The sequence below is a fragment of the Takifugu rubripes genome, chromosome 22 (genome assembly GCF_901000725.2).
Source record: "Takifugu rubripes chromosome 22, fTakRub1.2, whole genome shotgun sequence".
Lineage (NCBI taxonomy): Eukaryota > Metazoa > Chordata > Actinopteri > Tetraodontiformes > Tetraodontidae > Takifugu > Takifugu rubripes.
In genome coordinates this window covers 10,467,399-10,601,266 of record NC_042306.1, presented here as the reverse complement: position 1 = coordinate 10,601,266, position 133,868 = coordinate 10,467,399, and the positions used below count along the sequence as shown (strand labels likewise).

Sequence of the window (133,868 nt, the reverse complement as noted above, 5' to 3'; positions counted from 1 at the left end):
AGATGAGATTGTGCTTCAAATTTAATTTAGGTGCATTTTCTGGTGGGGTAATTAATGCTTTTTGGTAAGAGTGTTTGTGTGTGTGGGGGGTGGGGGATTACGGAGTGACGGCTGTGGCCTATGTGGAATATGTCAAACATGTTATCAGAGCTGCATTCTCCAACATGCTGCAGCTCATCTGGGGCATTCGGAACACCTCTTGTGCTGTAGAAGCACCCACAGTGCAACACACACCGGCTTTGGAGCAACACTATTGGGTAAACTACAACAGACAGCTGCAAGGCAAGTGATTGCAAGACTCATCCACTGCCGGGAGTCACCGTGTTGCAAAATTTTGCAGGTTGACGTGATCCAGCCAAACTACCATGTTGTCAACATGGCTGCCACAAAGTTGTGCCTCCCACAGCTGTGCGAGCATTTGTCTCAGTTGTGTGTTGGTGGTGAGGGAAAGTTGCTGAAGGTGACATCTCGGCACCCTGCGGAACGGCTTTCATGGCCCTGCATTAACATCACTATAGCACTGACAGAATTACAGCCATGCTGACTCCAGCTCACTCTGGCCCTGTTTCCATTGCAATGCTTCTCGTCCTACTAAAGAACACGCTCACTTCCCCCATTTCTGTTTTTGAACTATTTTGGTACTTTTACATATGTGTATGACTGTTGTCTTTCCCTTCTCATGAAATGATTTTAATAGTGTTTAATCTTCGTCTCTTTCAGGCGTCCATGGCTTTGTTTCTTCACGCCGTAACATCCGTCTCATCGTGGATGGCCTGCTGAGAGCAGCCAGGAAAGAGATCAACGGCATTTAATCAACACAGACCTCTTTACATCAGAGATGCCGCTCACTGTCTTTGCCCCTGTATTAGTAGTTATTAAGGAAATAATAAGTCGGAAACCCCTCTTGGCTTAGACGTGTGAGAATGCCCGAGACGTTAAGGTCCAATGGCACCACCTACTGGTGAGAAGGAACTCCAGTTGAAAACGGGCTTTGATTATAACAACCTATTAAATTACGTAACCTTTTATAACTACTTACCACCATTATTGGATATTACAGTACTGGTGTTGTATACTGGTTCACTTGCAATAAGTTCAACAACTTCCATTAAAGGAGACAACTCTCTCTCCAAGTGCCTTGATTTTCTACTCTAAGTCATAATCTATAATCTGCTGCCCCGTTCACTGAAGCTCACCCGTGAATAGACAAAATGCATCCACTGCTCTCTTTCTTCTGGCTGCTGCCTCTGGCCTGGACACTGAAGGACGACTCCTCACTTGAATACACCCCCCGCAGATCTATAGCATTTCACAGTGAGTCTTGCAGCCGGTTTCATGAAACACTCTCAGAGTGTGTTGACACACGTGGATTTAGTCAGAGCAGCTGGTTGGAGAGGTTTCATTCCTCATGTTTTTGACCTCCAGAGGACAATGCTAACCTGTTCCACGAGGGGGGAGTGGCTAACTACACCACCATGCTTTTGAGAGAAGACCTGGACGTGCTGCTGGTGGGGGCCCGGGAGGCAATATATGCTCTTGACCTCAAAGACATCTCCAAGAGTCGTGCTTCAGTAAGTATACCACAGATCCAGGCAGTTCCACCTCGAAGCAGAACAAAATAGTTGATTTTATTCTGCGTTTAACAACAAAATAATCATCTTCTTTGAAAACTATTACATCAACTCATACCTTATATGATATGATGTTTTCAGTGACATGAGCAGGTGGATGACAACATGCTTCATTAATCAAGACCTATAAAATATCTTTCTGTGCTTGATAGGTAAAGTGGGAAGTGACTCAGCAGCAAATATCTGAGTGTCGGAACAAAGGAAAACATCCCGAGGTTGGTCTGTTAGCTTCAGAAAGCAAGCTGCATTTCAAGCAGATGTGATTGATTTACAAGATCATTTATTTTTGCAGATGGATTGCAAGAATTTCATCAAAATTCTGCACAAGAGGGACGACAACAAGATGTACGTGTGTGGAACCAACGCGTTTGATCCTGAGTGTGATTACATGGTGAGACATTCAGGGTCACACAGCTCGCTCATGTCTGCTTCTGTCCCATTTTCTGCATTCATTGATTTAAATACCTCTGCAGTCCTACGCAGATGGTCAACTGACTCTTGAGAGGAAGGTGGAGGACGGTAAAGGGAAGTGTCCGTTTGATCCCTTTCAGAGACACACGTCACTCATGTTAGGTGAGCACCAGGTATTCAACAGATAAGACATTGAGCAGGGCTGAATAATGCAGCATATTCTCTCACATCTTGTAGAAAACAATCTATACTCGGCCACCTCCATGAACTTCCTCGGCTCTGAACCGGTCCTGATGCGCAGCTCCCCTGTCACCATACGCACGGAGTTCAAGAGCTCATGGCTCAACGGTGAATTGCCACACGCTCAAACTGTTTGGAAACAAGTTCAACCATTAATGTTTCCTTCTTTTAGAGCCCACCTTCGTGTCCATGACTCAGATTCCAGAGAGCCAGATGAGTGCAGTGGGAGATGACGATAAGGTCTATCTGTTCTTCAGTGAGGTAGCCGTGGAATGTGACTGCCACAACAAACTGTTGGTGTCCCGCGTGGCTCGGGTCTGCAAGGTGAATGGGTTTATCCAGCAGGCAAAGATCCAGCAGCAGCTTCAGTATTTCTGCATTTGATTGTGCATTCACATTTTTACGGTGTTGATGTCCACAGGGGGACATCGGAGGTGAGAGGACGTTGCAGAAAAAATGGACATCCTTCCTGAAGGCCAGAATGGACTGTCCAGTGCTTGAGTCCCAGCTGCCGTACGTCATACAGGATGTCTACCACTGGTGTGGCTCCCACCGGGGCTGGAGGGACTGCTTGTTCTACGCCGTTTTCAGGCCACAATCGTGCGTTTTGAATTCATGCTCTTTGTATTTCTGAGGTGTCTTTTTAATGGGCTTTGGCACTGCAGTGTGCTCACATTCTGTGTGTGTGTGTGTGTGTGTGTCAGGGAGACGTCGGACCTGTCTGCAGTTTGTGCGTATCGCGTGTCCGACGTCAGCAACGTGTTTGCTGAGGGGAAGTACAAAACTCCAGTCACCGTAGAAACCTCCTTTGTGAAGTGGGTTATGTACAGTGGAGATGTGCCCGTCCCCCGGCCTGGAGCTGTGAGTCTGAGCTCTGTTTAATGAAAGTGTGGGGTTGTTGATGAAGACAAAGCTGAAAAGGCAACTTTTTCATGTCTGACAAGTGGCTCAGCGGGTTGGCGGCTCTCTTTCTGGCCTGACTTGGTTCTCTTTTTCTGTTTCCTTCCCTTTTCTCCCATCAGTGTATAGACAACGAGGCTCGGAATAATGGTATAAATGACACTTTGCACCTCCCAGACCCAACCCTTCAATTTATTAAACTGAGGCCCCTGATGGATCAAACTATCCAGCCAGTTGGAGGGAAGCCTCTGCTGGTGCACAAGGGAGCTGCGTTCACACGTATAGTGGTCAACCAGGTGCAAGCTGCTGATGGAGAAAAGTACCACGTGATGTTTATGGGAACAGGTGGGTGTCGGGGCTGGTTCCACCGGTCAGGTGCAAGTGTCCAGATGAATCAAGTCGTTGTGTTTGTGCTTGACAAGAGGAGGGAACGCTGGTGAAGGGGGTGAACTACGGCGGAGAGATGTTCCTCATTGAGGAGGTGCAGGTTTTCCAGCCCCGAGTATCCATAAAGATCCTGAAGTTTTCAAATGTCACGGTAATCTAAAACTGGTTGAAAAAAACGCCAGAAAAAATTGCATTCTTACATTCTGTACTATTATCATTCAGGTAGGAAAATCTGTCTATCATTTTGAGTTGACATTCTGGTAAAGAACATACATTATGTTTGCTAAATATCTGTATTTTTACTGTACAGGGTCAGCTCTATGCAGGCTCAGACTCCGGGGTGACTCAGGTACCTCTGGCCACCTGCGGGAGGTCTACGTCCTGCATGGACTGTGTGCTATCCAGAGACCCTTACTGTGGCTGGGACAAGGTTGATGGGAAATGTAGTCTCCTATCCAGTTCAACCAGGTTGGCAGCCGTCTCAGGAGGGACCCTGACTTGGTTCATCTTAACTGACATTTGGCTATTTTCTTTAGAGAACTAATCCAAAGTGTGAAAGAAGGAGATGCCAAGCTCTGCCCACCAGCTGGTGAGTTTGTGCCTGTGTATTTGCAGGTTTCCATGGTTTTTCTGCTCTTGGGCTTGAACTAAGAACCTTCTGCTTCTCAGCCCAGTCCCCTACAGATCGAGCTACCAAGAACAAACATAATTTAAATTTCTGACTAATGAGAGCAGCAGATTATGAATAAAATGGATGACTGTTGTTTTCAGATCCACTCATCCCCCTGAAGCGAACCATCTGGCCTGGAGGAAACCTGAAGCTCTACTGCCATTCACCCTCCCAACTGGCAAAAACCGTCTGGGAGAAGGACGGCAACAGATTGTCCCCCAACACCCACTTTCAGAGTCTCGAGGATGGACTCCTCATCTTCAACGGCTCTAATTCAGACGCTGGTCGGTATCGCTGTCTTTCTGTGGAGAAGTCAAAGGCTGGCCAGTTCAGCACCACCATGGCAGAGTACCAGGTGGGCCTATTCGGTTCTGGTGATGGGATTTCCACCAAGGCTCAGATTAACGGCCCATCGATGGCGGGACTGAAAGCGGTGGTTGGTCTCCTCGTCGTGTGTCTTCTCGGCCTTTTGACCTGGAACTGTTACAAAGGACACATACCACTACCGTGGAACTGCAGGAGGACCAAAGAGCAGACGGAGGAACAGGCAGGTCCTCGCTCCACTGTGGATGTAAAGCTCTCCCCTGCAGAAGACAATCTCCTGATGTCAAGGCGAAACAACACACCAATTTGAACAAATGCACCAGAGAGAGCGACCTTCAGAGGGAGAATCTCCCATCGCTGCAGTTTATTGATGAGAACTCAGAAGTTAAACTTGTAAATGCAAATACAGAGTTCCCCATTTGGTGGGATCTACTTTTGAACTTCTAAAAATATGAAGGGCATTTGACCTTCTGTTTCACTTTGTTTTGCATGTAAAATGCTTGTTTCATACGTTTGACCATTGCAAGAACTGTTTGAATTATTTCACAAAATATAAATTTAAATTGAGCCACTTCCAACAGCTTTCTTTTATATAATCCCGCTCTAGTAATGGTAATGTTTTAGGATTAAATATGCCCAACAGATCTTGTTCTTCTCTGTCAGAAACATTATTTTATATTCACAGAAGGCAGAAAAATCCAACAAAAAAACCTTTAATGTGTGTCTTTTAAAAGCTTTTTTTTACAGCTTTTGTTGCATCATTTGTTAAAAAGGACGTAGGACACTGCCAGGACACATGACAACCAAGATGATTAACTTCTGGAACACCAGCTGGACCACTGGCAGCGAGGTTTCCTTAGACGGTATTTGTCTGCCCACAGGAACATTTTCCCCATGACGGGGATCTCTACGCTGACCTGGGCCTCGGTGTTGTCCATGCCCTCTCTGGCGCGGCGTACAGAGGCGTCTTCGGCGCTCTTGTTGGCATGTTTTGTCCTGTAAAGACAATTTTCTGAAGTCTCCTCATCCAGAATCTGTTAGTCATACCTGTGACCAGTAGCTGCCCTTTTATGGTGGGATCATGGGCAAGTCCAATGGCAGCGATGAGCAGCGATGGGATGTAACCACCGGAATCATAGTCCTCCTGGTTCTGTTGGATTAGGTCCTCCTCTGTCAACACTGCCTCTGCAGTCTCATCTTTGTCCTCGTCATCTTTCTTTGCATTTCTTCACCCTGGTCCTTGTTTGCAGGTGTGGATGTTGACGCTTGTGACTGTTGTTCATCTCTGGTTGGCCAGCTTCTCTGGTCTGTGGAGGATGAAGATGGACCAACATCTTCTCTTATTGTTGACCTTCTTTGCTCATCCCTGATAAACCTGTAAAAAAATTAATGTTTTAGTCCTCAGGATGATTCTTTCTTAACAAGTACAGACTGAGCAATTTTGCTATGAAGATGTGTGTGAATAACATACTCCTCTTCCTCACTCCCTGTTCCTGATCTAGCTTGAAGAGCTTCTCTGTCACACTTAGTCTAGGAAAGAAACATTGTAATATTTGTAATTTCATCTTTAATTCATATTGACTTATATAATGTCTGTTAAAATCAAAATTGACTAGGTACTTTACAGAAACCCATTACTTGACCCCAACAAGCAATGGTAGCAAGAAAACACTCCCCTTTAACAGGTAGATGGTAGAAATCCCCTTTCAACTACCGTCCACACAATTAAATGAGATCAATCATTTGAACCTTGCCTTGCTTTGGCCATATAGACCCTTGTGATATGCATCAACTAGAGATACAAACTGGACACATCATCAGAGATGTTTCCTGGAGTGTTTTTGGCTGTTCGAACATCACACACTCTTGTCCAGTCGACCCAACTAGAGGGTGATCAAGCCCCAGCTTTTTTCCATGTAGATCCCCTCGCTTGATCAATAGCCACCTTGAAGCAACGTCTGCTGCTTCATTGGCCTCCTTAATGGCCCTTTGCCATCTGGTTCCAGTGATACCTAACATGTTGTGGTCCCTACAGAGGGACAAGCCTGCGAGCCCGCTGCATCCCATCTCAATGGGTTGCCATCTAGCTCTCTACATGTTTTACTGGAATTCAGCATATTTAATCCTTTTCCTCTTGTTGGGCTCCTCAATGTAGCCCTCCCAGGGGACCCATAGCTATAGGTGAATAATCTGCTTGGAGGTTGCTGAGCTGAGGACCAGATCCAGCCTGAGAGTTGTGCCGCATTCTTACTGACCTGCTGAACTGCTACTCCTCCACTGATACTCACAGTTCTTCCTGGACAGGTGCTCTCCTGACCTTCCCCCTTGCTTTGTTTTTACAAGGTTTAATGCTACTACCTAGGCCCACTCTGCCCTCAATCACTGCCCCCAACAGTGCTTTATGCCACAGCCGGAATTCTGCTCTCGACTTCCAACCTGTCTGGATTTGAATCTCAGCCTCCGAGACCCTGTGGTCAGAGGACTCTCGGTATTGCAGCACCTCACTTTTGCAGCTTACCATGAAGGAATCTAGGGAGGATGGCATGTTGGTAATTTTAGGCCTTGAACTGACCAGGGAGGCCTGATTTGTCCACTGTGGCTAACCAGCCCTCAAGAACTTGGTAGAGTTAGAGTGGATGGCTGTCGCGTCTCTCAGGCTGTAGTTAAAAACCTTCCCCAGGCTCTTCATTGGTTTCTTTGTGATGAATGGTGTCCTGGTATCGCCATGTTTGAAGTGGAACTTCACTTGTAAGAGACCTTTCCTTTCCTCAGTACAAGAGATCTAGATTTTGATGGCTTGACGATCATTTGGGCCCATGTGGCCAGCACCTCCAGGCCCTTCAGTATCCACCTACTCCCTGACCTGCTGCAACAAACTCCCCCAGTAACCAATGTCAAGATAAGACCCTCCACCCTGAACCTTCTATTCAATGTTTAGGTGCAACGGGCTTGAAACTGGCCATATGTCTATCCTTTGAAGACCGTCTGTACGTCTGTGCTCATGGCTGTATGTATTCCCTCAGGGTGATCACCTCAAAATCATTAACAAAAGTGATCAGTGAATGGAAAAACTGTACCTGGTACTTTTCCAAAGGCTTCCAGGTTCTTAAGTTTGCTAAACTCATCAATGTGTGACTGTTGTAATTTTGCTACAAAGTTAACATTTTTCTGTTGTTCCAACTATATGTACATTTATAAGGACAACACAGGTTTTGATTTCAAAAAAGAAAAAAGTTATGTTGACTTCACACGAAGGAAACATGACCAACTTTAATGTCCTTCAAAAGGTCTTCCACATCTGTGACAAGCACTTATTTTATGATTAACTCCAAGCAATGCAACATTTGGTTCATAAGAAATGGAACAACTTGTGCCTTTTGCAATTCTCGGCGGTTCTCCTGAATTAGTTTTTTGTTCTTTAAGCTCTTTTACTACTAGCTGGCCAATGCCTTTTTTATCCCTTGCCTATGAAATAAAAGTCAAAATGTCCTCAGTGGAAAATGTGCAATATTCATTACAACAGAGATGTTTGCATTTTTATATTATAAAATGTGAAGCACTGACAATGTCAAACCACCTTCCTACACTTTAATGTGCCTAGTAATTTTATTTTCTTGCTTGACAGCTTCATCCCTTTCACTGTCACGGGTAGGAACTTGAGCCTATCCCAACTGCCTTGGGGCAAAGCCAGTGCACAGTCTCATTCCACCCAGCCCCACCCAGCTTATTGCAGTGCTTATGTCCAAAGGGGTTGTCTATGCTGGTGTATGTCATGTATTCTTCATTCCATCCCTTATTTTTCTCTCGTTTTTCTCTTTCCTTCTTTGCCAGTCTTCTGGCCCTCTTCTCTTCTGGTGTCCCCAAAGTTGTTCCTCCCACAGTGATGCCAGCATTTGTCTCGGTCATGTGTTGTGGTGAGGGAGAGTTTCTGAAGGTGTCATCCCGGCACCCTGTGGAATGGCTTTCATGGCCCTGCATTAACATCACTATAGCACTGACAGAATTACAGCCGTGCTGACTCCAGCTCACTCTGGCCCTTTTCCCAAAGTAATGCTTTGCTTCCTAGTAAAGAACACCCTCACTTCCACACATCCTTTTTGATTTATTTTGGTGTTTTGCCAAATCTGTATATGACTGTCGTCTTTCCCTTTTGGAGAATTGTTTTAATATTCTTTAATCTTTGTGTGTTTCAGGTGTCAACAATTGCCATTGACCAGTATTATATATAGACATATACTGTTCTTGGTCCTTACACAAAGTAAGACAGTACAAAAGTGGATATTCGGAATTACTGGGGGGCGTATTCTCAATAGGCTTGGAATGCTTGTATACAATGAAGGGGTCTAAAACACAGGAACCCCTCTTGACTTAGACATGTGAGAAAGCCTTAGAGGTTAGGGTAAAATGACACCACCTACTGGTGCAAAGAGAGTTGCAGTTGAAAAACATGACAAAAGAAACTAAATTACTTTCATCCTTGATCAAAGGGGCTTCAATCATTGAACATCCCAGTATTACTACTGACCTCTGCTAATATGTTAAATTACTGGCGAAGTATGCTACGTGATGTGTAGTTGTCATTAAGTTCAACAACTTCCATTAAAGGAGACAACTCTCTCTCCAAGTGCCTTGATTTTCTACTCTAAGTCATAATCTATAATCTGCTGCCCCGTTCACTGAAGCTCACCCGTGAATAGACAAAATGCATCCGCTGCTCTCTTTCTTCTGGCTGCTGCCTCTGGCCTGGACACTGAAGGACGACTCCTCACTTGAATACACCCCCCGCAGATCTGTAGCATTTCACAGTGAGTCTTCCAGCCGGTTTCATGAAACACTCTCAGAGTGTGTTGACACACGTGGATTTAGTCAGAGCAGCTGGTTGGAGAGGTTTCATTATTCATGTTTTTGACCTCCAGAGGACAATGCTAACCTGTTCCACCAGGGGGGAGTGGCTAACTACACCACCATGCTTTTGAGAGAAGACCTGGACGTGCTGCTGGTGGGGGCCCGGGAGGCAATATATGCTCTTGACCTTAAAGACATCTCCAAGAATCGTGCTTCAGTAAGTATACCACAGATCCTGGTATTTCCACCTCGAAGCAGAACAAAATAGTTGATTTTATTCTGCTTTTAACAACAAAATAATCATCTTCTTTGAAAACTATTACATCAACTCATACCTTATATGATATGATGTTTTCAGTGACATGAGCAGGTGGATGACAAAATGCTTCATTAATCAAGACCTATAAAAATCTTTCTTTGCTTGATAGGTAAAGTGGGAAGTGACTCAGCAGCAAATATCTGAGTGTCAGAACAAAGGAAAACATCCCGAGGTTGGTCTGTTAGCTTCAGAAAGCAAGCTGCATTTCAGGCACATGTGTGGGATTTTAGGATTATTGATTTTTACAGATGGATTGCAAGAATTTTATCAGAATTTTGCACAAGAGGGACGACAACAAGATGTACGTGTGTGGAACCAACGCATTTAAACCCAAGTGTGATTACATGGTCAGACAGTCAGGGTCACACAGCTCGCTCATGTCTGCTTCTGTCCCATTTTCTGCATTCATTGATTTAAATACCTCTGCAGTCCTACGCAGATGGTCAACTGACTCTTGAGAGGAAGGTGGAGGACGGTAAAGGGAAGTGTCCGTTTGATCCCTTTCAGAGACACACGTCACTCATGTTAGGTGAGCACCAGGTATTCAACAGATAAGACATTGAGCAGGGCTGAATAATGTAGCATAATCTCTCACATCTTGTAGAAAACAATCTATACTCGGCCACCTCCATGAATTTCCTCGGTACAGAAGCAGTCCTGATGCGCAGCTCCCCTGTCACCATACGCACGGAGTTCAAGAGCTCATGGCTCAACGGTGAATTGCCACACGCTCAAACTGTTTGGAAACAAGTTCAATCATTAATGTTTCCTTCTTTTAGAGCCCACCTTCGTGTCCATGACTCAGATTCCAGAGAGCCAGATGAGTGCAGTGGGAGATGACGATAAGGTCTATCTGTTCTTCAGTGAGGTAGCCGTGGAGTGCGACTGCCACAACAAACTGTTGGTGTCCCGCGTGGCTCGGGTCTGCAAGGTGAACGGTTTATCCAGCAGGCACGCTGGACAAAGATCCAGCAGCAGCTTCAGTATTTCTGCATTTGATTGTGCATCCACATTTTTACGGTGTTGATGTCCACAGGGGGACATCGGAGGTGAGAGGACGTTGCAGAAAAAATGGACATCCTTCCTGAAGGCCAGAATGGACTGTCCAGTGCTTGAGTCCCAGCGGCCATACGTCATACAGGATGTCTACCACTGGTGTGGCTCCCACCGGGGCTGGAGGGACTGCTTGTTCTACGCCGTTTTCAGGCCACAATCGTGCGTTTTGAATTCATGCTCTTTGTATTTTTGAGGTGTCTTTTTAATGGGCTTTGGCACTGCAGTGTGCTCACATTCTGTGTGTGTGTGTGTGTGTGTGTGTGTGTGTGTGTGTGTCAGGGAGACGTCGGACCTGTCTGCGGTTTGTGCGTATCGCGTGTCCGACGTCAGCAACGTGTTTGCTGAGGGGAAGTACAAAACTCCAGTCACCGTAGAAACCTCCTTTGTGAAGTGGGTTATGTACAGTGGAGATGTGCCCATCCCCCGGCCTGGAGCTGTGAGTCTGAGCTCTGTTTAATGAAAGTGTGGGGTTGTTGATGAAGACAAAGCTGAAAAGGCAACTTTTTCATGTCTGACAAGTGGCTCAGCGGGTTGGCGGCTCTCTTTCTGGCCTGACTTGGTTCTCTTTTTCTGTTTCCTTCCCTTTTCTCCCATCAGTGTATAGACAACGAGGCTCGGAATAATGGTATAAATGACACTTTGCACCTCCCAGACCCAACCCTTCAGTTTATTAAACTGAGGCCCCTGATGGATCAAACTATCCAGCCAGTTGGAGGGAAGCCTCTGCTGGTGCACAAGGGAGCTGCGTTCACACGTATAGTGGTCAACCAGGTGCAAGCTGCTGATGGAGAAAAGTACCACGTGATGTTTATGGGAACAGGTGGGTGTCGGAGCTGGTTCCACCGGTCAAGTGTCCAGATGAATCAAGTCGTTGTGTTTGTGCTTGACAAGAGGAGGGAACGCTGGTGAAGGGGGTGAACTACGACGGAGAGATGTTCCTCATTGAGGAGGTGCAGGTTTTCCAGCCCCGAGTATCCATAAAGATCCTGAAGTTTTCAAATGTCACGGTAATCTAAAACTAGTTGAATTTAATGTGGGTTTATTAGTTTAGGAGTAAGATGCTTAGACAGTTGAAAGCACAAGGTGCTTCTGGAATCCAGGATGTTCGGAAACATTTATAAGGTCTTCCATGGCCCATTATCAATATTTTTTTAAAGTTTCATTAAAATCTTTTTATGAGACAGACATACAAGCTAAGAAGCGCTGGTTGTCAAACAGCCTCTTTGGGAGAAGTAAATATTAAGTTGAATGCAAAATTTAGTTTGTTTCAATGTCGCTTTATTTATATAACTATTCCAATCCAAAAACTATAGCACGGGCCTTAGGAAGCATTTGTTCATTACTGATCCATGATATATGGCCGATGAAGATAACGGTACATCAAACCTTGAGAGTAAAATCCTTGTGGCTCCAATTAAAATAATAGCCATTTCTCTTCCTGATATGCCAGAAAAAATTGCATTCTTACATTCTGTACTATTATCATTCAGGTAGGAAAATCTGTCTATCATTTTGAGTTGACATTCTGGTAAAGAACATACATTATGTTTGCTAAATATCTGTATTTTTACTATACAGGGTCAGCTCTATGCAGGCTCAGACTCCGGGGTGACTCAGGTACCTCTGGCCACCTGCGGGAGGTCTACGTCCTGCATGGACTGTGTGCTATCCAGAGACCCTTACTGTGGCTGGGACATGGTTGATGGGAAATGTAGTCTCCTATCCAGTTCAACCAGGTTGGCAGCCGTCTCAGGAGGGACCCTGACTTGGTTCATCTTAACTGACATTTGGCTATTTTCTTTAGAGAACTAATCCAAAGTGTGAAAGAAGGAGATGCCAAGCTCTGCCCACCAGCTGGTGAGTTTGTGCCTGTGTATTTGCAGTATGTCTAATGGAGAATGCACAAGCAAATCACAAAAAATACACACATAAATACACTAATACCTGTTGTGATGGGACAAAAAACATTTTCTTGACCCCTATGACCCTTTTGGGGTCAGGGGGAGAATGTTGGAGCCTATTCCAGCTGCATATGTGTGAAGGCAGTCACCAGTTAATCGCATGTGAGAATTTGGGGGTTTGGCACCTTGCTATAGGGCACCTCGGCGGTGCTCAAAAGATCTTGGAAGCTCCCAGAACACTTTCCATGGTTTTTCTGCTCTTGGGCTTGAACTAAGAACCTTCTGCTTCTCAGCCCAGTCCCCTACAGACTGAGCTACCAAGAACAAACATCATTTAAATTTCTGACTAATGAGAGCAGCAGATCATGAATAAAATGGATGACTGTTGTTTTCAGATCCACTCATCCCCCTGAAGCGAACCATCTGGCCTGGAGGAAACCTGAAGCTCTACTGCCATTCACCCTCCCAATTGGCTGAAACCGTCTGGGTGAAGGACGGCCACACACTGACCCCCAACGGCCACTTTCAAATCCACGAATATGGACTCCTCATCTTCACTGGGTCCAAGTCAGACGCTGGTCCGTATCGCTGCCTTTCTGTGGAGAAGTCAAAGGCTGGCCAGTTCAGCACCACCATGGCGGAGTACCATGTGGGCCTATTAGGTTCTGGTGATTGGATTCAGGTCAACAACACAGCTGTAGCTGGGCTTCAAGCTGCAGTTGGTGTCCTCATAGTCGGTCTTCTCGGCCTTTTGACCTGGAACTGTTACAAAAGACACATACCACTACCGTGGAACTGCAGGACAGCCAGTAGTATTACCATCTGGAATTATAATTATCACTAAAACAGTGTTTGTTACCCCCATTTTTAAAAACTCATTGTTATGCTGCTCCTCGGTTGTCCGACGATCTCATCAGCCATTTCGGACTGGTCGACATTTCAGATTTTTTACAATTTGCACGATCGGTGGTCACGCATAGAAGCATAGACCCATATAAACCAAAGAGACATAAATGAAGCAAAATAGAAATGTCTCATTGTCTTTATGGCATTTGTTTCATGTCACTGTGATGGAAATTGTATTTTTTAAAAATCTTGTATACATTGGATTCATAAAAGTAATTTAATTCCATTGATTTAATCCAGTAATCCCCATTGCTTGTTTGGTGTCCATAATCTGTGCAACCGGACTTTCTGACTACTGAGCAGTTTGCAGTAGTCGTATCATAGTTGAAGGAAAGTCACCTCACCTTTATTAGGTAGAGATTTCACCTTGTTTGTCAAACCAGTTTTTGAATTTTGCAACATTAAGTTCTTCACCTACACAAGCTTTGTGGCGGAATCGGTGCCGTTCCAAAAGTATTCAGCCACACCAGCTCACTGTGGTTGCTGTTTGTAAAGCTTTTACTTCCAGAGCAGTAGGATATAAGTGAAATGCAGTGCACGTGCAGATCGCATAGTTCAGCTCACCAACCAAGTGCTCTCGTATGTGCGGACTTTCTGGGCCACGTCTGGGCGACGCCACGAATGCAAAATTTAGTTTGTTTCAATGTCGCTTTATTTATATAACTATTCCAGTCCAAAAACTATAGCACGGGCCTTAGGAAGCATTTGTTCATTACTGATCCCACCCACGAGCCTGGATGTGTTGCGGATTTCTAAAGGACATTGAGGGGAATCAGACTGAAGGTTGTCAACTTTTAATGTTTCAGCCAACCGAAAATACGTTGTGCATATTATTTATTGCTTTTCAAAAATAAAATTTGGGACAGTGATTTCAGCGTATTAGTACATTTTTGAAATATTTTGAGCATGTTTCAACAATACTGCAATAATGACAGCTGGGATCATCTTGGCCACAATAACCGTTATGTGAAATATGATCATTACATCCCGAATTCGAACAAATGCACCGGAGAGGCCAAGAACGACCTTCAGAGGGAGAATCTCCCATTTCTGCAGTTTGTTGATTAGTGCAAGAGCTGTTTGAAATATTTCACAGATTATAAATCTGAGCCACTTCCAACTCCTGCTTTATTTTATATCAACTTCTACTAATGGTAATGTTCAGATGAAATATGCCCAACATATCAACTTTGTTCATTTGTGTAAGAAGAGTTGTATTTTTTTGTATTCACAAAAGACAGCGGGTTGAAAGTTTTAAACAAAAAAACTTTAATGTGTCTTTAAAAAATTACAGCTTTTTGTTGCAACTTCAGATAAAAAGGACAACAGAACTCGGGACACTGACAGAACTCTTGATTATACCGTGTAGGATAAAACCCACACTAGGTTCTTGGTTGGCAGACGTTTATCTTCTGTAGCGATACCTCTTGAAGTGGAACCACAGCTGAAAGATCCCGTTGGCAAACTGGCAGCGGAAACCGTGTCGGTGGGAGTATTCCCATTCCCTGTTCACGATCTTAAAGGCGATGTCCTCGTATGGAGGGCCAGCGTGGAACCTCAGAATCCCAAAGTCCTTGTTTTCAGGACTGGGTTCTAGGAAGTACTGTGGTGTGGAACGCTTGTTGATCAAATCTGGGTAGAAAATGTTGAACTTGTAACCCTGGACAATCTTGGGCGGGGGGTTGTCGAAGTCGTAATGCGTCTGGTTGTATTTGTTCCATTCGAAACCCGTGTGGACCCTGTTGAAGAAGCGAGGTTTCCTGGGACGGTATTTATCTGCCCACAGGTACATTTTCCCCGTGACGGGGATCTCTACGCTGAACTGGGCCTCGTCGTTGCCCATGCCCTCTCTGGCGCGGCGTACAAAGGCGTCCTCGGCGCTCTCGTTGGCATCGCCTGCAGCAGATACGAGATACATGTTTTGTGCTGTAAGGGGACAATTTTCTGAAGTCTCCTCATCCAGAATCTGTTAGTCATACCTGTGACCTGTAGCTGCCTGCGCGCCAGCTGCAGTCTGTGCAGGTCCTCCTCTGGTGTGGTCGTGTGCGAGTCCAGTGGCAGCTCAGAGGATGTGAGCAGCGATGGGCTGTACCGACCGGAATCGTAGTCGGCCTGGCTCTGCTGGATTAGGTCCTCCTCTGTCAACACTGCCTCTGCCATCTCGTCTTTGTCTTCGTCATCTTTCTTTGCATCCTTTTCTTCACCCTCAGCCTGGTTCGCAGCTGTGGACGTTGATGCTTGTGGCTGTTCGTCATCTTCCCTGGTTGGCCAGCTTCTCTGGTCTGTGGAGGATGATGAAGATGGACCAGCCTCTTCTCTCAATGTCAACCTTGTTCGCTCATCTCTGATAAAACTGATGTAAAAAAAAAAGGAAAAAAAAAAGGAATTATTAGGTCCTCATCTGATTCCCCCTGAACACAAGTACACACTGAGCAAGATGTTTGTGAATAACTCACTCCTCATCAATCCTCTCTTCTTTGATGATGGGGAACAAAGGTTCACTTTCCACTCCCTGTTCCTGTTTTAGCTTGAAGAGCTTCTGTCGCAGCACATCCTGGTGTCGCTCTCTCAATCTGGGAGGGGAAAAATGTGATTTGAGCAACAGCATCATCATGCTCGACTATTTTTTTTCTTACATGTCTTTAAACCAGTTAAATCAATATAATCTTACCTCGCTCTGGCCATGTAGACCCTGACCTGTTGCAACAAACTTTCCCAGTAACCGATGTCAAGATTAGACCCTCCACTCCGAATCTTTGACTCAATGTTTAGGTGCAACGCTTGCAACTGGCCGTATGTCTTTCCTTTGAAGACCGTCTGTACGTCTGTGCTCACGGCTGTGTTGATTCCCTCACGGCGATCACCTGAGCATCAAACCCATTAACATGCATGCAGCTATTATTAAGTTAACTAACCACAAAAGTGATCAGTGAAATGGAAAAACTGTACCTGGTCCTTTTCCAGAGGCTTCCAATTTTCTCAGTTTGCTGATCTCATCCTCTGTGATAGTTGTCATATCTCTCCAAAAGTCAACATTTTTCCCTTGTTCCAACTCCATGTAGACCTACAAGGACAACACACGCTTTTATTTAAAAGAGATAAAATATGTTAACTTCACACAGGTTTAAACTAACTTGAAGGAAAGGTGACCAACTTTGATGTCCTCCAGGAGGTCGTCCATGTCTGTGACTGTCAGCCCATTGAGGAACGTGTAAGGCTCATGCATCTCCACAGCCAGATCGTCATCTTCTGCACTGATGTACTTTGCCAGCAGGTCAATGGGCTTGGCCCGACCATCGCGGATTCTGATCTTAGACCTGCAGACCGAAAGCAAACACTAAATATTCATCCACTGTAGAGTTCTGGACCTTCACTGGAATCAGACACTGTGATTCATTAAATCTGCCACTGAAGTTGAAATGAAAACGTGAGATCAGATGCATATTCACCGGAGTTTTGCCTGCTGCAAGTGGAAATTGTCTTCTTGTTCGGCCCAAGTTTTAAAATGTTCTGCCTCCTTTTCCCTCTGTAGCATCTCGAGCTCTGTCTCCCTCATGGCCTTTTCTCGTTCTCTTTCTAGACGCAGCTGTTTCACCTGTACACGCATTTAGTTTATGATTAACTCCAAGCAATGCAAACTTTGATTTATTATAAATGGAGCAACTCGTGCCTTTTGCAATTCTCGGCGGTTCTCTTCCTGAATTTGTTTATTTCGCTCTTTAAGCTCTTTTTCTCCAAGGTGGCCAATGCCTTTTTTATCCAGTGCCTATGAAATAAAGTAAAAAATCTTTATTAAATAAGATGCACTATTCATCAGAACAGAGATGTTTGCATTTTAATATTATAAAATGTGACTGTCTGACAATGTCAACTCACCTTCTTCCACTTGAATGTGCCTAATAAATTGTTGTCTCCAAAGGGGTTGTCTGCGTTGGTGTACCCCATGTATTCTTCGCTCCATCCCATCTTTTCTCTCCTTTTTTTCTCCTTTGCTTCCTTCTTTGCCAGTCTTCTGGCCCTCTTCTCCTCTGGTGTCTCCAGAGCCTTCATCACCTCCTTCTGATTTTTCTTTTCCTCTTTTTCCTTTGCTGCATGGACCACATTATCAGACCCTGAGCTGCAGGATGAGTCAGATGAACTAGAGCGTCGCCTCCCTCTCTCTCTGGTTCCCACACTTCTCCCGTCCTCCCTGTCTTCACTCCGCTTCCTTTGCTCTCGGCCTCTGTCTCCTTTTCTTTCTCTCTCTCTGCTGTTTTTCTCTCGGTCTCGTTCCCTTCTCTGCCTGTCCCTCATTGGACTTCTGCTGTCAGGACTTCTCTCCCTCCTCCGTTGCCTATCATTACTTGAATCATTGGAGCCATGGCTGCTGTCCCGCGACCTTGCTTTACTCTCTTGCTTTGGATTTCGCCGTCTGTCTTTTTCCTTTCTCTTCATCGCTCTGGGATCATCTGAATCCGAACTGAAAAATAGTTATAAAAATAGTTACTTTGAATGCAATAACAGAAGCAAATGTATCTACAAATGGTTACATTATTTTAAATTCATTTCCCCATACTTAATTTCAGACATTTACCCCTTAAACACGGTAAACTCAATCTATGGATGCTCAAGTGCTTTTCGTGATCCGTCATATCCATAATACAATTCTGTTTATTCACTTTGAATGTTTTATTTATGAAATATAATATTAAATTGCTGTTACACAACCTCCTTGGCAACAGATTTTATTTTTATTGATCCCAAACCTAGAAATTGTTGTTACAGTAGATGACTATGTGTACGTACACATACACATACACATACACGGGCGCACACACAGAGCTAATAGCAGTTGAGGCGCAGAATAATGGTAATGGCGGTATTTGGAGGGACTATAGAGAGATGTGGATTTTAAAGCAGATTTACCCTGATGATCGGCCCCTTGAGCGTTGCTGTCTCGGTCTTCTGTCGCTCTCTGAGTCGCTCCTGGATCCTGGACGACTCCGATGCTGTGGCCGACTTCGACCGGGAGAACCATCACTGTAGTCCTCGCTTCCAGAACGTCCTCGGCCGCTAGTATTTCTTTTCTTGTCCACAGATCGACTACGACCTCTCCTTTTTTCTGGTGACCGAGACCTGCTCCTTTTTGATTTGTTCCATCGGTCCCGGCTACGACTTCTGGACTTAGAACGACGAGACTTCGAACCCATTACGAACTTTCTATGGCTACGGGGCCCTAAATTCTCTCTGTCGCGTAAATAAGATGTAACTAAGACGATTACTCTCTGCACTTATGGCTTCTAAGATCCATAGAGACCAGCAAAAATAAATCAAACCCCCCCAGAAAATAGGTCTAATTCAATATGTTGCGGGTAATCATCCTATATAATTGTGTATTTTCAATGCATTAGTTTATTGTTCTGGCACTAAGAAGACACCTCGATGGGCTTTCTACAACACGGCGCATATCCTGATGTCATGAATATTTCTATAAAACCCCAAGTACAAAACAATTTAATTTGTTATCTGCTGTTTTGTTATAGCTCTCGGAACATTTGGCTCAAATAAATATCATTCAGTTGTTTTGTTCTGGCTAAACTGCTTGGTTGATAAAATAGGTCATATCGCTCTTCACAAACACAAACAACGTAGCTATTCTGTGACGTCATGCAATTTGAAAATGTAGTTCTCCAACATCACTCTTGCATAAATATGTCAAACATATAACGTCAAATATCTGTTCTGGTGTTCGTGACTTGTATTATTAGTATAGTTAAACAATTATTGTTTTTGCTCGAGATTGTTGTTTTTTCCGTAGTTGAAAGTAATGTTAACGGCCGGAAACCTGACTACAAATCCCAGAAATCACGTGGTGTTACAGGCTGTATTGAAGGGAGAGGAGACTTCTTTCAACAACACTGTTCTTTTTTCCTTGGCTACTGTCAGGGCAATCAAATACGTATCCGACTATTCATCATTAGAACTGATCTCTGCCAGCAGCTGAGATCAATAGGCGTATCCGTATTTTGTAGTCAGCGCCTCAAAACTAGAAAACTTCCCACCGCGGTAGTTCGTCGCTAAGGTAGAGCTTGTTAGCTAGATTATTTTAGCCAGCTGCTACACTTGATCAGTATATATCCGTTTGTTGTCTTGGCAGGCTGATGGACTAACGCTCAGACATTATGATTTGTTTACGTCTCGAGTTTGCGAATACTGAAATAGCTTGATATTTTAGTTGAATCGGAGAAAATATCAGCTTAACGTGCGCATATCCTGACTGCTCTGGCCTGTTTCATTGTTTCCGAATATCGGAAAGGCACAAGTTATTTCGCCGTGTCGGTAGCTTGTTGTGCTACTCGATCAGCTGTGGGATCCAGACTATCTTGAACGCAACCAAGTTGTCAGTATGGCGCAACACGACCACACTCATGTAGCCAGTTCACAGAAAGCACTCATGCTGGAAATGAAGAGCCTCCAGGAGCAGCCTGTCGAGGGATTCAAAATAACACTGGTGAACGAGGCTGATATGTACAACTGGGAAGTGGCCATTTTCGGACCCCCGAACACCCACTATGAAGGAGGCTATTTTAAGGTGAGAGTAAAAAATAGTGCAAAGTGTCCCCGTAATCTTTGTTCTTCGTTTAAACTAATGGCAACGTTTTTGGTCGACTGGACGAATTTAATCGGGGAAATTATATAGTCCATATATCACCCTTTTGTTGTTCATTACAGCATTTGTAAGGTCACACGTCATTGTTTAATATTATAAACGCTAATCGAGCTACATAGCATCATGGACTGAATATATGCTCCATAGCAGTATGTGGATCTCAGCATGTCTCGTTTGTCACCCAGGCTCGAATCAAGTTCCCTATAGATTATCCATATTCCCCTCCTGCCTTCCGGTTCCTCACCAAGATGTGGCACCCCAACATCTATGAGGTAAAAGCCCACATTAGCACAAGAAATAATGCATCCAGTTGCTGCTTTTCTGTATGTATTTGAGGAAATGCCCTCTTGTTTGTTTCCAGAATGGAGACGTGTGCATTTCTATACTGCACCCTCCAGTGGATGACCCACAAAGTGGAGAGCTGCCTTCAGAGAGGTGGAACCCCACCCAGAATGTCCGGTAAGCACATACTTCACATCTTTTTTACGACAATAATAATTTTATTAATAAAATATGAAGATACATTCATTGCATTAGCTCTGAAATGTTAATTAATAGTGTCCTGTAAGCCAGACAAGCCTGTTCCAAACCATACACATCTGAGAGACAATACTAATTTACAAAACATAAAGCCAAAGGCTAGGGTGCACCATTCTGCTGGTTGTCTGTTGTTGTGGTTTGAACTGTGGGTCCACCCAAGGATGGGTCGCCGGTTCATCCCAGGGCCCTATGTGAGCATTTGTGGGTTCAGTACCTTGCACAAGGGTACCTCGGCAGTGCTCTGAAAGTGTTCTAGCACCTTCCTCTACTACCAGAACACCTTCCACGTTTTGTCCGCATCAGGGCTTGAACTGGGAACTATGAGATCGTAACACTTCATCAAGATAAGACATTTACATCACAAGTTCTGTTTTTTCCAGTTTGGTTCCATTTTCTTCTGTAGTTCCACAGTTCCCTAAATTGGCCGCAACATTTGCGAGTAATTTGATGATAAATCGATGGCTATAGCCCTGAGCTACAAGTCTGAGTATCTGTAATTAACACCAGGGCAACAGAAGGTTTATTAGTTGTTTCTGCTGTCCAGGACCATTTTGCTGAGTGTAATTTCACTGCTCAATGAGCCCAACACCTTTTCTCCTGCCAACGTGGACGCCTCTGTCATGTACCGCAAGTGGAGAGACAGCAAGGGCAAGGACCGTGAATATGTAGAGATTATCAGGTGAAGATCAACCACCACAAAAATATTGACCTGTTTGACACATTTTGGTTTTAACTCATTATATATTTTTTTAACTGTCTCAGGAAACAGGTTTTGGCCACCAAAGCAGAAGCTGAACGCGACGGCGTGAAGGTCCCCACAACGCTAGCTGAATACTGCGTTCGCACACCTGTCCCTGCCCCCGACGAAGGCTCCGACGTCTTCTATGACTACTACGACGACGACGACGTGGAGGATGGGGACAGCGACTGCTGCTATGATGAGGATGACTCCGGCAACGAGGAGTCGTGACGTGCTTTCTGACAGTATCCCCAACCTGTCCGACACAAGCGGCCCCGTTTCGCTTTCTCTGGGTTGCTAGAGATTCTCTTAGATACCGAGTTTTTCTGAGCCTCGGAAATCTTTTCTGGAGGTAAAAATCAATGCACCGCTGTGGGAAGGTCAGACCTTTTGAGATTTGCACCAGCACAAAATTCACTCTTACGTTTCATCTTCAGCTGTTATTTTTCATCACCCTAAACCTTAATTTGAAAGAATGACTTAAAAATTACCTAATTATAATGAGTGGTTCAGTACCCCGGTGTTAATGATGTTATCCCGCCGTTAACTATAGCAACATTTGCACTGGTGCAAACGCTTCCACACTCTTCTCAGTGTCTTTCATGCATATGTGTATTTCACTAATTGTAACGGGGTTTTTGCTCCCAGTGACGGACATATGACTGAAAAATTTAGCCCACTAGTTAGTGTCAAAGAGTCTCCTGCAAATACTGAATTAGATGTTTTTCTGAGGGGTGCGGTAAGTACCACTACAGAAAGGATGGGGATGTCCCGGGACAATGTCTTCAAAGATCTTGTGCATGCCAGAACATCAGTAGAAGCTAATTGTCTTTTCTTACTAGTGGACTGTTTACCTACATTATGATCCGTTATCAGCTCTCTGATTACAACGACGTGCTGATGGAGATCCCAGTGAACTTTTTCTCTGGAAAACACACTGGCAACACTGAGCCAGCAGGTTGGATCTTCAGGAACATTTTCTTTTTTTTGGGAACATGAACTTTTTGCTGTGTTTCTTCTTGTACCGTTGGATGTTTTTCTCTGTCCTTTTCTGTGTGGGGATTATCTTATTTGAAGTAATTCTGGTGTTAAGATTTGTGTATGATTTAATTTCTACAGAAGAAAATATGTGGATGGGGCAGAACTAATTAAAAGAAAAGTGGGTGTACTCCCAAATTTTGAGACGTTTGATTATCTTTAAACCACTGGTAACTATCAAAAGTCAATTGGCATGTTGTAACTGTTTGGTTTAACTCCTCACCCGTTACTTGCTCTTGAAACATTTGTAAATGAGCTCTTTGTGTTTTCCCAGTTTTCCATTACAGCCGATGGTTTTAAAAATCTCTCCTCAGGTTTGTTTTCTCAGCAGCCTGATGGGGCCAAAGACTTTAAAATATGTAGAAAGTGCAGACCCTTATATGGCTGTTTGTTGTGTTCTCGTCTTGGTTTGCTTCTATGTGATCCTTGTCGTTTTAGTTTATTTCTTGAGTTATGATGCCTGCAGTGTTTGCCTGAGGACGAGTGGTGTGATGAGATTATTTGAATTTGACTGGTAAAAAGATTTGATATGACACATGTTTGACAAAATGTCTTGTTTCTATATCAGTAAGGATAGTGTTTTAGCCCATCAGGTGACGTGTATAAGGCCACTGTGTTATTTTGGTTTTTATTTTTCGTTATGGTGGGGCAAGTTATGATGTAATTTTTCCGAATGCATGAGTGTCCTCTATATTTTTGCATCAGCAATATTGATTGTTCCTTTACTTAAATTGGCACTTCATAGTGAATTTCTCAGGACAATGAAATACATAATAAATAACATGCAGTTATTCTCCTCTTTAGATGGTCTTCAAAATTGGTTTGCAGCTTTAACCATGGGAGCCATGACTGCACATGTAGCTGTATGGATGATTGTGGTATTGTATTTACCCACCCTCTTATTATTATTTTTTTCTTTTTTCAGTTCCCATTATTTAAAATATGAAATAAAAATTTACCAGGGAAAATATGTGCTGATATCCTTAGTTTCGTCATTTACACAAACATAAATTTGGCGTATTTGTTTACTGTACAGTTTGCAAATGAATGTATATACCGTATCTCAAATATCTCAAAACTACGCTTCCCAGCCTTCCCAGCCAATGGGAATATTTCGCACACTTTCAATCAACGATATATCAGATAATACGTATAAATTTTGTCTTTGTATCTTAATGAGTCGTATATCTTTATAAGTCGTATTTAAAGAATGTTAATACTGTTAAGAGTTACATCGTACGACATTTTGCTCCACAGCGCGTCGCTCAGAGATGACGTATCACAAATAACAAAAACTCGCCCCGGTAACCTGGCACTTTTAGAATTTATAAGCCATTTTCTTAAACTTTAACAACAAGAGGAGGGTACAGCCAACAGACATGTCTGTGAATTATGCAGCCGGGCTTTCGCCGTACGCAGATAAAGGTGTCTGTGGTCTTCCCGAGGTAAAAAATGAATAGTTCCTGTAGCTGCTTTCTCGGTAGAAATCTGCTAGCAGGCTAGCTAAATGATGATCCTTTACGTTCGGGCAAACAAGCAGTTCATATTAGAATAATTTCTAAACGCGTAAAACATTTGCGATTTAAAACATATGTATATGATATGTACAAGTGAGTGCAAAAACGTTTGCCTACTACCACTAATGACGTAAGAGTTTATCATTAGCTGTATTTTAAGCAGAGGGAAATATGGAGTGCAGGATTTTTTAAAAATTACAAAAAGCAACTGTTTGATTAAAAGAAGGGATCACTTGCAAGAATGGACAGTATAATATTGCATTGTGACACATTTGCGTCTTATAAACGATGATGTAAATTACTCGATTGTTAAAGGAACGCTTTATGCTTTCTCTTAATTTAAAACAAATTAACAGTGTTCAAAAGATCCGGATGTGAATTTTTATGCTATCTTACGTTTTCACGAAACGAAATTATTTTTCATCCTCTCCTTTTTGTCTCCATGGCTTCCTTTAGTAAAAGACCAACCAAAACTTTTTAAACCCTCAAATGGAAGCACCCAGAATAAAATAGCTGCATTTACTACTATTGAATCTTATATTTGGTGAAACTCTTGAAAGACCCCCTTTTCGAATTTTTCAAATACTCTTGTCTTCTAAAAATAAGGTGATGTACTGTCTGTTAGTGGGTCCCACTGCAAGTGTATCTGTGTCAAATCTGTCTGACAGGAGTTTGATAGTGCTGAGGAAGTTAAGGCAAAGGTGGAGATCCTTGCCCAGCTAATAAAAGATTCTCGGCACTTGGTTGTCCACTCTGGAGCAGGAATAAGCACCTCATCGGGAATCCCAGACTTCAGGTGAGGCACAAGTGACTGTAACTGAGAATTGTCCCTCTGCTCTCTTGTTGTACTGGTGTTTGAACAGACGATGGTGCTGTTTTTTTATCTGCCAAATCCTTCTCATATAGTCTGAAATCAAAGGCAACACAGAAAAAACATGAAGACGTCAGACAGGCCTTGAGAGCTGATGCGTAACCTAAGCCGCTGCAGTGTGACTACACTTAAATCCTGACTTCCTGGCAAAAAACACACAAAATAAATCCTCGTTTCATTGTCTTCCTGTAGAATCTTGAGTTTATACCTTGCTTGTGTATGTTTGATTGACATGTTTTTGTTGTGGTGCATTCATGTTTACCTATCAGGAGACTTGAGCCTCTGAAACATGCTACTATTTCATCGGTCAGGCTGTCAGTGAATTGATCTTGGACAGCATTATCAATCCACTGCTTCTCTAAAGACCTGCGAAATACCCAAAGCTTCTGCACACACAGCAGCTATTGAAACCTTGGTCTTTACCACAGGTCTATTTAAAATTTATTGCTGTAGGTCCACAATGAGTTATTATTTATTTGAATTCATGTAGCGATGCAGCAAACTACAGACTCTTCTATCATGCTCTAAGCTCCATGTTCTGCAAGATGAATGTACAGAAATGATAGGTTGTTTTTCTGTGTATGACAAAAAGCTGAGATTTACAAATATGTGGTATGGGAGAACAGATTTTTCCGCATCTCAGTTGGTAAACATTGATTTAAAAAATAAAAATAAAAATCTCTGTTTATCAGAACCCATCTGCTGCCTGGTGTTCATTACCATCACGACATATGTAAATGGCAGCATAATGATTTGTATATTTTTGTACCAATTACTGAATTGGCTTCCATTAGAATTGATTCTGTTTTATTCACAATTCAGAGGGCCAAAGGGTGTGTGGACGTTGGAGGAGAAGGGCGAATCGCCTCAGTTTGAAACGACGTTTGAGGCTGCCCGACCCAGCTTAACTCACATGGCTCTCCTGGGACTGCAGAGGGCCGGCTATCTCAAGTACCTCATCAGCCAGAACGTGGACGGCCTGCATGTCCGGTCAGGATTTCCCCGGTAACTCGCCCTGTACTGCAATATGACACCCAGCCCTCATAAATCCTATTAAGATTGGGCCATTTAATTAAATCATCACAGTTTAACCTCTAATGTCAATGTTCACTAACCACTGGTCAACATATTAAGTTAGTATAACAAGATTATTATTATGAGAGGAAGATGGAAAAAAGTGAAATCTCAGGACCTTTTTTGCCAGCAGATTTAATACATATACAATATCAAGTCTAATAAATAAGGCCTTTTTTAATACTTTTAAGCAAAAGTTTTCATTCAAGCTACAAAGCTTTCTGCTGTTACATCCCAGAAAGTCTCCATGTGAATGAATCTCAGGAACTACTGTGTGCAATGTTTGGTCTGGACTATTTAATCATGTTGGACTAACCCACGGCCAAAGGCCACAAATCCAATTTCTCATTCATCACATATACCCTGCCTTTGCGAATATTGAAACTTACTTTGCCTCACTTTACCTTTAGTCATTTTGTAGCCCTCCCACCCCCCACCCCCCCACTGGCCCTCCATCAGTCAGCATTTTTTACGGTACCTCAGTCCTCTGAGGAAATCTTTGTGGCTGCAGAAAACTGGCGGAGACTAGGTTTGACACTAATCTGCAGAAGTCTGCCAGGTGGAGCCGCTCTGTGAAGATGGCCTCAGAATATTGAGCAGAGCCTGGAAAAGTCCAGGTGTTAACTTTGGAGATGACAAACGAAATGAATTATGTTGTCTTTATGGCTTTAGAGACATGCTGTCAGAGCTTCATGGAAACATGTTCGTGGAGGAGTGTGAGAAGTGTGGCAGGTATGTACAACTCTATGTGGATAGAATCAGCATCTTGCTGATCGATAGACTGATAGACAACAAAGGAAAATAAGCATTGTGAGGACTGAAAACACCCTAAACATTAATGGATGTTCCAACGACAGTTCCAAAAAGTAATAATGCAATATTCGTTTTTATGTTTTCTGATGGAAAAACATTTCACCAAGGAGAAGGTCAAGGCAAAAGTCCAACAACAACAGCCTCTCTGTTACTCTGCAGCAGCAGAAAAGTAGCGGAATAATTATTTTATAGTAGTTTGAGTATGTTTTTAGCCTTTTTAGACTTGGACAGGAAGCACAAAGTATAAAAAAAAGTGCTGCAATCCTCTTTTCATAAGTGCACTTCTAATTGTTGTGGATGAGCACATGAAAATACATCATGTTCATAAAAAGCAAGTCACCGTCACGTTTTATCAGGCAATTAATTTTACATGTAATGCAGAGGAGCCCATCTGCCATCACTCGTAACCAGAAAACTGGAACAGAAGCCTGTGCTCCCTTTTTTGCTTTTAAGCTCACGGTTCTTCGTAATCAACTGTCTGTTAGGATCATGTTAACGTATCTGCATGTCAGGTTTTATCATTTTTCTTCCATCGCTGCTCAAGCAGGGCCTGTAGCTCTGGAAAGATATTTATGCGGTATTTTTGATGAGTTCAATGACAAAAAGCCAATGAGGTTTGACAGGAGTCTCGGGTTTTCTAGGCAGTACGTGAGAGATAAAGTGATTGGTGTCATGGGCCTGAAACCAACGGGGCGGCTCTGCGATGTGGTGCGATCCAGGGGCCTAAGAGCCTGCAGGTAAACCGCAGGCTTTCACTTCACTGATGTGACGTGCCAGCAAGAATTTATAGACAAGGCTGATGTGCTTTACTCAAACAGGGGAAAGCTGATAAGCACTATACTGGACTGGGAGGATGCTTTGCCCGATAGAGACCTGAACAAGGCAGAAGAAGCCAGTAGGTGAGAGGACAGCAGTTTGAACTTGCTTTTCTTCCTATTACTGTATTGATTTTTATGCTGGACACATATGGGTTGTCCACCAAGCAGAACAGAGTGCACACTCATCTGTCGATCCCCCCCCTACCTGTTTTCTGTTGTCCAAAAACATTCCTGCAACCTCTAATATTCCTGTTTACAATTTCAATAGGCGAGAGGTGGAAAGGTTTACGCATGCATGTGAGGTTTTGTCATAAACATACGGGGTGTTCAAGCTCCCGTTAGCTTGTGTTGATCCACTGTAGAGGGACGATTAAAGTCTTCAAGAGTGTGGTTCTGGTATTGCTGCAAAGCCAATGGTGACAAGTTGCAAGAACACTAATGGAACTGGGCTTGTTTTTAATAAACCTTGTAGCTCCTGCTTAAAACATGACAGGTTAGGTGCTCCACTGTGGAAGTTCCTGGGTCCTCTGAGAGCACTACACTGTGCACGTACTCACAAGAGTATTAAGTCTTACTGTAAAAGAGGAAAACAATATTATTATATTATATTGTATTATTATATTATTATTTAGTTTGAATCATGACTCTACTGGTTATCCCTTGGTGCTGCGTGTTCATGGCGAGCGAAGGGGTGGCCCAATTCTGCGTAAGGTTAAGGGGCTGAGCAACACAACCCTTGGAATAAAGGCAAGCCAAGACCTTCAGTGAAACCAAATTAACTTTTCCCTGATATACTGTGTCCACTGATCTGATGGAGGAGCATAAACAGAAAAAAGAAGTACTTCAGTGTAATTAAGCGCAATTATTGGTCTTTACAGTAACACTCTTATTTGTTTATCACATATTAAATTGTGAGCTACTACACGTAAATATTTAGTCATGAATCATATTTTAAAATTGTTCGTCATAAAAGCCAATGCAGCTGCAGGTAATAATAGCAGATAATACTAGAACCATGGCGACTATTGCTATTGACAACAGCATGTTGACTCTTTGGGACTCATCACTTCTGTCGAAGTAGCAGCTGCTTGTCAGTGTTTTTGAAAAGGTGAAAAGGAGACTTGGGATTCAGCCTTTGTCCCCAGTCATGTGTCTCAGCTGGCGCCAGGACACAACTTTAAGAGTTTTTACATGCTGTGACTCAATTTTGCCTTCACAGACAAGCGGATCTGGCTCTGACGCTGGGCACATCCATGCAGATCAAACCCAGCGGAGACCTGCCCCTCATCACGAAGCGCAAGGGAGGAAAGCTGGCCATTGTCAACCTACAGCCCACAAAGCACGTAAGTCTCGTCCACGTCATCTGGCACGAGCTCCGAGCCACGCTTCAGCACTTGACCTAAACGTATTAATGAGCAGCTCATGTGGTCCACTCTCCCCCCCCAGGACAAGCATTCATACCTGCGTATCCATGGTTATGTAGATGATATAATGAAACATCTGATGGAGCTGCTGGGATTGGACATTCCAAAGTGGGAGGGGCCAACCATCTGCCAGAGTTCCACAAGAACGTCGGAGTGCAAAGCTGATGTCAAACCACATCAGTCGGTTACTGTTGGCGTGAAGGTGAAAAAGGAGGTGAGGAAACGAGAAGCAGAGGCGTTAATGGACACTGGGGACATTAAGGACGAGGTTTTGTTGAAGAAGGAGAAAGCAGAGTCTCCTGAGGCAGATGAAGAAAACAAGTCTTTATAAACTGCAAACTGCTTCATACCTTCTGCCCTCAAACACTCATCTTTTACCTCCAATTATTGTAAAAGTTTCTCCAAACCAATCAGCCTTTTTTATTTTTCTACAAACAGTTGAACTCAGGACAAACACTTTTCTCTCCAACAGGAAATGACACGTTATTGTTTGATGCCGCATGTGGTCAGGATGTTTCCGCGCCAGTTATCTCGCTATAAATGTGAGTTTCTGTAACAATCAGTTATGTCCAAAGAAAATGAGCAGTCTATTATTGTTATTATTATCAGTTGTTGCGAGACGGTGAGTCCCAGGTGTTCGTAGATGATTGTTTCAGGGGACACGATGCCGGGTATCTGACATTGAATGTGCTTCAGTCCATTAGTAAGTCTTATCCCTCCAGATGAGTGGGCAACACAGTGAACAGGCAGCTACCCTGACTCATCACCGATTTAAAGAGCAGTATTCACTCTAAACACATCATTACGCTGTCCTCATTACTGCTCCTTCGCATACCAATTTGCAGCTTTATCGCGACTGCTGTTGGAGAGGAAAGAAAGGATCTTTGAGGTTTTTTTTTCCTGGATCAAAGCAAGGTCAATGGGATGGGAGCACGCGGTACGTCGCCCCGACCCAACACTAGTTTTACTAACGATCCTGGCAGATGTGCTGTGTAGTTCGCTTCAGCTGCAAAGGAGAGACTTTTTATCTGGTAGCTTCTCGTGATATTTTTAAGGAAATGTTGAACTATTGTGGCCATTTCCTCTTAGATTACACAGGATCTCGTCATTTATTAATAAAGCCCCATATAATAGCCAGAGCTCTGTGTTTGGGGTTTTTAAAAAAAATATGGTTTAGGTTAGATGTCAGAGGAGTTCTCAAACTGCTGTAATGCTGCTGTCCTGTCTGGAACCAGCCCAAACAACCTGTTCAAGATATTAAATTACTCCTTCAACAGTGACGGCTCCACAACAAACACTACAGAAAGTGGAGCTAATTTCATCGTCTCCTTTTCTTGTTTGGTCTTTGCCCACGACTTCCATTCTAAGGCTAGATGATAGCACGTATAAAAAAAAAAAAGGTCTGCTGTTCCTGTAATTATGATCCTGATTGGGCAGCGTGCAGTTTTTTCCAGCGTCTGATTGAAACTGCACGAATGGATTTCCAACCCAGAAATTGCCCCGAAGATTTAATTCAGAGCACGCAGCAAAAATCCTCGCTTGCAGCTGGCGAGAGGTGTTTTTCTGGAAAAAGCTACAGACCAGAAAAACAAGTTTTCCGGGTAAGCGGATGAACCGTGGCTGCTCTGTCGGAACACTTTCGGAGTTTGGTAAGAAATGCTGCAACTAAGATGGTAGATTTAATAAAGAAATGGGAAGAAAATGCAGAATCCTCTCGCAAATCAAGACATCTTTGACTGGTCCGTGTGGTTTATGCACGCTGGCCCCTCCGACGACGACCGTTATCCTTCAGTCTTTAAAGGTTGCAAAAGGGTAAAAACGTGAGTCAGCTATTGTCTGCCAGGCCCATCCCCCCCCCTGTCCCCTCGTCTGGGCCGGAATCAATTTCGGGACGCGTCGCTTTTGTCTTCCTTTGTTTATTCAATGTCATGTTACATACATGTAATCACAGAACAGTCCACATATGAACAGCAGGACAGGACACACAGTTTCACGCCAATGACACAGGATGGGAGCTTTTCCCTCTCCTGCAGAGTAACAGCAAAGATGGTGAGTGCATCTCTTTATACGTGATGTGCAGAGGACGAAAAAAAAACGCATCCACTGGTGGGAATATTCAGATCAGGCTGCATGGGGGCCGTGGCCCCCGCTGCGGAGTGTAGAGCTGACCCAGTTGAGGCTCGGAGTCACTGGAGCGACACAGGTATGTCCACAGTTATAAACCCCCTCCTTTTTAGCAAGCTGGTCCAACTGTTGTAGGTTTTCTGACTGCAAACGTGTGTGATTTGCATAATTTTCATCATCGGTCACCTCTCTTGATCTCTGCTCCGATTGGGGCGGCGGGAGCTCCGCCGCCGACCTGCCTGAATCGATTTTCAATCACAAAAGCAGCACGTGCCCTGGATCCCGTCGCTGTAGTCGGCATGATGAAGGCTGACTCACCTGACATTTAACTGACCTCTGAAAACTCTTTTTTCTCAACAGCTCACAGGAGATGTTTGAGTCCGTCTTGCAGTTTTTTTTCCCCCAACAAGCCCTGTTGTTCTCTGGGTGGGCACAGATTCTTCCATCTCTTTCCATTTTCCTTCCATTTCTTCTCTGATGTACGAAAAAGGTGCAGCAGTTGATTACGGTAATACCCAGCTGACATTTTCTTCAGCTGCATTAGTGCTTGAAAATTAGGGCAGTTGCTCTCAGACCTTGAAGATAATAGATATTTGACCCAGCTTGTGGAAGTCTTGACTTCTAGCCGGTGGCAGGAGGGATTATAAAGATTTAGGATATTAAACGCGCTCAGAGCACCATCCTTACAGGTGTTCCACGTATTAGCCTGGAAGGCTCAAATGAAACATTTAAATTAAGAGTGGTGTGTGTGTGTGTGAGCACTGACTCATCAATGGGAGAGAGCAGGAACACAGATCACCAGACGGCCTAATACGGATGTCTCTGGAGAGCGAGCAAACTCCACAAAGGAATGCCATGATTCCTAATCCCTTAATCCCATACTTTAATATTTGACAGCGGCTCCAAAATGCAGGCTGAGATAGAGCCCAGCATTGCAAAGTAATGCAACAAACAAGGCAGCAGAATAATAAATGTGTGACTTTCTACTACTTACCGAGATGACTGACATCCCTCAAGCTCCTGTTCAGTGGTTTAAACAATATAATGATCAAAAACTGCACTTTTGAGGCCCTGGATCTACTTTATAGTAGTTTGATCGAATTTTCACGACACATTGTTTTTGTATGGATTAAGCAGATAAGGCACATGCTTCTTCGGGACGACCATTGGGTTTTTAGCATGGTTTTAGTCATTTAAGCCATCCTCTTTAAAGATGGAGATGGGTCAGCAACATAACAGCTCCTATATCACATGTCCATGTCTTTGTGTATCATGACCACACAGGGGGGAGCCTCCTCCACTTTCCTCCCCCTCAGAGACAGACTCAGGACATTTTGGAGAGACTGCGAGACTCTGAGCACCAGCGCCTTCAGGCCGGCTCGGTACTCTTTGCGGATCAGACAGTAGAGCACCGGGTTGAGGCAGCTGTTGGCGTGAGCGAGACACACAGTCAGGGGGAAAGCATAGGCCTGGGCGTTGTAGAAGGCCTTGCTGAAGGGCACCAGGTCAAACTTGATCAGCACCCCCCACAGGGTGAGAGCCTGGTTAGGCAGCCAGCAGACGAAGAAGGACAGCACGACGATGGTGACGGAGCGAGTGACTTTGGAGCGGCGGCGCTGGCGCCCTCTCTCGTACTCCGAAGTGTCGCCGGCGTTGCTGGGCGTGCTGCCCACGACGCGCTTGCTCAGGATGAACCTCAGCAGGAGGAGGTAGCACACGGAAATGACAATCAGCGGAGCTAAAAATCCCAGCAGGACTTTCTGCATCTGGTAAAGTCCCAGCAGCACTTGAGGGTCCCACTGGTCTGAATCCGATTCGGAAAAGCGCACCAGGCACAGCTCGTCGTCCGCTGACACCTGGAACCCAACAACTGTGTTAACGTGAGAGGTTAAGATATGTACAAATATAAACGCTGGCGATGGAGCCTCAAACCTGGACGGTGGTGGAGTAGATCACGTGAGGCAGAGTAGCCACCAGTGACACCATCCAAATGGCTAAACTGGCCCATTTGGCACGCGCGGTGGCCACCCTGGGGCTCTCCATCCTCAGAGACGTCACCAGCGTGTGATAGCGGGTCACGCTCATGGCGGTGAGGAAGAACACGCTGGCATACATGTTCAGGGTGGTGACCGAGCTCACGATCTTGCACATGACTCGGCCAAACGGCCAGCGGAAGTCCATCACCGTGTCCACGGCCCAGAAGGGCAGAGTGAGGACGAACTGGAGGTCCGTCAGCGCCAGGCTCATCACAAAGCAGTCAATAGAAGAGTGGTGGCCACGGTGGCGGGAGTGGAGCAGAAGGAGCGCCAGGAGGTTACCCACAAGCCCCAGCACACACACCACCAGGTACACCAGTGCAATGAGGACGCGCAGCTGTGGAAAACACACGCAGCAGTGGAAAAGTGCATCCACGGACATTTAAAGTTAAATACATTTGCTTTCAGCGCACACCGAGATGACTTAAACAACATGATTCGGGGAAATTTGGTCACTAAATCCTTAAATAGACCTACTGGCAGGTTGGAGGAGTCTCCGTGCAGGTCCAGCGAAGACTCCCTGGAGAGGATGTGAAGCCAGCAGTTCAGTGAAAGGTTAAAAGCAGCCAAGTTTGACGATGAGTCCGCGGAGCTGTTAAGTCTGAACATTACCCCTTCGTCCTCCTCACACACGCTCGGCGCGCTCAGCGATCCGGAGACGCTGCTGCTGCTACTGTTCTCCATGGTTTTGAGGAGAGACTTTAAAAAAATAGGAATTGTTTGAAAAAGAGTTGCGCTTCTTTCTAACTTCCAGACCGTCTGCACACGCAAATCCACATCTTCTCAGTCGCACAACGTATAAATTTAGCGAAACAATTACGCGCGGAAACGCGCCGCTGTCGCGTTAAGCTTCATTTTTGGTGATGAGAAAACCAAAAAATCATAGAAAAAAGAACAAAAGGTGATAAAGGGTCGCCAGGATGGTCGGAAGGTTGGAGGTGCGCGCTGATGCAGCCTCCTCTTTGCAAGGACGCTGACAGCAGCAGCAAAGTGCGCGCATTTATACTAGCCGACGCTTCCAATGGCGCACGACCTGAACGCGCACAGAATGGCTGCAGTTAGCGGCAGGACTCAGTGCGATGGAAATCTATAAAAACTAATCGTGACTGATAATGCGGGAAACGGTGGTGGTGTAACGGATGAGTATCAATCAATTCCATCGACTTTTTTTTATATTTGTTGGTCTCCGACCAATGCCAGAATCTCTCCACTTTTCCTTTGCACCAAAAACATCATTATTATTCTTTCCTTTCATCAGACTCAGTAAATTCCAGCCCTTTGATGTTTTGTTTTCAAATACCACCTTTACCATTCCTGCCAGTGACGTCAGTGGCAATCGTGCATGATGGTATTTTCAGAAAGGTTTCCTTATCGCGCACAGCTTTGCTATCAGGGCTGATGCACATCAGAGGAATGGAAAATTAGCCTCCAGGCAGCTCCTCCATGATGGTAGAGTCACAGGGAGAACGCGATTCTTCTTTTAATATCTTATGCCACTTTTGATGTTTGCAAAGCGCACAAGCACCCGCCGAATGTGCGTGTGAAGAGAGAAATGGCGAGTAATTACAATCTGGGCTAGAATTGGTCAGTTGCGCCTCTGCATTTACACGTTTCCTTTAAATGGAGGACTCGTTACACTGTTAACCCCTCCACAAGCTGCTCTGCAGGGGGCCGCTTGGTAAATTTCATTTGGGTTTGTTTTTCATGGAAATAAGCGCAGGCATGTACGGTGCGTGACCCTGGGAGCTGCTTGTGATTCTGCTCACCCGCCTAAACAGCAAAGTTATTTGCATTCACGGTTGTTTTTCTGCATTCAACAGCAGAATAAAGCTTTTAAAAACAGAAGATGCTGACTCCGTGTTTACCTAGACGAACATCACTAATAGGCTACGCCTGATGTGTTAAATTAACCTCTTCCCAAAGGAATTCAAATGATTCTGCTCAGGTTATTTTCAAATTCACTTTTTCACCTCTGTGACTTTCACCACAGAAGCTCATCAGAGTGCTTCAGAGATGCATCAACAGCCCTGATGTTTCGGCTGAAGATGGATGAAATCTTCTCGTAAACATAAATGGCTGAAATGATGCTCATATGCAGCTACGTCAACTGTAACCGCAATCCTGGACATACACGTTGTCCAAACCCCTGAAACTCAACATTTCAGTGAATTGCTGGACTCTATAACAGCATTTTTCAATCTTCAATTTCTTTCTCCCACATTGGTAATCCTTTCGATACAAAAAGACTCAGAGGCGAGCCTCTTTTGTCCCTCCATTCAGATTTGCCTGGTTGACCTCAGTCCTCCCTGTAACTGTTTCGAAAGTGGGCCCTCGTTGTCCTTGTAGTTGCTCTGAAAGGAAAGGACCATCTGTATCTGTGTATTAATCTCAGCTCTCAAAGCCGCACATGCAGAAAAGCAGCATTCTATGACATTTTCTGTATCAACTGCTTTTAAATTTGAATGTAAACTCAACACAAATGTGACACTTTTATTATGCAAATCCTACATTAACGATGTGGAGAAAGCTTCTCTTGTTCTACCCATTTGTCAGTAGAATAATGGCTTCCACAAAGAATTGAATTTCTTTTATACACGTCTTCGGAATGCAGATTCAAATTGAATCTCCCCTCTAACCATTGATGAAAGCCTGAAATATTAACTTCCGCTCCTAAAAATGCCAATAGATATAAACACATTTTCCTTTAAATTGAAAAAAATGTATGCTAAATTCTTAATTTATTTCTCCACACTTGTAAATTGGATGTATTTTAATGGATACACTACACTTTATTCGGCTCATATTTACCTCTGCCCCTCCCCTGCAGCTGGACCTTACCAACCTATGTGAGTTCTGGCTAATTCATCAGGGAGATGATGCATCACAAATGTTTTAACCTCCACTTTTATCTTCTTAGTATCAGTTGTTTATTTGACTTTTTTGCAAAAAAAGAAAAAGAGGATTGTAATCCTGAACCCAATCGACAGTTTATTTTAGCTATGAAGTGTGTGATCGTACAAAAAAGAGGATAAGAACATGATTTCCATCGGCGGATTGTTTGTGTTTACACATTTTAGTGGTACTTCTGACAAATATCTTCATGTCTTTGCATCTAGATGAGCAGATTTGCCGAGACGGGACCGTCTCACTGTCTCTGACAATCATATTGCTCATTTGGAAGCTCGTCCTGCATGTGTGTGAGAGGATGAGAAGTCCACTTTGGCGAGATCTGTCAGCTTGAGCTGTCCTCAAATCCTCTTGAGATGGAGACGGGAGGAAGCGGGGAGGAACCTCGCATCTCCTCCAGAGACGGCAGGGAGCGGGAAACCACTGTGGGGTGAGAGCAACGGGGGAGGGATGTCAGATTGTGCGTTTTTCTGTGTGTGTCTGTGTTTCTGTGTGCGCTCACCTTTGGTCCGGGTGTGTTCTGAACGACCCAGCTGGCTGTAGGGTTCTGGCTGGAGACTTGAGGAAATGAGCAGGGAAAATGACAGAAGCAAAACCTGGACACAAATGCACAACAACAAAAAATAAAAATAGGATTTCCAGCAATTACAGTTTGTGCAAAGCAGGGGGTGGTGGTGGTGGTGGTGGTGGGTGGGGGGTGGGGGGGGTGGGGGGGGGGGGGTGTCCTAAATGAAATTATTGATGTGTTCAGGCGCTGACCTACATCTATCATTTAAATGTTGCAGATTATGAGCCAGGCTCAGCGGTGAACATTATTGTAATGCGTTGCCTCACCAGGATGCAGGTCCCTTTGTGTGTTGATGTGCTGGGGCTGTTTGGGAGAAGCGCCTGTAGCCGGCTCAGCTGCTCCAGCAGAGCACTGCAACATAATGGCCGAGAAGATGATGGCTGAGGGTAAGCAGCACTTTCAGAGAGGAAGGCACCAGCACCACATGCTGCATGCATGACCCCCCCCCCACACACACACACACACCACTACCTCCACCACTATGACTTTTATTTATGCCATAATGGGAGACCCGGGTTTAAAAGGCTAGTTTGTAGCTTTAAAACTGGCCAGCATCATAACCGCTTGGGTTGAACCTCAGGCTGAGACTTCCATTATCACAAAAGATATCAGTGAAATCATTTTTAGAGGGAAAAAAAAGAAAGAAAAAAAAGAAATAAACTGCTTTGAAAGTTTAATTATGAGCTTCACGATGCTGCAGATTTTGAATCAGATAAATGCAAAGAAAAAAAAAAGGAGTCACAAATCCAGCTGGAGATGTCGAAAATGGATGACGCCTCGTTTAAAGAGTGGATTTTTTTCTTTTTGTTTCATCCACACTGCCTCTGACCGTTAACCTGTGTGTGGTGTGTGTTGTGGTGTGTGTGGGGGGGGGGGGGGGGGGGGGGGGGGGGGGGGGGGGGGGGGGGGGGGGGGGGGGGGGGGGGGGGGGGGGGGGGGGGGGGGGGGGGGGGGGGGGGGGGGGGGGGGGGGGGGGGGGGGGGGGGGGGGGGGGGGGGGGGGGGGGGGGGGGGGGGGGGGGGGGGGGGGGGGGGGGGGGGGGGGGGGGGGGGGGGGGGGGGGGGGGGGGGGGGGGGGGGGGGGGGGGGGGGGGGGGGGGGGGGGGGGGGGAGTGGGGGGGGTGGGGGGGGGGGGGGTGTTCCTGCCTCTGCTGTGAAAGCACCTTAAAGCTGAGCTGCAGGGATGTTCTTCAACAATAGACTGGATTACCATCGGAAAATGGTCAGCTGCTAAATCAATCCATCATTTGATGCGACAGCAGAATATTCTTGTTTTGTCGCGGTCAATTAAACCATGCGTCTCCTTGCAAAGCAAGCTACCGAGAGACGTGATTCAAGTCAATCATGTGATCAAAGGTTGCTCCTTCGGGACTCACTTGTTGGTCTCCTCCAACCGCTGGATCTTCCTCTGCAGTTCAAGGTTGTTGGCGCTACACGCAGACATCCTGTAGAAGAGGAGAGAGGGGGAGGAGGAGGAGGAGGAGGAGGGGGAGGAGGAATTATTGATGAAGTCAGAGAAGAAGGTTGTCGGCTTCTCCGGCATCAGCGTCCCACATCTGATCCATCTGATGTTCCATTTTAAATACAAACAAGCAGCTCTCCAATATGGCCGTGAATAATAATGACGCCTCATTGATACGCTTCACTTGGTTTTGACCCAATTACCGACCGGGAGCCAACTTTGTTCTGAAAGTCTCACCCCGGCGTAAAACTTTTGCTCTGTATTGTATTTAAATTAATATTCTTCAGGGTTTGTTTGGAGTTTAAAGGTCCCGCTTGATCATTCAGGACCTTTTTTTCTTTGTTATTTGGGCAGAGGCCTAAATAATGATGAGACCCCCGTGGCAGGCTCGCCATTGATTTTGCATTTTGACTGAAGCTTGATCCAGATGACTCGCTGATGGTGATGACTCGGAGCCGAATCGATGAGGCCTTGTTTTGAAGTTAAGAGCATTAAAAAGAATCGGTTCATCGTGCAAAGCTGAACAACAGCGGGAGCATCACCGCTCCGTGCGTGCATCCTCTCGAGCAGCATTGTCTGTGAGGGGTGATGGGGACGGAGCGCCAACGCGGGGGAGGCGGCAGGATTAACTGTGGTTCATTCTGAGTGAAGGGGAAGAGAGGAGGGGGAGGAAGACAGCAAATTCTGCCTTGGCTAAAGTCAACAAACAGATGCGGCTTTCTTGTTCTCCTGGCCGACCAAAACCCTTATTTTCGTCTAAATGGCTCCAAATCAAAATCTCATAGTTAAGATGCGGGCCAGGTACCACTTTTTCCATTAATATATATATAAATCAAAAGCTAAATTATGCAGCAAGTGTGCAGCCAGATGCTGCTGGTGCATTCAGCCGGAGTTTCTGATGGAGCATCGTGGAAGCAGAGCCAGAATACCAACTTCCTCCTAGGGACCGCTCTCTGAAGACTGATGCAGACGCTCCCAGTCCTCCGGAACACACGGATGACTAGACTTAATGTGACCATTAGCCTCAATTGTTATTTCGCCCCACTGGCAGCGGGAGGCTCACACGCCTCCAGCGCAAATATGAACAAATTAATTACAAGCCAAAGACTGGACACGGCTTTATCAGCACTGACAGTGGGACTTTGCCCACATCTGATATTCCAAAATCCCATTATTCCAAACAGACCTCAGCTGTGACCACTTTTCCACAAAGGGCCTGTCAGGAACCAGATCACATCAGATGATGGAGGAGGTGAGGGATCCATGCGGAACGATCGGAAGCAGCCACATTTTCAATTGTCTCATCTGGAGCGCGCAGACGGGCGCATGTGTCACTCTCACCTTCCTTCAAGATCATCCACATATTCCCTCCTCTTCTTCCGGCTCTCTTGGGCAGATCGTTTGTTGCGGATCTTCCGCCGGATCTTCTTCAGAACTCGCTCTTCCAACTGTCAAAACAGAAAGGCGAGCGAGGGGGGGCGGTCAGGGAAAACTGGGCTAGAGATGACTGTGAAGATGATGAGAAGGGATTCACATCCAGACCGCGGAGACGGACCGACAAATGGCCCAGGCGTGTTTCAGTACCTTGGACAGAGGCAGTTTACCGGGTAACATCACGCCTTCTTTCGCCAAAAGCTTCTTCTCGTCCTCATTAAGGATAAGCTCTTGAGGGGAATGCTGGGGGATCTGCTGCCCCTGAGAACCAGATGGACAGAATGTTCCAGTTGGAGTAACTCATAAAAATTCTGTTTATTTAGTGCTCTTGAGCCTAGAAAGGGGCAGCTGCCGCCAGGCCGCAACACACACACACACACACACACACACACACACACACACACACACACACACACACACACACACACTTCAAGTTGTGCTCATGTCAAACTACACCTGTTATTCACTGCCGGACCTTAAAGCTTTAACAGAAATGCTAAATTTGGGGTCCTTACTGTTTTCCCCAGGTTGGACAGCAGCAGATCCTTCACCGTGAGCGGCTGGTGCGGGGACAGGGGTGAGGCCTGCGTCTTGGAGAGGTAATATGCGATGCCAAAGTCCTGCTGCAGGTGACAGGACTCCCAACCTGCCGATTGAACCGGGAAAATTGCAAACAATGATTCACCCAATTGCCCCCGAGCGCCGAAGGAAACTCAAAATATATATTAGAAAATTATTATTGTGACGGCTGCGCCCTGCTGATGTTCAAGCCAAAAGTACGAGTCAGGAAGCGGAAAACAATACAAATACACAAAATACATTTAACATGTCTTTGTGTTGCGGCAGACTTTGGTCATTTGAACAGTTCCCAATGTGTGTGTGATTTGTTTTTTGCTGTAATTTCACAAAGAGACACAAAAATAGAGATGCACAGAACCCCCCTTCCCCCCTTCCCCACTTCCATGCCTGATGAATAACAGCATAACAAAGAGTCCTTCATAAATGCCCTTTGAAAAGCTCCACAACTGTCACATGGCTCAGTTATGGAAATAAATGATGAGGCTTGGAATGATTTCCGCCCCGTCTCCTCTAGAAAATGGTTTTTGCTCTGGAAACAGGTCTTACCGAGGTCTATGGAAACATAGGGATTCTTTTGAGCAGGGGCAGGCTGACATTCCAAAGACGGGGGAAATGACGGTGTGTCGGCAATGGGGAAACCGGCGCAGAAAGACGAGGGGAAACTCTCCGTGGGGTCTGTGGGAGGGTCTTCGGTGGTGCTGCTGTCTGTGGTGCAGGGAGACCAGAGGGGGGAGGCCACCGCCGAGGAGGATTCGCTCTTAAGGAAAAGGGCGTCCAGGAGGTCACCTGTGTCTGCAACGTTGCAGGTCTGTCAGGAAACATCAAGTACACGCGTCAACCGGTCATCTAATCCTGTCAGAACTTTTTTTTTACTGATGTCGTATTTTGGGCATGAGATGACGTCACTCGGGTGAGCCGAGCGACTCTGCTCACATCGTTTAACGGAGTCCACGGCTGGTTTCTGTGGCAACACGGTATTTCGTCCGTGCAACCGAACAGGAGGTCGGCGAGGTCAACTCCACACAACACCTGGAACAAAGAGCCTCTGAGAACCAGCTGTTTAAATCTCAAGACCCTGCCTAGTTTCAGGAAACGCCGCTTTAGACCAGCATTTTTCAGTTCTCTGTCATGAACTCAGACTTTAAATCAACGCACAATGTGCCTCGAATCGTCCTCTATCGTATAAATAAACCATCTTGCCTGCCGAGTACACCAGTAATCTTTCTTACCTTGTCTGTAGTCATAATCCTGAGTTTAAAGGCGTAGCTGATGAAATTTCATGTAAATGATGCAGCAGGAATGAAAGAACACACATCCAGATCTGAGTCTTTGGTGCAGATGGACTGAGGCTGTTGAAGAACTAAGTTGATATGACACAGCTCTGCGCTCCCCAAAGCCAATCTGATCTCTGGCCAACCCAGTGTTTATTAGCTGACCGATTTAGCCAATCAGCAGGGAAACAATCCTCTGGCTGATTAATCACTCAGTTCCTGACTGATACACCAGAGTGACCTTTGGTGTCATCGTGATAAGGGAGGATTATGACTCCCAGAGTGGTTTCATTCTGTCTACAGCGGATTTATAGAGCTCTTTTTTGCCTTTTGCCATCACAGACAGAAGTCAGAAGCAGCCCGAGGCTTTTAAGTTCATCTGTCACTGGGAGAAGAAAGCTTAAGTTTATCTGAACAGACGTCTTCCAGATCCATCACATAAATGATCTACGTACTGGAGGCATCCTTTTTCTCATTCACTTAAGATTAAGTCTATAACTATAACAGGTTTTTTCTTCTTCAAGTTCATGAGAAAATATTTTTGTGTCATTTTAAGAATGTGGCCACTTTCAAGCACCAGTCGCACTTTGACATCGTATCTTGCAGTAAGGTTATCCTTGGCACCTTTGTTGAGATCCTTTGACTACAAACCAAAGTGATAAGCCAACCTTTCGAGGGGCCTGGCTGCCACCCCAGTAGAGGAGGGGGCTTTAAAATGACTCTCCAATTACTGTTTGATCAATCTCCTTCTACCCATCTAATGAGTCACTGGGAGCCTGGCTGTCTATTTGTTAAAGGCTGGATTTCATGGCTCCAGAAGTATCAGCTAAATAATTTAGCTCACTTTGAATTCTCTTGTTTTGGAGCACTAGCTCTGTGAGCTAATTAGCGTTTGGAACTGTTTATTGCTCTGTGTATTGCTTGACACTGTAGGGCAGCCGGCAACTTTTCCATTTGGTATTGACCTTTCCTGCGCTGCCCTTCTTCACCTTTCATTTCCAAAATGTTGACGCTTTTCTTCTGTTTCCACAAGTGCTGTTGATCAATAATAAGTCAGAAAGTCGCTGCAGATCATTGTTTATCTTTATGGCCATAATTAGGAGCATCTGTTTTGTTCTATTTTCAATAAATGCACCATAAACCAAGGATTATGTAATATGTCCTGGTGTCATCCTCTCATTACACAAGAGGAACATGCACACTTGCAAAGAACTATCTATTTATTATCGCAGTGGCAAAGATGTTTTTCAGTGGCAGCGCTAAGCAGCCTCCCTCAGCAACAGGGGAAAAAAAGCTAAATCAACATCCCACCTTCGATTTCATTATCACAGCAATCCTTCGAGAGCTTCATGAGGAGCATCTTTTCTTTCTTTCTTTTTTTTCTGTTTCGATTTTTGAGATTTTTATCCGGGCAGCGTAAAAGAAAGTTTTGATAGGTTTTCTTTCATAAAGTTTCTCTCAGCTTTGATAAAACTGGGAAGAAGCTGACACCCAGACCAGATAGAGCTGGTTAATGCGGCGCACAGCTGAAGCTTCGTTTCATCTATGAAGAGCTCCCTTGTTCCTCATCTCTCTTATTATGTCTGAGGTGCAGCGCGTAATGCAAATACATCAAAACCTCCAGAGCTGCTCTGGAGGGGTCGTTATGGTAGAAACACTCATTAATTTTACATCTCGATGGGTATCGCTGCATGAAAAAAGAATAGAGTTCAGGAATTTGTAATGCAAATCTTTATATCTAAGATTCCTCCATGCCAGGAAAAGGTCAAAGGTCATTTAAATAGTTCTCCAGTAAGTGTGGAGCACGGTGTGACCGATTCATGAGGGATCACATCAGACGAACTGAAATATTCAACAAAAGAGAGAAATTCAATCAGCCTAGCCGACATGTCGACGGTTTCCTCCATTTGTCTGTTCACTCGCTGCATTAAAAGCATATATGATTCACCATAATCAGAGCTGTCCTGCACAAAGATTACTGCTATCTTTATTGTTCTGTTGATTAGGGAGTTTTAAAGTACATGCAGATATGATCATGCTAGGACATGTTTGAGCACATCAGGATGAAATTGTCTTGGCGTTGAAGCACCCCCCCCCCTCCTCTCCCCCGAATGATATAGACGCATTAAAAGGAGAGCAGATGTGACAGAATGTGAGTCGCCGACACCAGTCACACACATTTCACCGTGAAATCACAGCACAGGAGTGTAGGAGCAGCAATTCCATTCAGAAAGTAAATTGAGGCTGGGCTGCTCAGTGTTGGAGAAATTGGTATAAAAATATTGAGCATTCTTTTATTTTGTTGACTTGCTTTCAGAGACTTTGAGACAGTAATATAAAAAAATGTATACTTCATATGAAAATGAAGGTTTTATAGAGTGCTAAATAAGTATTACCAGTACATCATTTTTGGAATGACTGAAAATAATATATTTCCTGGGGATAATTTGACCTTTTATCAGAGAGAAAATACTGTTAAGTATCTTTAGCATTTGCACAGCAGAGACTATCTATGAGCGTTCATTATTATTGATCGGAGGAGAGCTGAGGTATATAAAAAATATACAATTGTTGTAGAGTGTTTTCCTTTTCCACAGAAGAAAAGTATGTCAAAATACTTCTCTTTCAGCGTTCTTTGGAAGAGAAACGGGTTGGAGTTCTGCAGAGCTGAACGTCGATGGCTGATCAGCGCAGCGCTGTTGAACAACAGCGCCCCCTGGCGAGACAAACTGCGCTTTACAGCTACGCGGAGTTGTCTACAGGAAAGTTTAGGCCTTTGTTTTCTTTCTTTCTTTGCATCCAGCATGTTTGGTCTGAACATCCTTATTGACGGTGGGGGGTGGATAGGAAGCTAAGAAGCACCATTTAACAGCCCCCCACTAATTGTGATTAAAAATAAAAGTGTCATCGAGTTATAGCCACAGATGCTTAACAGGCCTCTCATTACCCTGCAGGTTTGATGGGTTACACTTCCAAACAGAACCCGGGGCCTTATCTCTGCAGAACCCTTCTGCACGACTGCTGCGGCCACATGAGGCCGACCTCGCTTACACGGTTTTTACTGGACAGACCACTTGCTGCCGAGCCTCAGCCGCACGTGCGTGCATGCACCCGCGAGCGAAACTCCCCTCTCTGTGGCCCTTTTGCAGAGAAACGATCGCAACAAAACAGTTTCTTCACTCTTTAATCAATAAGAATTTAATGTTACATATAATGTTAATAAATGCCACTTTAATATACAACTCTTAAACATTCTCACAAAGGAGCTCTTACACTCACACTTCTTAAAACATAAACCAAAACGCAAAGTTAGTGTGCATTCAAAGACCCACCAAATGAACATATGAAATGCCGAGAGGCGCGTGGTATCATGGGTTTATAGGCAACTACCAAGCAAAGACACAAGATATCACAGATAGTACTGAGACCTGAAAACCGTTTACCATAATAACACTATTAAGAGTAATAAGAAGGCTGATTCTGACATGGCAGGAGCTCATAAAGACTTTGATGTCATTGGATATTATTGCTGATGTGGAGTTGAGTTAACCGCTGAGCTACACCGAGCTGTTGATGGAGAAAAGGTCGTGACATATCTAAAACAAAACAAACAACTGTACATTCAAATGGTTGCACTTCTCCTTTGCACCGAACTGTGCAGAATTTGAGAGCTTAAGTAGGTTTCAGCATCGGGCTGCAGTGTCGAGGCCGTTTTCTCCCTCGTTTGTGGAGTCTGTTAAAGTCATGTCTGATTCAGAGCCTGGCCGTACAGGAAGAGGAAGGCAGCAGCTTGGAGCAGAAGCTACAGAACGCCCCACACAGTGACCTACATCATGTTACATCCTATGTGGTCAGCAGTATGGTGCTATAGGGGGAAAACAGTATGACATCTCCAGAATGGCTGATGGGGTGTGACCCTGTGCTGCTTTCAGGTTGTCACATTTGATGCGACATTGCGACGAAAGTGACTATGTATAGAAGATGACCTCGGGGATCTGTCCGTCCTCCACGGAAGTGCCGTTGTTGTTTCCCGCCGCGTAGCAGAAGGTGAAGCACGTCTTTGTGCCAGTGGAGGAAGACTCGTGCGTTACCTTTCGCATTCCTTTCGTACCATAATGGGAGTCTGGACCCTGTGCAACAGAAGGGGGGATTAAATAACCTGCAGAAATCGACCCCGAGCTGTGGAAGTTTGATGCGACGCAACACACACCTTTAGCGTAGCACAGGCAGTGTAGTTCACGTTCGGTAATATCTCCACTGGCTCTTTGAACATGACTCTGAAGGTGTTGGCTGACCCGTCACAGCTGAAGCCTGTGTCATTCTGGCCCAGCACCGTGTTACTGTCAGTGTGGATGATCTGCAACGACAGCACATACCAAATCAGTCCCTCTGCCGTCCCAACCTGCTGACACAAAATAAATACCAAATCTGGCCTCAAACAGGCGCACAACGCGTGTGAATGCTCTGACCCGCACCTGTATGTTGACTTGGTAATCTGTGGGTCCGTGGATGGAGCCATAGAGACCAAAACCAACCACAAATATCCTTCTGTTCACTGAGAACCTGAAAAGGAAGAACAGGAATGGAGTATAAATGAAAGGCAATACTAAACACAGCACAACAGGCTGGGAGATTAATAACACAAAAAAAGCTGTTTCTGCTCACCGTATCCGGTCACTCGTCCCACTATAACCCCAGCGGCTCTCCACCTGCCCAAAGCGTGTGATGCTGCACTCCTTCCCCCGGAGGCAACAGCGAGGGCGATCGATGAAGTCTACGCGGGGCTTGGGGTTGACTGTGAAGTGCAGGAAAAGACTCACCACCTCTCTGTCGCTTAATATGTTGGACTGGGCTGGACCTGACGAGACGATGCCAGAAAACAAGAGTCAGGATCTCACTTGAAAGGAAAAAGGGTGTGTGTGTGTGTGTGTGTGTGTGTGTCCAAGGTAGTTTTCTCTGTCAACTCTTGAAGACGTCACGAAACCCAGTCCAGTTGAGAGAGAAAACTACCTTGGATACAATGACCTGGATGATTGAGAATCTACACAGACGTGTGTGTGTATGTGTGTGTGTGTACTAGTTTGGTCACCTGCAGCAAACTCCTCGATTGTCATAAGAGGGAAGCGGATGAGTGTGAGGGCTTTCCCGAGGACTTTGCGCTTGTTCTCTGGCGTGGGCTGGAGTTGCTGCCTGTGGGCCTCCGCCTCAGCCCAACGCACTGCCGCGCTAAACAAACGCACCTCCCTCACCCCCAGAGTGTCCCTCTCCAGCACTGCCACCAGCGTATCTAAACGAAGATAATAAAGACACGAATCGCCACCGACAATCAGCTCAGGCCACACCGTGAAATGCACGTTGCAGCTCTGCGTTACCTAAATCGATATCTGTGAAGCCTTCAGCAGCCAGAGCATCTCCAGTGTTCTTATCAATGTTCTCTAGACATAAGCTGGCAAGCTGAGGCTCATCAAACAACCGTGCCTGGAAGAAAGAATAAAAACCTTTTCAAAGGGATATATTTAGACAGGCAACAGAGTGAGCAACAATAGCAGGGTATAAATAGTTCTGAAAGCATATCAGATATTTGAAAAACAGGTGGAGTAATAGCAGTAAGAATAAATATATACAGTATAACAATAAACTCAAAGCTGGCATAAAACAATGGTGAGATTTGGAGTTCTGCCAGTCCTGTTAAATGAACTTACGCACTGAGCTTACCTGTGTGAGCAACATAAACGCGTTGTCGGCTCTGAGGTTCTTCTTAAGGAACTCCACACAGTGGGCCTCCAGAGCTGGCACCGCATACTTCTTTGCTGTATACAGAGTGGTCATGACTGTCTCAGGACCGATCTGGACCTCATCAGAGTAGAGAAACCTGCAGAAAGGCATCCATTCAAAATTCAGACAGCGGCATTTATGTTTGAATGTGTCGTCATCACTTGTAATCTATCCATCTATAAGGAATAATTTGTCATTGACAACAGGATTCCTATACAATTCCAATTGACAGGAACCCTCATGTCAAAAATGTGCAAATCTACATTTGGAAATCGGTCTTCCCCATTAAAGGAACATAACCGTTTTAGTTTAGTCATTCTAAAATGAAATATAATATTTGAAATATGGGCTAAAATTGGAAAAGCATAATCCTCTTACCTAAATCAGGTCTGGAACCAGCTACAACACCCCTCTTTATGAGGCTTCAATCTCTCCCATGCTACTTTTACTGACATATTTAAATGAAAACCACCTTTCTTTTATCATAGGAGTCTGATTTATCAATTCCTATTATCAAAGTCGTTAAGGAAAATTAGTAGTGTGCAGTAGCTGCGGCAGTGATTGACCCATTACAGCTGATGGAAATCCTGACGCTTTCAAGGACTGTGCGTGATTCTAAACATCCCACCCTCCTCTCTACTTACTTCAGCAGAGCCAGAAAAGCCGCCGGTTCCACATCTGGAAGCTCGATCTCGGTTGAAGTCGTGGCCATCCCCCCGTTGAACATGGCATCAAACACGGCGCTCCCCACGGCCAGAACGAACCTGACAACGGAGAAAAACGGAAGTGTCTTTTTCCCAGCGTAAGCTGGCCTCTTAAAGCTGAATTGTCGCCTTTCCTCACCTGTGCGCAGGTATCCTCTGAACCCCCATCCCCTTGCCCACTAAGAAATGAACGTCGCTCAGTACTTCGTTGTTAAAGAGGAATGCAAATCGCTCTTTGACGGTACTCTTCGTCGCCTGCCAGTTGTACACGGGCTCTCGATAGACGAGGACTGACGCAGCTGCCGGGGTCGCTGTCGGCGCTGCCGCCTGGTTGGCGTTTGATGCGGCAGCGGCTGCCATGTTTGACGCCGGTGCGGCCATGGCCCCGGCTGCCGCAGCACCTGCCGCAGCAGACTGCTGCAGGGAGTTCTGCGCAGTCGGCTGAGCTCCGGTCGAGACGCCGTTGTTGTCACTGGCACCAGGCCCCAGCTGGGGGTTTGGACGCCTCGCTGCCGCCTGTGTTCCCCCGCCGGCACCGACTGCTCCGCCGTTGGATGCTGGCATGGAGAAAACGCTGTTGCTGGGCTGGCTGTTTCCCAAAGGACCAGGACAGGAAAAATTAAGGCAAGGAGGCCTTCCACTGTTGTCTCCAGCTGCCATTTTGAACCCAGCAGACTAGGCGTAAACAACAGCGCACTTCATTGCTGCGAGCTTTTCTTGTCGCTTCACGGCCGTATTTTCCTCTTTCTGCCCCCTGGCGCTTGGTGTTGGTACTTCAATATGTTTTCCTTTATGACTTTTTCAGATTTCCCCTTCAATATTGCTTAAACTTTGTTGAGTAAATACTCAAAAAAGTATAATATTCAGTTGCATGGAAATAGGAACAAAAAATGGAACTTGAACACCCCCCATACTCTTCGTCTTGATTCGTGGTAGTGTCCTAGCAGTTTTTCATACGTAATAAATATGCACATGTAAAATATGTCATAAGTTTTTAAGGATTTGAACCCCCCCACCAAAAAAAAAAAACAACCCCACTATCTAACATTAGAATAATCACCTTTTCCATGTCTAATTCTACATATAGCTACATATGTTTTTTTTTTGTTTTTTTTAAAACAAGCGTCTTTTAACATATAGAGCGCTGCTGCCGTTGGGGCTGTTAAATCATGCTGCGAATAAGCAAATAACCACCGTATTTTTAAATGAAACGTTTTGACATCTTCTATCTTACCTCATCTCATATGAAGTAAGATGTATTTTAATGTATAGAAGTTATATCTCACAACATATAAAATACCCACAAGTCATATACAGTGGTCCCTCAAGTTTCTGCCCCTCAGATATTTTATGCTCCTCTTAAAAGTTGCTGCAGTAACACATAGTTTTTTCATTATATAAACATTCGTAAAGTACGTTATAAAACCCACAGTAGGCAATTTAATTACATTTCTGAATACATTTATCAATCTCCCCCTCTCTCGCGCGCCCTGGGCTGTGACGTCAGAGCGGCCCGGCGGAGCTGTCCTCGCGCAGGGGGCGCTGCTGCTACTGAAACAAGATGGCGGAGCGCGCAGGTGGAGCGGAGGAGAGTTGAGGCAATGCAGAGGAGAAAGAAGAGGGGGGCGAGGAAATCACTCCCGTGAGCGCTGTCCCGCCTAAAGAGCAACATCCACGCAGAGGGTGGGTGGGGGGGGGGCGCGCTTCCGAAACGATGCTGGCTTCTCTCTTGCGCACTATTCAGGGCATCGTCTTGGCAGTTTATCACCGCGGATTTGAGTGAAGACACCGTATTCGCTGTCAAGAGGAGCCGAGCGGCGGGACCGGCCGTATAAATCACGACGCTTTCAGCAGAGGACAGCCGGGGACGCTCACGTCGCTGCCAGAGATGTCCCTGCTCTGTGTGGGAGGTAAGAGGGGACATTATCGGTGTATGCTTCGCTCACGTTCCACCTGCACCTGTCGTGTGTCGGGGTGCCTGTGGGACGTCAGCTCCGCAGAAAAGTAGCTAAGCTTGGCTGATAAATCATCAAATGAGAAAGCTTTTGCCTCTAACAAACCTCTTTTAGTAGTAAAACAGCTCAGCGGCTTAATGACACGTTGCTCTCATTTACCGCCTGCGCTCAAATGAAAAGGTTTTATGAATGAGTTCAGGGGAGACGCGGATTGAACGGTGACCAGCAGATCATTCTCATCCTCATGCTTCCATCAAAATATCTGAGAGGGGAAACATCAATTCACACTCCTGGCGGGGGGCTGTTGCAGCCTGCGCGCGTGTGTGTAATTGCGCGTTGCCACTCGGTTCATTCATGCGTGGGCAGTCGGGAGGATGAGGAAGGAAAAGCCCCTGATGCCGCCGCCGCCTCCTCTCTGACGCGGCTGTTGTAGTCGTGAGGGAATACTCCGCTGCTTCGGGAGGTGCTCGTCACTCCTCGACGTTTTCCCAGAAAGGATGCGTCAGCTCGTCACGGCGAGACTTCCTGACAGCACCTGATGGAGCCGACACTGTTCTGAGAACGGTGCTGCCTGTGCACGCACGCACGCACGCTGCTTGCAGGGGAACCGTGTGCATGTTGAGAGAATTCGAATCAGCCGTTTAGATAAGAAATACTCACCATCCGTCCGTCATCTGTGAGCTGTCGTGCAGCTATTAACAATTAAACATTCAGCTTTTTAAAGCGGACAATTGCTGCAGTCGCGTCACCTCGTTTGAGTCAAAATATCACAATGAAAATGTAAGAAAATATACAATATTAACACTCGTCAGGGTGCCACACTTTTTTATGCATGTGGGGAAACTTGCATCCTTCGTATGTAATAAAACTAGTTGTAAAAACATGATAGAAAGTGTTTGTGTTGAGATTCTAGAATTTATTTTCAGGTCGACAGTTTAGGGACGTTGTCAATGTCGTCTTTAGCTCAGGTCCATTATGGATGCCATCCCGCCATCACCCCACCCACTGCATCTCCCCACTGTCTGTCACAGCTCTGAGTCAGTGCCATTAGAGTCTCAGGTTTATTCATTCATAGGCTGCTTGAAACTGTCAGTGCAGACTAAAAGACTTGGCAGACGACCTCTCTAGTTTTTCCAAGTTCCTGTTACATCATTCATGTCTACCTGACTGGAGCTATTTCTGGCCCCGGCAGCTTCGCGGGCATCTGCCAGCTGAGCAAATCTACAGTCATATTCACAGAATAACTTTCAAATATCCCACATGATTTTCCAATTCTTTTCTTTTATTATATTTTCTAATTTTTCAGTTTCCCTTTCGTCCAGGAATGTCCCGATTGCTGTTGGCTAGCGCATATTTCCTCATTTCTGAATCAGGCCAGCCTTCAGTTTGTCACTGCATGGATGCGTTCGGCTCATCCGCTCCCTATTTTACATTCCCAGACAGTTCAAGTTGAAGGGTTTCCTGAGTCCCTGTCGTTTTCTTGGCAGGCTGCTTGGGCCCCATAAGTCAGAGTCTGCTGTGTGAGACAAAATTCTTAAGGAAAGGATCTATTCGATCCGCTTCGGATCCTTTATTAACAGTAGAATCAGCAAACAGTTTTATTGTTACCCAGTATTTGATCAGATTTATGTCTTTGACCCAGTTTTTTAAAATCTAGGCCAGCCGATTCACTCGATTGATTTAGCGTTATAGCCTTACACTGCCTTGTTGTGTATGAGTTACAGGCATTTATATGTGTGGGTGTGTGTGTCCTCCTAGAAACATGCGTCTGCGGCAAAATATAGTTTGTGGGGCTTGTGGACATTTCTCCTTATAACTCAGTCTGTCAGGAAGATTTATGTGGGCTATTATTAAACCTCGTCTTTCTACTGTTGAAAATCCTATTTCTTTTTTTATCGATCCTCCCCGTGTCCTGATATATTTCCAGGATCATTTGACTGTTGACATTAAGATGGTGCAACAAGCTATTCGTGATATAATCTACATAAGTAGCAGCGTTTCAACTAGCACAGCCCATTTTGAATCCATTTGTCTTCTTTGCATGGTGTTCAATTGTTTTAGGTGATTTCAAGCTTTAAACCCGACCGATGTTGCGTTTATTGCCGTAGGTGGTGCATGTGGAGGTGACGTTGAACCACCATACGTGGATATTCTTTCATTATACAGCAATGAGTCACACTTTCTATGTTACTGCTGATGTAACAGCACTTAGGATCCACATGTAGCTCGGGTTTGTACTGAATGAATAAAAAAAAATCAGAAGTAAGAAGGCGGGGGTGGGTGGGTGGATGGTGGGGGAATGCTGCTTGGGCAGTTTTATTATTGCAGTAGGCTGTACATGTGCACAGAGAATTGTGCCATAAGACATGTTTTAATCTTGAGTTTCTCGAGGGCCGAGGAGCGTGCGTTTGCATTATATTAATACGAACCTTTGTTTATTGGTACGTGCGCAAACCTGCAGGGATCTTTTGCAGCGCGTGTGGAGAGCAGTGGGTAGCAGGGCATTAAAAATGTATGTGTGGGTTATGATAAGCTGGTTAAAAGGTGCTGCAGAGACAGAAACAGGGCTTTAACTGTGTACTGAAAAATAGATCACACCAATTCCCTTAAAATGCCTGGATAACAGGACAGGATTTAAACCATGAGATTTTTTTATTTGTGCGCATTATAAAAACAGATGGCGTTCCTGTGTGTGACTTTGTCCCTCTCTGTGTTTCCACAGTGAAGAAAGCCAAGCTGGATGGGCCCCAAGGTGAGGACCTGCGCTTCCAGAAATAGACGTTAGATCACGCGGACGGGATCTTGCTGTTCAGACACAGAATTGTGTGTGTGACAAGAAGTTTGTCAGTGCAGGTTTTCAGTCTAACGCTCTCTCTTTATCCTTCTGTCCTACACAGAGAAGTTTAACACTTATGTGACACTCAAAGTACAAAATGTGAAGAGCACAACCATTGCTGTCCGGGGCGACCTGCCCAGCTGGGAGCAAGACTTCATGTTGTGAGTCTTTCATCAGAGCTTTGTTGTCACTGGACCTTCTCTTCCGCTCTTTTCTCTGTTGTGTTCTCCTCTCTGCTTTTCCTCAAGTGGTTTAGTTTTTTCCAGCTTCCTCCTTCCACACATTCTCTCCTCTTCACCCTTCATCCAGCCGTTGTCTCTCCTGACTCTTTCTTTATATCTACCCCTCTAACATCGGCTTCACCCTCTTTTTCATTCGCTCTCACCGATGCATTTTCTCATCACGTCCGCTTTCTCAGCCTTGGCTCTCCCCCAGCCCCTTTCCTCTCCTCTGTCACTTCTTCTTAATGTGGCTCTTTGTTCTTCATCAACTCAGCCCCCTCTTCTTGTGAGTCCCCCTCTTCCCTGGCCTCCTCATGCTGCTGTCCAGGCATCAATCACAGCATCCTGAATCCGCGTATTTAAACACGCAACACCAAGTGCTTAACATTTTGGGAGATTTGCTGCGTTTACATTTGTGCTCAGAGGTGTGATGTGGTTGATGAATGGTGTGACTCATTTACCACGTAGGACGCAGCAGCAGGCTGACTGCAGAATGCACTTGTATGGTGTTAGAAGGCGTCGAGCTTGGTGCTTGGGTTGCATCAGTGAGGCAGTGTTATGTAATGTTTGGATTGCGGGGAAAGTCTCATCGCCTCGGCCGAACCCGGTATAAATGACTGTGCCCCCTCAGTCACTGCCATGAATCAAACGGACATGTTTCTTGAAAGGATTCACCGCTTAGATGGGGAATCCTGTCCTCCTACTTCTCAAACTTACCACTTTGTCCCTTCAGGCATGCATCATAATCACCTCCTCCGCGTTCCTCCCACTCATCCCTTTCCTCCACTTATTCATCCATCCTTCTCTCTGTCTTTGTTTCTCTTTCCTGTCCTGGCGCTTTGTAAATATTTTATGAAAGATTATTTCAAATTTGCCAACCAAGACGTGTCACAGTGGGGTTCACAAATCATTATTTGCACTGTGTGCTTGACTCAGTAGTCTGTCATTCCCAGCAGAACCACACTCAAGATGCAAAAAGCCGATTATGCTTTGTTTTATTTAAAGGGTGATGCCTCAAATCTACCGCTGTGCCACACATTTATGACAGCGTTGAAATAAATAATTTGTTATTTTCTGTTTCTTTTCCAGTGAAATAAATCGACTAGACCTGGGTCTGACGGTAGAAGTGTGGAACAAGGGGTTAATCTGGGACACCATGGTGGGCACTGTATGGATCCCCCTGCGTAGCATCCGACAGTCAAACGAGGTTCGGCCCTAAACCGGCAAAACCACCTTCACCGCTTCAGAAATGCAATAGTCCCACTGTACTTAAGAGGATGACTAATTGGGATTTTTATTTGCTTCTATTGTGCCCATCGTTTGTGTGTCAGCTGGAAATGTCTTTTGTGTGCAGGAGGGTCCAGGGGAGTGGCTCACACTGGATTCTCAGGTCATCATGAACGAAAATGAGATCTGTGGCACCAAAGATCCCACTCTCCATGTTTTACTACTCGACACACGTTTTGAGCTGCCTCTTGGTGAGAAAACAGTGTGTTATGTTTCAGTCAGAATGTGTCGATGGCCGATGATGCAGGAAAATATCACACCCTCGAGGGCCGAGCTGCATTAATAATGCCTGCCTGTTTTTCACAGGACACAGTTACATATGAAAACCTGTGATCTTGTCAGATGCTTATTGTTTTCCTGTGGTATATACTGTATAGTCCAGGGGGCTGAATTTGTGGCCTTAAAGGGAGAGTGCATGCATCTTCTCACTTACAAGCTTCCTCTTAGCATTGATTAGGTGTAACTTCCCATCAGACTTCCTGTAGTCAATAGTGTGCATCCGACTCCCCGGTTTTCAGACCGATATATCGGTTTTCCAGCTGTGGAAAAGGTGTTCATGTGGTTCCTGTGCTTCGGTGGGAGTCATATGAGTTCTTAATACAATCATTTTAGGCTTAAATAATGGAGTTCCAGTACTATAAACGTTTCAGCGGTTTAGGAACGACTCCATTCGGCTTGTTTTTGTCACCTGAATGTATCTGGCATGTTTTCAGATATCCCCGAGGATGAGGCGCGCTACTGGGCTAAAAAACTGGAGCAGATTAATGCCATGAGGGACCAAGATGTAAGCTGTTTATTTGGTTCTACAGGATATCGCCTCACATAAAGGAATAAGCTATTAATCTGTGCAAGGTTGTTAAGAGTGAAAGGTCAATTATTTCCTCTCATTTCACAGTATTCCTATCAGGAGGAGCAGGAACGCCCTCTCCGTGTACCTGGGACCCAGTGTTGTAAGCGTCCCTTTGGTGTTTCTCCAATTCAGTCATTTGTCTGTGTTAAACAAGAGAATAATGCGTTTAGCTTTGGAGATGTAATTAGATTACTTCAGCTCAACAAATGCATTATGTGTGTAACCACACGTGCACTACAGTGTGTTAGGAGGGAAAGGGGCCACTGTTCACTCTACTGTAAAGGATCAATAGTTGCATCAGATGCTCAGAGGTGCTCACTGCTCCTCCAGGATTCTGTTGTTCCGTCATTGTTGGGCCAGGCAGTTAATCACAATGATCCAGATATCTGGTGCAAACACTGGAACAGTCAGCATTTCAGTTTTACTTTTGCCACCACGGAACTCTAAGAATTTGTGGCGTGACTAAAACACTAATGTGATTATAATCCTTGTTTTTATTGTAGGTAACTGGAGTCTTTGGGGGGACCAACAAAGTAAGTGTCAGAGTCACTCATTTGTCATTTTTAGCTTCTGTAGAGTTTGTTTGATGCATTCAGCTTTGGTTGATCTCTTTCAGTGATACCTGCTACTAGAATATGAAGGATACTTTCAGACATTCATCCAATCTATATACAGAAGCTATAAATAATTTCTACATTCGGTGTCCCACAGAAGCGAAGCCACATGATGTCCATCCATTAGATATGCCGCAAAGTCTCCTTCTGTCTGTCTTTGCCTGCAGATCATCTGACAGTCTTGTCTGAGTGTGTCAGGCTCATCAATACAACTGCAGAAATTAATCTCCATTCTCTCAAAGGGAAGATAAAAGAGCAGAATTGGAATGATGGATGGTTAGCTGTGAAATTAGAGAAGGAGAAGGAGAGGCGGCTGCATAGCTGAAGAGAGGAAGTTCATTGTCGGTAATTACTGATGTGTTTGCATCCAGACGGATGAAGAAGAAGGTATATGCGGTCAAAGTGAGATGAACAATGATGAAGACCGAACAGTGATTATTTGCGTAATTCTCATACTGCAACATTAAAGTGCCTCCCTAGCTAAGATATTCATTTGTCACCTATAGACTCTGCAAATGCATCTTTTTGAGCAGGGATGGATTCATGTTCTGTTTTAATGATGAGAATGAAAATGAGAACGTGGTCATGTATCATGCACCGTATGGATGGATGAACTGCATGAATTACTGCAGATCTAATCATGTTGCTTCATCTTATCTGTCTCGCTTCCGATTAATACCAGACAATTGGTTGGTTTCGATCGGATCGATCAACCTTATAATCGTTCTTTTTGCATCGCATTATTAACATTTCAAGCGGAATCTTTCATATTCTTTCTGTACAAAGAAGCAACGGCTCCAAAATAAAGTGTTTTCTGACTCTGCAGACGAAGACCCGGACAGCGCTGTGGACGACAGGGACAGTGACTATCGAAGTGAAACCAGTAACAGCATCCCCCCTCCATACTACAGTACATCACAGCCCAATGCCTCCGTACACCAGTATCCCATCAGCCACCAGCACCGCAACAACACAAGTTTGTCTTATCAACGCTCCGGTAACAGCCAGGATGTGGAGTATCACCATCAGAGGACCATCAGGTGTGTGCGCCTAATTTTCTTTAGTGAAAATAATTATTTCCGCGAGTGGCTCCGACCTTAATCTATTCGCATCAAAGCGAACAGCACTCATCTCATTTCTAAAATATGTATCACTTAGCTTTGAGTTATTTAGCCAGTAAATCCTGAGATGAGCTGCCTGTGTGTGTGTGGAACAGAGGAAATGTATTCATTCCTCTTCATCACTGCTGTCCACACCCCCCCTCACCACCTGTCCTTACCAATCTTTTCCTTTCCTACCTATCTCCATCCCTCCTCCATCCACTGCCCTCTCTCTTGGTGTTTCTATTTTCTTCTAATAGCCCCATTCATCATGGAGTATAAGTATGGTTCCCTGTTTGTTGTATTTCTGGATGCCTGATCTTTTATTCTTTCTTTTTATAGGCCTTTCATTTTTATGTTCTCTGTATTTTCTGCTGCTTCTGGTTCTCTTGTTCTCGCCGTGCTTGTCACCATTAATAATTACCATTGTTCAGCTAGCAAACAGAGTGCACTGGGTATAAAGTGCCCTATAATAATTTAAGATATTGATTCAGAAATTGTGGGTAAGACATTCACTATGCTTGTATACTGTGTGTACTTTATGTGCATAAATAACCTACTTGAATGAGTTCAGGTGCCTAAAAAAGCCAACTATGTTTTTATTCTCTTCTCAGTCCCTCTGGGAGCTACGCCTCCTCTGCAGAGCTAAGTCGCTGCAGCAGTCAGCTGAGCGAGGAAGAGTACGGTTGTGATTATGGAGAAAGAGACCCTTATGATGAGAATGACTCCTACCACTCCTGCCACTCCTCTGTAAGCTACAGTAAAGGCTCCCCTGACTGGGACCCAGATGAGACTCAGGGGGCATACAGTGACGAGTACAGCAAAGATGGAGGAGAGGAGGCCGCTCTGTATGAAGAGGATGATGGAGAGCTCTATGAGGGAGAAGAGGAGGGCCTCTACGAGGACGAAGAGATGATGTATGATGACGAGGACATGTACAATTTGGATGGAACCCTCAGCGAGGACATGGAGCCTCCATTCACTCCCACCCCAACCACTCCCAAAAGTCTGGATGTTCCCAGCTCCAGACCTCCTCTTGAGAAACAATCTTCCTTACACCAACAGCAGCCCCCAAATCAAACCCCCAATCAAATATCCAATCAGACTCAGCCCGCTGGCACAGTCCCACAGTCCCCACCGACGGCAGCCCCTCCTAAACAGGCTCAGCCCCAAACACAGCCTCAGTCAGGCACATCCGCCACCTCCTTCTTCTCAATGGCCAAACCTCTGACTGCTGCAGTCTCTGGCTTGGCTTCAACATTCTTGTCCTCAGTTCCAGCTGCACAACCCACCCAGTCTCACCCTTCAGCCTCCATTTCATCTCAACAACAGTCTGCTGGAAGCAATGCTATCCCTCCATCCCACCCAGCCACCATTGCTAACTTGTCTTCTCAGCCCCAGTCCACTGCCCCGGGCCTTTCCTCCCAGCAGCCCCAATTCTCTGGACAACCGCAGGCTCATCTGACTGATCCTGTAACCACAGAGCCAGCTGAGGATCACATTCCTCCACCGGAGGAAGAACAGTGGCCAGAAGAGGACCTGATAATGGAGAAGGAGGCCAAGACGCCTCCAAATCTGTCAGAGGAAGAACTCCCCTTGGAAGAGAGAGAGGAGCGGTTTGAGGAGAGCAGGGTTCCAACCCCACAGGAGGAAACAGAAATGCCGCCTGAGAGGTAGGGGTCGAGTTGCATTCAAAAACCAATCTGATCAGTGAAGGAACTCCTATAGACTCTGAGAGAAACCTTATGACAATTAATCCTGAAAGTGTATTCACTGAGAAAAAAGAAAAACTTGTTTTCCATCATAGTCCTCCAGTCGTAGAGGAGCCCAAAGAACCAGTAGATCCAGCAGTGAGAGCCAAAGAAAACTGGCTGAGGCTTTACAATAAAGTTTTAGACCAACTTCGAGAGGTAAGATAATGTTTATCCCCATTTGGGCTCGAGTAATCATGTCATTTTATAGAAAAGCTGAAGTCTAGAGACCCAGAGTTTCTACCTCTATTATTACTTTCTTTAATGACAGCAACTTTTGTTTTAGTTTGGCTGCAGCGCCACGTTGCACTTTGATAAATAAATTGGACACAATCTGCTTGATTGGCTTTGATTGGCATATTTTACTCACTTATTATGTTGCTTTTCATTATGTTTGAATTAAGTTGCGCAGCTGAATAATCACTTGCTTCAATGTTTATTTTGATGTATGTCACGTTACGTTTTCGTTGGCTTTCTTTTGTTTGTCTTTTTTTTTCTCCGTCTTTGTGCCGACCCACTTTGTTTTCTTTCCAGTTTCATGTCATTGCCATAGCGACACTCGCATGCAATTTACTCGGCCATCATTGGAGCAAGCTGGCAGGTAGGTGCACCAGCTTGTGAGAAAGAAGGAAACTCCTAGCAAAAGGTGTCAGAAACACTCCTCCACTCTGCACATTCATCTTCACAGCAGTCTCGGTGTTTCTTGTGTAATGGCTGCCATCTGATTTTATTTTCGGTCATTTAAAAATTTAGCAACAGCACCATTTCAGAGGTTTCAGTGACCAGCACAATTTTGCCTGTTAATGCATCGACACCAAGGGATTCAGTTTTGATTCTTCTGTCTAATGATTAGATAGATAAATGATTAAAGATGAGGGTTGCTGCTTCTTCTGATGTTCCTGCATTCATCTTCCAGGCTCGAGGAGAAACCTCCAGTTCACTGTGGTTTGGTAAAGGAGGGTGAGTGTTTGTATCCTGAGTAATGGTCCTTTACCTACTTAAAACACATCACGGTGCTTTTGTCAAGGTAAAGCATCATCAATCACGATTTAATTTATCCTCTAAATGTTACCAAAACTTGTTCGCTGTTAAAAAATGGCCCACTTTATTCTGGGAATCCCTAGTTCATTTTTCATTCTGATACACAGGCAAAGTCAGCTCGTGGCTTCTGGCCAATGAATATTGAACAGAAGTGGGCTGCCCTGGCTTAGCTGGTGCTTCATTTGTAGATCAGGAATTCTTCAGAGTAGAACTGAGGCTGCACATTAAAGACGTGCAAAGTTTGCCAAGCAGAAACCCAGCATTTATCCCTGCTGTGTGGGCTGGCATCGCCACTTTATGCAACTCTCCAGGAAAGTCTATAAATGCAGCAGGAATAGAAACCCATTCATTATAGATGCAACCATATTAATACTTTTCTCACATGCTCAGCCTACAATAAACGGCACAGAACACTGATTGCAGTTCACTCATATAGGCTGATTTGATACAGCAGGAAATACAATATCAGATCATTTGATTATTATTTATTTTTTTAAATGAATCTCAACTTCATCTACAACATTATGCTCGTATTACTGGTCCTCATTTAGTGTTTTTAAGGATAATCCGTTCTTTATGTTTGTATTGTTTGTTTTTTAGAATGGGGGGAGCTCTCTACAGTATTGATAGCATGCCTGACCTTCGCAAGAGAAAAGCCATCCCTCTTGTTAGAGATCTGGTGAGAAAACAACTGGAAGCACAATGATTTTGTGTGGCTTTCTAGTGACATTTTAACTCTTTCTCTGTTTTCACGCTGTTTGGCCTCATCAGGCAATGGTGAGTAAACATGTTTATCCTTAACAGGAATCACACAGTAACCATACGTCTGCAGTCAACATTTAAACTTTGTTAATGTCTCTGACAGTCTCTAGTGCAGAACTCACGCAAAGCTGGAATCACCTCAGCTATGGCTTCAACCACTCTCGGCAATGAGGAGCTGGTGGGTTTTTCCTCTCTCCACTGAGGTTTAATTACTAACCCAACACTCACATGTCTCAACATATCTCTGTTTGCTCCGCAGAAAAGTCACGTTTATAAAAAGACCCTGCAGGCTCTCATCTACCCCATTTCCTCCACCACCCCCCACAACTTTGAGGTGTGGACTGCCACCACCCCCACCTACTGCTACGAATGCGAAGGGCTGCTTTGGGGTATCGCCCGGCAAGGCATGCGCTGCTCCGAGTGTGGCGTCAAATGTCACGAGAAGTGCCAGGATTTACTAAATGCAGACTGCCTGCAGAGTACGGAACAAAAACACACATTTTTGGTCTACTTTATATTTGATGTGTGTAATGTTTTTCATTCCAAACGCGCCTTATTACATCTTGACATTTGTGCCTCTCAGGAGCTGCGGAGAAGAGCTCTAAACATGGGGCTGAGGACCGAACCCAGAACATCATCATGGTCCTGAAGGACCGCATGAAGATCAGAGAGAGAAACAAGCCAGAGATCTTTGAACAAATCCTGGACGTGTTCGGTGTCGACAAACAAACCCACGGCATGCAGATGAAGCAAATCAAGCAAAGTGTGCTTGACGGAACCTCCAAGTGGTCAGCAAAGATCAGCATTACTGGTGAGTGAAGAATCCAAGGAGAGCATAGGACAAGAGTTCATCATCTTTTTAAATATACTTGAACTCTAGTTTGAAATAACAAATGTACCTGAACTTTACTATATCTGCTGCTCTTCCTTAGTCGTTTGTGCGCAGGGCCTGCAGGCTAAAGACAAAACAGGCTCCAGTGACCCGTATGTAACAGTTCAAGTTGGGAAGACGAAGAAGAGAACAAAGACCATCTATGGCAACCTCAACCCCGTCTGGGAAGAAAGCTTTCACTTGTGAGTGCCATGGAAATGACTTCTCTGAAATATTTTATTATTTAATAACTATATGGAAGATGTTCTGTCATTTCACGGCATTTGAAATTTAGGATTGTATAAAAAATATCTTCTATCTTTCCTGTTTAACCTACGCCTCGTCCAGTGAATGCCATAACTCGTCTGACCGAATCAAGGTCCGCGTGTGGGACGAAGACGACGACATCAAATCGCGGGTGAAACAGAGGTTCAAACGTGAGAGCGATGACTTCTTGGGTCAAACTATCATTGAAGTGAGGACACTGAGCGGAGAGATGGATGTCTGGTACAACCTGGGTGAGTTTGAGATGATGACAAAGTTACATTTCTCCTTAATGGAAGGGTCCTTCAATGTTTTCCCTTTCAATTTGGACAGACAAGAGAACTGATAAGTCTGCTGTGTCGGGAGCCATCCGCATGCACATAAGTGTGGAGATCAAGGGCGAGGAGACGGTTGCTCCTTACCATGTGCAGTACACATGTCTACATGAGGTCAGTCTGAGAGGTCCGACTGTCACAGATGTTGTGGTTATTTTATTGTAAAGGTAAAGGTCTCCAATGCTCTCTGTCTGCGTTCAGCATCTGTTTCAGTACACCACTGAGGAGCAGAATGGTGGCATTGTGAAAATTCCAGACGCTAAAGGCGACGACGCCTGGAAGGTGTATTTTGAGGAGACGGCTCAGGAGATAGTGGATGAATTCGCCATGAGATACGGAGTCGAGTCCATCTACCAGGCCATGACGTCAGTCCATTACTCACACAGATGCTGCAGAATTTATTCCACTTTCCATTTCTCTGGCTTCATCTTTCCTTATCCCTGCTTCTACCCGACAGCCACTTTGCCTGCTTATCATCTAAGTATATGTGCCCTGGAGTGCCAGCAGTGATGAGCACCCTGCTGGCCAACATCAATGCTTACTACGCCCACACCACACAGTCATCCAACAATGTTTCTGCCTCGGACAGATTTGCTGCTTCAAACTTTGGAGTGAGTCCAGGGGAAAGACTGTTTCCTGAAATAAAGAAGGAACCTTTTTCCACTTTAGATTTTGTCATTATATATCTCAGCAACACAAGAATCTTCCTACTGGTGCTAAATATTACCTTTAAACGTTTAACTGAAGGTCTCTAAACTCCTCCTACGTCACTAAACATCCAATCCGCTGAGCAGTCAAGTTTACATACTCAAATGGTGACAAACATTGTTTCTCACTGTGTTGCCTTTGTAAATGGTTTGTTCTTTTTCGGGCTTGTACAGAAGGAGAGGTTTGTAAAACTGCTGGATCAGCTGCACAACTCCCTGAGGATCGATCTGTCTATGTATCGGGTACAGTTTATTTCGCTTTCTCTGTTTCTGCCTGTTTTAAGTGAATGCCTGATTTAAGCTACTGTAGGACTGAGACAAAATCTTTAGACGTAAATGAACACTTATTTTTGTGTGTGATATTTGTCTCGCTGCTGACGTTTCCAGAACAACTTCCCTGCCAGCAGTCCTGAAAGACTACAGGACCTCAAGTCCACCGTCGATCTCTTGACTAGCATTACATTCTTCAGAATGAAGGTGAGGAAACGCAGATGCATTATTTTTTCTTTTCCAGTACATTTGAGTTAATGTGACGCAAATTTTTAGTACTTTCTGGAAATTAGCCTTAGGCGTATTCTTGGTATTAGTCTATCCAAACTGAAGCTTCTTTCCTCAGAACAGCGCTGTACGTGACTCTTGAGTGTGAGGTGTTTTTGTGGCGTACATTGGTGTCATTTGGGGCATTTTATGAGTATGTGAGAATGAGGTCTGTTGACATATTCTCTGTAATTCTCATGAATCTTTGAGGGGATTAAATCAAATATTTTATGTGTCCTGTGTTCAGGTGCAGGAGCTGCAGAGCCCCCCGAGGGCAAGTCAGGTGGTGAAGGATTGCGTAAAAGCTTGCCTCAACTCCACCTACGAATACATTTTCAACAACTGTCATGATCTATACAACAGAGAGTATCAGACAGATCCTGTAAGTATCTGAGACATAAATGCTTTGAATATACACTGACTCCAACAGTATCTCTGCTCTACAGTAATTTATGAACCCTTATTCTTTCTCTGTGTCCAGTCAAAGGCTGTCCCCCCAGATGAGCAGGGTCCCAGCATCAAAAACCTGGACTTCTGGTCCAAACTCATCACTCTCATTGTCTCCATCATTGAGGAGGACAAAAACTCTTACACTCCTTGTCTTAATCAGTGAGTCACATGATATTTTCAACTTTTAAATGTCATTCATGAAATTAAGGGAACAGAAACAGGCCAAGCAACTGTCAGTGTTTGTTTAAACCCTGTGAGGTATGTCACGCCTATAATAATGCCTAAATTTGAATATGACCCAAAGATAAACATTTCCCAAGTTCCAATACTGTGTTAGAATGTGTCCACAGACAAGTTATTCCACTTAGAGAGGTCAGATAGATTTGGCCATGTTACGCTACGGAAATACAAATTTTTTTAAAGTTTGTATTGTTAAATGAGACACATAGAAGGTTAACTGATCTGTCTGTTCTGTTTCTTTCAGGTTTCCGCAGGAACTGAACGTGGGCAAGATCAGTGCAGAGGTGATGTGGAATATGTTTGCACAAGATATGAAATACGCCATGGAGGGTACGTTTTTTGTTGATTTGATGGGGCCGAGGGGGGCTCTTGTTTGGTCTTCTAAATTGAAAATGTCCTTTCTTCCCCCCTCTGTGATTGATATTCAGAGCACGAGAAGCACCGTCTCTGTAAAAGTGCAGATTATATGAACTTACATTTCAAGGTGAAGTGGCTCTACAACGAGTACTGCAAAGAACTGCCCACTTTCCAGAAGCATGTGCCTGAATATCCAGCGTGAGGAGCCAATAAACACACCATATTTACCTCTGACACTGTGTCCTTCATTCTGACCCTGCTCCTTCTTTCTTCCTCTGCAGCTGGTTTGAACCGTTTGTTATCATGTGGCTGGATGAGAACGAAGAAGTGTCCCGAGATTTTCTACACGGAGCCCTGGAGCGGGACAAAAAGGATGGGGTAACTACAATCAGCCATATTTTCCAACGTCTGATTTCTGCAGGGATAAGATTAAAATATGTATCTGCCGAGAGAGCATTCCAAATTGAAGATTCAAGGAAGTTTCTCTGCTGACTCTGCAACTCCACACGGAGAAGAAGCTAAGGGCTTCGGGGCGACCAATAACGCCTCGATACGGAAGGCAAAGCGAGCACACGTCGTGCTCTGACTCGCACCTAAAGAGAGTCGATGCGCAGCAGCTGAAGATTCTCCCAGCTCGTATGTTAGAACTCCCGCGGGTCCAGTTAATGTCGCCAGGAGCTGCAGTCCACAGTGCTCTTCAATGATGGCCGGCTTCTAACAAGGGGGGGTTGCGCTCCATCGTATCTCTGATCACCTCCGTGGCGTTTATCCAGACGCCTTCATTCGAGGCTTTTCGCTAATCGTTTAACTGCACTCGCATGCAGCTGCAGCAGGCGCAGCTGTGATATTACAAGCAACACCACTGCATAAGTGATGCCTGTAGAATCCCCCCCTACCCATTTTCAGTATCAGCACCTGCACAGAAATGTTTCTAATGCTCCCCCACGGGGCTCTCTCTGCTCACTCTCTAGTTCCAGGTCACGTCAGAGCACGCTTTGTTCTCCTGCTCTGTGGTGGACGTGTTCTCCCAGCTCAATCAGAGCTTTGAAATCATCCGCAAACTGGAGTGTCCTGACCCTCAGATCGTTGGCAATTATATGAAAAGATTTGCCAAGGTGACTTGTCTCAGCAGCAACCAAAAACACCCATGCGGGACAGGAATACGTGGAGGTTTCTCACTGCGACTCTGGTTTAGCATCTTTATTTTGTTCTTTGCAGACTATCGGCACTGTCCTGCTGTCTTACGCTGACATCATCGCAAAAGAGTTTCCCAATCACGTCAAGAAAGAGAAAGTGGTGAGTTGAGGACAAAACACGGTTGGAAAACATAGCATCAGCCCGACTTAATCATTTTTATATAACCTTTCCTTAAACTCTGAGTTTGGTGGAGAGGCAGCCTCGTTCAGTGGAGTACATTTGTCTCGCTTGCAGTCTTTGGATGTGAATTAGGTTTGGGTAATTAGCTGAATGAAGCCATGGGCTCGGGGCAAAATGGGCTGCCCTCCCAGAGAGACCATGAGCTCCCAGATGGGCTGTAATTACTGAAAACCCTTTGCTTCTTCGCCTTCATCACCAGGAGTGTTTTCACCAAAGTAACATTAAAAAAGGACCAACTCTACTGATTCTAGTAAAATGCTTGGGGAGTGCTGAGTGTGGCGCTTTCTTTCTGTCCCCCTCAGCCGTGCATCATCATCAACAACATCCAGCAGCTCAGAGTCCAGCTGGAGAAGATGTTTGAAGCTATGGGAGGCAAAGATGTGAGTTTCCATTCATGCTGTGGTCGTTGTGAATGTGTTACTGTGCCGGCTGCCGCATTCATCCCGTTATTGACTCCCAGCTCAACGTGGAGGCTAGCGACTTCCTCAAGGAGCTGCAGAACAAGCTCAACAGCGTCATGGATGACCTCAGCCACATCTTTGCTGTCAGGTGGGTCTCTTTATGTCTGGTGGTCAAGTCTGCTACCCTAAGTTTAGAGTCTGTTTATCAAAACGTTGCCTTTTTTGTGCTTGGTGTAGTTTCCAGCCCCAGATTGAAGACAACGTCAGGCAGATGGGAGACATCCTTGCCCAGGTCAAAGGTCAGACCGTCCCGGCCAATGGCAGTGTGGTCCAGGAGGCTGACAATGTCCTGCAGCCCATCATGGACTTCCTGGACAGCAAGTAAGTGCATCCGGTTACTACTTATTAGTCATCTATATTTTCTTAAAGAGACATGTTTCCCTCTCAGATTACTCTTCATTAGCTGCTGTAAATCACATCACAGTCATATTTAAGTGTTCTCATTCATCATTAAACTAGATGGAGCCCTTGTTTGCAGTTACCATCGCTTTGATCTGACCCCCTAAACGCATAAAATGTTGTGTTTCTCTCTTCCAGCTTGTCCCTTTTCGCTAAGATCTGTGAGAAGACGGTGCTGAAGCGAGTGCTGAAGGAGCTGTGGAAACTGGTCATGAACACAATGGAAAAGACCATTGTGCTCCCGACCCTCACGGACCAGACGGTATGTAATCAAACTACTCTAGATGCTTTTGCCTTTTGATTCCCTTTCTGCTTCTCAGCGCTTCTCTTGGCTCGGCCTCGTTTTCATGAGCATTAACCCAACGTTTCTGCCGTCGCTTCATTCTCTCCCTCCCTTCTGTTCTTAGGTTATTGTAAGTATCCTGTTTGTGTGTCCGTGGGATTCTCAACAGCACATTCTCTAGACCTTTTTTTTTTAATCATTTTGGATGAGAGCATCTAAAACAGTGTTGAATGGTGGCCTGATGCACCAGCCTGTAACCCACTGGAATACTGACACTGAACACCGAAGCACTTAAACCTTCTTTCTCTTCCAATCTGAAGCTTGTTTGATGCAGACGCTCTCTGAAAGGGAGGATTTATTGCATTTCCTGTCCTCACCCTTCTGGTTTGAAGCTCTCCTCACCCCTGAGCACATCCCTCACCCCGCTGCACACCCTCGTACATTATCCTCACTCGTGCGTCATTCTCTTTTTTCCAGGGCACTCAGATGATCTTCAATGCTGCGAAGGAGCTGGGCCAGTTATCTAAGCTCAAGGTGATGACGACAGCAGGCAGCAACGCCATTAGCAGCAAAATGAATGAAATAAAAGCAGGTTTTTTGGTGAAGACACTGATCTCTCTGATCAATCTGTCCTGCAGGAACACATGGGACGAGAGGAGGCCAAAGCTTTGACTCCTAAACAGTGCGCAGTAATAGAGTTGGCACTGGACACTATTAAGGTATGGAATGGGCTCAGTAACAGCCCTCCATGAACGTGGTTTGCTGGCGTCTGCGCGCGTTGAGCACGTGTGACCTGTGTAGTGATATGGGATGTCACCTGTGTGTACGCAGCAATACTTCCACGCCGGTGGCGTTGGCCTGAAGAAGACCTTCTTGGAGAAGAGCCCGGACCTGCAGTCGCTGCGCTACGCCTTGTCTCTGTACACGCAGGCCACAGACAAGCTCATCAGGAAGTTTGTCCTGTCGCAGAACGCTCAGGGTGCGTTTCATATCACCGTTGGTCATATCAACGAATACGGGCTCCTTTCTTAATCAAGCTCTTCTTACTCCTGTCAGTTCACGGAGGAAAGGGGACCAGGTACACGGCAAATGAAGACACGCCACCGGACAAACGTAGGTGTCACATATGTGTGGAACATGTAATAGATTGTGTGTGTTTCTGTGCTCTGTGCCTCTCCTCTCCCTCTCCCTCTCCTCTCCTCTCCTCTCCTCTCCTCTCCTCTCCTCTCCTCTCCTCTCCTCTCCTCTCCTTCTCCTTTTCCTCTCCCTCTCCTCTTCTTTCCTCTCCTCTTTCCCCTCCTCCTCCTTCTCCTCTCCTCTACCCCTCTCCTCTCCTACCTATCCTATCCTCTACCTGTCCTTCCCCCCTTCTCCTCTCTCTCTACCCACCCCCCCCATCAGCAGGAGGGTCCCCCTACATGAGCCTGGTCCTGCTCAAGGTTTCTTCCTGTTAAAGGGGAGTTTTTCCTTGCCACTGTTGCTTGTCTGGGGTCAGGCCCTGGGATTCTGGAAAGCGCCTTGAAACAATTTTGATTGTATAAGACGCTATATAAATAAAGATTGATTGATTGATTGACATGTTCGACGGGGCCGCCGCACTGTTGGCATGTAGCATCTGACAGAAAGCCCAAAGATGAACGTTAAGTTCCTCTGTCTGCGACTGGCTGTTGGAATTTCATCTGCATTCGTTCATCGCAGTCAGTAACCAGCTGTTAACAGCAGAACATCTGCGCGTCTTACAGCATCGGGGGTGGACGCCGTGGGCGAGGTGGTCATGTGCGTGGACATTCTGCCGCAGCCGAACGGTGAACACAAAATCAACGTGAAAGGTGAGCAGGCTGAGCAGATCCCACCCAGGTTTGATTCCATTTCTCCCCCGCCACCCCTTATTTTATTTTATTTTTTTAAACGATGCCTGACTTTGTCGTCCAGTTGTGGCAGCTAATGACCTGAAATGGAAGGCGCAGGGTTTCAGGCCCTTCGTGGAAGTCTTCATCATCGGCCCTCACCTCAGTGACAAAAAGAGGAAGTTTGCCACCAAATCCAAGAACAACAGCTGGTCTCCCAAATTCAACGAAAGCTTCCAGTAGTGAGTGTCCGTCTCTTTTCCTCCGGTGAACACGCAGGCGAGGATAAAAACCGTTGACCTTTTTGTTTTTAGCTCTCTGGGCACCGAGGTGGGTCCCGAGAGCTACGAGCTGCAGGTGTGTGTGAAGGACTACTGCTTCGCCCGGGAGGATCGCACCGTGGGCATGGCCGTGCTGCAGGTGAAGGACATAGCCAGCAGGGGCAGCGTCACCTGCTGGATGCCGCTGGGCCGGCGAGTCCACATGGACGAGACGGGCCTGACGGTCCTGCGGATCCTCTCGCAGCGCAACAACGACGACGTGGCAAAAGAGTTCGTGAAGCTCAAGTCGGACCAGCGCTCCGCCGAGGAGGGCCGCAGCTGAGAGGAGGGGAGGGGGGGTCGGGGGGAGGGGGAGGGGGGTTCGCACGTGCACAAATACACCAGACATTCCTGAGAAATGTAGTATTATGCGCACACGTATGTTACCCACACCTGCATAAACAACCCCGCGCAGCACACAAGCACACCCGGGCCCTTTTGTACATACATCTGCATACATTATGCAACATTTACATCGCAGTGTTACCAATGCAAACTATGTTTATATGCTCACACACATTCTCGGCCCCCCCCATGTGACGCGTCACACCTTTTCTATGCCGCACATGTGACGCAACGCAGCACAGACCAACGGCGGAACCGTGTGAATAGATTGACGACGGCCACTTTGCACTTTTGCTCCGTCCCTCCGTCTGTCTGTTCTGTCTGTCCCACCCACTGCCCTTGTTCTGCATAGCCCCCCCCCCCCCCCCCTTCCCCTCCACTGTAATGTGTTGTGTAAATCAAGGCACAGACTTAAGATCTGCTTCCTCTTTTGCCTCCTTTAAAAAAAAAAAAAAAAAAAAGAAGCAAAGAAGCAAAGAGTGACCTTATATCAGTGTCCAGGGGTGACATCACTGCTCGTCTGTCCTGTAACGTTCTGTTCTGCACGTTGACCCCAGGAACACTGTGATTCACTTTGCTGTGCCCACAAAAGATCGGTGCCTCCCATCCTGTAAGTGTGCGAGCATGGTGTACATGTAACCCCGACACAGCACGGTTTTTAAATTCCCACCTTACTAACATGTTGACAAAAGCAGGTTGAATTGTTTTTGTCTGTCCCGCTTCACATCGCAACAAAAGAAGCAATACCCCCCCCCCTCCATGACACATCTCCACCCCTAGAGGGCGCATCACCTGAAGAAAAAAAGGGCTACAGGATCATTGGACTGGGACAAGCGCCTGTCCATGTCCCAGAATCCCTCCCCAGGCCTGCTCCTGTTCAGAACGACTCTCACAAGCGACAGAGTGGAAGAATTAGACACACACACACACACACGAGGGTGCCGCGGAACACAATAAGCCCATCCCTTCAAGGCAATACTGGTTTTCACTCACACAGAATGGAACAGGACTCTGTGCACACGTATTGTCCCATTTGCAAACCAGGCTCAGACACTGAGCAATTTATTGTACCTAGAATATCCAAAATGTCTGCTGCAGCGGCACCACCTGCAATATGAAGCTCCAAGGAAAGAGACACTTCATCCTTGTTTTGTTTGTGTTGATCTTATTTATAGACTCCTGTAACCCCCACCCACCCCCACCCTTTTCCCTTTTCCCTTTTCTGGATGCTTTTTTCATATTTTAAGGGAAAGAAAGAAGACCAAATTTGCACGAGCCATATCTCCAGTTTTGTTTTTTCCAAAGAAAGAAGCCATCAGAACCACCGCCGAGCATTTTAATGCTGTTTAAATATATGTTGCTGTCTTGTCGCCTATGTTTCTCTGCAAAAAAAGAAAAGTGAGCCAACCGCCTCGGTCTCGTGGTTTCTGTGCGAAACTCAATGATGTCACATGTTGTCTCCACTGGAATCTGTCAAAATGACCAAAAACTCAGCTTGTGAATGTCGATTTAACCTCAACAGAGCTTTCTCGTCATGACTGAGGGGGTCCACCTTTTATTAAAGGGATAATAAAGGGATGGTGGCTTCAGAGCAGCCTGTAGAGACCGCATCATGACTGGGGTGGTTGGTCGCCTGCTTCATGTGTGCGCACACATGCTGAGTACACCTACACACACACCACTGATCTGCTCAAGCACAAAGGAGCGCACGAGAGATGACGTACACGCATGCATGCACGCTGACACGACTCCATGGAAACCAACGACACCCACCCTGTGAATAGAATCAGCTTAAAGTTGCATGATGGGGAACTTTAATTGTGCCAGCACGTGTCTACGATGTTGTTTTTGTCTTTTTTTTAAAATTATTATTCATGGAATCTATGTATCGAAAGGTCATCAATGTTTGTTTTTTTTAAAGCTTGTCAATATGTCACCTGTAATCAATACGAATGTAGTGTGAACAGAACTCGCATGAGAGAATTATTTTCTACTGGGGATGTTTGTAATTGATTTCTCATTGCTGATCGGTGGTTGATGAGGAAGAGGAGGAATGCAGCCCGATTGTGATCCGCTTCCTATTAAAGGGACGTTTGTGTCACAGTTGAACGCCCCCTTCTCGCGTCTTATTCTGCCCGTGGTGAATGATCCTACCCAAAACGCACCTGCTGGGACGGTTCTTCACATTCCCAGTCACACTGCTGCTGTTTTCCCTCCCGGCAGGATGTGCAGATGAGACCCTTGGCTGGAAACACCAGTCTTCCACGTCACCAAATGCTTAGTCTGCTCTGTGACCTCTGACCCCTGCGGAGGAGGGAGAGGACATCCAGGCTCATTTTGCTCAAGTGGAAACAGATGTTCCTGCTCCTTCGCGACAGTCCAGTCCACCCTTTGTTCAGCCTGGATAATTTTATATATTAGCACAGGTTTGCAATATATAGCGGCACCTAGTCATTAAAATATGGTACAGCAACATTGGATCTTTATTAACATAAAACTTCAATTAAAGCGGGTTTTTATATAGAGGAAAGCTGTCGTGATGTAGTATAAATTTGCTTATCTATCTGGTTTTACGTTAAACTGAGCTGCAGATTTCCGTTTGTATCTGGCGCCGGCGGCTGCCCCCGTGTGGCCAGTCCGGTAATTGCACGAGCTGCCCCTTTCATGTTTTTGATTTATTTTTCATCAGAAATAAAGACTCGACACACCCAAGTTCACATTTTACAGTAAAAAATGAAACCAAAAACAAGACTTTATTAAAGAAGCTTAAAAAATAAAACTCTTGATACATTTCTCATAACCGTCAAGTCAGCTCAAATTATACGATTATACAATTTTTTCCCGGCTCACGGTTAAAAGGTCCATAAACTTTCAAATAAAATATATTTCAATTTTAAAATTTCAATAATTTTCTCATTTTGTTATAAATTGCCTATATGAAGTACACAAGAAATAAGGAAAATAAAAACAAATGAAACATAAAAATAACTTTTGAAGTAATAAAAGGGTCACATTACTGTCTGGGATATTTAGGTAAGCAAATAAATTGTAAAAAATAAAATGTGTAAAACTTTTTTTTTTAATCTTAAAAATTATTAGCTAATGCCAGGATGGCTTGAAGACATGCAGATGGTTAACTTACAAATAATGATACATGTTCTTTAGAAACTACACCTATTTCAATTAAGTCATTTTGCTTTTGAAACAAGAGCCCAATGATTGTATTCAGGGTTCTCACACACACTAGCACACACACGTGCGCACGCACACGCGCACACACACACACACACACGAGGCCAGACACCTACTTCGCTGAAATTTTACATTTTGGTTCTGCATACAAAAAGAATTAAAGCAAAAAAAAAAAAATAGAGCTGAGGCGTAAGAGGTGTCCGTAATCCCCCCTCTGGCGTGGAAAAAAGAAAAGGTCAGAGGTCATGAGTTAGCGTGCCTCAGAAAACCCTGTTTTAAAACCTTTAGGAAGGAAATGGGGGAGGGGGTTACGTTTGGCTAAAAAAGATATATATAGAAAAATCAAGTCAATCTGAGAGAACAATTGTACCTTTTTACCAAAGAAACTACTTTACAATGAACCCAGACATTCTCTCAATGGCCTGAAATATCCCAGTGCAACATCCAGGATTTTCTTTAAACCCATCAAACAACATTTTTATTCCGTTAAGACGTCCAGTCGACACAAAAAAAGGGCTTTAAAAGTTCGGACTTGCAGAAATGGTCACAGTTGATTTGTTCCTTCAGACCCGCCGGCGGCCCCGCCTCCGTACGAGGACTCACAGGCTTCCCCGCCGCTGGCTTTGTTTGGGCGGGGACGAAGCACCGAGCAGGAGTCTTTAGAAAGACCGCCGGTTCGGCCTGTGGGCAGGTTCTTCCTACGTGCGAGACGCACAAATTAGTGCACTGCTGTGCTAAACCAGTACAGCGGTTTGTCCGAGACCTGCGTCCCCTCGGGAGGAAAGAGCCAGCCGGCAAATACCACGAAACCAGGCTGGAGCACCAAAGCACAGCAACCGCTCCTCCCCCCCCCCCACCCCCGAGCGTGACCCCGAAACTGTACAGGCCCAGGAAGGACGAGTGCTCAACCTCAGGATCTGGGTGCGATGGCTGTGCAGAGATGATCAGAAATGATCTTGGAATAAACGGGAAAAGCAAACATTCTGCAGCTGCTGGATTTAAAACACAAACATCTGGAAGCCCTGGATGACCTAGCTACTAGCTGCCATAAAAGATACGTAGTTTCCACCAACCGAGTGAGCCTCGAGACGCGGGTCGTGCGTCTGTGGAGGAAGCCCTTTGAGGATTGGCTGTTTTATCCGTCACGGCTGGTCTCGGGCCGCGAGTCGATCCCGCGTCGGTTCAAAACGGGCCCACAACGGCGGCCGCGCACCACCATTCAGAAATCCCACATACAGTATTAACATCGCCGTCACTGCAACCTCGCAGGATTTCCCCCCCCCCCAAAAAAAACAAAAAAACCCTAAAAACGCTAACAGGAAACGGCGTCGGCCTGGTCGGGACTCACTCAGAACGCCATAAATGAAGAACAATCTGACAGATGCAGCCTGTAGTGTTGTCTGAGAGTGCCAATACAGCTTTGCTGCGAACTCGTGGTGGAAGCCCAAAACTAGCAAACCTAAAACAGTAAGAGCTGTTTTGTTTTTCCGTTTTTAGAGGGGCCTTGAACGCACCCCTTGCTGTTGTCTCCGTCCGTCTCCCCTCAACTGTATTGGACTAAAACATTCACGCGAATCCAGAAAAGCCCCGCGAGTCGATCTATGGGTACCAGACGGAACCGCGGGGATGGAGTTCTCCCGCGGCCGTCGGGAGGACGTGAAAGGGTCGGCGGGACAGAAAGGTGTCGATGGAACAAAGAGCGGGGAGGGGAACCTTCACACCGTCGCACGCAGACATGAGAAAGGCGTCTGCGGGGATTGTCAGGCAGCCCGAAAACGTACAGAAACGCGACTACGGGATCACTAATGAGACCGGCCGACTCCTACGGCGACAGGCCCGTTCAACTTATTCAGTTTGATTATTAAACGTGGATTAAGAGCGATCATTTGGCATTAATAATGGCATTTGTTTGCGTGGCAATGCGGGGAAAAAGCAAAGTTCCGCCCGGAGATGTCCCTCGAGTGTGTTCTGTAGGCGCCGGACTGCCACCCTTTAGAAAACGTTCCAAGCTTCAGAAAAAGAACCGGCGACCTCCGTGACGAGAGAGAGAGAGAGAAAAAAGAGAGAGAGAGAGCGGAGAAAGCCAGAGATCCGTCTGAACAGTTCGGTCGGGAAGGTGGAAAGAAGGGAGTAGAAAAGTGCGGGCCTCGCTGACGGCGTCGTCGAAAAATATCTCGAGTACAAAAGAGTCCAAAAGGAAAAGGCGGTGAGAGCGAGCGGGCGGAGATCTGACGGCGCCAGAATGAAAAGCAGAAGAACGCGGAGACGGATCAGCGGGCGACGGCGCCGGGCTGCTCCGGGTCGAAATGAAGGCCTGAAGAGAAATAAGACACTAGTTTCCTTCCGTGAGTTCACAACCGAGACGTTCCGAGTCCCAGCGCTGCAGAGCGGTTTGATCATCGTTCTGAAAATAAGTCAATATTATTATTATTATAACTGTTATGAGTCCTGACGGCGGCGCCAGGAATAAATCAACATCCGTATAGTATCGTCATCTCTTAATGCATCCGTCCTCTTTGTCTGAAGGTTATTAGTGTGTATCCTTCCGCCCGGTCCCTGTCCCTGTCCCGGTGCTGCGCGCACCTTCCCGTGAGGACGTTGACCCTCATTAGGAGAAGATGCGGATGCACTGGGTGGTGGGGGTGTGGCACACCGGGCACTCGGCCTCCGGCGACTGGCAGATCTGTCCGGCGCACTCCATGCAGAACAGGTTGTGGCCGCAGGGCACCAGAGCCGCCGTGACCTCGCTCTCGAAACACACGAAGCAGTCCCTGTTGATCCCCGGGCTCACGCCCACCAGGCCCGTCGCCCCGGGGCCCGAGCCGCCCTTCAGCCTGCTCAGCATCCCGGAAGTCAAGGCCACGCCGCTGCCGCCCCCTTCGGAGTCGGTGGGGGAGCCGCCGGGGAGCGAAGAGGCCGAGCAGGAGGAGTAACCGGTGGACGAGCCCCCGGAGCTGGAGCTGGAGGCGCCGGAGAAGGACCCGCCCCCGGTGCCGCTGGACTGGAGCCAGGAGAGAGTGCTGAGAGGGTCGCTCTGGGCGCGGCGGGCCAGCGGGTGATCCAGCGGGCCCGCGCCCGAGTCCTGAGGCAGAGTGGGGGACAACCGGGGGGTGATGGCGCCGCCGCTGAGCCCGCTGCTGTTCCGGCGCAGAGGCTGCTGCTGCTGGGAGGAGCCGCCCGCCTTGCCGCCCGCGCCGCCGTTAACGAACGGCGCCCAGATGTTGGAAGCACTGAATTCAAACCCCAGGTCCTCCGAGGACGGCAGCCCGGGGGTGGAGTCGCCCCCGAAGGTGAACCCCCCCCCTCCGGCGCTGCTGCCCGTGCTGAAAGGACTCGTCGGGCTGCCGCCCTCGTTGGCCTTGCGGCCGGCGCCGAAGCCGTCCGAGCTCATCCCGTTGTGCGCGTGGTAGGCGACGGAGGAGGACATCTTGCGGTTGGAGGAGTGGTGCATGGATACGGGCAGAGTCGGGGGCGGAGAGGACGGGGGAGGGGGCGGGGCGGAGTGGTGGTTGGTGGCCCTGGACCACAGAGACGCCCCCAGACCGGCGCTCAGGGCGCCCAGGCCCTCCAGGCTGACGTCGGTGCCGTTGGAGTGGAAGTCGTTGTCTCCCTGGAGGTCCACAAAGGTCCCTGTCCGTAGGGTGATGTGGGTCTCGATCTCCTCCCTCGCCCGGTCCACGTTCTCCGGCATTCCGGTCACCTCGAACACCGGGTCTTTCTCCCTGCTGGGCGTCACGATGTAGGTGTGGGTCTGCTGCTGGATCCGTTTGATGGTGGCCCCCTTCGGCCCGACGACCAGCCCGACGACCCTGTAGGGAACCCTCACCTGGAGGGGCGGGACAGGCTTTAGCGGCAGGGGAAACACCAGTTACCGTGACGACGCGGAGCGCCTCTCTGTACCTGGATGGTGGTCTGTCCGGGGAGGTGCGGCGGTCCGGGCAGAGAGCCGCCGCCGCTGCCGCCAGCTTTGCAGCGGGAGGCCCGGATCATAGAGAAATGCTCGGCCGCCGAGACGATCTCCCGTTTGGCCATCTCCACGTCCTCCTTGCGTCCCGTGACGATGAACACAGGCTCCTCCCCCCTGACGGGGGTCTTTATGTAGGTGTTGGTCTTGGCCCGCAGGGCTTTGATCTTACAACCTAAAAGAAGCAGGATGGGCTTAAAACCGGATCTCCTGATATATTAGAAACAACATTTAATATTACGCAGTCTTAAAAATTGATCCTATATTTCTATAGAAATTAAATAACATTTTTAATTTATAACACGTGGAGCTCAGAGGACTTTATTAAGATGGCCGACTCAAAACCTCGTTTAAACGGAATAGCGAACGCCTGATTATGGGCTGGACAAAGACGGGGTGGAACTATTCTCCATTAAAATGTGTTGGAAAATTGAGGAGGACACTTGTCCAGGTGCGTCTGCGACCTAAAGGACGGATTCACGTCACGTGGGGACGATTCATTGGGCTGGGAAGCAGCGGGGCCGAGATCCACTTTAGGTGTAACCCGCCCGGCAGAAGCCGGACCGTGCTCGGCCCGTTTGTCCCGATGGGACGCTGCAACAGCAGCCGCTGTCTCTGTCTCTTTAAGTGGGGACGCTCCGTCCCCGGGAACCAATAGGACGCGCGGAGCGTGATGTCATCCTGGGAAGCAGAAAGCATGGCTGTTTCAAACAAAGAGAACAATGCCTTAACCTTAACGCGGCTGAGACGGGACCACCGGTGCCCACAACACCGGCCCGGGCCGCGGCCCGGACACGTGGCCGGCGGAGAACCGGACCAGAACCGGCGTTTAGGCGCGTCGGCGCAGGAAGCTCCGACCCGGGCGAGCTGCGGAGGAAGGCTGACACCGCCCAGCCCCGTGCTGGTGCACTAATTCGACCCCCCCCCTCCCCATAAATCCCAAATCCACCAGTATTAAAATGCAAACGCGATCGGAACACGAGCCCCGCTATCGCTGGGTCCACCTGGGACCCTCCGGGTCAGAAACGCGGCACGTTTCGCCGGAGTTTCTTTGTCTGGTGCAGGCTGCGAGACACGTCCAGACTCCCGACAATCTGCCGCTTTGTTTGACCCTGTCCCACCCCTCCCCCCCCCCCCCCACACGCACGCACGCACGCCACGCACACTTTGTCAGGCATTGTCCAAACACTGGCGAAGAAACGTATGTAAATAAACACCAAAACGGGTTGCATTTCAACAAAGAAACCGTTTTAATAAACTCGGACCGTGAACGCAGCACAAGCCCAACGTGAGACTGGGGCTGTAAAAGTTCCTTACCCCCCCCCCCTTAGCAGGCTGCCTCCCAAACAAAGAACCAGCAGGCTGCATGCTGCCTCCACACTCTGCCCAGACGCACAAATCAGGTCACGAATGGTGAATTTGAAGCCTGTCCTCTTACCTTGTCTCCCCACTATCTCCGCCACATGCTCGGAGCTGGGGACGGGGACACACTCCGTCATGTTGACACTTCTTTTCCTGTTGCAGAGGACGGAGCTTTGTTCCCCGTGAATCATGGAGTGGGACCCGGCCATGTGGTAGCCGCCAGAGCCGTAGTACTCCGGGGACGGGGAGCACGACGACGGCGAGTCCCGGGACCCGTTGGCATGGTCCAGCATCTGTAGATCCACGTAGCCCCCGCCGCCCACGCCGTTGCAGCCTTCAGAACCGGGGACCTGCGTCCCGTCCAGGCTGTCAACTAAACCGCCGCCCCCGCCGTCCACCTTCTCCAGGGCCATGAGTGACAGCTGGTCCAGGGCGAAGCGGAGGGCTTCCTGGTGGTCTTCTTCCCGGGACTCCTGGTCCGTTTCCCGGGAAAGACCGACCCCGCCGTGCTGGCTGCTGATCACCACGTCGTGGTCCATAATCTCGGGGTGGAATAAAGGACTAGGCATATTCTCCCCGTGGATATCACATCGGCTCACGGATGCCTGTTTGTTGGGAGGGGGCGCTTCTGGAAGAACAAAAACCAGCAATCAATTAAAAAAAGTGGATCAAGGAGCCAACGCATGAGCCTAAATGTGCCCCAGAATTGCGAGTGCCCCCCCCCCCCCCCAGGAGTGTTGACTGGGCGCCTCGCTTTGTCTGTTGTTGCTCCTCGTCTGACAACTGAAACCATCCAGAAGGCTGCTTGTTTTGTCTGGATCAAGCGTGCCCGCTCGGGCACCACTTCACCGGGGATCTCCGCGCACGCCGTCGCCGCGGAAGCTCCCGGGGAAGCTCCCTCGGTGCGCGGAGCAATTGAAAAGAAACAACGGGTCGAAAAGTTGAAATGAAGCCTGTTATTAGCTTCAGCGGTCCGGCTAACAGGCTAGTCCCACACAGGCTGCACTCAGTCACGTTGTCGACCCCTTTGTTTGGGAGCACCGGAGCTAGCTGCTGAGTTAGCCCCGTTCTGACACTCCAACTTGGGCTAATTGTCAGCCGCCTTGCCCACACATTCACGGCTTAGACCAAACAAGTGCAAAAACAGCGCCAACTTACTTTATCTCGCCTTTGTCGACACGATACTCTCTTCGCTCGTCAGCCGGTTATTGAAAGAAAGATGAGAAGCAGCCGGGAGGAGGAGAAGGAGGAGGAGGAGACCTGTGCGCTGCAACGCTAGGAGCTAGCGCGCTAGCACAGTAGCACGCTAATAGGGGGCGTCGGATGGGGAAAAAGCCCCGTTTAAAACGAGAAAAGCTCCCCGTTTCTCCTCAGCGCGGACGGTAAAAATCACTTTCCCGGGTTGGGCAACCTGGGCTGGATTCTGCGCGCCGCTTCGGGGCTGTAGTAGAAGTCCAAGGTTCGCAGTCACCTTATTATAGTTGATATCTTTCCCAAAAAAAAGCCCAGCCCGGTGCTTGTGAGCGCTCCGCTGCTGCCTGACCCCAGCCGATCCGCCGCCTTTGTCTCGCCAGGCGCACTGCCGCTCAGCCTCCCGCACACGGCCCTGACGTCACCCGCGACACAACAATGGGTTCAAAGGCCACATGCGGCGGAGAGGAGCGCATCACCGCCGAGACTCCGCCACCATTGTGTCTGTCCGGGCGCCTCTTCGCCCGGCCTGCCTTTATTGCGCGCATTTTGGTGCTCGTCGGCCGGGTTTTATTTATTTATTTTGATGGTTGCGCCGTAGAAAAACGTGCTCGCGTCTGGGTGTGTTCATCATGGCCACTGATGTGCGGTTCCGGGCCTTTATTGATGCCCCTGCATCATTCACGCAAGTTTTCTTTTTGGGAGGGGGGGGGGGGGGCAGAATTGACGGGAATCATGTAGAATTGTGGATCATGTTGATAATAAATTCACTTCACGGCCATTGTGACTGAACTGCATTTATTTGACAGCAAACACGGTGGTAAAGAGACAAACCATTATTTACAGAAATATGAGGTACACCAGTATTATTATTTTGTATTTTCTGGAGTGAACACAAACGCATCATGTAACTGTTTAATCCAAAATGTAGTAAGAACACAAGTACTAATCATTTGATCATACACACAAATAATAATAAAAAAAAGAAACCACAAATAAATCTTTAAAACCATGTAAACTCAGGTTTGAATTTTGAAGCTTTCGGTAATACCTTTCAGGCCCGAACGCGCTGAAATCGGAAGATGTGTGCATGTTGAAGTGCACTTACTGTTTCAGATGGCACCAAAGAGCGCCGACGCTCCTAAGATGACCTCGTTTAGACGTGAGGTCAGCAAAGATCTGATTGTGATTCACAAACACGCCGGTTTTCTGTCCTGTGTGGCGTTTAATGAGATGAGACAAGTCCAATCGTTTAGGGTGATTCAAACCCACGAGCTCAGCCTGAAACTACACTAACAGCTGTGTGTGTGTGTGTGTGTGTGTGTGTGTGTGTGTGTGTGTGTGTGTGTGGGTGTGGGTGTGTAAACTTACTGCATATGCTCCCAAACATAAACATCAACTCTAGTGCCACGGGAAATTATTAAAGAGAAACGATGTTCTGGAAAACACTTTAAAAAAAACCACACTCAGGCTCCGTCCGACACACAATCGTCTCACAAACACCAGAAACTGTAACGTCGGTTTAGACTCCTTAGTCGATGTAAACGCGCATGAAACTCAAAGCACCAAATTGAGATTACAGTAAAAAATGTGACCAACGGGGGTTAAGGAAACACGCAGGATTTCAGCATTTAGGTTCTAATCCGTTTTAAAAAAAAAGTCGATTACTTGAAGATGGTTACCAGCAGATTCCATGTCAAACCGACGTGTGAGAGACAGAACTTACAGAACAAAGATGCTGGAGGACGGTGGCGGCCTGGCTATGACGCCTCCCCGTCCTGCTCCATTATCTCCTCTTTACTGGCTGCTGCATCTGCAACGGTGTCCTTAATCTGGGCCAACTTGTCAGCAGTGAGGGCTTCCTCCAGACGCCTCCTCACGTTCTGCACCAGGTCTTCCTGTTTCCTGGAGAGGCAACATTTTACCATCTTAATGTGGTTGCGCAATACGCCGGAGCCCAACGGTGACTTTCGGTTTCATCGGGACGTTCGAACACCGCCGTCGTCCGAAAGGAACCGCCCGCATCGATGAGCGGGAGAAGGCGCGGACGTCCTACCTGATGTCGTCGTCGGTCACTACGAAAGCTTTGCAGAGCGGCTGCGTCGTGTTGAGCCACACGCCGGGGTTCTTCTCCACGGCCGCCGTGAGCTGGCCGGTGACGGGGGCGGGGCTGGTGTGCAGGGCGCTGGCGATGGCGGAGAGAAGAGTTTTGTCTGAACTCGAGGGTCCGACTCCTGATCAGAGCAAAGGAAGCGCACGGAACTCGAGTTTAGTTGCGACATGTCGTTTCCCAACCACTCGGGGTGGTAACCTCACCTTGCAGGCCTTTTGGGAGGTCCATGGACTTCATCAGCTCCTCCGCGATGTCGAACGCATTTAAACCGCTCAGCTTTCGCTCCCAGAACAGCTGCAGGTCAAAAAGGCAAGCTCCGAATCAGAACGTCCTAGAAAACAGCTAGAGCGGGCGGTTCCCCTCCCTGTCTTACCTGCCGGGGCTGGTCCACGGCCTTCTGCGGGTCCGTCTTCACCTTGTTGTTGGGATGGTTTGTTACCTTGGTGACCGGCTGCTTGAAGATGGACGCCGTCTGCCGAACTGGCAGCGTTGTGTTTAAATCAGGCTTGGCCTTGAGAACAGACGGCAACACAAAGTCCAATTACATTTATGTATTTTTGACTTTAATATAGGTTCTTTAGTGTCACGGGACTCACCCGGATATGATGGTTGGATTCGTAGAGAGGCTTGTGGCTGCTGCGTTGCACTTTGAGCAGAGAGCGTCCAGCCACCGGCGAGTGGCCCAGGTTCACATTCGTGTGAAGGTTGCTGCTCGGACTTCGGCCTATGTGGGGTTTGCTGAGAATGCGCTTGACAGGTAATGTAACACTAGAAGGAGCAACAAAGAAGGCCTCATGTCACGTTATTCAAATAAGCGGCCTGCGGCTCATTCACGCCGAGTTTGTGTCGTGTAATATAGTTTTGTAGGGTGGCAGATTTGGCCTGACTTCAAAATAGACTCAAGGGAAATGAAGAGATTTAAACATCTGATTTCTGCTGGGCAGCAATGTGCGGGGACAATTTTACAGCGTGAAAACTGCAAACTGATACAAACATTTTTAAAACCTCCACACATTTAACACGATTAGCAAATCTCGCTTCTTTATATTCCGGTAGTCGGATCATTAACAACCAATAATAGCAATACTGAAAAGCCAACACAACGCACTATACATAGGTAAATAATGGTAAAATTAGAGTTTGAACCACCCTGACAACTGTGTTTTACTGGATCTACCAATAAACACACAAACGCAACAGTGACTTTTCTGTCAAGCAACGTGTTAAAATCGGTGCTAAGATGATCCGAGAAATCAGCGAAGAACTACTTGCGAGTCAGTAAAGACTCTTTGGGATCTGTTGCTGCCATTATCAAAGCTACACGCTTGAGATTTTTTGCGTCGTTCTTTAAATTTGGCGCAACTGTGCGTCAACTCGTCTCGGCGTCACTCAAGCATGTGTAAACAATGAAACTTAGCAAGCTAATCAAGCTAGCGCCGCCGCGAACGTCAACAAAAACAGCCACCAGCGTATTTGCCGTTCGAGAAAGTTGTCCAATTTCCCATGTAAGAACCTTTTATACTACCCGCACGTGATATTTAGTCAAATTGTCAGGTTTAAACGGCCCAAAACTAACTTATTGGCGATGATTCCCAACTGAAAAGCTTTCGCGTGCATGCATTTCCTGCAGGTAAACTTTCATTCATAACTCGCTCAATTGTACAACTGAAAGTCCCACCTTTTTCTTTCCATGTTCTCGGCAGCCTTTCCTTCAGCTCGCCTGGGATTGCAGGGGGATTTTAGAGGGTTGGTAACTAATAGGCTGCCGATATTTGCAGCCTTAATAATTCTCGTTTTCTCGTTTGTTTATCGATCCGCACTGTCACTGTCAGGACCTTTACAACTGTAAATCACTCCGCCAGCCTGATGCGGACACGTCCGCCACAACACACGCAAACTAGTCCGAAGACGTCTGGACGCGCCGCGGTGATAAGTGAAGGTTTCCTGAGGTAAAGCTGGTAGATCATAAAAATAAATTACAAGTAAATGATTATAACTTATTTCAGTCACTCTTTTGTCCGCTGTTAGGACCGTCAATTAATGATATATATTAGTTGTTTTCAGGTTCATGTTTATGGGGTTCCAAAATATTACAATATAGCAATCAAATATAAATGTCACACTTTACAATTATTTCTATTTTTAAACAGGATCAACCTGGACCATCTACTCAAAATAACTTTCTTTTTTTGATGGGCTTGTTTTTATTTAAAAGTGTGACCTGATACCAACCATGGGGAAATATTATTTAAATAAAGAGACATAACTACACACATGATAAATCTTGGTTTTTTTATTTACTTGTCTACACATCCAGAACAGAGACTAAACCTTAGTGTGGAAGCGGGAAATAAATCCATTTGTCATGATCATCGCTCTTGTTCATCTTTTAATGTTTCACTGGCTGAAGAGGGTTGAAATAAATCTCCAGAATGTTTGATGAGATGCTGATGAAGAGGAGTCCATTGTTGGCTGGATGTGACAGCTGGCATGGAGCTGGACCAGAGCCTGTGGTCCCGGCTGTAGCAGTTCTTCCACAGCTCAATAGTATCTGTACAAAGGAACACTAAAACAGCCCTGATGGAAAGTGGAAAAAAACAAAATTGTGAGAAAAATCCTGACTAAATAAAGAAAACTGCGAGTTAACAATTGTAGGTGTGTTCGGAGTTCATCGACGGTGTCGTGTTCTGATAATCTAATATTTGATATTGATCTCAATTAAAGTCCTGAAGGCTGCCAGAGGGTGGAAGTCTAAACGGTCATGATCTTAATTCAAATGTGCACCTCCTCCAGCATCTGCAATTGCTCTCGTTCACGGTGGCCGCCACCGTCTGCCTGTTTGACGAGAATTGCTTGTGAGCAAGAGCACGCTGATGTAATAAGTGCAGACGAGTCTTTCAGGCTTTGCCGTCTGGAATGTAGGCCACCGTCCTGGTTTTATGGTCTCCTGACACCTCAGAGCTACCTGGTCCTAAATGCTTTGCTGGAAATCATTTTTAGTTCACCATCAAAAGAAAGATGCCCAAGAGGTAATGAGATGTACCCAGTTCCATCTGAGGTTCTATAATTTTACTATAGAAACACGCGAATTATAGATTCAAAAGTGTTGGAACCAATCTTTAAGCTGAGGAGAGTGAAGTTTTTATATTTAAGTGTGTGAAATGCAGCAGGAAAACACAGTTTTTGAAAAGCTTTCATGAATTAAATTGATCTCACTGATGTCAAGCTTAATGTTATTTTAAGACTAAACTAAAAAATTAAATTTTACATGCATGATACACTGAAACATTTGTTGCAAAAGCAAAAACACATTATGGAATTGCTGCTGGAACGGTCAAATACCAAGAACATTATGAAATCATTACATATACCTAAACAGACTGAACAAAGTTCTGCTTTTCTAGTCATTTCTTTGCTAGAGTCAAATAAACGACAAGCACGAGGACACCATCAACACATACAAGATACTTTTTTGGCAGAATAGACAGCAGAATCGGGACATTTAGTGCTGCTGCACCTCTTGGTGACCCTTCAGACTAACCTGGGTGCCACTACTCATCCTTCTTGAATTTTTTATTTATGTAGGGGACATAATCTAGAAACAACTGCCAGTCTGTGAAGTGGACCAGAGCGACCCCTCCAACAGTCCCCCATACGGCCAGAGTGGGGATCCTGTACAGCAGAAAAGAAATAATTATCATTAGACACCTTTATTGTTCTTCAATGTAATGTGAATCATTTATTAGAGACCTCAGGGAATGTGTGATTTTTCTAATGTGTTAGTAGCTGGAAAATGACACTAAACTGAACAAGACTTAATGAATACAATTGTTCCGAGCGCCGACAGGAACACTGGTTAAAAGCACCTATGTTGTCTAATTAATAGAATATTAATTTGCTGTATTTACAGCCAGACACATAAATAGTTTTTTCGTCCCCGTGTAATAGGGAGAAAATCGCATATTTCATGAGCCGCTTTTTATTGCTTGGAATCATATTCAATACCATTCAGCCCGCATTTAATAACTTACAACTTTAATTAACTTGAATGACAGAATTTTAAAAGAATAAGGCTCTCTTTTGGTTTTCAATGATACAGCGATGACCTCGGCTAGGCTAATAGCTATTTCTAGCAAAGGACACAAAACTCAAGATAAAAATTCTTGTTTTTATTTTTTTTTAAATTCTGCTTTACAGGGATGTGATATCAAAATAAACTTACCATGATTTGGCAATGGCCGTATACTTCTGACCGACTAACTTTGTAATCATTTTTGATAGAATAAATCTTCCCCACCCGGACGTGCGTGTGTTAACGACGAAGAACTTCCGGTTTAGTGTTTGTAGTACTTCCGGTTGGTCTGACGCGCTCTTCTAGCATACTTAATAATACTAATTGTAACGACACGAGGACGCGAAGAAAGCTATTTTGTTGTTAAAGATTATAGATGAAGTTGGTAATAAGATGACTTGACCATAGGGTCACAATTCATTTCAAAGATTCATATTACAACAGACAGTCTAGCAGTTCAGGCGGCACGATGGTGCAGGGGTAGCACCGCCGCTGCACAGTGCTAGGAAGGTTCTTAAGGCACAACCTCAGGGAGTTCGAACTCCTCCAGGTAGTTCGAAATCCTGAGAGTTTCCCCCCAAGAACACCCCCAGACTTTTTCTGTGTGGAGTTTGTTTCTTTCTCCGGCTCCCACTCGGGCTCGAGACTTAATTTAGGGGGGTGGGATATGTATTGTTTTTATTGATGTATTGTTTTAAATTGACATTGATCAGAATGGTTGTTGGTGATGGCCCTGCCATGAGCTGACGACTTGTCCAGGCCGTCGGTCGGAGCAGACTCCTGCTCCTATGCAATTCGGGGTAGGTAGACGCTTCCTGGAGACCCCGCCGTCGGCTACAGGGGTAGATAATGGATGGGCGGATACTGCCCCCTGGTGGACGATGACTGTTTTCCCCCCCAGGGGTCTCAAAATCTCTAAATGAGAAAATTGAAAAGAAAACACTGACGAAGGCGAGCTTGTTATTAAAATTGTCACATTTATTGCTACATTACTGTTATATACACAACAGTTCTCATTATCTACTTTATATATAAAAATAGGAAACAGGAGGCACTTTGAGGACATAGCCAACATAGATGATGTCCTCAAACACGACTGAAGACTGAAAGAATTCCATCAGGTTACCTGTTGCAGAGCGCAGGATGGTTCTGCTGACTACAAATATCAGATGCATGTGTTGATACTTGGCTATTACAAATATATCTAGAAATAAAAGTCTTTCATAGAAACTTTCCGCAGTCTGATATGTGAAATAAGCAGTCTTGGGTTTGTCCACTGAGAAACATCTGTGACAAAATGAAGGAAATACTGTCTTATAATTTCACCATCAGCTCACAACGATAAAGCTGACTGTGACCATCACATGTACGTAAATATCGATGCACATGCCTGTAAAAGACAAATATTTAGCAAAATCAGCCTGCGATGGAGGAGTAAGTACGTTTAACATCTAAGTTGTACATCAGGTGGTTACAAGAAATAATACAGACACCACGGTGGTGGCCAGTGTTGATGGGTCTAGCTTTTCATCTAAATGCTGTCAGATTTTACTGTAGCATGTTTCTGTACACCTGTACGGTAAAGAAAGAAGTACAACCTAAAACTCCTGAACTCCACTGACAAATTATTCAGGCACTGGTGAGTAACCATTATCAAAGCCCCTATAACTGGGAACCTGACCGAGGCCACCCTTGATGAACTCTAATGGTGTTTCATGTCGCCATGAAACAGCTGATTCTGTTGCAGATGATGGAGAGAGCGGATGCAGCAAATACAAGAACCTTCCAATCACGACTGGTTTGACAGAGAGCAAAAAAAACCCAAAACCCTGAAGTTAGAGTCCGATCAGGTTGTCATTTCTAACGTTTCTAAGCTCCTGGCACAAAAAAACAACATCTCACTTTGTTCCTGAAATCTAAATCGAGCCATCTTACATTGAAACAATTTAAACAAGAAAAAACAAAACAAAAGAGCATTCCAGACGATAAAAACTCAAAAACTATCTTACATCGTAAAAAAGGAGAAATCCATTCTACAAAAGGAAGATCTTCAGAACAAGCTTTGCAAATTGTTCAAAAGAAGAAAACAACAAACAAAAAACACCTAAATGCTCGATAAAGAGCAAAGACAGATGTCCAACAATGGCAATTAAGTAAATCCTCAATAAGATAACAGTAACACTCATGATCCCTTTCTAACTGTAAATTCATTTCAGTTACCAGATACTTTGTATTAAGTGAGTTTAATGTGCTGGAACAGCATTTTTATGCCTGATTTGACAGGAAAAATGGCTGAGTGATGACAGGAGGGGGCACCGGTGCAGGTGAAGCCTCTGTCCCGGAGTCCGACAACACCCAGGTTTATTCAAGCGTTGATCCTGGGGTTCGTCTTGAGTTTGTACAGCATGTAAAGACATAAAACACGGGGATGCACCGATAAAAACAAAATCGTCCCACCAGTTGGGAGACACACAGTGGCACTTTGCAGTCCAACAAGAAAGTCAAAGAAAAGCGGACAGCCGGACGGCCCCGGCCTATCAAACCAAGCAGAGCAGTCAGCGGCTGAATGTGCCAGAACCTGTGTGTCCTCAGCGTCAGGCCAGAGGACGTGGACACTTTGTTATATCCTAATCAAACACTGAAAACAAAGCCTCTTTTAGGCAGTTTTGTTCAATCACAAGAATAAAACCTCTTTACTTTTAAAGAATATAAGACTTGCTTTTCTGATGGGAATGCCAGTTAACGATCCAACAATACAAATCCTAACCCTGCTCGCACGAGCAATTGATCCATAAGTTTCATTTGATCCAAACAAGTTTTGCTCCCAACATTTAAAGCAATTTTTTTTTTTTCCAAATGTCTTACAAAAACACGATCAGACGAATGACCTTGTGTCAGATTCTCACTGACTGGCGTTCTCAGTTCAAAGTCATGTCAAATTAATAAATGGTTCATCTCTGTGCTTGTCACTCTTGTGTGCATCAGGAGGAATGTGGCCTGCAGCCTCGTCAGTGATAGTGTGTTTGTGTGTTTGGGTAGGTGTGTGTTCACGAACACACACTGAGATGCATGACAATGAGAGAATAAGGCCACGTGTTCAGGGGGCTGTACAATCAACAGGAGCTGCAAGACAAGAGAAAAGAAAATCATCAGTCTCTACACCAAACGAGCTAAAGACTTTGTTAAGCAGCAGGCAGACCTGAGCATCACATATGTCCTTCTCCTCCCAGACCATGATGACCCCCTCCCAGATGCATCTGGGGGTCCAGCCCTGAAACTTTTTCCTCCTCTCGTCTCTTGAGGCAGGCGGCCTTTGGATTCAGGTTACGCTCTTTGACAAACAAACACAGTTACTATTAATTAAGAGCTGCAGAAAGACGTGAGATTAGTGCAACGTAGAAACGATCAGTGGTCGACAGGGTGAAGGAAGAAAGGAAGACGGGAATGAAAAGTTGGATGAGAATTGAACAAATGTGGCAGTAGAGTGGGGGTTCACTTCCTCAGATGCTCTCCCTTTCATCTCATTTCTTCATTTTCCTGAGATTTACAGGCATAAAGAAAGAAAAGCCACACTGGGGGTGACGCAGTGGGACACATCTGGTTGTCCGTGGGGATCAGACCTTTCTGACCTACCTCGCACCTGCTTCTCCAGGCCCAGTATGACCTGGACAGCCTGCTGCAGGATGACAAGCTTGGTCTGAGCCTTGTCGCTCTGCAGGTGGACCTGACACATCCTGCCCAGTTCTCTGAAAGCTTCGTTGATGTCGCGCACGCGAATCCTCTCCCTAGCGTTGTTAGCTAGCCGCCGCTCACGCTCCCTCTGCTCCTTCTCCTCAGCCGTGAGGTTCTCGTCGGTCACCTGGATGATGCTGCAGCCAGGAGGAGAGGTCGGCAGGAGGGGTTGGTTAATAAACCCAGAACGCAACCCTTGCATGGGGGTGTTCTTTTGTCTGAAGCTGAAGCTGGACTAGTTTAAAATTTGGTGTTTACGAGTGTTACTCGTCAGTGCCCTTAATGATATTCTGTATTTATTCCTTAACGTATACTGTCAAGTACAAGTGCTCAATCCAGGGAAAGTGCTGAAGATTCCAGTGGAGTGGTCCATGTGCAGGAGAGAGAGCGGGCGGAATCATGAAGAATCATAAATAAATAGATATATCCTTAAACCTGCTGCTCCTACAACAAAACCATTGATCCTCTAGGAAGTCACTGAGGTCCAGGAATGGAAGTTGTAGAGGATATGACCACTGTCCAGCAGAAAGACAGAAGTAATGAGAAGGGAGAAAGAGGAAGCGACCCCCTCTGCCAACACAGACACAGCCAAAGTGGGGAAAAAAAGGACTGAGGGGGTGTTGTTAAATACATCTGCAGGAGATGTATTTGTCTCAACGTGAGGAAGAAGCGGTCTCTGTTGTCATCTGAAAAGAAAATGATAGGGCGCTGCGGTGGACAGACAGGTGACTGCATGGAAACAGGCTGGCAACGTTAAAAGGTTAATGTTTACAGGCTAAGACAGACAGCACAGACACGCGGCAGTAACGGGTTAATAACAGCAAACAGTTCTGCTGACGCTGAAGGCAGAAAGAAACATGGAAGCTGTTGTATTAAAAATGAACCATTAAAATAAAAGAAAACAAAAACATGTCAGCATAAGCCATGAGAGAGATAGGCTGTTCATCCAGTCAGAGAGAGGCAGAGAAAAGTCGACTGTACAACACATACTGCATGGGACATGTGTGTATGTGTTGTTAGAAGAAAAACACAAGGTGAACAGCAGAGGGAGCACATGAAAAGGTACACAGCTTCATTTCCCTCTTCTTTGTACCCACTTTTCAAAAAAATTATTCACTTATTAATGATTGTGTAGAGAGTGATGATATATGTAAGTTAATCCAAATTGGTGCTGAACTGTTAGCAAGACATGTCAAGAAGCCAAGAAATGAAGCTGTGTGGGAGTTGCGGCTTATAAAGAAGCTCCTCCTCTTCCTTCTTCCTCTCTGGACACCCACTGACCTCGAACTTGCTGCTCCAGGTTGAGTATAACGTTAACGGCCTGTTGCAGTACGCCCAATTTGGTCTGTGGTTTCTCAGCGCTCAGATGGAGCTGACACATGCGGCCCAGCTCCTTAAAAGCCTCATTGATGTCCCGAACGCGAAGCCGCTCGCGGGTGTTGTTTGCCAACCTCCGCTCTTTCTCCCGCTCAGCCTTAACCTCCACTGGCAGATCTTCATCATCATCATCATCACCTTGGAGACTAGTTATGAGCCAATGGTAGATGAGGAGGGAAGCAGACATGGGTACAGTTCATTGAAAATTACTTGGCAAAGGTGATGTGAAATTACCAAATGTAAGACAGGCATTGAAAAATTTGTACCAAATTATGAGAGGATGTTAAAGTTAAAACTAAACATTCCGCTTTCTTCTGAGCAGCAGATTATGTTAATTGAACATAAAACAATTTCAACCTTTTTTTAATAGAAAAGGCTTTCAGTAAAAAAAGTAATAGACTGAGTAACTTTTATGGAGCTTAGTTAGAAGAATGTCAAAGAAATTCCATAAATGAAGTTCTAAACAGAAAGTTTATTGTAACCCACGGCTGGTGTAGGAGGCTGCAGGGCTGACTGGCACCATATTCTCACTTCCTGTATTTAGTTTAATCATAACGTTAACGTGAACACTAATATGTGTCTCTAAAATGAAACAAAAGCACAATTGCCACAGTACAACACAAATGTTTTAGACACCTTGTTCTAAGATGGCTGTTCACGTCTCTTGTCTCGTCCTCTGACTTATCAGCGACAGAACGGTTCTCATCGTCCTCCTTGTCCTCTCGTTTGACGTCACCACCTGAGCGGTTTATGCTTCCAGACAGACCTGCACAGAGAGTTCGGGAGCATAACGGCAAAACTATTAATTGAATGTAAATGTAGAAATATAACCTCACTTATTGACATGAGTGTAAAGCAACATTGAGGCTCACCAGAAGGTTGTGAGCCTGACTGGACAGATGCTGGGCCATGATGACCGTGCATGAGTCCTCCACCAGAGGGCAGACCAGAGTCTTCAGGGTGATTGGTTATCTGTAGAACAATAGATATCAAAGAATTACTTTATTAGTTAATTATGGTTTGGCTTTTGCAGCTGTAAATGATTAATACACCAAACACAAACTAGTTACATTAAATTCTTGTTTAAAATTTAATCTGTGTGTTGATATGTTTTACCAGTCCTAGAAGGCGACTGGCCAGTCCAGGGGCAGCGCTGTTAAAGCCTGGATGTAAACCCATGCTAGATGACAGCAGACTGTGCATTTCAGCCAGACTTGATCCTCCTTGTCCGCTGGCATGTCGCTGAAGAACATTGATGGCTTCGTCCAGGTGGTCCTCCAGTTTACTAGCCTGCAGAAAATAGAGAATATGTAATAATTTCGAGAGGAGCAGCATCTGAAAGACTGTTGGCAATCATCTCCTTCATTGCATTCAGGCAAGACATAAATTAGATGAGCTGACTCACCATGGACTGGATTCCACTCTCAAAGTTGGGGGAAGGTGTGGTCTGGCCAGAGGACCGAGTCCACTGGGAGGCAGAGCCTAAAAAAGATCAAAGGGTAAGAACTGAGAATACTCTCAGTAGGTGCTACAGACATGTTAACACCAAGAAAAGGGCCCAGTTAGAGTTATGTTACATTTCATTTTAAGCTGACCTTCAACCTTAACAGGAAGCCATGATGGATCGAGTTGGAATATGCTTGACATCTCATACTGTCTCAGTACTAGTATTAAAATGACGTGAAACTGTGTGCTCATTCCTCCCTTTGCATAAACTACCGGCAGTATTTCCTGAGTTCTACGTAATTGTGTGAACAGAAAAATGGGGGAAGTGAGTACACCTCTCTTTTGCATACTGCATTTTCCCTTCCTCTCTCGAATTTGTATCAACTCTGGCACCAGTGACAATGTTCCAGAGAGATGCTATGCTATGTATTTTTCAATGCCAGCAGTGGCATTTTGGTATCATTACAATATCATATTTCCAGGAAATGATTAGAATGGTCTGACAAAATCATAATAACGAAATACAACATCTATAGATTATGTGGAAAAGGGGCCTTTTCAAATACAAGTTTATGGATTCTGAGAAAGTCTGCAACCACAGCTGAACTAAGGCTAGCCAAGCCTGTATAAAAGACCATTAAGCCCCACATCTGTGCTTTATTACTTATTCAGAATTGTATAATAATAATCATAATAAACATCAGTATACAGTCAATGCTAGTGACAACTCAATTTATCCTTGAAAGGAAAATTAAAATCACATGAAATATAAATAAAGGGAGCAACAATGCTTTACTTTCATTTTCCCCCAACAGATGGAGCTACACCAACGTAGAGAATCGGTCTTTTCAGTTTTGATCACCAAACAGGATGTCTTATGGAAAATTAAAAGTTAAAGATCTTACCTGAAACAGCCTGTGGGGAGTCAGCAGGTGTAGCAGGAGATGGAGGGAAGGTGTTACCAGTTGGGTCTGAGGGATATATCTGTCCAAAAATGTTTGTGTTTAGAATTTATTCATATTTTCAGGGTGCAAGACAATCTCATAAGGAGCCTGTGTGGTATTTACAGTCTTATATTCAATTGTTACTTACAGATGCAAGGGCCTTTCCAATCTCATCTCCTGAACTTCCACGATTAGCTTTTGGAAATTAAAAAAACAACATTTTATTTATACATCTACATGTACTGCACAAAAGCACAAAGAAAACATGGCACAATTAAAAAATGTACCCATAATGGTGTCTGTGCCAGAGACAGGGGGTGTGTGGCTGGGGACTCCAAAACTGTTGGAGCCAGAGTGGAGGCCAGCAGGGTGAGCTCCGTTCACTTCACTGCCCTGCAAGGGGTAGTTTTGAGGTGAAAGAGGCAGCGGCTGTGGTTTCTTAAAGCAAAGGAAAAACAATTATTCATTCATGACTGATAAATAACATGATAAAAAAAAGCCCTTAAGCTATCCTTAGGTCTAAATATACATCCAAAGTGTGAAGGCATAGCTCACCAGTCTGTCTTGTGGATTGAGGGCAGTGAAGGGACCATGCTGACTCAAATGGGGGGGGTTTCCCACCATTGCAGAATAACCCTGCTGGACCATCGACCTAGCAGTGCCCCATGGATGGGAGGGTGGGTGGAGGCCTTCTGTTTGTGTGTATGTGTGTGTGAGATGAAGAGATAATGTGAAGTCAATAAAGGCCACATATGAGCCATGTCACATTACTGTGATGACTTCATTCAGCTGTAATTCCCTGCATCCAGGCGCCACCGGCACGTCTATCCAGAAAGATAGTTTGGTGACCCAAATAGCTTAATAGCCATAATGCCAATGAGATAATGCTTCAGGATCTCTAAGAGTGCCATGGTCAGATAAGTCTTTCAATTGCAAACCTTGTTGTGACTCACTGACCTTGCATGTAGAAAGGTGGTGGGTACACATTTCCTGTCTTTGGGGCTGGGTAGCCGACACTGTCCCTGTTAAAATCCTCTCCTGAGACTGGTGCATACACCTACAGAAAAAAACAGGTAAAATTAGATTAACTCTGTGTTTATAAACATACTGCAGTACATAAATATGTTTATTGTTTAGCAGGAATTTAATTTCAAGCCCCAGCCTCACTGATGAACTCAAAGGTGCAACATTCCGGCAGACTAGAGTGCTGCGTAATATGCAGTTTGAGAACATTCAGTGATTTTATTGGGGTTTTAGCTATTACCTCAGAAAGACATTTAGAAATTGTTAACAGAAATGCACTGAAAATAGTTCCTATGTGCGTAATTTTTTATTATTTACCACAGCAAGATGTGGCCCCATAGTGGGATGTGCACTTTTATTTGATGGCCATTAAAAAAAAACAACAAGCTGAGAGCCATCATATCATGTTCATTTAAGATCATTTCTCTTACAGACTGAGCAATTCAATGTATCTGCAAAACTCAAAACCAAATGAACTGAAGTTTTCTTCTGTAATTTGATTAAGCGGAGAAAAAAAAGAGAGAAAAAGAAGGGAGAGGAAAAGAGGGAAGGGAGAGATGCACTACTAATTACTGAACCATCTGCCAAATCCTGGAGGGTGGCCAACTCCACTGGCAGCTGGGATAGAGGGATGGGGGAGGGAGGACGGGGGCGGGAGGAGGGGGGAAGGCGGGCATGGGGTGGATGTGTGGTTGAGGAGGGGAACAGAAGAGGCGGAAATAGGGTGTCCAGAGAGCAAATGTGGGAGAGAAAGAAATGAGGCACAATAAGAACCCTCAAACTTTGGGATGAATTCCCTGAGAGGATTTGGCAGGCAGGAAGAAATGTGGCCATAAAGTAAAGGGCCTACAAACACAACATGCTATAAATACATGCTGCAAATGAGTGACTGGCTGAATGAGCGGTTTGTTTCTCTTCCTTTCATTTTTTTTGTTTTTTTAAATCAGCGGTGAAGATACGCAGCTGGACTGGTTGGATGTCCCGTAAAGCAGTTCTTCTTCTGCTTTGTGGGCAGGGAAAGGCTTAAAAAGCAAAATGGAATCAGCCTCCGTGGGCTGATTTATGTGTTGAGATACACTTCAGGGCAGCGATATTTCTGGATGCCAACACTCACCGAAGAGGGCAAGCCAGGGGGAACCTTCCGGATCTTTTTTGGCTGTGATTCTGAGAGAAAGAAGACACAATGACATCATGAAACTATGCAAAACAACAAAAAAAAGATCTGACTTATGGCAGAGTGCAACCAAGACTGATGGGACTGATGCCCAGTCTTGTGACCACTCAATAATGTCACATCAAAAAGTATCATAGTTATTTATGTTATTCAGAGACTCTTGACTGAGAACTCGCAGCTATTCCATTTCCATTATGTAAGCCAAATAGGAATTCCTGTGTGCACACCCGGCAGCAGAAATAATGATATACTGAGTTATATCGCTTATAAATAGATTTGTATGCAACCTGTGAGGACTGACTATGTCAACACTATGCTAGAAATGGTCCTTTACAGTCTTACCAATGAGGTCCTGTGGGGGCCTCCTGCGAGGATTGCTTCCCTCATAAGGATAAAACTGGGAGTTGGACTTTAGGCCAGATGGAGAGATGGTGTTGGGACTAGGCATGGGTATTTCACTGGGCAAAAAGCCCTGTCAAAGAATGTCAAAGAAAAGACGTATGAGGTGGGAAAATTACAAATACAAGGGGTGTTCAGAATTTCTCAATATTGTGTTTTCGAAAAGACTTACCTGAGAAGTAAAGGAGGAATAGTGCCCTCGGTCAACCTTTCCTGAAAAGGGAAAGAAGCCAAATAGGTCTTGATTGTGAAAATTAGGCATTAATGTTAATATTCACTCTGCCCATCCTCCATTTCTGTGGCATCCATCTGCCATGTGTGCAGCTACTATGTGATCTTGTGAGATATTTATGGCGGTGGACAGCAAAAACAACAACAAATCGGCCCATTATAAATGTTGAAGGGCAATTGTACCAAGCATGTCCCCTCCAATGACAGTTAAACAGAAATGGGCTATAGGCTAGCCCCGTCCCAGGGGAGAGCCCTGTTTGTGCATGAGTGCCCTTTACATCCCCAACCCCCTCCCAACCTGAACAGACTAACTGCAACACACAAACAAACCCCTCCTCCACAGCCTCCCGGATTACTTGCTGCTACCTAAGCAATAATATAATTTGGCTAACAGAGGTAGACGAGTTTCTACCGAGACTGTTCCATCCAATAATTTTTGTCGTTCATACAAATAAATTCATATAATAAATCTGTCTGTTCTGCCAACTTTTATTAGAAGATCAGTTAAATGACACTTACCAACAATCCCTGGTCCAAACATGGGGGCAGAGGAAATGCCCTCCTGCTCAGTGTAAAGGCCTTCCTCTCCATAACCCTGAGGGACAGCCAGCAGGGAAATAAGTGAATCAAAAAATAAATAAATCCCACTATTAGCACCCCCACCAAACATCAAATCAATTATGGAAGAAGCCCTTGTGTGCTGATGTGAATCAATCAATAAAGTTTATCCAACTTGGCTTCCCATGACACACTAATACCAAGCCTAGGAGGCCTAATGATCCCCAGTTTTAGGATGAAAAAAATATCGGAGACTCCGGTAATTCCAGGTTTACTATGGTGCAACTATACATCCATTACCTTGATTAATTTGCAACCTGAGTGATGAAAATGTGCCGATGTATATGGAAACGCTGGTCTATCCATTCTCACAGTTTACTGAGCGTGTGCAGCAACGCAGACTGCCAACACTGTGAATTTAAACTGACCGCGTGTTCTTCATTTGCATTTTACATTAACTCAATAAAAATGACAAACCTGCAGAATCTGAAGGTTGTAATCCTGCGTAAATGTCTATAAAACGCACGGAACTGTGAAAGCCACAACTGACGCGATTGTACCTACAGAGTTAGATGAACTGTTACAATAGATGAGGATAGATCTTACCCTTCCCTGGTTAAACGATTGACTGTTGGGCTGGCCTTGCCCCCAGGGATTGGAGCCGCTCCGCTCATCTATACCTGCAAGACAAAGAACTGCGTTTTCCTTCATTCTCATCAGAAAAACACATTCTTCCACAACGCTGCAAAAACGAACATTATATAATTAAAGAGCCCCGCTTTAATGTCCACACAAGCTCAGTCTACAGCTCACAGACAGCAGAGTGGCGATGCTGTCTTATAGAATGAATATGAGCTGTAGGTAGTTTGAATAATTAACACTCCCAGTATCATCGTCAACAATTTTCACTCCCTGACTCCCTTACATTTTCCATGGCAACAGTCATTTACTATTCAGGCTGTAAGATTTGGCTCATACAATCACCTAGCTGCCAATGAGAGATCTCTATCTGACACGGCTGACACATGTTACCCAAGGCCAGACCACTACAGCTCTGACACCGCAGCATGTTTGAATGCGGGCGGTTTTAAAGGTTGGCGAAGCAGAAATTTTCACTGTCCCCCTTCCCTCATTCTTCTCTGGAACTGCAACACAACATCTCTTGGGGAACGCTGAAGCTTAATTGTGTGCTAATTTGCATAATTGTGCATATTAATGAACCCGGATCTATGAATATTCATATTTTTGTTTTGTTGTCTAATTAAAAAGCCGAGCGGGGAGGGGGAGGGGACAGAGGCAGACTAGAATCATGTCAGAATCAGCAGAAGAACAGAATGATGGTTCCGCTGCACTGAGGGCTGTGACAACTGTGATCTACACACGAGACGCCGGCAGAAACACAGATAAAAGAGATGCGACGATAGAATCCGTTTGTTTATTTTCCACCCCAACAAAGCACTAGTAGTGCACAGCTCTCAAACACCTTCACAACCGGGAAAGGAAACATCAATGTGAGTCCCATCAGAAACTGGTAGACACCAGTTCACATCTCCTCCCAGCATGCAACACCCCCTTTAACCGAGGCTGGTCTATAATTACACAGGCAAAGATTCTGGGAACAGACTTTCAGCCTGACTCATACGGTGTTCTTGCAGATCCATTGACTGGACTTGTAGATATGTCTCGGTTTTTACAGCACGCAGCCTCGGGTCTTTCTGAGTGGGCCTTTTTTTTGTCTACAGACCTTCTTCCTTCCTTGGCAAAGTGAGTCACACAGACACAAAGGATGAAGTCAGGTCAAATCCCAACAGGCTGTTCGCTGTTAATAAAACAGCAAACACTGTACAACAATGCAGGCTCGGGCGTTTCAACCCGTGAGTCACAGACGACTTTTTTGCACAAAAGTGCACTTAAAACCATAACAAAGACTCTCTTTTGACTTCACGTGGAGACAGTGAAATAACATTCATTTATAATGTGGAAATTTCTTTGTAAAGCCAATGTAGCTGAGTTGTTTTTTGGTTTTTTCAATTTGACACATCTGTGTGAAAATGGAACACTTCATGCAAATTTGAAACTTCTTCCCTTCTGCATTTCAGCTCATACTAAACCTGAAAAATATATTTAGGATTCTCAGTTTCACAAGACCAAAAAATGAAAGTACACTTATTATGAATTGAGCCGAGTAGTGAAAGGGCCTGAAAAGACACACGGTGTAATGCTACAGTGGGTATATGTAATCATGAGTGGGAGGAAATGAATAGCATGGATATAACATGAAGCTGTAGTTTTTCCTATTTGCACAGTGTAATAACTCATAATCACATCCAAGGAAATTTGCTATTATACAAGCTATCTGCCATCCAATCACATGCTCGGTACTTCCCCTATTGCCTTAAACATGTTGTTACAGAGCAGATATGAGTCTATATCTAAAATTTCAATGGCCACACTTCTTTTAATCATTTTGTATTAGTCATTTAGCAGACATTAAGATCTACTCTTGGTGATAGAGTTTGAGTCATTATAAATTCAAGGTGAAAAGGACAATATCATGGGAAACTACTGAATTGACCAAAATCAACATTCATCTTTTCTAGAAACACACCTCGCCCTGACAACAGAATATGTATGCCCCTCCCAAGGGACTGAAAGAAACAGAGCCCTATACCACACCCAGTTACCCCCTGACCCCCTCTGTGTCTTTCACCAAGCCTCGACATTATTGGACTAATGTAGCAGAGAAAGCACAGAGGACAGACTGCTTATTTTTAACTTTCTTTCTGAAGTACAGGCCAAAACGGTCTTCAATCTTATGACAGTTGTGACAATTTCCTTGCCTACATCATCCAAAAGACTATCAGGTAGTTTAAGTGTCATAACACCACACATTAAGGGATATGTGTGATTATACTGACTTTTGGTTTATTATAAAGAAAAGTAAAATTAAATTAAATTAAAAAAACATTTACCTGAACCTCCAAACTGACTGGCAAGTGTTGTTGGTCGGTTCTTGCCATTTGAAACTGGAAGCTCAAACATCTAAAAATCAGCAGGGGGGAAAAACAGTTTTTATGTTAAATTAGTGAGAAAATGTAATTTATTCTATAGCTTGCAACAACAAAATACAGCACATCTTCCAGCTGTGTGACGGGCTTAACATACAGTCCTGCGACATAAAAGGTTCACCACATAATATAGACATTTTTTTAATCAGGCGACTTCACTTTTCTTAAGTGCTGCCGTACAATCTTGTGTTTTCAATAAAGCATTTCAATAAAACTGTGTTTAAATGAAAACAGGTCATCAATTAGAGTCTCTGATCATTTACAGTATAAAGAGCAGGGCCTGTAATCATCTCCCTCAGCACATCCAAAACAGAAACACGTCTCATCCTTTTAGGAGTATGACATTAAATTACAATATATTCTATCGCTCTCATAAGGGATCTTACCGCAGTGAAATCCAGCAAATCGTTGAGCTCCTTGTCTGTTTCCACTGCAGCCATCCTCTGCTGCTGTTTACACGGCCCTTTCAGTCTCAGTCAGCAACTACAAACAGATGAATAGAATAGTAAAATTAATCAACTGATACATAATGGGTGGGAGGGTAAAAGGTACTAAACGTCATTTGTTGAAACAGCAGTGTCGATGATGACCAGCGCCAACAATAAAACATAACGGCAGCTAATGCAGATGACTGAAAATAATTGCTGCTGACTCATTTTTTAAAAAGAAATGACACAAACGCTTATTTCCTGGCTGATTCAAGCTCCGTGACCTCTGAAATAAAACTTACAATCAAGCTAACGATCTGTAAGAGAAGCCATCACTATTTATGAATGGAATGTGTAGCTGACAAAAGCCTGAACACAGTCTACCCTTGAGAGTTACGTTAGGGAAATATTTGGAGTGTTTTAAGAACGCTGTAACCTCAGATTTGACATGTGTAATATAGATTACATTTTAAAATATTTAAAGATTAAAGTGTAAACTCTAAATCTAGTTAGGCTAGGATATCTGAGCTACTGAGCTAATGTCGGCAAAGCAGACAATGTTATAAACGGTTATACAGTTTTAGAACAACCAACTACTTTTGCCTATAGATGTTTTTTTGTTTTTTTTTAAATTAACGACCTATGACTGCATCCCATACACGTAACAGCGTGAGCCAACAATAAAACAAAGGAACGGTGAAGCTGAGTCACATTCCTGTCTGCAACTGCCTATGAGTAAAGATGGATGTAAATTTTGGCGCAGACTTAAAAATGCACACATTCCATACACAATTGAGGGAATTTAAACTTGTGCATGTGTTTGTTTGTCTGGGTTGATATTGGTGAGCGGTGGGTTGTTAAAATCGGCATCCAGCTGGTAATCTCTACAATGGGAGGAAGAAATGAGGAAAAGTTAAACATTAGCAGACCTCTCTGGCTGGTCCACAGCAGGAAATGAAAAGGAATACATATTGGGAAAAGAACCACAATCACAGCTGCTGTGGTCTGCGTTGTGTAACGTGTAGTTACACATTCCGGGTTATAGTGTCGGTGGTCGGCATGTGGTCACTGGTGATGATGTACAGATACAGTATAGGCTTAATGCACAGGCATGCAAAAATCAGGATTAAGGGGATACTGATAATGGCCGTGCCTGAGCTCCATGCTGAGTTTTTAATTATTCATAATATGCAGAAATCTACAAACAGGATACTGGTTCTTTAGGTGGGCTACCAAGCACATTGTTCAATACAAATGCATTATTGCTCCAAATATTTGGTTCATAAGTCCTGGAAATATTGTGAACCACCTCAATACATTCATAGAGCCAAACGCAACTACAATTCACAAAATGGATAAAACTCGATGATTCAATCAATTAAATAGACATTCCAGCAGGAATAACTGGTGAAAATGCCCCAACACACAAGCCTAAAAATAACACCAGCAAATCTACTTATTGCAGTATCACCGAGTTGAGGTCAAAATGGGGGATGTGTGTTGTGGCCCCTCCTAACAAATGGAACTTGTCTTGAGCACCCCCCAACTTCAGAGGGACCATTTGGCGTCGTTAATAGTTTTACAACCGTAGATACAGCCAAAGAGAACACCAATATTGCTGCAAAGCTCATGTTTTTGGGGGGTCTTTGGTGTGAAACCCCTCAGAATGCTTTAAAGCACCCAAAACCTGTTGCCTGCCTTCACCTCGTCGAGGAGCAGACCGGGACACAAAGACCCGGACCATTAAAGTTTCTATAAATGACTCAAATTAGCCGAATGACAATTTTAAAATATATCTAAGAAGAGATGATCGATTGTGTTTTTAATGCCTTGTAAATAACGACAGAGAGGCTTCGAATTCTGCTGGTTGTGAAGGAGACGGTGCGTTCGGGATGGTAATAATGGTAGCCGGGAAGAGGAAAAAAATACAAATAAACACTTCCAATTAGAATTATGTTTCTTTTTTCTTACTGCGTGGTTTATATTTAACAGTGTCCGACGATAAAATCGCATTACAGCAACGACAATCTGATACGTTTTCAGAGGTTAGCAATAACCGGGAATGGTGGTCTTAGCTAACATTAGACAAATAACATCCGATTGTGTTCGTTTCGTGGCATTAAACCTACGGCTTGTCGTACGTACAAAAAAAACTAAGCAGTAAGAAGACGAGACGTGTAGTATGCGCATTTATTGTGCCGTTATAACCCGCTGAAGTAGACAAAGAAGTATTTTCCATCACATATAAGCTAGTAATACCCAGCAGTTGAGCAGAGCTCGTGCCGGAGACGAAAATCCGCGAGCCCCCTTTCCCAGTGTGGCTCGAGACAACTTGAACGATGCGCTTAAAACTTGATGCTACTCCGCCACCAACGCGTCAGACAACTTCTATTTGATATGCAAATACTCGCAGGGAGCGTGTATTTGTCGGCGTACTTACCTGGGTGGAATTATGTACCATCCAACGGGGAGTAATTGGCGGCTGAAGTAGAAAGAAAAACAAAGTTAGGGATAGAATCCTTCCCCGTGGTCCGGGCTGTGGGCTTGATGAAAATGGAAGAAAGGGAACCGCTCCTCCGCCGCCTCGCCGTTGTCTTCGTCACGAAAGCAAAAAAGCGCTTCTAACACAAAGCATACCTCTCTTACTAACACCGTTGCCTAACGTTAGAGAAAGTCTAACCATTTAATTTTCCAAGTAGACATTTTAGCAGCCTCCACATTGTCGACTTACTCCGAGTATCACTCCGCAACGCAGCCTGAGCCTACAGGAGGATATGGACGTTGAAATATCAATGGTGTCCAGTCCAAAATGAAACGAAGGACGCGAGCACAGTAGGCTCCGCAGTCTTTGTGCTGAAGCGATGAATATCTTCAATAACCAAAATGTCACAGCAATAAACGAGACATAAAACGACCCGTGCCCCGATTCGCGGGGATCTATGTCGCCTAGCGGACGAGGACAGCGGAAAACCCTCCAGTCTGTGGTCGATGCAAGAGGAGATGGAATGATAATATCGGAAGGAGGACCAATTGGATTTCGAGAAAATGAGATTGACAGATAAACCGTCCAACCGGACAGTCTTATTTTGCATAAGGGTTCCCTGCGCCGTAGTTTTGCTGAATGTTGGCGCGCGCCCGTGCTCGCGCGCCCGCGTGCGCGCCCGCGTGATTGTGCGTGTGTGTTTGTCCTTTACCCGTTCAGTTACACCAAGCATGGAGTCTGAAGTTATGTGTTGATTCTACTGTCGTTTCCATCTCGTGAATTCTGCAAATACGCCTTTAAAAAAATAATTATAAATTATAATAATTATAACAAGTGCCACTTCCTTCATTAAAGCTGTCTTGAATAAGAAGGGCCCTGCTGAATAAACAGTGGTTGTTATATAAAGAAATCCTCAGTTAATGGGACTGTTTTCAAAAGAAACCCTGAGATGGTTGAAGAAACAACCTAAATAACATCTGCTGCCTCACCTTCATGAGAAAACTCCACCACTCACCGTGTGGTTCGTAAATGTACAAGCACACACACACTTTGACATAGATTACAAATGAAACTCAAGCACAAACCTGCAAGCTGTCAATGATGGGAGTGATAAACAAATTTGAGCGGTCATATTGCGCTTTTAATCCAAAGCAAAAAAAATAAATCATCACCCAAATGATGGTTTGCATTTTATAATGTAGATGCAGGAGTAAGGCTGCAATAACTCAGCATTCCAGCAACAATTCAGTTGACTGAATCAGCAGCAGTAATAAAGCTGGTAACTGCTGGAGCCCCGACAGTACATTTGCCATTGAAATGATCAAATCATACAGCCAAATGAAAAACATCAAATACTGTTTATTCTGTCGCCTCTTAAAAAGTAGGACAAACAGCAGCAAAGCACAGCAACTCTAGGGTTGTAGAGGAAAACACCACACACACACACACGCACACATGCACGCACGCACGCACGCACACACACACACACACACACACAAGCACATGCCCCCATGCTCACACAGACATGCACATACACACGCACACATCTATATTTAGAGTGAAACACCACTTTCCTAACCCCTCAATGTGCACCCTCCTCTCCACCTAGCTCTTCTTCTAGAAGAGAACCACTTGGTAAATGGGTTACCCCCGTGCAGTCACCCACGCATCAGGTACAGTATGAAAACCTGGGGCATCCTGTTATGACTTTTGGTTTCCTGTTTCCTGTGAAGAATACAGCCCCCTCTGTCACACACAAACACACTCATGAACTCCAACTCTCATCGTACACTTACCCCAGCAGGACCAGGATCAGCCACGAGCGCCATGATCCAAATATTTGAGTTGAGTTGCATGTGCATACGGCTCTGGGTCAAACGCTGAAGAATGTACTTCATGTAAATATAATGATGTTACAGAAATCCCATTTGACACACACTTTCCAGCAAATCCTGCTTATTATATAAGCTGAATCATTAGATAAGTGCAATCACTTGTCCAGCATTTGGACAAACACAGTGCATTATGAAGGGTAAGTCAAAAGGGAGGCAAAATAGTGATTTCCTCCAATTATTTCAAGCATATCATTTGTGATTATTCGTGCCTTTATTTAAAATGAGGGAAGGGGAGGTGCTTTATTGTCAAGGATGAACTATCAGCCCACATTTGACGGGGATTAAAGCATACTCCATAATTTACCCTCATCACAACAAAACTGAATATTTAAATGGGAGCCTGTCACACCCCTTCCAATACACAGAAACCTGTTTCGCTCTGGTGGTTGGGTTATGTCCTTGAATAGTTGCTATTTCATGCCATTCAACAACAATACTTTTTGCTCCATCCAAAAAGAGAATGATGTTTTCCCTTTTCTTCTTTTCTCATTTCCAGCACACCAGCTCCTCCTTTTCTTGTGGATCCGAATTCAATAGCAATCAAAACGCCATAGACAAACGCCCAATCTTAATGACTCCCTCATTTGCATATTTGCATATTAATGACTGCAGACTTTCCTGTTTTTCTGCAGCGGCCCCCTCCCATTAACGCTGCTCTCCACATGCCGCAACTCCATGCCTTTCTCTGAGCTCAAGGCTTCACACTTGCAGCCTCCAGTTGACATTCAAGGGAGGACGTTTCATTTTTAGTGCAAATAATTGATTAATCGTTTGGCTTGTAACTGAAATTCTTTATTCATCCCATCTTTTCAATATACGCATTTTTAAGTTTGCTGCAGAGGCGCAGACGCTCGACTTTGATTGGAAATGCATATTTTTAAGATATGCTACCCTCTTCTGGGAAAACATGGGTAAGACAATTAAGCATGAATACGATCACTCCTCGTGTTGCTGTTTGCCATACAACGATCTGCATTTTCAACTCAGCATCAAACGAAATAGTCATAATTTGAATGTTAAATATGTAGGAGAAGTGCCGAAAAGTTGCATTTGAAATGCTGCCATTATTATTATGTTGTTGGTAGCATTTGTCGTGTTGCCAAAATTACCCATACCCAGGATCACAGTGGTCAACATGGTAAATGAGGCTGTGTCAATTCAGGCAAATTAACCCTTGTTTTGCTTGTGATTAAACTGGAATTTGGTCCAAAAAAAGTTTTTAAACACTAAAAATATGAAAGTTTTTTTTTTTTTTAAAGTACTCAAGCATTCTTTCTTAAAAAATCTTCAGCATTGCACATATAAAGGACTCCATGCTACTCATTTCATAATATTACCAATAGATAAAAGTAGCCTCACTCTTGCACTCATAGAAAACCATCGCAGACAAAGGGAAAAGTACAAACCGCTCCAAAAACACATCACACGTGTAAAAAAACATGTGTATGTAAAACCTTGAGGACTGTTCTTTTAAAATGTTCTTTCAGAATCAGAATCATAATCAAGTTTATGTGACAAGCATGAGCAGGCATAGAGTCTCTCAGCAGCACCATTTCTTCGGATCGTTCCTTTATCTCCTACTCTTGTACCACACTCTCCCAAGTTCTTCTCTTTGTACAACCACAGCTTTAAAGCACAAAGGGAAACAAAAGAAACAAAATATAAATATAAATTTCAATAAATCACTGAGATGTTCTGTTAATGATTGTTTTGTAATCTCACTCAGCCACCTACCATCTGATGGGTTTGACCTCGCTGATAAGGTCAGGAAGTTTGCTGTATCTTGTGTCTGGCAGCAACATACTGAGAAGCGAAGCCACTATGCAAGCTGCACCAAAAATAAGAAATGGCAAAATCTTCATGTACACACCTGCAAACAAAGCAGAACGTGCATCATTTAGACAAACTGGGAATGTTGCATCTTTCTTGTCTAATTAACAACCAGTTGTTCAGGATGTCATGAGACAACCTTTACTAAGAACACTCCTTTTGTAGACACAGTGTGAAGGAAAGTTAGGCTGCTATTAATCTATGGAAAGACTTGCCCGTATAGAGAATGTATGGACAGATCATTGTGCCGAGGAATCCGCTGGTAGCGCCGACACCCATGCCCATGTTCCTGACCACAGTGGGCATCAGCTCAGTGACAAACAGAAAGATGATGGAAAAGGCGCCACCAACACCAATCTTCCCCACCAAGCCGAGCACTTGCAACACGATCGTATTGTCTGAGACAGACAAACAGGACATTTGTGACATTTGTGACTTCACCTCAGCGTGTCCACGTTTGACAATGTTGCGAAAGAGAGGGCCGACCTTCAGGAATCAGTTTCATGATCAGGAGCGTAGCCCCGCTGAACATCATTGTGCCAGACAGCAGAGTGGGTCGAGGCAATCGGTCAACCAGCACCCAAATGGCCACATAGGCGAAACTGTCGATGGCTGCTGAGATGAAGCAGTTGAGGTAGATGTTTCCATTCAGGTTACTGGTGTTGAGGGAGAGGCCATAAAACACGAAGGTAATGCACATCCTGCACAAACACAAAATACATTCCAGAATTATATTTTTAAAGCTACAACAGCGTCATAGAACTGTGAATAAATGTTGGTTATTCTAATATTTAGGAAAAAAGTAACAATTACCAGATAGAACAGCAGAAAATCGTAGTATTCCTAATGTTGGTGGTGCTCACCAGGTCAATAAAATTATATGTCCTCTTGTCGTCACTTTTCCTTTCCTGTGTTTAAAAATTGTACATTTGTCACAGTTTGTAATATTCCACTCCTAAAAAGGCAGTCTGAATTAGTGCTGTAATTATGCTGTGATAATATCAAAACATCTTCACCAGCATCAGGAGTTTAAAAGAATGTATTACCGTCTGACAGCGCTCAGCAGGTCTGAATATGACCTCGGGAGCTGGAACTTTGTTTCTTTTAGCAGCGTTGCGTATGACAAGCTCAGCCTCATCAACTCGACCTTTATTCAAAAGCCAGCGGGGGGACTCGGGGATCACCCTGTGCAGAAGTCATGAGATCAATGTGACAGGCTTCAGTTTGGTATTTCAGGATTCTCCTAATGTTAAGCCTCTGTTTCATTCTTCCTTTCTTTTCTACCCCCAGTACCTCACCACCTTCTTCCATCCTCAGTTTTATTTCAGGGACCGCAGCCTGCAACGTTTGTAAGATGTGGTTTTTTTTACTTCAGGCTACTTTTGATGTCAGTATCGATAATCTGACACTAGGGGGCGCACAACGTCATCAACAACATTAGCCATAAAAGTAGCTTCCTGGTATTGCATACATATCTGTCAATAGTTTACAGGGCAATAGACCAACAACTTACCAGCATGTTGGAACTTGTAAAAAGCTCAGAATGGCAGAGATGACCAGCAGCATTCTCCAGCCTCGAATGAAGTAGGCAGAGAGTGGCAGCAACATGTATCCAAAACAGTAACCCAGACTGATGGCTATTGTGCTGAAGGTCACCCTGCTGGACTTGGGAAGGAGCTCAGACCCTGCTCCAAAAATGATTACAGGCATGACATTAAGATTACACATCGCATGCATGTAGATTTTTTTAAAAGCTGTTGTAAATTTCTTCTCACCTTCCTGGCATTTTTACACATTCCTTTTGTATTCTTAAAATGCTCCTAATAAGCATATGGCACACTAAAATGTAAAAAGCTTCGATCGGGAGTTGAAATTAATCAATATTCAATTCTCATATATTTTTGATCAAAGTCCATCATCCATTAGCGCGTCCCTTCCAGTTGCCTACCACTGTCCCCACCTGCAGGTCTCTCTAGCACAGTGGTCTGCGAGTGATGACAAGGAATGGCAACCCCCCCCCCCCCCCCCCCAAACCCTAACTGAGCCCCAGCTGAGAAAACAATCAGCAAAAATAACGCTAATTAAGAAAAAGCTGCACCTTCCTACTAGAGGCGTGAGGGGAGGAGGGCCAAAGGTCAGGGGAGAAGTGGTTGGGACTTTGGAGGGAGGTGAATGTATTTGTATTCATTTTTTGTGCTGTGCAACATGCCAGAAAAGTAAGGACACTTGCTTCTGTCGCGATGGACAGAGATAGGCCAGTTTGACTGTTTTGACCAGAGCCGGACCGAAGCCAAATGCACATCTGAAATATACAGTGATATACTGTATATATATATTATGGGACCAGAAATGAGGTTTACCGAAAAGTCTCCAATAGGAGAACGAGGAACCAGCATATATAAATGTGAAATCAAGAAAAGCTAAAAACACTAAAGACGATTACCTGAATTGTCGGGTTTTAAAAAAAGAAAGAACAAGAAGCATTTAATCATATGGACATGGAGATGATGAAGACCAGGGGGTGCCCAAATCCAGTCCCAGGTGAAAGTGATGTCTACGTGGTAGGACAGTAACCCCATCGGTCTGTGGCCTTTGAGCACTGAATTGAAGCACCTCTGATGTGGACGATCTAAACAACCTCCAAATGAAACATGACTGTCCCCTTGACACACTGCTGTAGTGTTTAACTCACCCAGAATGATTGACACTGAATAGGTCTGGCTCACTCCTTTCAGCCAATTGAGAATACAGAACATGATCCAGCTGACAGAGATGGCCTGGACCAGGGCGGTCGCTCCGTGGATGACCAAGCATGTAAACAACACCGGCCTTCTTCCAAACCTGGAGGACAAGACAAAGTTCTCTGATCACCAAAACGTGAACAGCTACCACTTCACTAGCAAAGTGAGGACAATGAGAGTCCTCAAATGCCATTACACGTGTAGGGCAACACAGAAACATTGATGCAAATAAAATTTGCCCGAGAGGGGCCACACCCCTTTAATAGAGAACATCCATCAACAACAGAGACTATTTACGTCAGCTGTTGAGAGCGGCCTGAATGTGGTGATCATTTATTCAAGCAAAGTTTATTTGGAGCCCAAAGTCCAACATTGTTGCCTCGGAGGGCTTCACAAGCTGCACAGTTGTGACACCCTCTGTTCTTAGACCTAAAAATGGGGTCAGAAAAATCTTAGATTTAAGCTTCTAGGAGAAAAAGAAGAAACCTGAAGGAGAAGCACAGTTGAGGGATCCCCCTGCCTGTTAGTTTTCCCTAGTGCTCTCTCTCCCCCTCCACTTCTGTTCCTGGTCTGTGTTTCCCTTGTCTGTTTCCAGGCTGGGCGGGGCTGCTTCCTGGGCCCTCTGAAAGAACTCCTGCACGGGTGGAACTGCAGTCTCTTGCTCTTGGAATGAGAGGGGTGGTTGGTACCCCAGAGAGGCTTCAAATTGGAACAATACTGTCACGGACCAGGTGAGGGTGTTGTGGAGCTGGAGTCAGCCCTTCGCTGCGTGGCCGCCACTCACCCCTCTTCCTGGAGTACACATCTTCCTTGGGTGGAATACGCCCACAACACCCTCACCTGTTCCAAGACTGGATTATCCCCCTTTGAAGGCTCTCTGGGGTACCAACCCTTCCTCCTTCCAAGAGCAAGAGACTGCAGTTCCATCCGTGCAGGAGTTCTTTCAGAGGGCCCAGGAAGCAGCAAACACATCTTGTTTAAAAAGTACGAAAACCTCCAAACAAAGGTTTGACATGGCACTTTTATTTTGAAAACCCCAGACCAAGCCCAAAGACGTAAACACAGCCAACAATACTAAACAAGCCTAACACAGTTGCCAACAGGTTGCTCTGTAGTCGACACACAGCTGTTGTGGGTTCGCGCTACCTTGATCTGGCTGAAAGGGAAATGCGCTTGCACCGCGTCTCACACTTTTCACTAAAAACGGTGCTAATACGGAGACAAAAACGACAACGTTTGCAAACGTTTCACGTGTTTTCGGACACCCTGGGCACCGTTCTCACGTAAACGAAAGGCGCAAACGCAACAAAAAGCTCTTAATCAGGGCTCGGCAACCCGCGGCTCTGGAGCCATATGCGGCTCTTTGGCGCCGCCCTAGTGGCTCAATGGAGCTTTTTTAAAAAAAAATATGAAAATGGAAATTGTTTTAATATAATTTCTGTAGCAGGAAAAATGTGACAAATATTCTTAAAGTTTTCCAATGCTGTATAAATGTGTATAATAAATATTTAATTTCAACATCTTATTATAATGGAAGTTAAACTTAAAGCGCCGTCGTACAGAAGAGTGGCCACATGGTGCGTCATTCTCTCCAGGATGCGCTGCAGAGAAAATAAACATTTCATCATAAATGCTCTTTATGTATTTGTAGCCCACTTATTATTTGGAAAGTAGGTAATAAAGCTAATATAGACACTTACAGCATGTGTTGCCTTTATTATAAGCCAGTATATTATATCATTAAGGGAGTGTTCCTTTGTTTTCAGTTCCTTTAATTTTAAGCCAGGGAGTGCAGAAATGCCTTGAGAAAATCTTTTGTTTGAGTTTTTATTTTATTTGCTTACCGGTCTGAGAGGTGGCCATTAATAAATGATCCACACAGGTAACCTGCGAAGAACAAAGAGGTGGAAAAAGGCACCTTCCATGCATTTTCACACACCAGCCCCCACTATAACGCAGAGAATAGTGGACAATAATTTAGGCAAGATCTGTCAAAAAGACAAACAAACAAAAAAACGAACTGAAAGAAATTGATCGGACAAAGTAACTAGGCTACTCCACACCTCAGTCACGATGGTAGAGGTGTGCGTCTGGCTGCTGAAGTCCCATCCGTCCACGCAAGGCTCAGTGCCATTGCTGAGTCCTGCGTCCCCTGTCCAGTTTGCGTGGTCTCTGTCCCGGGAACACCTGCTATCCCAGACCCAATCTCCGACCCAGCTGCTGTTTTCGGCGGAGTCGAGCGAGACTTTGCAGCGAAATTCCGGCGTGTCCGACACGAACACAGCCGTCATGGAGCTGAACCCGACCGGAGCAGCGGTTAAACTGAGCAGAAGGATGATTATTATCTGAAATAAGCCGTAATTGTCAAGAAACGAGATGGCCTGATCGAAGTCAGTCAAGTCATCAGCTTCCATGGTTGGACCGGTTGAGCGAACGACGATTTACTAGGGGAAACTTATGTGTGGCCACCCCGCCACATATGCCTGAGGTATTTCCCCCTGGTTGGTTTTCAGGTTACCGAATTTCCATATGTCAGTCTTAGGGCTAATTAACAGTGCAGTCTTTCCCGTTTGATGACGTGTTTTCAGTTGTTGGAGTTTGGAACAAAAGGTATGGAGTTAAATATGCACCATAAAAAAGAACCGAGCACCAATTGGATTGTAAGTTTCAGGCCTTGTACTTTAAAGCACTCCTCCGAGAGCTTTTATCGGATCGTTTTCATATTCGAACCATACAAAAAGGAAGGGGCCCTCATTTGGACATACCTTGTCGAATCAATGTCAAAGGTCATATATGTGATTGTGGTCTGGACTTGAACAAAGATATATTACAATAGGGATTTGTTCTTTTTTTAAATAGTCCCACCCGCTGGCAACATTTGAGCACATTCACCTCAAACTGGGTGAGGAAGTTAACAAAACCTCAATGAAACTTTACAGTTAATATTACAGCTTTACATGAAGGGAGAAGTTGTTCTAACTTGTGAAAACTTTACAAGTTTGACAAAAATGTCAGTATTTGCTTTTTTACTGCGCCTCCTAGATACATTCAATGAACTCTGAACTTGACCGACAAATGTTAACATCCCAAGACCTACCAAAAGTCTCCCGAGGCTAATCTGTGCATCGTAAGAAAACTCGGTAGCGCCCCCTACAATGTTTCAATTGAGTAGCAGCAAAACCTGAAGCATATGACTGACACATGAAATTTAATACACAAAGTGTAACAGCGAAAAGCCGACAGAAAGTCTCAACAACCACCCATTCTACTTTTAAATAGTCTGGGGACAAATTAAGGAAACAGAGTAATCATTTGGCTTGTATCTGCAACTTTAAGTTGGCTGCAGAGGTGCACAGCTATGCTTGGATATTTAATACATTTTAATAGATCTGCGTCCTCCTTCTGGTGAATGTAAAAATTGTACAAAGAGGAGGAGAAAGGATTTTTTCCCCCCACAAAAGTACTTAACGCATTATGTATTTTAAAAATCTCCACACCGCACAAGGAAACATGTAAAGATGTAAAGGCTTGAGGACTGTTCTCTGAAAATTTTCTTTCAAATTCATGTTTATGTGACAAGCATGAGCAGGCATAGAGTCTCTCAGCAGCACCATTTCTTCGGATCGTTCCTTTATCTCCTACTCTTGTACCACACTCTCCCAAGTTCTTCTCTTTGTACAACCACAGCTTTAAAGCACAAAGGGAAACAAAAGAAACAAAATATAAATATAAATTTCAATAAATCACTGAGATGTTCTGTTAATGATTGTTTTGTAATCTCACTCAGCCACCTACCATCTGATGGGTTTGACCTCGCTGATAAGGTCAGGAAGTTTGCCGTATCTTGTGTCTGGCAGCAACATACTGAGAAGCGAAGCCACTATGCAAGCTGCACCAAAAATAAGAAATGGCAAAATCTTCATGTACACACCTGCAAACAAAGCAGAACATGCATCATTTAGACAAACTGGGAATGTTGCATCTTTCCTGTCTAATTAACAACCAGTTGTTCAGGATGTCATGAGACAACCTTTACTAAGAACACTCCTTTTGTAGACACAGTGTGAAGGAAAGTTAGGCTGCTATTAATCTATGGAAAGACTTGCCCGTATAGAGAATGTATGGACAGATCATTGTGCCGAGGAATCCACTGGTAGCGCCGACACCCATGCCCATGTTCCTGACCACAGTGGGCATCAGCTCAGTGACAAACAGAAAGATGATGGAAAAGGCGCCACCAACACCAATCTTCCCCACCAAGCCGAGCACTTGCAACACGATCGTATTGTCTGAGACAGACAAACAGGACATTTGTGACATTTGTGACTTCACCTCAGCGTGTCCACGTTTGACAATGTTGCGAAAGAGAGGGCCGACCTTCAGGAATCAGTTTCATGATCAGGAGCGTAGCCCCGCTGAACATCATTGTGCCAGACAGCAGAGTGGGTCGAGGCAATCGGTCAACCAGCACCCAAATGGCCACATAGGCGAAACTGTCGATGGCTGCTGAGATGAAGCAGTTGAGGTAGATGTTTCCATTCAGGTTACTGGTGTTGAGGGAGAGGCCATAAAACACGAAGGTAATGCACATCCTGCACAAACACAAAATACATTCCAGAATTATATTTTTAAAGCTACAACAGCGTCATAGAACTGTGAATAAATGTTGGTTATTCTAATATTTAGGAAAAAAGTAACAATTACCAGATAGAACAGCAGAAAATCGTAGTATTCCTAATGTTGGTGGTGCTCACCAGGTCAATAAAATTATATGTCCTCTTGTCGTCACTTTTCCTTTCCTGTGTTTAAAAATTGTACATTTGTCACAGTTTGTAATATTCCACTCCTAAAAAGGCAGTCTGAATTAGTGCTGTAATTATGCTGTGATAATATCAAAACATCTTCACCAGCATCAGGAGTTTAAAAGAATGTATTACCGTCTGACAGCGCTCAGCAGGTCTGAATATGACCTCGGGAGCTGGAACTTTGTTTCTTTTAGCAGCGTTGCGTATGACAAGCTCAGCCTCATCAACTCGACCTTTATTCAAAAGCCAGCGGGGGGACTCGGGGATCACCCTGTGCAGAAGTCATGAGATCAATGTGACAGGCTTCAGTTTGGTATTTCAGGATTCTCCTAATGTTAAGCCTCTGTTTCATTCTTCCTTTCTTTTCTACCCCCAGTACCTCACCACCTTCTTCCATCCTCAGTTTTATTTCAGGGACCGCAGCCTGCAACGTTTGTAAGATGTGGTTTTTTTTACTTCAGGCTACTTTTGATGTCAGTATCGATAATCTGACACTAGGGGGCGCACAACGTCATCAACAACATTAGCCATAAAAGTAGCTTCCTGGTATTGCATACATATCTGTCAATAGTTTACAGGGCAATAGACCAACAACTTACCAGCATGTTGGAACTTGTAAAAAGCTCAGAATGGCAGAGATGACCAGCAGCATTCTCCAGCCTCGAATGAAGTAGGCAGAGAGTGGCAGCAACATGTATCCAAAACAGTAACCCAGACTGATGGCTATTGTGCTGAAGGTCACCCTGCTGGACTTGGGAAGGAGCTCAGACCCTGCTCCAAAAATGATTACAGGCATGACATTAAGATTACACATCGCATGCATGTAGATTTTTTTAAAAGCTGTTGTAAATTTCTTCTCACCTTCCTGGCATTTTTACACATTCCTTTTGTATTCTTAAAATGCTCCTAATAAGCATATGGCACACTAAAATGTAAAAAGCTTCGATCGGGAGTTGAAATTAATCAATATTCAATTCTCATATATTTTTGATCAAAGTCCATCATCCATTAGCGCGTCCCTTCCAGTTGCCTACCACTGTCCCCACCTGCAGGTCTCTCTAGCACAGTGGTCTGCGAGTGATGACAAGGAATGGCAACCCCCCCCCCCCCCCCCCCCCCCAAACCCTAACTGAGCCCCAGCTGAGAAAACAATCAGCAAAAATAACGCTAATTAAGAAAAAGCTGCACCTTCCTACTAGAGGCGTGAGGGGAGGAGGGCCAAAGGTCAGGGGAGAAGTGGTTGGGACTTTGGAGGGAGGTGAATGTATTTGTATTCATTTTTTGTGCTGTGCAACATGCCAGAAAAGTAAGGACACTTGCTTCTGTCGCGATGGACAGAGATAGGCCAGTTTGACTGTTTTGACCAGAGCCGGACCGAAGCCAAATGCACATCTGAAATATACAGTGATATACTGTATATATATATATTATGGGACCAGAAATGAGGTTTACCGAAAAGTCTCCAATAGGAGAACGAGGAACCAGCATATATAAATGTGAAATCAAGAAAAGCTAAAAACACTAAAGACGATTACCTGAATTGTCGGGTTTTAAAAAAAGAAAGAACAAGAAGCATTTAATCATATGGACATGGAGATGATGAAGACCAGGGGGTGCCCAAATCCAGTCCCAGGTGAAAGTGATGTCTACGTGGTAGGACAGTAACCCCATCGGTCTGTGGCCTTTGAGCACTGAATTGAAGCACCTCTGATGTGGACGATCTAAACAACCTCCAAATGAAACATGACTGTCCCCTTGACACACTGCTGTAGTGTTTAACTCACCCAGAATGATTGACACTGAATAGGTCTGGCTCACTCCTTTCAGCCAATTGAGAATACAGAACATGATCCAGCTGACAGAGATGGCCTGGACCAGGGCGGTCGCTCCGTGGATGACCAAGCATGTAAACAACACCGGCCTTCTTCCAAACCTGGAGGACAAGACAAAGTTCTCTGATCACCAAAACGTGAACAGCTACCACTTCACTAGCAAAGTGAGGACAATGAGAGTCCTCAAATGCCATTACACGTGTAGGGCAACACAGAAACATTGATGCAAATAAAATTTGCCCGAGAGGGGCCACACCCCTTTAATAGAGAACATCCATCAACAACAGAGACTATTTACGTCAGCTGTTGAGAGCGGCCTGAATGTGGTGATCATTTATTCAAGCAAAGTTTATTTGGAGCCCAAAGTCCAACATTGTTGCCTCGGAGGGCTTCACAAGCTGCACAGTTGTGACACCCTCTGTTCTTAGACCTAAAAATGGGGTCAGAAAAATCTTAGATTTAAGCTTCTAGGAGAAAAAGAAGAAACCTGAAGGAGAAGCACAGTTGAGGGATCCCCCTGCCTGTTAGTTTTCCCTAGTGCTCTCTCTCCCCCTCCACTTCTGTTCCTGGTCTGTGTTTCCCTTGTCTGTTTCCAGGCTGGGCGGGGCTGCTTCCTGGGCCCTCTGAAAGAACTCCTGCACGGGTGGAACTGCAGTCTCTTGCTCTTGGAATGAGAGGGGTGGTTGGTACCCCAGAGAGGCTTCAAATTGGAACAATACTGTCACGGACCAGGTGAGGGTGTTGTGGAGCTGGAGTCAGCCCTTCGCTGCGTGGCCGCCACTCACCCCTCTTCCTGGAGTACACATCTTCCTTGGGTGGAATACGCCCACAACACCCTCACCTGTTCCAAGACTGGATTATCCCCCTTTGAAGCCTCTCTGGGGTACCAACCCTTCCTCCTTCCAAGAGCAAGAGACTGCAGTTCCATCCGTGCAGGAGTTCTTTCAGAGGGCCCAGGAAGCAGCAAACACATCTTGTTTAAAAAGTACGAAAACCTCCAAACAAAGGTTTGACATGGCACTTTTATTTTGAAAACCCCAGACCAAGCCCAAAGACGTAAACACAGCCAACAATACTAAACAAGCCTAACACAGTTGCCAACAGGTTGCTCTGTAGTCGACACACAGCTGTTGTGGGTTCGCGCTACCTTGATCTGGCTGAAAGGGAAATGCGCTTGCACCGCGTCTCACACTTTTCACTAAAAACGGTGCTAATACGGAGACAAAAACGACAACGTTTGCAAACGTTTCACGTGTTTTCGGACACCCTGGGCACCGTTCTCACGTAAACGAAAGGCGCAAACGCAACAAAAAGCTCTTAATCAGGGCTCGGCAACCCGCGGCTCTGGAGCCATATGCGGCTCTTTGGCGCCGCCCTAGTGGCTCAATGGAGCTTTTTAAAAAAAATATGAAAATGGAAATTGTTTTAATATAATTTCTGTAGCAGGAAAAATGTGACAAATATTCTTAAAGTTTTCCAATGCTGTATAAATGTGTATAATAAATATTTAATTTCAACATCTTATTATAATGGAAGTTAAACTTAAAGCGCCGTCGTACAGAAGAGTGGCCACATGGTGCGTCATTCTCTCCAGGATGCGCTGCAGAGAAAATAAACATTTCATCATAAATGCTCTTTATGTATTTGTAGCCCACTTATTATTTGGAAAGTAGGTAATAAAGCTAATATAGACACTTACAGCATGTGTTGCCTTTATTATAAGCCAGTATATTATATCATTAAGGGAGTGTTCCTTTGTTTTCAGTTCCTTTAATTTTAAGCCAGGGAGTGCAGAAATGCCTTGAGAAAATCTTTTGTTTGAGTTTTTATTTTATTTGCTTACCGGTCTGAGAGGTGGCCATTAATAAATGATCCACACAGGTAACCTGCGAAGAACAAAGAGGTGGAAAAAGGCACCTTCCATGCATTTTCACACACCAGCCCCCACTATAACGCAGAGAATAGTGGACAATAATTTAGGCAAAATCTGTCAAAAAGACAAACAAACAAAAAAACGAGCTGAAAGAAATTGATCGGACAAAGTAACTAGGCTACTCCACACCTCAGTCACGATGGTAGAGGTGTGCGTCTGGCTGCTGAAGTCCCATCCGTCCACGCAAGGCTCAGTGCCATTGCTGAGTCCTGCGTCCCCTGTCCAGTTTGCGTGGTCTCTGTCCCGGGAACACCTGCTATTCCAGACCCAATCTCCGACCCAGCTGCTGTTTTCGGCGGAGTCGAGCGAGACTTTGCAGCGAAATTCCGGCGTGTCCGACACGAACACAGCCGTCATGGAGCTGAACCCGACCGGAGCAGCGGTTAAACTGAGCAGAAGGATGATTATTATCTGAAATAAGCCGTAATTGTCAAGAAACGAGATGGCCTGATCGAAGTCAGTCAAGTCATCAGCTTCCATGGTTGGACCGGTTGAGCGAACGACGGTTTACTTGAAGAAATGGCGGTACAGTATACTCTTCCCTGGCTGGTTTTTAGGTGATCTAATTATTTTGCAATAGTTTCAAAAATACCGCTGAGATAGGGTCGTAATCACCGCCCAGGTTCTACATTGTAATATAAATGTTAAATATCACAAATTGTTGTCGCTGATGATATACAGTATGTCATGCGTTATTTTCAGTTCTTGCAGGTTTGGAAAGCAGCATTTCCACTAAGTTTCTGTCTAAGCATCTGAAAAATGTCTTTAATTAGATTTGTTCATGTTGTTACTTGTCCTGGTGTGCTTTAGGGGCTCTAGACAAAAAAAAAGTAGAAAAAACCCCAAGCCAGCACAAAATATCTGTGTGCAGCTGTGTCATTTCCGTTTGAGTGACAGAAGCAGTAAACTTTGTTGCTTTGAACGTTGTCCTGTGGAACATGAAAGACAGAGCCCCCAACATCTGTGACACAGTGCAAGTGTAAAAAGGAGATCGACATGACTGCAAATGAACCAGAAAATCTACATTATTGACCATTGTGATTTACTGAATTTGCCCAGCCGTGGCTTCGGTGCAGTCCATTGCTTTCAATTCCAGCACTGAGCATTAGTGCTATTAAAAAGTTCTGTTTGACTCTATGTCACCTGTTGCAGAAATGCCGCAAGTTCTGGAAGTGACACTCTCAGTTGACCTGTGTTGGAAGGAAGTTTACTGATCAAGAGAAGTGATACCTTGTGATAAGTATCAAAGTGATACTTTGATAGGACATAATAATCCTGCTTAACATTGGTTTGTCTCTGAAGAAAATGGAAACCAAGATATGGTCAATGAGAGCTCAGAAGCTACATCAGGAGACTAAATGTTAGTAAAGATCAATCTACAGTACAATTTAGAATTTAGAGAGAAGTAGTCATTTTTCCTTCACAAATCCCTCCTTTTTTGATCAATAGATCAAAAGATTATCAATTACCCTTTTAAGTAAAATTAATACGACCAATTTGGCTGGCAGAGGAACCTCACAGAATTAATCTTTTCAACTGCAAATGAAATAGTAAAATGAAATTAAATAGAAAATTAAATTAGACCATTAGACAATCAATTAGGAAATCACGAAAATTACAGATGGCCTTGAATTAAGAAATATAACAAATCCAGCTCCCCAGGACCCTAGTATACCCAAGAAGTCACCAAATTGGAACCCGTGGATGTTGTGAATTTCCTTAATGCCCTTGGCTGCATCGTGAACCATAGTCATTACATCAGTGGTAGCGTCAGAAATATAGGAACAGCACTCAGTACCTATTACCTTAAAGGTCCCTCCCTGTCCTGCAAGGAGGAGATCTAGGTCTTCACCTTCTGCAGTTCTTTATTTATAGCCAGCATGGTGTGGATAGAAGAATTAAGATGTTTCCCCAAGACCTTAGACAGGGTGTTATCTCAGTATGGCACACACAGACACCATAAAAAGGAATTATCGCAACTGCTATTTGTTGAAAATGGGTTATTTCTTCCCTTCAAAGCTTGACCCCACACCTAGGAAACAGAGAGACATTGTGTAAGGCATCAATCTTCATCAGGGGAATGTATTGCGAACGATCCCTCAACAGTGTCTGCTCTGTTGACAGGGCAGTGGAACAATTATGAATTGTAAGCATCTATTACATTTTATATTTCAGTGGTTCATTACTATCCCTGATCACAGTGTTGATACATAGCAATCAACACCCATTAATCCCTATGGGCAAATAGTGGAGCAGATGTCACAAATCCCACATGATTCTTATGTCTGGTCCATATTTCACTCGCAACTCCAAAGAAATCAGAGGTGGGTCCATGCACAAGATGAGAAGTTGCATTCTGTAGAATAAAAGTGCTCCGGGGAAGGGAGACGACAAAAGCAAAACACTCCTAAAGAAGTGATAACATCACTGTGAAGGCTGCCGACAGATGGTTGTGGCAAATTAATGCACTCCAAGTGAAGAAACTTCAGTGACACGCAGACCTGTGTAACCACCAGTCTGTGCTCATCATTTACAGCGGAGAGGTCCCTCAGGAGATACGAGAACCACTTCACCTTCCTCCTCACGTTGGAACATCGTGGACAACAAACATGTCCCTCCACCAGACCCCCATCCCAGCCTATCTAAAGTCAAACATCATTCTTCCAAAAAAGACCAACATCACCAGTCTTAGTAAATATAGTCTTGTAGCACTTGTAACCATTGCCGGGCAAACCTGAGCCACCTGGAACAACAGGGGAGCTATGCAAGGCCTCTCTTTGTCTACTTTAGTTCAACTTTTATCACCACACTCCTTGACAGACTGGCATAGCACACCCAAAGGGTGAGGGCGCACTTCCTCAGTCAGCAGCCTCACCATGGGCTCCCCATGTCCTGTACACCCATGACACACCTCTGTGCACATCAGCAACACCAAAAGACAACACCACAGTAGTAAGGCTCAACTCTGAGGGAGGTATGTCTGGGTACAGGCTCCTACAGGAGCTGATAGTCGACACCAAGAGAAAGAAAACTCCCACTCAACTTTTCTTCAATGAGCACTGAGAGACATTGATAAGAAACTGCTGGTGCCATTGAATTGATGCTCTGCTGAAAGTCTGCTGACATATTGGTTATGTCGTATGAAAGCTGCACAGAGACGAAAAGCGCTCCCGAAGGTCTTAGCCACAGCTAAGAAAATTGTCCATTGCACTTTTGAGCTACGTCACCCGCTGACTCAGGAGGCCCTGGACAGTCTGAAGACCACAATACAGTCACAGTACAGAAAGCTGCTGCCCTCTGCAATACTGGTCTTCAAAACAAGCACAAACATGCTAACAGGCCTTTTATCCAAAAGCAGTAATGATATATATTGAGACCACCGTAGTTCAAGTGCAATTCACAGAATGGCAGTTTAATTTTTACAGTTATATACAGTTTAATCTATTTAAATTTTTCAATCACAGTTCTTAGCACTGATTGTACAAATTAAGACAGTCTATTCTAAAACCACCAGTTTTTTTTAGTAACATTATTAAAAACACCTAAACATTTTCATTAGAAAAGAAACAGAAAAATCGTAACTTTTTCTAAAAGTCACCACACAATCAGACAATTTAGACTGCAATAATCACTAAAAACCATAGTCCCAGATACAGTATAGTCTCAAAAACACATTATTGCCTTTAGTAAGCCTTGCTGTGATTTAGTTTATATTTACAATACACTGATTGTTATGCAGTGCAGATGATCAGATGATGCTGCAAATTATGTTTTTTTAGTGTCTAGTTGTCCTTCAGGGTTCCCTGCGACTCGATCCCTAAAACAGCCAAAGCTTTGAGACAAAAAGGAGACATGTGAAGAAAGAGAGAACGATTTTCCTTTTTTATTTTTTTTACAAATGTTGCACGTAGGAACATACCCTCTGATGGGTTTGACCTCGCTGATGAGATCCGTGAGTTTTTTGTTTCGTGTATCTGGCAGCAAGATACTGAGAACCGCAGCCATGATGCTGATTACTCCAAAAATAATAAATGGCAAAATCCTACTGTACACACCTATAGAAGGGAGGGAGAAATCTCATTTGTTTGGCCTAGTAGGCAATAAGGAAGTTCCTTACAAGAAAAATCATGCAGCATCTTGGATTTAATCATCTTACTTTTAATCAATCATACATGTGAAGTTATTGGCATCAGGCTGTTAAGCTAGGTCACTGTTTCTCTCTTAAGAAGCAACCAGTAGAAGAAGACTATACTTGCCAAGGTAAATAATGTATGGAGAAATAATGGCGCCTGTTCGTCCAGCGGAAGATGTGATGCCCAAGCCCTTGCTCCTGACCACAGTGGGCATCAGCTCAGACAAAAAAATAAAGATGGAGCAGAAACCACAGGTGATGCCAATCTTTCCAACCAGGGCGAGCACTTGCAAAATGACTGAATTTTCTGCAACGGAAACGTGACCACCAAATCAGTGTTGTTTTTAACAGCCATTTTAATCATTTGGACTTTAATGCTTATTAGTTTTAGTCATTTTTTTGGTCATTTCTAAATGTGAGCGTTAGTCCAGCTCTTGTTGACCAAAATTCACATAGGTTTTCAGTTTGAGTTAAGAAAGAAAGTTTTTAGTCTTTTAACAAATTCATTTAGGTCAAAAGGTATTGGAAATATCTGTTGGGCAAAAACCTTCTAACTCCCTATTTCAACTTGAGAATTCATGAATTAATACCATACCTCATAAGACAATACTTTCCACCCCACAGCAAATACTTTCTGATCTACTAAGGATTGTACATTATACACAGATATGTGTGCTGCGTGCCAGGTGGTGGGCGTGGTCAAACAAGTATAGGACACAGCAGCATTGCAGATACTTATTAGATTGTAATTGACAGAATATCACACAATAATATTGACACAATAAGCAGAAATTCCATGCATTTTGAATGTCGGGCAGAACACCCAATAACATTCACGTCCAGTTTTGTCTGGTCAATGAAAGCTCACACACGTCTTCATGTTTTAGTCATCAAAGAGCCATATTTAGGTCGTCAACGTCGTGTTATTGTCACAAAAAAAGGGGCGTTAACGAAATCATTCGATCATCATTGATAAAAACAGCACTGCACCAAACATGACAGTTGTGGTTCACATCACAACAGGACCAACCTTCGGGAATCAGATTAAGGGTCAGGAGGATGACTCCACTGAACATCATTGTGCAGAAGATGAGAGTGGGTCGGGGCAAACGCTCTACCAGCAGCCAAGTGAACACATATGTCATGATGTCGATGGCTGCTGAGAAGAAGCAGTTAAGGTAGATGTTTCCATTTAGGTTACTGCTGCTAAGAGAGAGGCCGTAATAGGTCATGGAGAGGGTGATCCTGCAGAAACAAGAGTGGGTAAACACATCATTTTCATCCATATGACCCTCTTGTTAACAATAGCTGCAGCAGCTACAGAGATCTAAAAAAATCAAATGGAAATTTACCAAAGAAAAATGCCAATGATTGTGATATTCCTCAAATTAGGGGTGCGTAACAAGTCCATGTAACTGTAGTTCCTCTTGTCTTCTTTCTTGTCTACTTTGTTTTGCTATTATTAAAAAAAGCAATTGTGACAAGTATGAACAGATTAATAAAATCTTTACCAGACTGGATAGAATTTTTACTGCCTGGATGCTCCATAAATATATGTTGAGTACCATGAGCTCCAAACAGTCCCAATCTGCAAATATGACCTCAGGAACAGGAACCTTGTTCCTTTTGGCGGCGTTGCGTATAATACGCTCGGCCTCATCTACTCGACCATGATGCAAAAGCCAACGGGGGGACTCGGGAATCATCCTGCACAGGAATCATGATTATAAAAAGCAATCGGAATGGGCATTATGTTGAAATTATGAATGATAGCTTAATTCATATAGCATACAGCTATCCACAGGCAATTTCTTACCACCATGCTGGAATAAATAAAAAGCATGGGATGGCAGACGCAACCAGCAGCATTCTCCAACCACGTATGAAATACGCAAAGAGAGGCAACAGGGCATAACCTATGCCACAGCCAAGAGTTTGGCCCAACATGGTAAAGGTCACCCTGGTGGACCTAGTCAGCATCTCGGACCCTGAACAGAAAGATTATACAACAAAGAACTCATTGGAGACCCATATGGAAACGTGGCTATGGCACGCACCCAGTGCAAGTGCTGAGGCGTAACTGGATATTTGCCCAAGTCCTCTGAGGCAGTTTAGGATGCAGAACATGAGCCAGTTGACAGAACTGGCCTGGACCAGTGCAATTACGCCTTGTAGGGCTATGGTGAAAAAGAAAACGGGCTTTCTTCCAAACCTGGAAACGAATGAACAACAAAATGTTCAGAACAGCTGCACTCCCTAATCTGAGCCAGTAAACAAAATACTCAACTGTGATCAGCACAACAAAAGATGAGCACATGAAATTAAAAGCAGCAGCACATGAAATTAAAAGCAGAAGCCCGTTTTACTGTTTCTTTCTTTTACAGCCAGTTTCTACATTTTGATTTTGGCATCAGTGGGGGTTTCCGTAGTATTTGCCCTTATTCCAGATCTTGGATCTGAAATATAACAATACATAAAAAACATCTATGTTCCAAACAAGCTGACACACTCACACACAGGCGTGGACCTTCAGGGAGGCTGGGAAGGCGGTATGCCCCAACTTAGGCCCTTGTCCACAGAACCCTCCCCAGGGCCTAAGAGTGTTTTTAATATATATATATATATATATATATATATATATATATATATATATATATATATATATTTGCATGTTTTGCACATTCTCCCTGTGCCTGCGTGGGTTCTCTCCGGGTACTCCGGCTTCCTCCCACAGTCCAAAGACATGCATGATTGGGGATTAGGCTTATTGGAAACTCTAAATTGCCCGTAGGTGTGAGTGTGAGAGTGAATGGTTGTGTGTCTATATGTGTTAGCCCTGCGATTGACTGGCGTCCAGTCCAGGGTGTACCCTGCCTCCGCCCATTGTGCTGGGATAGGCTCCAGCCCCCCCGCGACCCTCAGTGGAGGAACAAGCGGTAGAAAATGAGTGAGTATATATATATATATATATATAACAACCCCCCGCCTGCACCAGTGAACATCCTGGGAACGGATGTTGACGTGGTGGAGTCCTACAAGTACTTGGGTGTTCACTTAAACAATAACCTGGACTGGTCACACAACACAGACGCCCTTGTCAAGAAGGGCAATAGCAGACTGTTCCTGCTCAGGAGGCTGAGGTCTTTTGGAGTGCAGGGACCCCTCCTGAGGACTTTCTATGACTCTGTGGTGGGATCAGCCATCTTCTACAGGATTGTCTGCTGGTCCAGTAGCATCACGGACAGGGACAGGAAGAGGATGGACAGACTGGTGAGAAGGGCCAGCTCTGTCCTGGGATGTCCCCTGGACTCGGTGGAGGTGGTGGGAAACGGGAGGATGATGGCTAAGCTGTCATCCATGTTGAACAACACATCCCACCCCCTACAGGACACCTTTCAGCACTGGGCAGCTCCTTCAGTGAGCGGCTGCTCCACCCTCGCTGTGTGAAGGAGAGGTATCGCAGATCTTTCCTGCCGGCTGTTGTCAGACTGCAAAATAAACATAAACCTTTAAGCAGGTTGCGCCTGCCTGTCAGTGCCAGGGTGTCTGTTTGTCTTCCTCGTCATGTGCTGGTGTTCTGTGTTGACTGGAGGGCCGCTCCAACTTCGTGTCTCCTGGAGGGCCGCCCCTGCGCCCTGGAGGGCCGCTCCAACTTCGTGTCTCCTGGAGGGCTGCCCCTGTTCCCTGCACCCTGGAGGGCCGCCCCTGTTCCCTGCGCCCTCCGCAGCCATGGAGAGCTGCCCTCGTGTTCCTCGTGTGCCCCCTCCCCCCTATTAATAAAGCTGTTTTACCACTGTGTGACAAAGTGTTTTTGGTTTTTCTAACTTTGTTTCATTGTGGAATTCTACTGCCATGTTTCAGTAAAGTCTGGCCTGGTCAAATCTACTCAGCCCTGTGTGAGTCTGCTTATTAGGCTCCAGTTCGTGTCTGCCGCTCTTACCAAACAAGTTTTCTTGAGTCCATTTATGAGCGATGCAGTCAAGGAAGGGCCAGAATAACAAAAAATGGAGGAAGGAAGTCGAACTCAACCATCGGTTGCTTTGTTGACATTTGATAATACACACACGCACGCACGCACACACACACACACACACACACACACACACACACACACACACACTCACACTCACACATGTTGGTATTTGGCTACTATTGTTGCTAAATAGAAGGACATTCCCTTGCACACTAATAAACAACAATTTGATGTCACAAAGCTTAATTCAAAACAGATGCATTCACAACACGAGCTATATACTCATATTAGATTGTGTATCTTCACACTGCTGGGTTGTTTTTATTAAAATCAAATTAAATATTCCTTACCTGTCTGAGAGATCCCCACAGATTAAAGATCCAATCAGGACACCGAAAAAGAACACAGATGTGGAAAAGGGGACTTTCCATGCGTCCCCACACACTAGATGCCACTATAAGAGTCATGGAAAAAAACTTGTTTTCTTTTGTTTTAATTTCAACGGGTTTCAGATATGACGGTCACACTTTCGAACCTCAGTTGCGATTGTATAAATTTGCGTATCGTTGCTGAAGTCCCACCCATCCAGACACGGTTCCGTGTCATTGCTGACTCCGGGACCCTGCGTAGCGTTGGTTTTATACCGGGAACAACTGTCAGGTAGACCCCAGCTGCTGCTGTCGGTAGAATTCCCCGAGGCTTTGCAGCGAAATTCCGGCGTGTGCGATGTAAAAACGCTAATTACCCCCATGTACCCAACCGGAATGGCGCTCATACTTAGCAAAACGCAAATTGTTTTCTGAAAACAACCGCAATCGCCCAGGAAAGACGTGACATGATCGTAGTCGTGTCCACGGTTATCCGACATGACACAAATAAAATCGAACGCTCTCAAAGAAAACACCACACGGCTTCAAGGCACACCAACGTCCAACACCTTTTCCATTCCACCGTTAAATCATATTTAATTTATGTATATGAGACAGGAGGATACTCCCATTCTGACCCCGTGTATGTGTGTGTGATAAAAGTCTAAAAGTAAATACTTTTAGAAAGAAAAATAAATGTAAACACAAAAACTGAAACGCTAAGTGTGAATATCTGTTAATATAAACTTTATGTATAAATGATGATTGTTATATACACGTCTCGCCGATCTTAAAACTAAATCTCCGCCCCCAACAGCGCTTGGCCACGCCCATACCCCCTCCCTCTGGTTTGGCGGAAGGCATGCCCGTCAGCTTCGGTGTTATGTCAATTCCTGCTGACTCTCGAAAAGTGCTACCTAAATCTTTGCTGTATGTTAAACAGTAAATTTGGGCTTTGCTTTTTTAAAACTGCTCGCAACATTTGATCTTAGCCTCGCTTCTCCCCCTTCCCGCCCTTCCTCGTGTCTCTGAAAAAAGCCACGCCCCTCAACTTACTTCGCGAGCGAGTTCTACCTGTCTTCCCGATCTACCGTGGTCACCTGCGGTAGCAGCAACACTTAGCAAAATTGCTAAAATGTCTCGTTCATGGCATGCAGTTATGAAAGTGTGTCGTAGTAAAGTGTTATGGTGACACTACCTCTATCTTTACCAAAATAGCAGCGTTGGCAATACTAAACTAGCATTATGACAGAGGGTGTTGTTTGTTTGTTTTTAAAAATGCAAACTCCACCTTTAAACATATGAGCTAGCATGTAGCCTATGTTAGGTTGCATATTGGCTTTCATCATCCACTGACAGTAGTCCAGCCATCATATTTTTGCACTAATACACAAACAAGGTAAACGCAGCAGTAGCAAAATTTGAAAGGGCAGCAAGGTTTGGTCTAGGTCTTGTCATCTTTCCTTCCATGTTTGATGTGGAGCTTTAGTTTTACACTTGGCAAGACATTTAACATTTACAATCAACATTTACATTTATTTACAATATTTACATTTCACTTTTAGACTTTGTCACATTTAGCTAAAGATGTGTCATCTGGGTTTTTATAAAGTCTGAGGGGTTTTTTTTATCCTCAGCATCTCATACTCACATGACCTCCCACACCAAAAAAAAAAACCAGCTACACCAATATTTAACTAGTGAGAATTTTCATGATGGCATTAAATTATTGCACCACACCTTATTTTTCATGAGAAAATCCTTGGCACATTCTTGAAGATGCCTCAGGGACTGCTTTGCCAGTTGGGCTGCATGCAGGCGTGTCTGTGCGTGTGTGACAAAGTGAAAGAAGTGTTATATCTAAGCACTAAAAGCCTAAACACTAATAGGCATTGTTCATTCTGGATTACACGTGCATGCAGGTTTGCCTCTGCGGACGCTGTTCTTTAGTCAGCTCTGGTCCACAAATTCATGCTTTTGTTGGAGGTTACTAGTTTTTTCAGATGTTATGTGAGGTCATGTCACTCGTCTGCACACAGACATGCAGATGAGTTCTTAACAAACCAGATTCAGGCGTCTGGTTGAACTGTTTGAACTTTTCGCCAACCGCTGTCTAACCAGTTCAACAGCAGGCACTGTCCCCATCCACAATGTGAACAGCAGATTTTTTTTTTAGATCATAAAAATGTGATATACACCTTAAAACCCAGACATCTATTGGCAGCATTTTTGTTTTCCTTGACTGATTGTTATAGATGTTTGCACATCTGGAGATTTCGTGAAAATAATTTCACACAAAGAGCAGGCACTTGTGCATCATATAGGTATAGTGTAACGGTCTGCAGGGCAATATTAATCAAGAACTGAACCTATACCAGTCAGCCAAGAAGCCCAGTACTTGTCAAACTAGGTTCTCTCTGCGTGCATGTGTGCATGCTTTCCCCTCTATACAGTACAGGCCAAAAGTTTGGAGGCACATTCTCATTCAATACGTTTTCTTTATTTTCATGACTATTTACATTCTCACTGAAGGCATTAAAACTATGAATGGACACATTCGGAATTATGTGAAAACATGTCTTATATTCTAGTTTCTTCAAAATAGCCACTCTTTACTCTTTACAGCCCTGTTAGACAATTGTTAAAATTCCTATTATGGCAAGAAAAATCAGGTAAGTAAAGAGAAATAAAAGGCTGTCATTACTTTAAGAAATGAAAGTTACTTAAATGAGAAGGTGTGTACCACCATTTGGCCTGTACTGTATATGATGTTAAGGTGTAAGCATCTGTGCTCAGCTGTCCATGTAATAAAAAGAATTCCATGCAAACAACACTGATCATGCGGTGGTTGAGTTGCAGGCAAAATATAACCCTCAATCATTTATACAGCCACAAGATGGTGCCACACAATGGTGTTATCAGGGATGCAGCAAAGCTCCATTTTATGTTTAAACTGAGCCAGGAACTCCTCCAGGAATCTTGTCTGCCCTTTCCTATAAAGGTCATCTTCATGTACACGTTCTGAGTATTCTTCAGAATCCAAAGATGGTTTTTCATGTTGGCCTGTAAACGTCAACCCTGTTTTCCTGCTGTGTGGAACACGTCACATCTGTGCGTCTCCTCTATCGGCTGTGGTTGCCACGGCAATGCCTCTTGTTCCAGGAATGCCCCTTGACTCCATGAGAGTTGACCTTTGTCCTGGGGGTCATGGGTAGGCGGAGTGATGCGGGTCAGTTCATGCTTGAAGAGGGTAAAAGCACTTCACTGACTGGCTGTCATCTGCCTTCTCTGTACCCTCGTCTGTGTAATTGGCATATTGAGCATGTGGAACTTTGTACATTGTTAGCAGCATCTTACCCAGTTTACACGGGATCAAAGGTTTGTGCTGCAGACCGCACGTATGTCTGTCTGCACCAGTGACCCAGAAATGAAGCGAATCAACTGAGAGGGGACTCTTCAAGGCCAAAGCTGTCACTCATTTTTATGGTCAAATCAAGAGAAGGAAAAAGGATATCTACTCTGAATAATCTAATTTATCAGTACTGTTCTTTTTTTGTGTCATCTAAAGGATGGATTCTACTTAAGATATTTGACAAACAAGCATACCACTTCATTAATTAAATAGAGAAATTTGTCGGCATGTTAAGTCATAAATGTTAATCACACACGAGTGATATGTCAAGTGATTTCAAGGGTGAAGCACAGTGCTAAAAGCTATAGTGCTAATGGTGTTGGACGACAGTAGGACAGATAGACTGGTTATAATAGGGCACGGCAGATAAGGGAAATGGCTATCTTGGGCAGAAAGGCTGAATGGAAGGGATATTATTTTTGATGCAAGTTGCCTTTGAAGAGAATTTTTTGAGTAACATTTGCGTGACGGAATGACAGTTTTACTGGAATATACTCGACGGCTGCAGTGTGGACAGTAAGGACGCTGGCTGTTTGTGCTCCTTTCTCATCGGATGATCTATGCCTTTCTGGCCCATCACTTGTCAATATGTCAACATTAATTTGAGGGACACTGGATGGGGGAGGTGCTCTCAGCTGTGCAGGTAGACCAGAGCTGTGTGGTTTTGTGTGTGTGTGTGTGTGTGGTTTGTGGGGGGCCCTGATCACCAAGGACATTAGAAGGTGAGATACATTTCAGAAGAGGTTGAGAAAACACTGAAGGCTTGAAAACGAGATGATTTAAAAGTCCGTCAGTCCAGGAGCCGTCGTCAATAACGCTCCTCTACCCCGTTTCCCTGCCGTTCTTCCTCCAGGCTGTGATATTTTCAAGGTGCATGTGACCTTTCACCTCCCACCCTCTCCCCTGCTCAATCCAATTTACATCAGGGAGCCACCTCTGGAGAGGGGAATCTACAGTTATCTGTAAAAAATCTTTAATGGTTTACAATGATAAAGCTAAAAGGTGGGACATTGTGTGCTAAACATCCTGCAGCTCATGTCCCTGCATTCCTCTACACTCGTGTGTCACCTGCTTCTCTCAGAATTATTGCAGACATTCTTCAGGGCTCCGGGGTGACGAGCTATCGAGTCGGACCTGCTTCAGTGCATATTTCAGCCTGGAGGAGTTCTCTGAAGTAATGGTCTGCTAAGTAAGTTCTCTGCATTGAGCTCGATAGTTCCTCCACTGCACTCACAGAAATGATTTCTTTTTCACTTTTGCGTGCAGCCACCATTGGAAAAATCGCCCGTGCCCAACTCGCGCAACCATGAGACTTCATAAAACCGCAGCTGTGTGGTTTTATGAAACTTTAAAGCCTTCCTGGGGTCTAATGGGTTATTTATCATTTGCAAAGTGTAAGGATGTTTAAAAGTCAAGCCCAGACTGACTCCCTCCCTCTCCGCTCTTTCACCCTCCCTCTCATTCCCACTACCCCCCTGACACTCGCAATAGGAGATCAATAGGTTATTGATCAGCTCTCTCTATCGCCAACCCACCAGACTAATCACCTTAACACCAGTCCAACTCTCTTCCCTTTCCTTGCCCTCCTCTTCCTCCTCTTCCTCCTCCTTCTTCTTCTTCTTCTTCCTTTTCTTCTTGTCACACCTGTTTCTGTGCTTTGGATCATCTCAGATCAAGCGTGATGAAGACTTCACAAACACACACCAGGATTTGTTATGAAAGAAGAAAATCAGCATTTGCCTCCTGTGCTGCTCATCTATTTCCCATTTCTCTCTTCCTCCCCTCTCTCTCCCTCTCTTTCTCTCACTCTCATTGTTCAAGGTAAAATCAATGGAGTGTATAAAACCAACATATTCTTCTTCATCCTGCTGTAGGAGACCAGGGGAAGATACTTCAACAGCACTTTAAATAACATTCTCACCACAGTAAATATTTATATCACTCTAAACTATAGAAGTATTTTGATAGTTCAAGCTAAAATATTGGCCTCACCGATGAGTTCGGGAAGCTGGTTTTGTTGTTTCAAGGCTGTTTTCGATCTGTGTTGAAGACAACGGCACCCAATCGTGTCCCTTCTGGGTATCACGTCCAACGCAAGTCAAGTTGACTAATAATCTGCTGCTTTGTCTCTGTAGGTTGAAGATAAGAGTTTCCTAGACAAGCCTCAAACTGGAAGCAAGAGATGTGATGTAAAGCGGATAATCGCTGAGAGGCAGAGAAGTTACGTGCGACCTTTGTCTCAACCAGGGGCCGATGCTGAGGTTCCTCTGGTGGGATGAAAAGTGCAGCCAAAGGATTTGTTAAAAATCCCATCATGTGGTAATCTCATTTTCAGTAACGTGTTAATAAATATGTCGGCTTTTAAAAAAAATAGGTTTGAACATATTTTAAAGATTCCACAAAAAATGCAGCTAAAACAAAACATAGAGAAACAATCTAGCTGTACAACACACACACACACACACACACACACACACACACACACACACACACACACACACACACACGCAGAATTGATTGACTATTCTGTCTCAATACATCTCTCTGTCTGTTTCTTAGCAACCACTGCCTGAGAGGATATGGATCTCGTAGTTGAACTTGTGTGCATTTTTAGTTGATAAAAATATAGGATTATGAAATTATTATGAAAATGTCACGGTTGCTATAACTGGTGGATATAAAAGCTGCCCTTACAATGTGATTCTCACCAGTACAACATTAAATTGATTTAATGCAAAAATGACAATATAAAATCTGTCAAAGCCACCATTATATGGAAAAATAAAGAAGTTTTTGAAGAATGTTTTTGAATACCTGCTGTTATGCACTTTTGATGTTTGGTTTCATTTCTTATTTCAAATCATGGATGAGATTACAAGAAAATAATCCAAGTTAATTGCAAGAGATATGAATTTCCATATGATGCTATTATTGGTTTCTGCCTAATTATTTTTTATTATTATTCAAAGTTTTGTGTCTTGTGATACATTTTGCCACTTTTATTATCTTTAATGAAAATCTCTGATAATATTAATTACAGTTACCTAATCACTGTGTATTAAGTAATTCCAGAATTATTTTGTCCAGATTCATGTGCGAAAATATTTGAAATTCTGCCAGCGTGTCAGAAATATTCATGGAGAAACTGTTTTAATTGTCAGAGGAAATACGTTTATTTTGGAAGATTCGTGAAAGAAAGGAATTAAATAAAATCAATGTCGCTTTTTTTCGTTCGCCAAATATGCCATCAGTTATCTGATTATAAATAGAATTTAATTAAATAAATAAAATGGGACCGAGAAAGACTTCAGATTCTTGTGTTGTCCCCGTTGGGCCTGCAGTTTTGCCACACCGGCGTAAGTAATTAACGTATTTTAGATAACCGAAAAGAATGTGATATACATTCAGTACATTAAAAAAAAAAAAAGAAAAAAAGACAGCTTCCTTTAACTACCGTTTATCGATTTAGGAGTGGCTAAAGAGAACACAAACTGCGTTACAAAGCGTGTTATATCCGAAATAAAACATGGATGCGAAACTAAATGAAATTTACATTAAAATCCGGAGAGGTTTTCTTTTAACTTTTTTTGTATGTAACGTAAATGTATACATATTCTATGTAAATGTAATGCCCTGTAAGCATGAAACAAAGCGAGGTGGAGGAGGAGGAGGAGGATGAAGGCCAACCCGGAATTTATCGAAACTTTTTTAACGACACGACGGGTTTGACATTTGTTTTTTCCCCCCAACAATCTTCCGGTGCCAGTAAATATGACCTGGTAAAGCATCTAAAACGATCCAAAGCAAACGCCTGAGCAACAGCAAACAAGGCCGCGCGAAAATGCAGTGATCGATGATCAATATATCGAACGTGGCGATCGATTTGTAAACTTTAGGGAGAGCATCTTGACCACGGGGCTTTATGATATTTAACAGCACCGATCGACGCGCTTGCTGATTCCATAAGACATTTGGAAAATATTAGAACAATCATGTGAAAGTCGTTTATTTTGATTTAGTGGCCTCAGTCACGTCGGCTGTGTTATGTTAACATGTAATTAGTGTTAATCGTCTTTAAATATTAGAGGCCTTCTATCAAATCACAAAGGTGCAGTGTTTTAAATGATTATTTAGATTGAATTTGCGCCGACCACACTAAAATAAAAAGTAAATCCTTCATTTGGGAAGGTCTGACAGGGCATGGTGTGTTCAATATATCCTTTTGATGTAACCTTTAGCGCTTTGACAATAGTATTAACAAACCCTATCATTTCTTTCTTCTGAGAGGAGTTCAAAAAACACGAGATTACACAGACTCCTGAGACGATGATGGCGCTATTAAAGCCTCTAAAAACACCCGCAGCTAAGTAAATGCAAAGAATTCAAACACTTGAGCATATTTCGTGAGTAATTCAACGTTCTTCTTCTTCTTTTTTTTAATCATTATTGTCATTATTGAGAGCAATGAACTCTGTTGAACTTCGCCTAGACAAAACCAGGGGTCTTTGTCTCCACGGTCTCCTTGGCGTCAGGATCCTAACTTTCTCTTTGACCTCCTTCACCCTCCCCCCGCGCCGGTGTGCGCCACGTCATTAATCTCTGTCAATCAATACTTCGATCGGGTTTATCGCTAAGCGCATAAATGCAAAACCATACAGTCCGTGGGAAAACAAAGTTTATCTTTAAGGAAGCCCTGCGTTAGGAAGCTGATACTGTCTGCGTTTTAACGCACGTTCACCTTCCCGGCAGCGCGTGTCTGATGGCCACGAGGGGACAGGTATCGTTTCAACGTCATCGTACGCATGGGTGAAGATTATTCATAAGTGCAGGGTCATGTGTAGCCATTCCATGTAAAATGATGTTTTCCAGTTGCCCTTTTCATCCCAGTCTGTAAGAGTGATATTAAAACGTCTCCCACCCGCCCCACACTTCGTGCGCACGGATGCGCGCTCCCATCTGTGTGACACACAGCTCAACCTGCTCTTAGTGGAAGCGCTGTTGGACCAGAGATGAGATATAGCCCCGGAGAGCATCTATTCACATCAGTGC

At 44.8% G+C, this 133,868-nt stretch overlaps 16 protein-coding genes and 2 long non-coding RNA genes across 26 annotated transcripts in view; 7 read left to right on the top strand and 11 right to left on the bottom strand.

Annotated features, from left to right (window-relative positions):
• Positions 1–12,700, top strand: part of LOC101076911 (semaphorin-4E-like) — a 13,242-nt gene extending 542 nt beyond the window's left edge. The window contains exons 2-15 of one of the 2 annotated variants that reach the window (XM_029831286.1): positions 721–1,314; positions 1,426–1,571; positions 1,784–1,846; positions 1,924–2,022; positions 2,105–2,204; positions 2,280–2,390; positions 2,455–2,606; positions 2,704–2,882; positions 2,987–3,143; positions 3,305–3,527; positions 3,605–3,720; positions 3,880–4,037; positions 4,106–4,184; positions 12,667–12,700. In XM_029831286.1, the coding sequence (XP_029687146.1) occupies positions 1,212–1,314; positions 1,426–1,571; positions 1,784–1,846; positions 1,924–2,022; positions 2,105–2,204; positions 2,280–2,390; positions 2,455–2,606; positions 2,704–2,882; positions 2,987–3,143; positions 3,305–3,527; positions 3,605–3,720; positions 3,880–4,037; positions 4,106–4,184; positions 12,667–12,675 (1,695 nt within the window). In that variant the 5' untranslated portion in view covers positions 721–1,211 and the 3' untranslated portion in view covers positions 12,676–12,700. Of the gene's footprint in view, positions 1–720; positions 1,315–1,425; positions 1,572–1,783; positions 1,847–1,923; positions 2,023–2,104; positions 2,205–2,279; positions 2,391–2,454; positions 2,607–2,703; positions 2,883–2,986; positions 3,144–3,304; positions 3,528–3,604; positions 3,721–3,879; positions 4,038–4,105; positions 4,185–4,340; positions 5,206–12,666 lie in introns of those variants that run through there. The other variant, XM_003975636.3, reaches the window with a different exon arrangement.
• LOC115248008 (uncharacterized) lies at positions 5,263–9,367 on the bottom strand. The gene is made up of 3 exons (XR_003887041.1): positions 9,251–9,367; positions 6,035–6,093; positions 5,263–5,938 (listed from the first exon to the last, which is right to left on the bottom strand). It is a non-coding gene; the product is annotated as an uncharacterized lncRNA (long non-coding RNA).
• On the top strand, positions 9,170–14,549 carry LOC101077137 (semaphorin-4E-like). 2 transcript variants are annotated; one of them, XM_029831287.1, is made up of 14 exons: positions 9,170–9,368; positions 9,480–9,625; positions 9,837–9,899; positions 9,976–10,074; positions 10,157–10,256; positions 10,332–10,442; positions 10,507–10,658; positions 10,764–10,942; positions 11,063–11,219; positions 11,381–11,603; positions 11,675–11,790; positions 12,362–12,519; positions 12,588–12,640; positions 13,080–14,549. In XM_029831287.1, the coding sequence occupies exons 1-14, from the start codon at positions 9,266–9,268 to the stop codon at positions 13,526–13,528; spliced, it is 2,109 nt and encodes a 702-aa protein (XP_029687147.1). In that variant the 5' UTR covers positions 9,170–9,265; the 3' UTR covers positions 13,529–14,549. The 2 variants fall into 2 exon arrangements, with proteins under 2 accessions (XP_029687147.1, XP_029687149.1); XM_029831289.1 differs by lacking the exon at positions 9,976–10,074 and having other exon boundaries at positions 13,080–14,548.
• A 286-nt stretch (positions 14,550–14,835) lies between these two features.
• On the bottom strand, positions 14,836–18,960 carry cactin. Its single transcript, XM_011616465.2, has 10 exons — positions 18,496–18,960; positions 17,467–18,049; positions 17,261–17,356; positions 17,040–17,185; positions 16,745–16,907; positions 16,540–16,654; positions 16,262–16,454; positions 16,047–16,163; positions 15,570–15,943; positions 14,836–15,486 (listed from the first exon to the last, which is right to left on the bottom strand). Exons 1-10 carry the CDS (start codon positions 18,777–18,779, stop codon positions 14,996–14,998), a joined length of 2,562 nt encoding a protein of 853 aa, XP_011614767.1. The 5' UTR covers positions 18,780–18,960; the 3' UTR covers positions 14,836–14,995.
• A 473-nt stretch (positions 18,961–19,433) lies between these two features.
• On the top strand, positions 19,434–23,524 carry LOC101073638 (ubiquitin-conjugating enzyme E2 R1-like). Its single transcript, XM_003975621.3, has 5 exons — positions 19,434–20,161; positions 20,425–20,511; positions 20,601–20,698; positions 21,324–21,458; positions 21,542–23,524. The coding sequence occupies exons 1-5, from the start codon at positions 19,976–19,978 to the stop codon at positions 21,747–21,749; spliced, it is 714 nt and encodes a 237-aa protein (XP_003975670.1). The 5' UTR covers positions 19,434–19,975; the 3' UTR covers positions 21,750–23,524.
• Positions 23,525–23,809: 285 nt separating this feature from the next.
• On the top strand, positions 23,810–30,210 carry sirt6 (sirtuin 6). Its single transcript, XM_003975639.3, has 8 exons — positions 23,810–24,001; positions 24,742–24,869; positions 25,767–25,949; positions 26,691–26,750; positions 27,473–27,568; positions 27,650–27,730; positions 28,869–28,992; positions 29,096–30,210. The coding sequence occupies exons 1-8, from the start codon at positions 23,936–23,938 to the stop codon at positions 29,402–29,404; spliced, it is 1,047 nt and encodes a 348-aa protein (XP_003975688.1). The 5' UTR covers positions 23,810–23,935; the 3' UTR covers positions 29,405–30,210.
• Positions 30,211–31,651: 1,441 nt separating this feature from the next.
• On the bottom strand, positions 31,652–35,015 carry LOC101077815 (relaxin-3 receptor 1-like). Its single transcript, XM_003975640.2, has 3 exons — positions 33,711–35,015; positions 33,130–33,570; positions 31,652–33,053 (listed from the first exon to the last, which is right to left on the bottom strand). Exons 1-3 carry the CDS (start codon positions 33,915–33,917, stop codon positions 32,445–32,447), a joined length of 1,257 nt encoding a protein of 418 aa, XP_003975689.1. The 5' UTR covers positions 33,918–35,015; the 3' UTR covers positions 31,652–32,444.
• A 1,183-nt stretch (positions 35,016–36,198) lies between these two features.
• On the bottom strand, positions 36,199–41,566 carry LOC115247989 (cyclic AMP-responsive element-binding protein 3-like protein 3-A). The gene is made up of 10 exons (XM_029831222.1): positions 41,412–41,566; positions 41,116–41,211; positions 40,729–40,990; positions 40,119–40,249; positions 39,754–39,864; positions 39,511–39,617; positions 38,084–38,152; positions 36,975–37,059; positions 36,643–36,736; positions 36,199–36,563 (listed from the first exon to the last, which is right to left on the bottom strand). The coding sequence occupies exons 1-10, from the start codon at positions 41,424–41,426 to the stop codon at positions 36,466–36,468; spliced, it is 1,068 nt and encodes a 355-aa protein (XP_029687082.1). The 5' UTR covers positions 41,427–41,566; the 3' UTR covers positions 36,199–36,465.
• A 3,054-nt stretch (positions 41,567–44,620) lies between these two features.
• btbd2b (BTB (POZ) domain containing 2b) lies at positions 44,621–48,639 on the bottom strand. Its single transcript, XM_003975642.3, has 9 exons — positions 48,072–48,639; positions 47,873–47,992; positions 47,169–47,325; positions 46,826–46,931; positions 46,543–46,740; positions 46,119–46,311; positions 45,929–46,016; positions 45,664–45,810; positions 44,621–45,583 (listed from the first exon to the last, which is right to left on the bottom strand). Exons 1-9 carry the CDS (start codon positions 48,590–48,592, stop codon positions 45,422–45,424), a joined length of 1,692 nt encoding a protein of 563 aa, XP_003975691.1. The 5' UTR covers positions 48,593–48,639; the 3' UTR covers positions 44,621–45,421.
• A 799-nt stretch (positions 48,640–49,438) lies between these two features.
• LOC101078499 (protein unc-13 homolog A-like) lies at positions 49,439–71,248 on the top strand. Of its 2 annotated transcripts, XM_029831339.1 has the most exons (42): positions 49,439–49,842; positions 52,610–52,639; positions 52,785–52,884; positions 54,034–54,151; positions 54,299–54,422; positions 54,945–55,015; positions 55,127–55,181; positions 55,585–55,614; positions 56,522–56,735; positions 57,410–58,468; positions 58,603–58,705; positions 59,463–59,506; positions 60,188–60,266; positions 60,359–60,364; positions 60,453–60,527; positions 60,609–60,828; positions 60,933–61,160; positions 61,282–61,423; positions 61,569–61,738; positions 61,818–61,933; positions 62,021–62,184; positions 62,277–62,430; positions 62,701–62,769; positions 62,914–63,003; positions 63,311–63,445; positions 63,545–63,672; positions 63,998–64,083; positions 64,182–64,308; positions 64,392–64,488; positions 65,082–65,225; positions 65,329–65,406; positions 65,790–65,867; positions 65,948–66,036; positions 66,126–66,269; positions 66,486–66,609; positions 67,108–67,164; positions 67,269–67,349; positions 67,462–67,609; positions 67,687–67,743; positions 68,373–68,459; positions 68,563–68,719; positions 68,792–71,248. In XM_029831339.1, exons 1-42 carry the CDS (start codon positions 49,821–49,823, stop codon positions 69,078–69,080), a joined length of 5,589 nt encoding a protein of 1,862 aa, XP_029687199.1. In that variant the 5' UTR covers positions 49,439–49,820; the 3' UTR covers positions 69,081–71,248. The 2 variants fall into 2 exon arrangements, with proteins under 2 accessions (XP_029687199.1, XP_029687201.1); XM_029831341.1 differs by lacking the exons at positions 49,439–49,842; positions 52,610–52,639 and having other exon boundaries at positions 52,863–52,884; positions 54,276–54,422.
• A 607-nt stretch (positions 71,249–71,855) lies between these two features.
• Positions 71,856–79,518, bottom strand: LOC101078722 (RNA-binding protein MEX3B-like). The gene is made up of 4 exons (XM_011616468.2): positions 78,819–79,518; positions 77,737–78,288; positions 76,235–76,473; positions 71,856–76,160 (listed from the first exon to the last, which is right to left on the bottom strand). The coding sequence occupies exons 2-4, from the start codon at positions 78,227–78,229 to the stop codon at positions 74,943–74,945; spliced, it is 1,950 nt and encodes a 649-aa protein (XP_011614770.1). The 5' UTR covers positions 78,230–78,288; positions 78,819–79,518; the 3' UTR covers positions 71,856–74,942.
• A 115-nt stretch (positions 79,519–79,633) lies between these two features.
• Positions 79,634–82,803, bottom strand: mbd3a (methyl-CpG binding domain protein 3a). Its single transcript, XM_003975644.3, has 6 exons — positions 82,643–82,803; positions 81,561–81,732; positions 81,338–81,475; positions 81,168–81,258; positions 80,908–81,085; positions 79,634–80,756 (listed from the first exon to the last, which is right to left on the bottom strand). The coding sequence occupies exons 1-6, from the start codon at positions 82,654–82,656 to the stop codon at positions 80,612–80,614; spliced, it is 738 nt and encodes a 245-aa protein (XP_003975693.1). The 5' UTR covers positions 82,657–82,803; the 3' UTR covers positions 79,634–80,611.
• LOC105418131 (uncharacterized) lies at positions 82,100–83,243 on the top strand. The gene is made up of 3 exons (XR_965494.2): positions 82,100–82,469; positions 82,797–82,913; positions 83,115–83,243. It is a non-coding gene; the product is annotated as an uncharacterized lncRNA (long non-coding RNA).
• A 2,750-nt stretch (positions 83,244–85,993) lies between these two features.
• Positions 85,994–102,411, bottom strand: LOC101079401 (transcription factor E2-alpha-like). 4 transcript variants are annotated; one of them, XM_029831342.1, is made up of 21 exons: positions 102,148–102,409; positions 101,857–102,037; positions 99,375–99,471; positions 98,893–98,962; positions 96,527–96,600; positions 95,882–95,957; positions 95,304–95,344; positions 95,075–95,204; positions 94,673–94,722; positions 93,493–93,592; positions 93,091–93,227; positions 92,823–92,973; positions 92,684–92,730; positions 92,497–92,575; positions 91,551–91,627; positions 91,262–91,435; positions 91,018–91,117; positions 90,782–90,911; positions 90,050–90,291; positions 88,236–88,367; positions 85,994–88,159 (listed from the first exon to the last, which is right to left on the bottom strand). In XM_029831342.1, the coding sequence occupies exons 3-20, from the start codon at positions 99,426–99,428 to the stop codon at positions 88,243–88,245; spliced, it is 1,857 nt and encodes a 618-aa protein (XP_029687202.1). In that variant the 5' UTR covers positions 99,429–99,471; positions 101,857–102,037; positions 102,148–102,409; the 3' UTR covers positions 85,994–88,159; positions 88,236–88,242. The 4 variants fall into 4 exon arrangements, with proteins under 4 accessions (XP_029687202.1, XP_029687203.1, XP_011614775.1 ...); XM_029831343.1 differs by having other exon boundaries at positions 101,857–101,898; XM_011616473.2 differs by lacking the exon at positions 90,050–90,291 and adding an exon at positions 88,670–88,905 and having other exon boundaries at positions 101,857–102,411.
• Positions 102,412–104,571: 2,160 nt separating this feature from the next.
• LOC101079625 (solute carrier family 22 member 5-like) lies at positions 104,572–117,817 on the bottom strand. 2 transcript variants are annotated; one of them, XR_003887073.1, is made up of 11 exons: positions 117,064–117,817; positions 116,845–116,948; positions 114,954–115,102; positions 113,769–113,940; positions 113,302–113,440; positions 113,069–113,163; positions 112,742–112,956; positions 112,471–112,653; positions 112,160–112,295; positions 111,937–112,051; positions 104,572–105,304 (listed from the first exon to the last, which is right to left on the bottom strand). XR_003887073.1 is itself a non-coding variant. In XM_029831528.1 (10 exons), the coding sequence occupies exons 1-10, from the start codon at positions 117,412–117,414 to the stop codon at positions 112,003–112,005; spliced, it is 1,593 nt and encodes a 530-aa protein (XP_029687388.1). In that variant the 5' UTR covers positions 117,415–117,817; the 3' UTR covers positions 111,554–112,002. The 2 variants fall into 2 exon arrangements, 1 of the variants encoding a protein (XP_029687388.1); XM_029831528.1 differs by lacking the exon at positions 104,572–105,304 and having other exon boundaries at positions 111,554–112,051.
• Positions 105,277–110,875, bottom strand: LOC101063851 (solute carrier family 22 member 5-like). Its single transcript, XM_029831529.1, has 10 exons — positions 110,428–110,875; positions 110,209–110,312; positions 108,316–108,464; positions 107,137–107,308; positions 106,670–106,808; positions 106,437–106,531; positions 106,110–106,324; positions 105,839–106,021; positions 105,528–105,663; positions 105,277–105,419 (listed from the first exon to the last, which is right to left on the bottom strand). Exons 1-10 carry the CDS (start codon positions 110,776–110,778, stop codon positions 105,371–105,373), a joined length of 1,593 nt encoding a protein of 530 aa, XP_029687389.1. The 5' UTR covers positions 110,779–110,875; the 3' UTR covers positions 105,277–105,370.
• Positions 117,818–120,322: 2,505 nt separating the features above from the next.
• The window catches only part of LOC101079857 (solute carrier family 22 member 5-like), a 15,134-nt gene continuing 1,588 nt past the window's right edge, over positions 120,323–133,868 (bottom strand). The window contains exons 2-12 of the mRNA XM_029831558.1: positions 127,148–127,231; positions 125,390–125,493; positions 124,459–124,554; positions 123,124–123,278; positions 122,883–123,054; positions 122,632–122,773; positions 122,419–122,522; positions 122,097–122,311; positions 121,191–121,373; positions 120,854–120,989; positions 120,323–120,766 (exon numbers count right to left, since the gene is read on the bottom strand). Coding sequence (XP_029687418.1) covers positions 120,700–120,766; positions 120,854–120,989; positions 121,191–121,373; positions 122,097–122,311; positions 122,419–122,522; positions 122,632–122,773; positions 122,883–123,054; positions 123,124–123,278; positions 124,459–124,554; positions 125,390–125,493; positions 127,148–127,159 — 1,386 coding nt within the window. The 5' untranslated portion in view covers positions 127,160–127,231 and the 3' untranslated portion in view covers positions 120,323–120,699. The remainder of the gene's footprint in view (positions 120,767–120,853; positions 120,990–121,190; positions 121,374–122,096; positions 122,312–122,418; positions 122,523–122,631; positions 122,774–122,882; positions 123,055–123,123; positions 123,279–124,458; positions 124,555–125,389; positions 125,494–127,147; positions 127,232–133,868) is intronic.
• The window catches only part of LOC101080084 (hepatocyte nuclear factor 6-like), an 8,081-nt gene continuing 7,436 nt past the window's right edge, over positions 133,224–133,868 (top strand). For both annotated transcript variants that reach the window (XM_029831559.1, XM_029831560.1), the window contains exon 1: positions 133,224–133,868. This exon is cut by the window's right edge and continues 1,318 nt beyond it. The gene's annotated coding sequence lies outside the window, so the exon portion shown is untranslated.

Bases quoted from the DNA above. Each gene is read 5' to 3' on its own strand.
- LOC101079625 (XM_029831528.1), bottom strand. From the start codon at position 117,414: ATGGAAGCTGATGACTTGACTGACTTCGATCAGGCCATCTCGTTTCTT. The intron at 115,103-116,844 runs GTAAGCAAATAA...CTTGTCCTCCAG, and splicing joins AATGGCCACCTCTCAGACCG to GTTTGGAAGAAGGCCGGTGT. The intron at 112,296-112,470 runs GCAAGTCTTTCC...CTTTGTTTGCAG, and splicing joins TCCATACATTCTCTATACGG to GTGTGTACATGAAGATTTTG.
- LOC101079401 (XM_011616472.2), bottom strand. From the start codon at position 99,428: ATGGCTGCAGTGGAAACAGACAAGGAGCTCAACGATTTGCTGGATTTC. The intron at 93,593-94,672 runs GTGAGTGTTGGC...TTTTTTCTGTAG, and splicing joins CCCCTGGCTTGCCCTCTTCG to GTGTATGCACCAGTCTCAGG. The intron at 91,118-91,261 runs GTAAAACATATC...ATTGTTCTACAG, and splicing joins CCAGTCGCCTTCTAGGACTG to ATAACCAATCACCCTGAAGA.
- cactin (XM_011616465.2), bottom strand. From the start codon at position 18,779: ATGGGTTCGAAGTCTCGTCGTTCTAAGTCCAGAAGTCGTAGCCGGGAC. The intron at 16,455-16,539 runs GTACAGTTTTTC...TTTGATGCTCAG, and splicing joins AGCCTCTGGAAAAGGACCAG to GTGATCGCCGTGAGGGAATC. The intron at 16,164-16,261 runs GTAAGATTATAT...TTCCCCTCCCAG, and splicing joins GTCTACATGGCCAGAGCGAG to ATTGAGAGAGCGACACCAGG.
- LOC101078499 (XM_029831339.1), top strand. From the start codon at position 49,821: ATGTCCCTGCTCTGTGTGGGAG. The intron at 66,270-66,485 runs GTAAGTGCATCC...TCTCTCTTCCAG, and splicing joins ATGGACTTCCTGGACAGCAA to CTTGTCCCTTTTCGCTAAGA. The intron at 67,610-67,686 runs GTGCGTTTCATA...TACTCCTGTCAG, and splicing joins CCTGTCGCAGAACGCTCAGG to TTCACGGAGGAAAGGGGACC.
- LOC101077815 (XM_003975640.2), bottom strand. From the start codon at position 33,917: ATGGAGAACAGTAGCAGCAGCAGCGTCTCCGGATCGCTGAGCGCGCCG. The intron at 33,571-33,710 runs GTAGGTCTATTT...TGTTTTCCACAG, and splicing joins GAGACTCCTCCAACCTGCCA to CTGCGCGTCCTCATTGCACT. The intron at 33,054-33,129 runs GTTTGAGGCTCC...GTTGGGTTCCAG, and splicing joins TCTACTCCACCACCGTCCAG to GTGTCAGCGGACGACGAGCT.
- LOC101063851 (XM_029831529.1), bottom strand. From the start codon at position 110,778: ATGGAAGCTGATGACTTGACTGACTTCGATCAGGCCATCTCGTTTCTT. The intron at 105,664-105,838 runs GCAAGTCTTTCC...CTTTGTTTGCAG, and splicing joins TCCATACATTCTCTATACGG to GTGTGTACATGAAGATTTTG. The intron at 105,420-105,527 runs GTAGGTGGCTGA...TGTGCTTTAAAG, and splicing joins GAGGTCAAACCCATCAGATG to CTGTGGTTGTACAAAGAGAA.
- mbd3a (XM_003975644.3), bottom strand. The intron at 81,086-81,167 runs GTGAGGTTACCA...TGCTCTGATCAG, and splicing joins CCTCCCAAAAGGCCTGCAAG to GAGTCGGACCCTCGAGTTCA. The intron at 80,757-80,907 runs GTAGGACGTCCG...TTGCCTCTCCAG, and splicing joins GTGACCGACGACGACATCAG to GAAACAGGAAGACCTGGTGC.
- LOC101073638 (XM_003975621.3), top strand. From the start codon at position 19,976: ATGGCGCAACACGACCACACTCATGTAGCCAGTTCACAGAAAGCACTC. The intron at 20,512-20,600 runs GTAAAAGCCCAC...GTTTGTTTCCAG, and splicing joins GGCACCCCAACATCTATGAG to AATGGAGACGTGTGCATTTC. The intron at 21,459-21,541 runs GTGAAGATCAAC...TAACTGTCTCAG, and splicing joins GAATATGTAGAGATTATCAG to GAAACAGGTTTTGGCCACCA.
- sirt6 (XM_003975639.3), top strand. From the start codon at position 23,936: ATGTCTGTGAATTATGCAGCCGGGCTTTCGCCGTACGCAGATAAAGGT. The intron at 24,870-25,766 runs GTGAGGCACAAG...TTCACAATTCAG, and splicing joins TCGGGAATCCCAGACTTCAG to AGGGCCAAAGGGTGTGTGGA. The intron at 27,569-27,649 runs GTAAACCGCAGG...TTACTCAAACAG, and splicing joins AGGGGCCTAAGAGCCTGCAG to GGGAAAGCTGATAAGCACTA.
- LOC115247989 (XM_029831222.1), bottom strand. The intron at 40,991-41,115 runs GTGAGCAGAGTC...GTTTCCTGACAG, and splicing joins CGTGGACTCCGTTAAACGAT to ACCTGCAACGTTGCAGACAC. The intron at 36,564-36,642 runs GTGAGCGCACAC...CTCACCCCACAG, and splicing joins AGAACACACCCGGACCAAAG to TGGTTTCCCGCTCCCTGCCG.
- LOC101078722 (XM_011616468.2), bottom strand. From the start codon at position 78,229: ATGCCTAGTCCTTTATTCCACCCCGAGATTATGGACCACGACGTGGTG. The intron at 76,474-77,736 runs GTAAGAGGACAG...TGCTTCTTTTAG, and splicing joins GGAGATAGTGGGGAGACAAG to GTTGTAAGATCAAAGCCCTG. The intron at 76,161-76,234 runs GTACAGAGAGGC...CCGCCCCTCCAG, and splicing joins CCGGACAGACCACCATCCAG to GTGAGGGTTCCCTACAGGGT.
- LOC101077137 (XM_029831287.1), top strand. From the start codon at position 9,266: ATGCATCCGCTGCTCTCTTTCTTCTGGCTGCTGCCTCTGGCCTGGACA. The intron at 9,626-9,836 runs GTAAGTATACCA...TTTGCTTGATAG, and splicing joins TCTCCAAGAATCGTGCTTCA to GTAAAGTGGGAAGTGACTCA. The intron at 9,900-9,975 runs GTTGGTCTGTTA...TGATTTTTACAG, and splicing joins ACAAAGGAAAACATCCCGAG to ATGGATTGCAAGAATTTTAT.
- btbd2b (XM_003975642.3), bottom strand. From the start codon at position 48,592: ATGGCAGCTGGAGACAACAGTGGAAGGCCTCCTTGCCTTAATTTTTCC. The intron at 46,932-47,168 runs GTAAGCTCAGTG...TCTTTCTTCCAG, and splicing joins CGTTTATGTTGCTCACACAG to GCACGGTTGTTTGATGAGCC. The intron at 45,584-45,663 runs GTGTGTGTTGCG...TCTGTTGCACAG, and splicing joins CTGCCTGTGCTACGCTAAAG to GGTCCAGACTCCCATTATGG.